The sequence below is a fragment of the Perna viridis genome, chromosome 5, assembly GCF_037379345.1.
Source record: "Perna viridis isolate PV_CMFRI_1.1 ecotype Kerala chromosome 5, ASM3737934v1, whole genome shotgun sequence".
Classification (NCBI taxonomy): domain Eukaryota; kingdom Metazoa; phylum Mollusca; class Bivalvia; order Mytilida; family Mytilidae; genus Perna; species Perna viridis.
Genome location: NC_142449.1, coordinates 20,197,657 through 20,321,709, shown reverse-complemented (window position 1 = coordinate 20,321,709; position 124,053 = coordinate 20,197,657). Strand labels below are relative to the sequence as shown.

Sequence of the window (124,053 nt, the reverse complement as noted above, 5' to 3'; positions counted from 1 at the left end):
AAATAGAACCTACTTAATTAATGAATTTAACTGAATGTTTCATGCAGTGAATGATTTTGGATTTTTAACGTCCTTGATTTCCCTCTCGAGTCTCGAACGGACGGCTGTTAAATAAATATTTGAATTCATATCTATATCATTATTAAATATAAATATAATTTAAATCGGTTGATTTTAAGAATTACAATGAAACTATTTTCTTCTGAATTGACTGCCCATGTGTGGCGTTTTTAGGCTATGTTTTTTTTATGTGATTTGGCGGTTAAATCATCGGCACGACAGGGTCTACTCGATCGGTTACGTTAATTTTTCTAGTTGTGTCTATCGATTTAAGTGCATTCGAATTAAGTCATAGATAATGAAGGTGAACCAGATATCTTGCTGAGAACTGTTTTAACTGCTGTAAATCAACGGAGTGAAGATATCGAGGCAATTATTAATGCTAAAGTGACGGAGAAAATTGGTGGATTAAGAGAAGAGTTGTAGGGTGCCAACCAGTTAATGAAATCCGAGGTTAAGAAACTTAAAACAGACGCTTCGTATAAATGGAAATAGAAGGTCATTAGATCCAATTTGACTTTAATACTGAAAATCTCGAGGATCTTGTTCAGACTTTGTGGGCTACAGACAATGGGAAGGTAGATTACGCACGAGATTTGTTAACATCTACCGTAGATAAAATTCAGCATCGTAAAAAACTCATCAATATAGCTGACGCTTCTGAGGAAGTTTGGATACCGCATTAGGCAATACGACGCTAATCTTATTGCAAGTTATTCTGAGGATGAAGCAAAAATTATCGAGCTGACAATAAAGCTAAACCCAAGAAGAAAGGACGGCTAAGCAGGTTAGAGGAAATGGTTCCAAAACTAAGGATAACAACCAGTCTCTATTAGGACAAGTTCCACAGCCCTTTCGTGGACCTCAGCAAACTACTGATGCTACTCTTGTGGGTCCTATACACATTACAGGTCCAGCTGTCCGTATGTCAACAGTAGTAAACCAGCCATACAAACCAGGCCGCAGTGAATTTTGGAAAGATGAGTATTTTCATTAAATACATTTTAGTAGATAACCATATTGATTGCAATGTGACCAATAATTATTTTGAATATGAAATAGGTCAATCTGATATTATTGTTAAGGGTAAACTTAGAACAAACATTCAATTTTGGATACATATTGGTGCGCCTAAATTTATTATAGATACTACTAGAGATATCGATATCTTTGTGTAAGAATTTATCAGAATTGAATAATGCAGATTTTGTAAGATCAATACCAATTTATATATGTTTAAGTATGACGTACAACCTGCGTACAAACCATGTCAATATTTTCCCAGCTCACACTAAATATCTAAGTTTTGCATGGGAGTTAAACGGTGTTAAAATTATTTTAAATTTCCAGTATTACCGTTTGGTTTCAGTACTGCTTGTTGCATATATGATGATGAGGAATTGTGTCCTCAAATGGCTATACAGGTTAAAAAAGACACAATAAATAGCGGTTTTGTACCATAAGACTGATAAAGTCTATGTGGACACCTACTAAAAATCTTACTTTTTGTAGGTACTAACATTGATACAGTTAAAGTAGTATCTCAGTGTTTTCTATTCCTGACAATCGTATTGATAAGATTATGAGTACCATTTCAGACATTGATTTGTGTTTAATCAAAAATGGTAAAGTATTTGCAAGGAAGGTAGCTTCCTTGGTAGGACAGATTGTATCTACGTCCCCCGATATAGGCAATACAGTATATTTAATGACAAAACATTTGTCTATTGTCTGCCCATAGGTGGCGTTTCTAGGTTATGTGTTTTATATGATTTGGCGGTTAAATCATTCGGCATGACAGGGTCTACTTGATCGGTCACATTAAATTTTTTTATATACTTGTTATTTGAGATTTTGTATCATGCATTAAGAGATTTGTTCGCTTTTCATAAGTGTTTGTGTTCATGGAAATATTTACATATTTATATGAGGACATTATAAAGTCGTTTTGGATTCTGTATATGTAATATATTATTAAATGATAATTAAACCGGCCATCGGCTCTGTGGTATTGCACTTTACTATTTCTTGTTATTATTATTATGTAAATAATATGAGGTTCTGATATATGGGTTTTAACGGAAGAAGAAGCAATGATACAGTGAAAATTGAAAATAGGAATTTAAACAAAAATATATCAAGGCGAAAAGATTAGATGATAGCTGAAAAATACCTTGAGAAAGAAACGCCAAATTGTGCAAATGATTTAATAAAAAATAAAAAAAATGACTTATAACATTGCAGACAAAAAAGACAAAAAAATTTTTTTTTACAATTAATATTCATATATTCGTCGGGTGTCGTCTGTTTTTCAAAACCGGGTCCTGCTCAATGGTCTGTTCCATAAACAATTTTGTTTTCTTTTCCATTAAGTAATTTCACGATCCGATCTTCTTATGTTTCTGCTTTACTGTGAGTTTTCTTGCCGTCCGAGTATCATTGGCGGCAAGGTCGTTTTTTCCACTCTACTTAATTTTTACTTCCTTTTGTTTACATTAATTCTGGTCTTTGAACTCAGTTTTAATTGTACATCTCATATAGCTCCTCCTTTTTGATAAACTATCCTCTCACTATTTAAGGTTCTGGCACCGTAGATCAATATGATTCATCTTGTTGAACTTTTGTAACTTTCTTGATTTCTTAAGGTCGTTGTTTCTTATGCAATGATGCACGATATTCTACTCTGGTTTCCACTAGTTTTTGATGTTCTGATGTTGTACTTTGGCGTTTTTAATACAGCTACACGATCTTTGTTCCGCACTCCTCTCTATAGAGTTCCATTTACAGGCGTGACATCTGTTTTCTAGTTGGCTTTTTTCTTTCCTCCAGCAGGTCTACCACGAGGTCTTTTTTGGGACCTCACTTTCTTTTGTCAGTTAATTCTTTGGTTTGCATTGTGCACGTTCTGTCGTCCATTGCACGTGTATGGCATCACATTTGGTGATCTCTTCTAAATGATCCCTCGACAAGGAACTATCTTGTAAATCTTTATCGCTCCGGTGCATCCATCTCTTTTGCTGGTCATTCGCGAAGTGACCAAACATCCTTTTTATACATTTTTTCATCCAAGAACACATCCTGAATTCCCCATGGGAAAATGTTGCTTTTCAATCTCAAATTGTCGGAAGTGTCCTGTTTCATGTTGATCAATCAATATCCATGGGGTTTGGCAGTGGCATATTCGTACGATTTCATAAAGTAGTTTGTCATTTTGGGAAACAGTTGTTGGGCCATGGTCATGGCCTGTGATACGTCTCTGGGATTTTTAAAAAGAACCAGGTAATGGGCATTCAGACTGATGGTCCTGTGATAGTTGTTTTTGTTGAACAGATGTTTAACTAGCAACATGACACTTATATTTTTATGGTGAGAATATTTCGTGAAGAGATGCGAGATAGATTCGTTGACCGAATTCATCATATCGTCTAGAATAAGCAAGTATTTCTTTCTGGGATCCAAGGTGTCAAGGTCGGGAGTCCTTGTACAAAGTCGACATCCTCCATGCTAAAAAGTCTAGTACACATGTTATCCGATCGGGTCTAGGCATCATCATGTGTTTCACGTTATGTACGAATCGACGTACAAACATCGTTTTTCCATTTCCGGTGGGTCTCCTATGACACTGGTAAAGGAATGGGCCCACGGCATAAAATGGTCGTTCAATGTCGGATGTATGAAAAAGTTTTCGTCAGTTGTGTCCTTTGGCAAGCTTTTATGAGTTTCATCCTGGATTGATTGGCGCATAGCCCTTTCATCGAAGTATAAGGGTATTGGCGTAGTCCATTCATCAAATATATTGGTATTCCTTTCTCAAAGAATACTGGTGAAGTCCGGTCATCAAAGTATCATCGTCCGATACGTCGGTTTGACTGGGTCTTATCAGTGGGTAGGGTCTGTACCTTGTCGTATTTGAATTTTTACGGTGAACTAATCTCATATGTCTGTTTAAACTATCCATTCTACTCAAAGACTTTGAACAGGGGAACATGTACAATTGTCACTTTTTTCCGGGTTAAACTCATTATTTATATGGTTTCAAGAACATTTTTTCTTTGTGTGTGTGTGTTTGAATGTATGTGTGTGTGTGTGTTTGTATGTACACGTGTGTTTGTACGTGTGTTTGTATGTCCGTGTGTGTTTGTATGTGTGTGTTTGTATGTATGTGTATGTGTGTGTTTGTACGTGTATGTATGTACGTGTTTGTATGTACGTTTGTGTATGTATGTATTTTTACGTGTATTTGTTTGTACGTGTTTGTGTGTGTGTTTGTATATACGTGTGTGTTTGTATGTACGTGTGCGTGTCCGTATGTGTGTTTTTACGTGTGATTGAGGTCAGATACAACCTAACCCTAACCCTATCTATGACTCTTATCCCAACCTTAATCTTTGTTCTGTATGTTATTCTGTTGTTTTAACACTAACTCTATCCTTAGCCATTTCATTTCAACTAACTCTATTCGACCTCAAAGTGCATCTCCTTCTAGAACTGTAACCTTTTCGATAAAAAAATTGTCACATTTATTGGCCATATTCGTTATTCTAACCTTCAGCAAATACCACGGCTTGACATTGGCCCTTATCTGAAACTCTAACACTAACGCTTGTTTTTTGACCCGTACGCTAGCTTTCTAATTTTTTTCCTAACACTGATCCAAGTCATAACCCGGAACCTAAATAATTAGGCCTGACCCTAACCCCCATAAGAAACTCTAGGTCTGACTTTCATAAAGTCTAAGACCTAACATAGACCTTACCCTAACTTAACCATAACCATAGACAAATATCAACATCTTACCTGACCTTTAACATAACCTTAAGCCTAACCCAACACTTAACCATAAACTTAACCCTTGCCATAGACCTTAGCCTGTAACTAACTGACTCTAACAGTTTTCTTGACTCTAGACCTTATCTGAAACTCTAACCTTAACCTGACCTTAACACTATATATAACACCATGTGTAACCCTATACTTTATCAAACACTTTACCATACACTTAATCCTAACCCTTACCCTTACCCTAACCTAACCCTAACCCTTACTATTAACATTAACCCTAACCTCTTACCCTAACCCGAACTTAATCATAACCCTGGACAAACATCAACATCTTAACCCAACCTTAAATATAATCCTTAGCCTAACCCAACACTTTACCCTAAACTAAACCCTTGCCATAGACCTAAGTCTAGATTTAACTTTAACCGAAACCTAACCTAGACCCAATCCTAACCCTAGACATAACCTTATCCCTAGACAAATACTAAGACCTGGCCCCACCCAACACTTAACCATAAGCGTATACATAACCCTATACCGAATTACCGATTTAAATGTAACTTAATGAAGACCTGACCCAAGATCTAACCGTATCCAAGACGTAGAACTTACCCGAGATCTAACACTAATTATTACCCTAACCCGTGACTTATAAACCTTACTATAACACTTATACTAGCTTTTACCCTTTAGCCCGGTCTTTTTTTTTATGTTTACTCACTAACTTTACCATAACCCTATCCTTAAACATTATCTAGCTTAAAACTGTGACTATTTGTAGTTTGTTATTTTTAGGTCTAGTCTTCACTTTTGTTTTGACAATTTTTCTATTGCAAACCCTAATCTTCATCAGTCATGTCTGTTCTATGTAAACCCTCCTCAACCCTAACCCTAAGGCATGTGACTATATATAATGTGTTCTTTAGGTCTATTCCGTATAATTGTGCTGACTGTTTTCTCTTGTGTAACTAACTGTTATCCCAAGGCTTACCCTAATCTTATCCCAGACTCCTACTCGAACCTTAATCCTTTTTCTGTTTGTTTCTCTATTGTTCAAGCTCTTATCCTAACCCTGACCTTAATCCTTGACCATAACTCTAACCCTAATCTTTGCTGTGGTTGTTTTTCTATTGTTTTAACACTACCTCTAACCCTGACTCTTATCCTAACTTTTACCATTGTTTGTTGTTTGTTTTGTTCAAACACTTATCCTAACCATTGACCCTAACTCTAACCCCAATCTTTCATGTTGTTGTTTTTCTATTATCTTACTGAACACTAGAGACTTGGGATTAGGGTTATTGTTAACAGAATAAAAAGACTACCAGAACAGAGTGTTAGGGTAAGGGTTAGAGTCAGGGTTAGGGTTAGGGTTAGGGTGAGAATAATAGAAAATAAATCTGAACAATACAAAAACAAAACACCAGTGACTTGGGATTAGAGATAGTGATTAGATAATAGAAAAACAACCACAGCAAAGATTAGGGTTAGAGTTATGGTCAAGGGGTATGGTCAGGGTAAGGATAAGTGCTTGAACAATAGAGAAACACACAGAAAAAGGATTAGGGTTAGAGTAGGAGTCGGGGGTAGGATTAGAGTAAGCCTTGGGGTAAGAGTTAATTACACAAGAGAAGGTCTGCACAATGATACGGAATAGACCTAATGAACACATTATACATAAACTCATGACCTAGGGTTAGGGTTGAGGAGGGTTTACATAGAACAGACTTGACAGATGAAGATTAGGGTTTGCAATAGAAAAATTGTCAAAACAAAATGAAGACTAGACCTAAAAAACAAACTACAAATAGTCACAGTTTTAAGCTAGATAATGTGTTAGGATAGGGTTATGGTAAAATTAATGTTGAGTAAACATAAAAAAAAGACCGGGCTAAAGAGAGTTAGGGTAAAAGCTAAGATAAGTGTTATAGTGAGGGTTATAATTCACGGGTTAGGGTAATAATTAGTGTTAGATCTCGGGTAAGTTCTACGTCTTGGATACGGGTAGACCTAGGGTTAAGTTAGGTCTTCACTTGGTTACATTTAAAGCTATAGTTCGGAATAGGGTGTTGTCTACGCTTATGATTAAGTGTACAGTTGGGTCCAGGTCTTAGCATTTGTCTAGGGATAAGGTTATGTCTAGGGTTAGGATTAGATTAGGGTAAGGGCAAGGTTTAGGTTAGGGTAAGGGTTAGGATTAAGTGTATAGTAAAGTGTTTGATTAAGTATAAGGTTACACATAGTAGTATGTATAGTGTTAAGGTCAGGTTAAGGTTAGAGTTTCAGATAAGGTCTAGTGTCAAGAAAACTGTTAGAGTTAACCGTTAGATCTAGACTTAGGTCTTTGGCAAGGGTTAAGTTTATGTTAAAGTGTTTGGTTAGGCTTAGGGTTATGATTAAGGTTGGGATCAAATGTTGATGTTTGTCCGTGATCATGGTTAAGTTAGGGTTAGAATTAGAATTAGGTCTAGAAATAGGTCTAGGTTAGGTTTCGGTCTAGATCTGGACTTAGGTCTTGTGTATGGTGCTGGTCTTGATGGTCTAGCTTGATGCCTTTGATTAAAGTTATATCTAGAGTTACATATGGGGTAAGGGTAAAATTCATGTGCTTGTTTCGGTTCTGGGTTATAATTAGGGTTAGTGTTTGGAATAGAATTAAAAAGTTTGTATTAAAGTGAGATACTGTCATGATGAAGTTAGAGTTAGGCATAGGGTCTGAATTTCAAGTAAGGTCTAGTATCAAGAAAGTTGTTAGACTCAACCGTTAGATTTACGGTCAGGTGTATGGTAAGGGTTAAGTTTATGGTTATGTGTATAATTATGTATTGGGTTATGTTTAAGGTTGGGGTCAGATGTTGCTGTTTGTCTAGGGTTATGGTTAAGTCTAGAGTTAGGTCTATGTTAGGTCTTAGACTTTTTGAAAGTCAGACTAAAGTTTCTTATGGGGGTTAGGGTCAGGCCTCGTTACTTATTTAGGTTCGGGGTTATGACCTGGATCAGTGTTAGGAAAACAATTAGAAAGTTGGCGTACGGGTAAAAAAAACAAGGGTTAGGGTTAGAATTTCAGATGAGGCCCAGTGTGAAGAATGTTAGAGTTTGACGTTAGATCTACGTTCGGGTTGAGGTTAGGGGTATAGTTAAGCAAAGGGTAAGGCTTTGGTTTATGCTAATGGTTGGGGTCAAGCCATGGTATTTGCCTAGGGTTAGAGTTAGGGCTATGGCCAATAAATGTGAGAAATCGTTCATCCAGTAGGTTACAGTTCTAGAAGGAGATGCACTTTGAGGTCGAATAGAGTTAGTGGAAAGGAAATGGCTAAGGATAGAGTTAATGTTAAAACAACAGAATAACATACAGAAAAAGGATTAAGGTTCGGAGAAGAGTCACGTACACATACACACGTACATACATACACGTACAAACACAGACACGTACAAACACAAACGTACGGACACACATACACACACACACACACACACACACACACACACACACACACACACACACACACACACACACACACACACACACACACACACACACACACACACACACACACACACACACACACAGAAACAATGTTCTTGAAACCATATAAAAATGAGTTTAACCCGGGAAAAAGTGACAGTTGTACATGGGTTGTCGTAGAGTAAACATGTTCCCCTATCTGACTCAAAGTCTTTGAGTAGAATGGATAGTTTAAACAGACATATGAGATCAGTTCACCGTAAAAAATCAAATACGACAAGATACAGACCCTACCCACTGCTAAGGCCCAGTCAAACCGACGTATTGGACAATGATACTTTGATGACCGGACTTCACCAGTATTCTTTGAGGAAAGAAAACCAATATACTTTGATGAATGGACTACGCCAAGACCTTTATACTTCGATGAAAGGGCTATGCGCCAATCGATCCAGGATGAAACTCATGAAAACTTGCCAAAGCACCCAACTGACGAAAACTTTTTCATACATCCGACAGAGACCACCTTGCTTTCGACGTACCCGAAGGATACTTGAACGACCATTTTATGCCGTGGGCCAATCCCTTTACCAGTGTCATAGCAGGACCCACCGGAAATGGAAAAACGATGTTTGTACGTCGATTCATACAAAACGTGAAACACGTGATGATACCTAGATCCAATCGGATAAAGGGGTGCTATGATGTGTACCAGACCATTTATGTAACCATGGAGAATGTCGACTTTGTACAAGGACTCCCCGATCTTGACACCTTGGATCCCAGAAAGAAACACGTTTTTTATTCTAGACCATATGATGAATTCGGTCAACGAATCTATCTCGCATCTCTTCACGAAATATTGTCACCATAAAAATATAAGTGTCATGTTGCTGATTAAAAATCTGTTCAACAAAAACAACTATCACAGGACCATCAGTCTGAATGCCCATTACCTTGTACTTTTTTAAAAATCCTAGAGACGTATCACAGGCCATGACCATGGCCCAAAAAATGTTTCCCAAAATGACAAACTACTTTATGAAATCGTACGAATATGCCACTGCCAAACCCCATGGATATTTATTGATCGACATGAAACAGGGCACTCCTGACAACTTGAGATTGAATAGCAACATTTTCCCATGGGATATTCGGAATGTGTTCTTGGATCAAAAACAAATGTATAAATAGAGATGAAAAAGGATGTGTGGTCACTTCGTAAATGACCCGAAAAAGAGATTGACGCATCCGGAGCAATAAAGATTTACAAGATAGTTCCCTGACGAGGGATTCATTTAGAAGAGGTCACCAGACGTGATGCCATACTCATGCAATGGACGACAGAACGTGCACAATGCAAACCAAAGAATGAACTGACAAAAGAAAGGGAAGTACCAAAAAGACCACGTGGTAGACCTAGAAAACAGATGTGACGCCCATAGATGGAACTGTATAGAGAGGAGTGCAGAACAAAAATCGTATAGCTGTATTAAGAACGTAAAACGTACAACATCAGAACATCAATTACTAGTGGAAACCAGAGCAGAATATCGCGCATCTTTGCATAAGAAACAACGACCTTAAGAAATCACGAAAGTTACAAAAGTTTAACAAGATGAATCATATTGATCTAGGGTGCCAGAACCTTATATAGTGAGAGAATAGTTCATAAAAAAGGAGGAGCTATAATGGATGTACAATGAAAACCTAGTTCAAAGACCAGAAGTAATGTACACAAAAGGAAGTGAAAATTAAGTAGAGCGAAAAAACAAGACGGCCTTGACGCCAATGATAACTTGAAAACATACTATAGCATTTAAAAGTTCCTTATAAAAAAAAAAACCCATCATACAATACTTAAAAAAAGGGCGAAGGAAACAACCTACGAATGAAAATATTGAGAGAAAAATAAAATTCCGTAGTTGAATGGGTTACCCCTATAAATCTAGTACATGCGATATGTAAACATTGGAAGTATGAAAAAGAAACCAGTGTACCCGATAGAGCCTCATAACACGTTCAAAACAAGATTAGGTGTAAGCGACGTGCAAATATCGGAAATATTATAGCAGTAAAAAGTTCGATATCCTTATAATAACAAAAGACAAACATTAAACGAGCACACAAGTCTCAAATTTAAACAAAAGGGCGTAAGAAACAAAGTACGGATGAAAATATGGAGAAAAAAACAATCAATGGTTTACCCAAAACAACCCCATAACGTGTCAAATCAAGTACACACGACATGTAAACATTGAAAGCATGAAAAAGAAATCGGTTTACTTGACATAGTCCCATAACATGGACAAAATCGATGAAAAGCTTGAGTGGGTCTTAAATAGGTGATAAAATGGTCGACTATCAAAATCTGAAATGAAGGGCAATACACCATTCAAAAGCTATTAACGTTCAAAATGTAAATCTCACAATTATCGGGATAATCATTAGTGGTTAATCAAAATTTCAAACTGAATACAAAAATATCAAACATAATTAAACAAAAAACAACGATAAAAATTTATTTCTTAGTGGTACACATTGCACCACACGTCCTTACACCTGTAATGTATTCATAAAGCAGAATAAAAACGGTTGAAAATCAGTACATAGGCTACTGAAATCACAAGTAAAGTGGAAATTTTAAAACATCTGTCTAATCCGTGAGACATCTATTCAAATTACACAATCCATTGAACACAGAGAAAATCAAATCAAAATCTAACATCTCTTCAAAGTGCCCATGCAATTATTACACAAAAATAATTAAATTACAATTAATTTACAAAAATAATTAAAAAAAACAATGAACGATAATGAAAATGTAAAAAAAAAAGCAATATACACAAAGAAAGATAACTCTTGTCATAATGCACCCTTTTTTTATACTTACCTGTTTATAGTATACTATATAATGACACTAATTAAGACACTTAATGAGGATACCTATTGAGGTGGTTCCCCCCTCACAACCTATAAGACCCCCTCTAGATCAAAATGTTCCCAAGTTCCCTTTATTGGTCCCCCATCTAAGTCCACTTCCGGTCACCCAAAGTGCACATCCGATCATACTCAAGGTCCACTTCCGGTCCCCATCCTTCTACTGGTCACTTCGGGTCAAACCCAATGGTCACTTCCGGTCCTTGACCACCGGATGTGACGTCATGCGCATGCCCATTGGGGTGCACCAGCTTGCACCAACTGAAAAATACTAATCGTTGAAAACTGATTGTTCAACATATCTTAGTTTTCCTTTCCTCTTTCACCCTTCCCGGTCTTGACTTTTCGGTTTGTTATAGAAAATTAGAGGACCTTACCCTACCGGTGTACGTGGTTTATGTTCCCAGTTTTAAGTGGAGTCCGAATTGCTAATTTATTTTCGTTACTTTGTATGTATTATTTTAGTTACTTTATGTTCTTTGTTTTCCATATCTGGTTTTTGTCCTGGGAATACATTCTTTGATTTCCTCTAAAATCTTGGTTCTCCTGATAATTCTGTTATAAAAAAGTCAATACCAGGTAAAGGAGATAATTACTAAAAGTGCTGCTGGTGCCATGGACAATTAATCAGAAACAGAAGTAGTAGGAATTGTGTACTTCACATTGACAATTCTAATATGACATGCTACAAAGCTCTTTTACCACAACCGTGGCAAATAAGTGACAAAGTGATAAACACATGAGCAACGTTATAGACTGTATCGTTTCAAAAATATGAAGAAACTAGTCCTATTAGAATCAAATTGATGTCGTCATTAAACACCTCGCTGTTGCTCAGTGTAAAACAATGCGACATAAATGGCCAATCCGTGGTAAAACAATGATAAAAGGGTTTCCGTAATCTATTTCTGAAAAAAAGTACACGTATTAATATCAGAATAAAGAATTGGGTAGATTCTGCAAAGGTAGCTCAGCACAGCTTAGGGATATTTCCAGATCTTGTCCCTGGCATGGCTCGGTCTGCCACTCATTTCAGTAGTTGAATGTGTCTTTTTTTCCGTGTCTTACCGTTATCCGTGGATTTCTTTTTGAACCCTGATTATCTTGATTTTCCTTTCTGAACAATGTTGTAGTACATCCAGCCAAATATATTAAAAAAAAAGATATAATTGATTGGTAAACTACCAAAACTTTCCTATATGGACCCTCCACTGGCTCTCTAATGTCACGTTTCGTCGTCACAAAGGCCTTGCTACTGTGACGCCAAGGCAGCAAATAGTTTTTGATGGGGACCTCTGGCACTGTAAGGACTACTGCTTAGGGCCAATGATTAAGCCTTGTTAAGACGTCTAATATGCTCTTGCCTTTCCAATGCATGTTACCCTTTTAGTAATATAAATCATCAAAGTGCTGATCTCAAATAAGCTCCATTAAAACTTTAATGATATAACGAAAATAAAAATACGAAACTTGCATGCGCTTGCTTAATTGGAGCCGTTTGAAGCGTTTGCTTACAACATTTTAGTTGTCACTTTGAAATGATACTTACTTTAACAAATTCTGTGCCATAGGCCGATCATCGGCCCAAAGTACTATACGCCCATGAAGGAAAGTTTTGGAAGTTCACTAACCAGTTTATCAATCAAATATATATTTGTTTATTTACTTACGTCAACAAATCTTCAAATGTTACATGTGCTAGTTATCGTAAAAATTAAAACACTTCAAGGTAAAACATAATCTTAAATGCTTATATACCCTTTAGGTCTAGGCAAGAAGTTACATAAATTCAATGAACAATGTACATGTATATATATATATGAATATACGAGCCTTGGCCTAAATGAACTTCATTTTCCCAATTGATTGTTGTAAACTCTTTGCAAGTCCAACTGTTTGTGTTTTCCCCGTTTTTCAAGGTACCATGCAGTATTTGACGCTATAGACTAACAGATATACATATATAAATTAATTTGAGATAAAATGGTAAAAAATGATAAAAATCTTTGATCAAAGATAAAATCGTAACGATTAAGATCTTAAAAACGTTTGCTTTCCAGTGAACATTAAGTTACTAAATTTAGAACGTTTTAAATCAGGAAGTGTATCTACGTTTTCTTTACTTAAAGAATGGCAACTCTATTACATCAGGAATTATTTGTTATATCACAACTCTGTAAGTAATATATATAGTACTTTTTTCTTTGTTAACATCAGACATGTTATCAATTTAATGCAACTACTGTTTTATTGGCATGACAATAATGATATTTAAGTAAATCATATCAAATGATGCACCCTCTGTATGGTGTGACAATTGCATGTTTGATCAAAGTTTGATGTGGAATTGTTTTTTACAACTATTGATTTAGCCTGGCTTGACTTAAAAAGGAAGTTGATATTTAGTTACCCTTATCCATAATATAATATGCAGGAAGAAAATTGAAAGGACTACGCATTTAATTGTGGTCTATAAGTCATATTTAAATGGAAGAATCAGGGATAAAGCTTGTACATTGGCTGAAATGCATCCCCATATATCATCTCCAATATAATTTTCAGATTAGTTTTTATCTTTGGAATGTATTGTTTTGTTTTCCACACGAATCTTGCATGGTTTCCTTGCAAATTTGATTACTCTTTCAAATGAATAATTACTTAAATCAAAGTGCTGATGCACCGCGTCAAGGAAGACCTTAAAGTAATCAAAATTTGTAACCAAATTGTAAGCTTAATAAACCGATCAAAACTTAGTCCTTTTAAAGAATATCCATTTGTTTTAACGCAGTGGATATTTATACAGTCCGTTTATTAGTATATATTTTTGGATCTTCTTATGATCTTTTGTATTATTGCTTTTGGTATTCCTGACTGTACACGTACGTTGATGTCCTCAAATTTCCTTACACTTGAATCACCATTTTTTACAAAATATGAATTCCACTGAGAATTACTGACCATCAATATTCGATGAATTTTCAAAGTAAAAATGGATCCGCACCCTGAAATTTCGGTTTGGAGATGCATGTAGTAGAAATGAATCCTACAGACTGGAGGAAGTTGAACAAAGGCCTAATCTGAAGGGAGAAATGAGCAAAAAACTTTTCCTTGTTTGTGCTCACTTTGATGTAGATTTTTTTGTAATAAATTTAAACTAAAATTTGTCCTTATCATTGTTGTCAAAATTAGGCTTTGGGTTTAACTCGTCAAAATTGTGCACGTATTTACAATAAATGATTACCTTTCTCTAGGAATTTTTCAGTTCAAACAAGGATAAAAACTCTTGTAAAGCCTACTATGCAGTTTAAAGATCATTAAATTAAAAACAACTTTGTAGCTCATAGATTTGAGCAATTAAGTTGAAAAGTGAATGGTATAGAGATTACTAGTAGGAGATACATTCCTGATACGGCCAAAATGCACTGAACATACACTGAATTTACTGAACATAAAATATCATTATTCAGTGCAAATTCAGTGCGTTTTGCCCGGGCTGTGTTCACTGTATTAAGTATACCGTTCAGTGTGTTCAGTAGTCCGCTTCAAAGTAAATTCAGTATGTTCAGTAGCTGTTCAGTAATGTTGAGTGATTGAGTTCAGTACGAAATAAGAGCCTGTTCAGTGTGATTCAGTATAAGATAATAATAGCTTTGTTATCTCCCTTTGACCTCCAATTAAATAGTACATAATGTACATGCATGCAAAGTTACATATGCCAGGTACGTGCTTGTGCTTGTATGTTTTTGTTTTTATTTTACTTTATTTCATTTTATTTTATTTTATTTTATTTATGAATTTTTAATTCTGTCTATTTTTGTTTTTGTTTATATATAATTTAATTGTAATGCTAAATAATCTTTAAAGTATTCCGCAAACAGTCATTTAAGATATAAGTGATTTATATTAAATACAAGATCATGGTTTCGATTTATTTCAAACGTTAAATAGACGTATTAAATAGTAACTGTAGATGTACATGTATTGTTTCCGAAATGTCCGAATTCAATTTTATAATGTCATTTTATTTTGCGTTCTGAATTTATGGGGTCACGTCGATTTTGATTTTAACATGTGACTGCCGAACCGTGCAAAGATAAAAGAAGCCGGTCACTCTACAAATAATAAAGCATTACAGGTCCTTTTAATAATATCACCAGATCTGCAATACAAAGGTTACAATATAATTAAGATTAATAAGTTATAATCCTGTGTTGAGCCAACTTTAATTTAAAATGATTTTTTAATGACTTTTTTTTTAATTTGAGTTTCTGTTTGGGGTTCTCCGAGGACCTCTGCCGGCCTTTATATTTATCAAATAAGTATATTTTGGTTTAAGTGTTCAGAACTGGTTCCATAAAGTATATATTTAGAATACTAATTGTGATTATTCAATTTTGTTCAAATATTTACAAATGTAGCTCTAGATAGACCTACTTTAATTAGAATGCATGATAGTAATAATTTTAACCCAACGCAATTAGCTATGCAAAAATGATTAAACCATTTTTGTGTGTATTGCACTGTTTAATATCCCAAGATAATCGTCTATTGCTCATGGACATTATTTCATATTTCATTTTTTATAGACAAAAAATATTTGTATATATATATATCTGTATATAGACAAAAATATACAGGCGCGGATCCAAAGTCGGGCGTGCGTCCTCTCCCCTAATAAAAAATATTTTTATTTGTATAAAACTTGATTTTTCAGAAACGCTACCCACTGAATTTTCTTTAATTCTATTTAGGGACCCCCCAACTTGATATTCTGTATCTGTCCCTGATATACATGTATATTTTAAGACTTTATGGTATATTGTGATATTTCCGGGTACGTCTAAACACCCCAAAGTAGCACTAAGGCCAATTAAATGACATCTTTCCGAAGTAAAAGTACTACCATTGGAAAATTTATTTAAAAATTCATCTATTGTACTGAATTCAATATAACAATAGTCAGTGAATCATTCACTGTTTATTCTTTTGTGCAATTTCTCCGGCACGTGCCGGCAATCATATGAGTGACCGACCGTGACCATGGCTCTTTGATGCCCATTGATCGTTAATTAAAGTCAATGATGCGTACACTTTGGTGGTTTCTTTATTATTTAAAGTTAAGAATATAATAGATGGAAAATGTTTTAAATGCTTAGTAAAGCCTTTCAAAATTAACTCAGTTTCAGTAATCAAAGTTAATGCATATAAAATGCCAAAAAAATTAGAAACGATGTCTTTTCTTATCAATATAATTTGATATACATGCATCACAGTGTTGTTAGTTTACTTTGAAAACTGCAAGGTGGAGACTTTGACTTTCGTTTAGTTACGAAAGCTTCTTGTCTAGACTAGTCATTTTCTATTACTAATTAATTCTGTTTCATTCTAATATCCGTAATTAATGTTATCAGGAACATATAGTTTGGACAAGATATTTTCCCGATATTTTCATTTTTATTTTTTTCCATTGAATGGATCGAATAAATCTTAGTTCTGGATTCATAAATTTTTCGTACTGCATGATTTTATATTCTTAGCAAGCAGAATAGTCCATTCTCTTTGTCCTCTGATTATATGATATTGTTCACTTTCATCGATTCCCTATTGTCCAATAATCGCAATTCCATCACTTGTACGATCTGCTCTACATAACATTGTAAGAGTCTCGTTTACAGACATAAAAAAATCCTGTTTGGAACGAGAAACTATTTGCTTCTATCTGCTTCACTAATGCTAACTCATTCCCTTCTGTCAGGCGGTACCTATTATTTGTAATCTGTACGCAAGAAGTATTGAACCAGTATTATTTTAAGAGATATGCTGTTACGTATCAGAGCTGGTTTTCAATATCTACCGAGGAGAAAGAAATTCTGTATTAGAGACTTTTATTATATAAAAAGAATTTCTTCTAATGATGTTCGTTCAAAATGTTGAAAACATGTAGTGCCAACATACCAGAGACCTGGTGAATGCAGGGAATATGATGCATTTTGAGTATAAATCCATCTTATCTCTCTCCAAAACAAACAAAAAAGTTACTATTAAACCTTTTTCTATTATGAATCACTATTGCTGAGTGTTTTATACCTCTCAGCCTTCAATGATGTATGTGCATTGCTTTTTTCTGCATGATTGTTTTACAAATATTTATAAGATTATAATACAAGTAACTGTTATGTTCCGCAAATATATAAGTGCTAAGAAATAAGGCTTCATGTTTTTATAGTTTTTTTTATTAAGAGATGTTGACATACATGTACCAGCACTTGAGAACAGTGTCTAATATATGCAAAATGTTACAATGTTAATTCATTAAAATATACATATATTTTAACTCTATGATACGTAGAAACCTCCACTTGTTGGGAATTATTGTTATATGTACATATAATTTCGTGCAAATCAGGCAAAAATAAAGGTTGGATGGTTATAACAGTCCCAGATTCCTACTGGGTTTTAAAACACCTGTTCAATATTCCCCCAGTGATCAATACTGGTCGACTGAAAATTTGCAAACAATATTCCTGTTATTATTCATAGTTTTTGTCATACATTTATAAACGTTTATTTAGTATATATCTACTATATTTCCAGTATTCTTAGATTTTTTTCTTTTAATACCTCTATCAATTGTATTAATTAAAAAAAGCATTTCTTTCTCTCAAATATTTCAAATTTATCTGAAATAACATAACAAACTTTACAAAAAATATACATGTATTTCATGAGCACATCTTTGTTTCACTAACTATTTATTACAAGTAACAAACATGTAATGATGTTGAGTGATGATGAGTTGAAAACAATAAATTTAAGTCATTTTATTTACCAGACAAAAACTTTTTAAATAAAGAAAATGGAAAAATTGATAAGGATATTGCTTTAGGACTTCCTCAATGTATGATTTTAGCTACCTGCTGATTTATAATGATGTTCGGACCCCCATTTCAAAATCACTGAATGTTGATTTATCTATGAGCAATTAATGTCACATTGTAGAGTAGAAAACAAATTAGATACATTTATTACTATATTACAAATATCATAATTTCATGTACGAAATCTTTAATTGATACTGTACTGCATATGCCAGTAACCATAGTTAGAGAATATGCACATGTGTTTTTGTAGTGTTCAGTGTAAATTTCTTGTTCACAGACATACAAATGTAAAATGCAAATTTTATCTAGGAAATATGACTACACTGTTCAACACTAGCAAAATAAAAACAGTATTCCTATCACAAGTTTTGAAAATTTTAAATAACTGTGTATATGCAAAGTATATGAATAAATAATGGATGCCTTTAACACTTACCTAGTACATTGTACATGTAAGAATGTCCAGAAAAATCAGCTCTTCGAAAAGGTCTACTTTTGGTAGTCTAGATAATTCCAACAAATTTTCAATGCACTTTAATGGACACAGAATTTATAGCATAACTGTGTCTTTCTTGTGTCATGAAAATCCTGTTTCTTACTTGATGATCTGCATTCTAAATAAATATATCCGGTATATCTTGACAATGTATTGAAAAAGAACCATATTGATAATCAGTTGTGACTTATATGGATTTAATACACATGTACATTGTGTTACTATTTCTTTAAATTCCATGCTGAATAGTACATGCCAAAATCTGTATCACATGCAGTATCAACAGGAGACTCCTATATCAACTCAAGGGCCACTGGCCCGCGGGGTGATATACGTCGAGAGTTGATACTGCAAACAGATTTTCATGTCATGTCCATTTTTCTTATATTTTATCTATACAAAATGTACTTCAATTGTGTTTTTGCAAGGTGTGATATATGATATGCAATATATGTCTATGGGTGTGATATAGGGTATGCCATATAGGTCTATGGGTGTGATATACAGTATGTGATATAGTTCTAGACGTGTGATATAAGGCATGCAATATATGTCTGTGGGTGTGATATATAGGGTACTTGAAATGTGTTTAGGGGTGTGATATACGTTATGCAATATACTGGTAGGTTTAGGGTGTGCGATATAAGTCTAGGGGTGTGATATACAGTATGAGATACATGTATGTCTATGGGTGTCATATACAGTATGAGATACATGTGTGTCTATGGGTGTCATATACAGTATGTGATACAGGTCTAGGGGTGTGATATAGGGTATGCGATATAGGTCTGTGGGCATGATAAAGGGTATGGGATAAAAGTCTATGGTCGGTGTGGAAGTTTGTATTTTAGGAACATGTACAAGTGTATGTGTAATGTCATAACTCATGTATCCACTCGCGTCCTAAGGACATTACTTTATTTCACTGGATACCCCTTCTTTTTGATAGTTCAAGATTACCTACTGAATGTGATGAATATGCCACATTACCTCCTTTCCTCCTTACCGTTGAAACAGAGGCATTGTTTATATCTCTGTTTTGAAATGATTATAATTTAACAATTCCGTTTATTTCTGTTATAAATACTTCATTGTGTGCTACATGTATGCACCTGTATGTTTACCATTTTTTTTATTCATGTACACCTACATGTTGTAATTAACATGTATTTACACAGTGGTTGCATTTTATGTACGGAAGTTAAATTCCAGGGATCAAATTAATCACACGTGCAATTTTCCAATAAAAAGGAGGGATGTCAACCCTATGCACCCTCCCCTGGATCCGCCACTGTAATCTATACTTACTACACAAAAAGTGTACATTGCAGCTTCGTAAATCCGTCATTAGAAGCTCTCGACATCTTCATTTAAACGGTCAGATCGAGAGGAAAAAAAAATGTCAAATTTGAGCTTTTCTCCCTGCGATTGCGAATGTTCGTGCCAATTTGACAAAATAGTCCAGCTCTCTGCAGTCAAAACAACACAGAAAATGTCACCGATTTTATGAAAATCATAATTTGCAATATTTGTCCTCGGAAATATAAACATTATATAAAGGGAAAGCAGATATAATGTTATACTTATTTGTTATAAAATTTGTACTAATATTATGACTACCGTTGTTAAGTTAAAACAAAATATATATATATATATATCTATTTATCTGTAAATCTAAGAAAAAGAGTAGACATTTATTTTAATACTTTACAAAAACTATCCAAAATATTGTTTTTTTTTACATTGTTGTATATCAATATCTGCATTTGTTGATTGAGTGTATGTTGTCCATATCTAATGTATATCCTGAAAACAAATGTCAAACAAATTTCGAATAACATCTTATAATATACGAAATTTGTTTGACATACAGTTTGATATTTAAATCCATTCTATATTCAATATAATGCCAAGCGAATATCGAACTTACAAAAATACTAATTTGATATTCAATTTTATAATCAAATCCGTCCCATATAAAATATACTAACCTGAAATGAAATTAAACAGAATATCGAACAGAAAAAATACCAGTTTAAACTTTTAGTTTCATACTCAGATCCGTTATATATTCAATGTATTACCCGAAAAAGTAATGCCAAACGAATATCGAATGAAAAACATCTAGTTTGATATAAAAATTCGTTCCATATTTTATATATATTCCGGATACAAATGACAAAGATACTTAACTTATCAAATACCAGTTTGATATTCAATTTGATAATCAAATCCGTTCTATATAAAATATATAAGCCGAAAACAAATTTAAAACGAATATAACCCCTCCCCAACACCCAAATAATAAAGCCTGTTTGATATTCAATAAGTTCAGTAAAGTACTCGGGAACGAATATCGAACATAATAAATTCCTCTTTTGATCGTTATGGTGTATCCATCTGCACCATGAACACTTATTTGTTCAACATGTCATAGTTTTCCTTTCCTCTTTCGTCTACCACGGACTTGACTTTTTATGAGCAATTCACCGGGTATTTCTAGAAAAGCAGAGGACGCTTACTCACCGGTACTCCTGGTCCATGCTCCCAGTTTTAGCGGAGTCCGAGTTGCTCATTTACTTTTGTTACTTTGTATTTATTATTTTGGTTATTTTGTGTTTCTTGTTGTGTTTGTCTTTTTTCCATATCTCTGGATTGCATTTGTTTTCCGCTACAATCTTTGTTCCCTTGATAATATATATTCCGGCGACAAACATAAAACAATTAAATACTAGTTGTATATTAAGTTTGATATTCAAATGCATTCTATTCGTTTACAACAATTTTATTTGTTAACTTTCCAAAAGGGATAGGACACAAGTTGTACCAACTTATGAAGTCTTCTCCCAAAAATAATATACAATACATAAATAAGAACATTGCGGGCATGCATTAAATCATTATGAATATTAAGTTTCAGAAATATATGAACAAAACTGAAGAGAAACATAAAGTGGACGGATGGATGTGCTTTTCTTGTCCTACACTGATTTTACTTCCATAATATTAGGTCAGAAATCTGTTTGACCTTTTAATAAATATGAAGACACTATCAAAAATAAGTATATTTTCTTCGTACATTAGATCAGTACTGGCCCTGGTAAGCAGTGAAACATCCATTCTTAAAGGAATAGTGTAATAGTGTTATACAGCTTAGTGGTGTGATACAGGTCTTAAGAATCACTTATAATGCACATAATATGCATTCTATAGTCATTAAACAACCGTGAAAAGAATGTCGAATAGACAAAAAAGTCCAGTTTGATATTCAAATCCTGTCAAAATTAAATATGCAACCCAGAATCGAATGTGAAACGAATATCGAATTGAACAATTTTCCAGTTTTATAATCAATCTAATATTTAAATAGGTTTTATACTTAATATATAACCTGGAAACGAATGGCAAACGTCTATCAAACACAAACAAATTCCTTATTGATATTCAAATCCATTCTATATTCAATATATAACCCCGAAAAAATGTCAAATGAATATCAAACAGAATAAAATCCAGTTTTATATCGAATTTGATATGATATTCCGTTCTCTCTGATATGATGTCTTCATATCGTTAAACGGTATATGTCGGTACAACCCCACATTTAGCACTTGCGCACTGTCGCTTTTCTTTCGCTGTCGCTTCGAGACAATACACCCATTAATAAACGTTTACGCTGAGAGGTTATCTAATTGAAATCAATTATATAAATGTACACATTTAACACATACGATGACATAAACATACAAATTTAACTTCTATACGGGGGAGGTTAAACGGAATTATTTTGGGTACGCCTAGGGAAATTTTGTCACAAAAATTACTGTATTTGTATTTTAGAAAAGAAGTAATTTCTTTCAAGGGTAGATTTATACTCATTGTAACATGTGTTTGGCATTTATATTCTCATTTGATACCTCGCTGTCGCTCGGTGTTAAATAATCGAATATAAATGCAGTACCCATGCTAAAATGAGTAAAAATCTACCCCTTCCAAATCATTTTTCATATTTAATTTGAAAGTTAAATCCCTTCTATATTTAATAAAGTTTGATATTCAATTTAATATTCAAATTTGTTCTATATTCATTATAAAACCCGAGAAACGAATGTCAAAGGAATATCGAACAGCAAAGAAAAAAGTTTAATATTCATTTGATATACCTTAGGAATTTGCATCCTTTAGATAATCAGAAATCAATATCAAATGGTAAAATTTTACTGTTTGATATTCAGTGATATCAGTTATTTAAATTAGAATTTAAGTTTTTTTTGTATATGCATGATAAATGATTGTTTAGACCTGTATCACACCACTAAATCAATATCGTATACCTATATCGCACACCTACTCGAAACACATTTAAAATATAGTTGAATCATAATAAACATGATATGCCAAAATCTGTTTCACGCATGGTATCAAACGTCGACCCATATAACTCTGCGGGCCGTTTGCACATGGGTGATGTAGGAATCTCAGGTTGATGTAGCATGTGATACATATTTTGTCAAGTAGTGTTCAGAATAGAGATTAAATACTTAGAGTATCGAATATCAAACGCACTTGATCTTGGTGAAACTTAGTCGTTTTTTTCATCAACATTTTTTTTTTACTTTTCAAAAAAAAATTATATCGGCAATATATTTTTTGTTGACTATAAAAATATGTTAAAACTTTAAATATCGAACATCAAACGATATTTTCTATTTTTTTAAATGAATTCTTTTCAAATTCTGCATGTGAAAATATATATGAAATTAATTTTTATAAGAAACAATTCCAACATTAACAGCAAAATATATTGCAAAAGTTTTGAATTATACTCGATAATTCATACGCTATGCACCATGCTACTTAATTACACCAAACACTAAGGTACACGCAAACCTTACCATTTTCGTGAGTCGTAGATTTCAGCTCCTGAATCATCAACATTAATAGCTTAAATTTTGGCGTATGTTAGATATTGACATTTTATATCTGAATGAACTTGTTCTATAAATAGAAATTTTTGTAAGAAGAAACCGTTCTGCTGTTGCTAGTCATTTGGATTATGTAATGTAAAGTTATTTCTAGTGTTGTTTAGAAAGCATCCTGCCTCACATAGTTTGCCAAAAGTCTAAAATGTACTTCAAACAAATTAAGAGAGTTGTTAGAAGTGATTTGGATAGTACTAGTGACAAACTACATATGTATGTTTGTTCTCCTGTCTTCTCCTACCAGTTTTTTTTAATTGTAAACACTTAGATATGTATCAAATCGTGCACCTGAAATATCAAATTGTGCGAAGAAAATACTAGAAATTGAATTTAATCAGTATTTGATAGCCTTTAACAACTGAGCAATATTTTAAAAACTTTCTTTGATGAGCTTTCAATTTATCATCCTGAAACCGTCAGGGAACGGATAGGCGGATGGGCACGAAATTTGATGGAGTGTATCAAATAATCCTCGCCTCTACGAGCGGCGGGATATAACAGTGAGAAACATTATTAGAAATATAAATTTTAAAGACAAATCTTTTTCAAGGATATGTAGTATGTTTAAGTATGATGCTCCGTGTATTTCTGTTATAGTCCATCTTTTAAGGAGTTAGTGAAAATTTTCTGTAGCCCCTTTATTCTCATTGGACTATTAGGAAGTCAAACATATAATTCATCTTCTGGATAACGATATTTCATTTTACGACCCCTGTCGCCTTGCAACACTCGAAACGATACATGTATACAGGGGTAATAGGTATTGAAACCCAAACCCACCGTTTTTGTTCGAATATGATGTTAAGTTTGTGTAAAATTTGGACATAAATGATCAAATCATAGTCTGATACCCCTTCTTTCAATACCTATTTTGATCAAAACACTCCCTTGTTTATTATTTGCTTTATCTACTGGATGCAGGCAGGTCTATTGATTGGCCCCTGTGTCCCCTCCATATTTCCCTTATAGGATTGTTAATTATAATCTTCCTAGCTAATGAAAATCAAATGAATTGCTAAATATTTCAGTATTTGTAGACAACGCAATTATTCTATGACCACTTTCAGCTTTTGTTCAGCTACCATAGTGGTCGAGCATTTGTAAACTTTCAGGCAGGGATATATTTTTTTAGACGATAGACCAAATGATGTATTTAAAGTTAACATGTATGTAATCATACTATAAATCGGTTAATCTACTATTTTAGTAGAGCGGATAGCCTCCGAGTTTCCCAAAATATTTCACATTATGATACAAGCACCATATTGTGCACAGTTATACCTTATTAAATGCTTGTTGAAATGAAACCGTGAGCCACCTCGATTTTGCATTTTTAAAGATGGCCGCCTACATCTGTTATTGCCACTAGAATAGTTTTTAAGTCAAGTAAAAGTTGGATTATGTCATTATTTAAATGATTTCCGGTATTGTAACCGTGCAGATGTAATAACAATAATTAAATATAACCGCTTGACGTTGTTGTTTTGTTTGCGCCAGCACCAATTTCGCCGAAAAAGGTCAGAATTTGGTTTAAAGATGGCTCAATAAAAAGTTGTATCTACTTGCCATACTTTGCACACTTGAGTTCACATTTGTTTTAAACCCTTAACATATTTTGTATATATGTAAGACGAAAATTTTCAGGTTTTCAAAATTTCCCCTATATTTTTTTTTAATGTAACTTCAATTTATATCTTAAAATCATTTTAGAACAAATATTACACGTTACTGGGTAACGTTTTAACCTCTTCTCTTTACACCAATGGATGTTTGTTGGTAGGCGTTTATAAAAATGACGGTTTTAGCCTGTTTTTTTTTCTGAACCTGACTTCACTTTGTTCTATCATTTTTAGTTGTCTTATGTGTATTAAACGTACATTCTTTTCATGTTTGTTTTTATTATTATTTCATTTATGGGTGAGTTGCATACACTACTCGAACACATTGATGTAGCCGTCATACTCGGTATGGGGATTAAGACAAGCTTTGAAAAAAAGTCTCCAAAATACACCTTGATGCAACAAAATTCAGATTAAGGTGTCGTGTCTGAATTAACGGACTGTGCAAACGCAGATTATATCCAAGAACGACGGGGAGTATGTCCTTCGGATGGTGTGGAGGTGGACCGGTGGGGGCTAAGCAATGATAAATTAACGATTGTGCTAGGTGTAGGAACAACATCGTCGTACTTAGTCGAATCTTATAAATACAATGAAGAGTACCCACGAATTAAAGGTCGAATCCCTCGACTTTTTCAAAGTCACAGATTGTTGCTACTATTCATTACGTTTAATATGATTTGAAAAGTTTAAGAAAGGTGGTTTCAAACAGTAATATACATTTATATTTCATTCCAGCTTGTTCATGTTTTAAGATTTAAGTTTATTTATTACAAAAAGGATGCGATTGTCAATATTTTAAGGAGAAAAGGGAGACTGATTGAACCAAATGTTTCAAATGGCAGGCAGACAAAGATGAGGCTTGCTGCCATCATATAAAATCAAATCAGGATATACTTTCCTGGCTAAAATATTCCCGAGTACCCTTAGATATAAGGCAAATAGAACTTGTCCAGGGTGTCAAAACAATTTTAGTAAACAACTCTGCAATGTAAAATCACTCTTGAAGGATATTGCTCAATGACACAAGATAAGAAAGGGCCACGAAGCGAATTTCTGTCAGAACTGAAACTGTAGGTGACACATTTTAATTCATCAGAAAAAGGAGCTTAGTCGAGAAAGTGGATGTAGCAGAATGCTTTTTGTGTGAAAAGGAATCCGACATAACAGAACTAAGAAAGGCAATGATGATGCAACTAAATTACAGACTTTATCGTTGTGCTGCTGTCGCCTTGGAATATCCAAAGTTCTTGCCAAAATCGAGTTCTGGTGATGTCGTTGCAAATGAGTTTAAATATCACCCAAAATGCCTCACAATCTTATACAATTGTAAAAGAAAGGCGTTAAACGAGTATATTTTTTTAAAATAACAAGGAGGGACACTGACGAACTGGTATTTGCAGATTATTATCCAAATAGATATGATATTGATCTATGGAAACGGAGTTAAGCGTTTTTCAACACTCAAATGAAATGTCCACAATAGAAAAAAAACTCCCCATATGTTGTTCTTCATATTATCAATAGCAATTATATGTAAAATACAAATTAGTGACCATATTATATAATGTCGGCAAATGAATTAATAAGTAAATCGAAAATAAATAACTTTCACACATTACAGGGGCTTCAAACTATCATAATTCTTCAACAAATGGCAATATGAATAAATATACAAACATTTAGAACTAAATAAATGTTTTGTGGCGTTTAGTATACATTAAAATCTTGTATTTAATCTCAGAGTAAACAATAACAGAGTTCTAATCAACTTTGGTCTCTCAAATCGTCAATAAACAAAATTCATGGCTTCCATACTGAAAACTCCCATACAAGATGACGCCCTGGAATATTTGACGTTACAATAAAGCACATAAAAACGGGAAAACGACAACGTCTTTTCCTGGTAAAGGAACAATTTTAGCATTATATTTACGCTTTAAAAGAACGTATCCCTGAGTGAGAAAATCAAAAAGAATAAAAACATTTAAGGTTGCACTATACAAATGGGATTGAGGTGCACTGATTCGTACACAAAACTGACCCGTCTAATTTTGTAAAATTTAAAAATAAAAGATGACACTTGGTGGAAATATTGATTATGGGTTGTACAGCATTCGTACATAAATAGATACAATACTTGTGAATGTAAAGTGGTATAAAATGTATGATTTAAGCTATCCAGAAAGATTCAGGTTCTCACCGAATTGGGTTCTCTTCCCTGCACCAAGTGGCTGTCAAAAATGCAAAATTTTGCACAAAACTTTAAGACCTAAATTCATGAACAAATGAGCAGAAACAGGTACACTTTTTATTTGTTTTTTTACAGTAATATCATGCCCTGGTTCTTTGCATGTCAATTTATGCTGATTCCCTGAGCCTTTGACATTCTCTAATGAAACCACACTTGGAGTGTTCTTTTTTTGTTGTGAAAGTGTCTGTTCAAGTTCCATTTACTGAAAAAAAGGCTTGCTGCAGAACTATTACGGGGAAGTAGTGAATTCCGTCCCTGTTTTCGTTTAAATGTACTTTTGTGTTGTAAAAATAAAAAAAAATTATTATTCATGAAGTATACCCTGTATTTACAGGTACTAACATTCAAGGGTACCTTACAAGTGAAAGCTGTAACTGTAAGGTTTTTAGAACAGCTTTGTCATATAAAGTATATTTTAAGGAAAAATATCATTCTTGATATAAAAGGAAAGAAAAATTTCCTGAAGTATTTTTGTTCTTCAATTTTAAAATTATCAAAAGTTTAAAAAAAATAATTGCTGATTCAGATAATGCAACATCGATTTGAAGTCTAACATAATGTAAATACTTGATAAAAATAAAAACAAATGGTATCTCCTGGGTACTTAAAACTTAAAAGGAATATACATGTTCCGGCTTATCAATCTTCCTTAGAAGGTTTGACCTGATTGTTTTTATATATCAGATATTAACACTTAAGTCGCAGAATTAAGACATATTACATCGTCCTCAAATCATTCAGCAGCTGAAATGAGATCAGTATTCTTCCTAGCAATAGCTTCAGTGAATTTTGTGAGATACATGTAATCAGTACACACTACACAATACCGATTCCCTTGAAGACTGGTGCAAACCCCCTGCACCCCCTCAGGATACGCAACCGTATTCTTGATCCGTCCCCGTCCTGGACAATGATGTTTCCTTTGAACTAATATTCTATCAAAACTTTGTTAACATCAAAACCTATTCATAAGGTTAATGATAATGGAGCATTTTCAAAAGGAAAACAAATCTTAGAAGTTATATAAGGTCTGAATGTGTACTAAGTCACAGCCCTAGATTAATCCTACAAGGTGGAATGACCCGGCCAGCGAAAGCTATATTTTTTAGATAGCCTAGCTCACCGAGTGGTTTAGGGCGCTGGACTTTGTGCAGGCGGTGTTGCCATAGATGTCACAGTGGTACGAGTTCGAGTCCCGCGGAGGGAACGACCAAAAATTTGCTTCGCAAATTTGACAGTTCTAACATCGTTGGGAATTTTTTCAGAAACTTCTATACGCTTACGTTATCTTACCTGTATCTATTTGATCCGATGCAGCAGTGTAGCGAATAGAGTCGTCAAGTCGAGCAAGTGTCTTTGGACTTTTGGCATGGTCTTTTTAAGGTTAGAAATTTCCGTTACACAGCCTGGCAGTCTTGGGTTACGGACCATGCTGACATGCTGTAAGGTCAACACTGTGTAAAAATCATTAGCAGCTTTTCTGCTACACCAGCTGCAGTTTTTAAATGTTGCTCCTTCAGCTATTTCATTTCCCCTTTCTGTCTCCAAACACTTTGTACTTTGTTTCAGAAAGAACAAAGTTTCTTCTGTCATACATTTATTTCTGTGGTAGGTGACATTCATAATCAAATAATTTTTCGTAGAACACAATTTTGAGTTCATTCATGTCAATTCATATTTCGGTTGTGATTGAAGATGAATATGTGAGCAATACTTTTGATCTATGCCCAAAGAATTAAACCAAAAATTCATCCATTTACACCTGTCACAGTCACGTACCATAAGATATAATTCGTTTACAACCTTTAGATAATGAAATGCACAAAAATCTTTTATTTTACGGCTTATCTTACAAAATCATGAAAACGAAAAGAAAGTAATGGAAAAAAAAAATATTTGAATTTACAAGGAAATTGTCTTAAGCATATATAATAACTTTGTTATTTTCAATTTTTTCTTTATCTTTGATATTTTCAAACTTTAATCCAGTAGGATCAATAATCCTCCTTGTGCTAATTTGAAAAGCAGGATGCGAAGTCGTACATCTTTGACATCTATGGCAAAATCGCCTGCACTAGGTCAAGCGCCCTAAACCGACAGATATTCTATTTCTATTCTTATTACATATGTCGCTTGCCGGGTCTTTCCTCTTCGTAGGATTAATCTATGGTCCAAACTTAGAACACAATGTGTGGTGGTACTGGACAGCTCATATAGATGTTATTATGGAGGATATCTCTATTTCTAGATTTTAAAAGACTTAGATATTTCATACAATGAAGGACCGATATATTTCTGAGCTATAGTGAATATTATGACTTGCGAAGTGGTGTTAAATGCAATTCTGTCAGCTTTTTTAAAATTTCGATTTTGACAGGGGAGTCAACTGTGTTCGTAAGTGTCAGTACAATTTGAAAATAATAAGTACTTATTGCATTTTGACGCCTAATCACTTTATATTACACACATAAAAAGTAATAAATACTAGTATAATGTTAAATAAATTTCTAAACAGAAACAGGTAAGAATACGTTTTTTTCGAAATTCACTGCCATTAAATCAACTTGGTACATATGGAACTGTAATGAGTTCTACTTACCAATTAAACCAATGCAAAGAACTCATGCAAACTATGATAATACAAAATCGTTGCTAGTTTCATGCTAGCTTCAAAACTTCAAAAATACTGGTATGGTTGTCAAATTCATTCCCGTATTAGGAACACAGTAAAATTTAATTATATTCCATATTAATTTTGTCTGGGGACAAGTTATCAGGAAAAGAACTGCCAGTAGTAAATACAAAAAGTGAAGGCTGCATGGACGAAGGGATAGTTGGTATTGAAAAATACGAGATGTAAACAATTCAACAGCAATATTATTAGTAAGGAAATACAAGAAAGAAGGACAATTACAACAAGGTTTTTTCAAGGGTTATAGATAGATAGATAGATAGATAGATAGATAGATAGATAGATTTATTTCGATTAAATATCAACATACAATACATGTACATGTACAATACAATAAAAAACAATACATCACTAGTGAATGCACGACACTTAAAAGTACAATGACACAGATTGTATTATGAATCAAATTTTGACCCATAGTTGATATTGACTGTTCATGCATGTATAATTCTAATCATGAGATTTTTCATGCTTGTAGCCGTTTTTGATTGGTCGAGAACGTTTGTCGGTCAATTGTGTGTGATAAAATCCGAGATATGTTTCTTTCATACGCATGGAAAAGGGGGAGGGCTTGTACCATTTCATGACTAATCCCAAAACCTACCCGGGAGAAGAATACATCAACATGAACCAAAATGTTAATTTTCAGCATATAATCGATGCACAAAAGACATGTTGAGTACTTATATTTTATATATCGATGTATTTAACATATGTTCTCATTTCAGGCGAGTATTTTTCAGTTTGAATAATGAGTTCTTCATAAAATGGGGAATTTTCGGAATTTCATTATGATATTTAGACATAATATTAATAAATCTTTCCTGAAAATTAGTTTTTTTTCGTGGTAAATTCATGTAGACAATAAAATTATCTATCGAATGATACCACATTTGAGACGTTTCAGTCGAGCAATAACTAGTAGAGTAGAATTTATCTGACTTTTACGGAAAATTCGAAAATCCCACTTTTGCATTTTTGGATACATTCTGACTACGAAAATCGGCAAAATTTATCAAAAGAACACCAAAAGTATAAATTGTGAAAATATTAAACAGAAAATACCAAATAAACAAATAAGTTTTTTTACTGTGTATAAATACTCTAGGGGTTTTGACATTGAAAAATATTTCAATTTAAGCAATTTTTTGGCGGGTTTGGGGTATATTTTATTCATTTTAGCCCAAAACTCTAAATGTTACTGCAACGATATGGGTACCATTGTGAAGCTGAGACATTGGGTTACATTGTGATACATACATATGTAAGTTTTGAAGAAGAAGTTTATAGAACCAAAATACTCAAATATTTTTTTGCCTCAACGAGGTATGAAAAGTAGCCGAAAAATACAAAAATGCTTCAGTGATTTTTTTGGCGGCAAAAATATTCTGAAATCGGAGGTATAAGGGTACCTGAAAATCATATTTTGGTTGATGAGTGGGGAAGGGGTGCACGGGGGGTTATCTCAGCCCACGTACTAATCGTCTTAATTTCTTTTTTTCACCTATAGGCTGCAAACTTTCAATTGTTCTACCATTGACGCCTCGGTATTTTTGCCAATATTTAAACAGTACATGCAAAATTGAAATATGCTCCTGAGAACATGTAAAGTAGTCTCATATACATAATACGTCACTGCATGCATAGCCGTTCAGCCCAGGAAATTTTCACTTGTGTCCACAAAGAAAATGTAGTGACGGGTAAGAATTTTGTCCGTTATATTGATTATTGATAAAACATTACTGGCGGTTATATATGAATGTGAATATTTTGTACACTCTATAGGTTTATCTTACCATGCTGATTGTTTGGAAAAAAAATGTTTAGATTTCGATGTTCTGCAAACTGATGCAAATTATATGCAAATTAAGTAAATTATGGTGCTGATGCTGATTGCTTTATATAAATCAAAGATAGGTGATCTAGGTGATCACGGGATTAGGTGGGGAGGTGGTAAGTAGGTAGGTGGGAATGCGCGGGAAAATGGGTCCGTTGCCTTAAATGGTAATTTTTGGCGTTTTTTTGTCATTTTTCACCGGATGTGGTGCTTACATTAATACAGTGTCAAAAGTGCAATTTTTCAAAAGCTTGTTCCCTCTGATGGTCGTTTAAGGAAAAACTTGATCATAACATAAATGGAAGGTCAGCCTGGGTCCCCAAAGCTGTTACTCATGAGAAAAAATGAAGATTTTTTGCAATGTTTGGCTTCAGATTTGCCTAAAACCGGAAGTAGTTGGTATATGGGGTTGAAATCGTGGCTGTGGTGAGAGACATAATTATTCTATAGGAATGAGGTAAAGTGAATCACTGTGGATCAATTCTGCTGTTGTTAGAGGCCGAAAATTGAGCTCAATCGCTAAAAAATCACAACGTTTTGTAGGCTTCTTGACTAGTGATCTCTTATTCAGGTGCCAAGTCCCTATTTTTGATAACTCTGTATACGATACCCTCATTTTAATGCACATTCAATATGCTTGGATATGAAATCAAATTGTTGTTTCCAAAGGTAAAAATAACATTGCCAGAACCTAAAAATCGAAAAACAGCCAAAGACCGTATTTATACGGTTCCCGCATGGTTAAGGTTAAAAACCGGGGTTTTACGAATGTAAGCTTTTTATCCGAAAAAAAACGTACGTTCGCATCACAGACGTTTTCAATACTTAGTTTTCAACCTCGGATTGCATTCTTTGGATTTCCGCCAGAATCTTTGTTCGGAGTCTTTTCATTGCTCTTTTTCTCATTCGTTATACGTCCGCAGATGATTTACCTTTGTATTGTCTGAAATAGATTTTTTTAACTACACTTTCTTCGTACAAAATGATAATTAATTGATTTAACTAAATTTACAATTCAAATTTATTTTTCAATTTATAGATACTTGTAATTTAAGTCTAGATCTGTGTTTTTCATTTCCCCAGTAACGAAAAGTCGTTATACAATAAACTGCAGAATTTATCATAAACAGATCACATGAAATCATACATCTACCTTCAGAGTTAGTAGTTTGTACAACACCGCCACGTAATCCTTTGATTATTAGAGGATATAAAAGGCCATTATATGAAGACGTGAAAGAATTAAAATATCATTCACTAATATAACTCAGATTTTTCCTATTTCTGCCCCTTGAAACAATAAAATGGCTTAATCGACATTGTTTTTCACAACATTGTGGTTTTATGTGCTCAATAGGCAAGCCCCTCACTGACACTGAGTGTACCACCAAACGATGTAAAGTGACACGTAATCTTCATCGGCACAAACTAAAATTTCATTTGGCCTAGCTAGGCATGCAAGTATTAAAATGTCTGTCCTCAATAATAATCATTGATAAAACTCAATGCGCTTTAAAAAATTGTCGGTTTTATGAACGTCAATCTCTCTAACACCAGCGTAAGTTATGTTGCATTATATTTGCATTAATTTCGAAGTCGTCTTGTTTTGCCAATTAATACTACAAGTTTTTAAGTATTACTATACAGTTGCACTGGGCAATAGCAAACCTTATTTCGAACAAACAAACATTTTTTAACAAATATACTATGTCTTGCCTTTATCCAACGAGTTCTTGAAGAAATATGGTTGTAAGCAGTTTTTGTATATGAAAGTTAGTATTATACTTCGTTGAACTGTTCTGTCTAAAACACAATTCGTTGTTTCAGATTGCCTATTTGTTTACTGCTACACAGTCCAGAACTAATACTTTGTCCATACCAATCTAATCAAAATTAGACCAATCAATTGTTTCATTCAGTTGTTGCATATAGAATCTTGCAATGTTTTATTTCAGACTACTTCATTTTTAATGCTGCACAGTCAATAACGACAGTGACGGGTTCAATAGTACAGCTAAATTGTACTCACAGAGTACAAAGTAATGGAATAATAATCTGGAATAGTTTAATCCCATACCTAGTGTTGCCTTTATCAGAGAACAATAAAATATATAACACTGTACCAACAGAATTACGACAGAGACTGAGTATAACTGGAGACCATTCTAATGGAGAATATAACCTGGTGATATTAGATATAAAGAAAACTGATGGAGGACAGTATCTGTGTGAAGTGTACGGAGACTCTAGTAAAGTACAAACACACCAGCTTGTTGTGATAGGTATGATATATTTGATTATACAAGGGCCAAGTCTTTAATTGCTGGTATAAAAACTCAATGTATTCTATTAGAAAAAGTATTCAAAAATATATTATAATCTAAAGATTTTTACCTCATATGACAAGATTTTGTAATTCATTTCAAATTTTTGAATAATTATTTTTTCTCTCTCCTTTCACCCTCACTCAACCTACTGCCACCCTGCAACATTCAGTACTTTCTCACTAATTAAAAATTAACTCAGTAAATTGTTTTATTATACAAAAATACAAAGATACAAAATAGTCTAATGCATGTTGACTTACTACCTGTATGATAATGTTTCCTCATCCAAGCATATCGTAGAGATGTGAAGGATGAGAGGTATTATCATAATAAGCCTAAGGCTCAAGAATGGTATAATATAGCATATTAATTGAGCTGTGTCGCAAGACAAACCATATCAGTCTCGTTTTTAGGAGGTCAAAATCATATACCATGACATTGACCTTTGGCCAATATAAGCCCTGTTCCACGTGTTATCTTCACTTTTAAAGAGAGTTTGTTTCAACAGTGCAAAGATAGGGTGGGAATTAATGTGAAAAGACGAAAGAACTTAACAGATATTTAAATATACAGTGTATTGATATTAGTAGCAATCGCATTGCAAGACACCAGACAAACACAACAAATATGACAAACACACGAGGAGGGTATATTATACCCTTCTTGAGCCTCAGGCTCATTATGATAATGCCACCCATCCTTCACACCTCTACGATATGCTTCGATGAGGGAACATTACCTTACATTCGCCTTCGTTAAAGAAGGGTATAATATAGCATGTTCAAAGAGTTGAAAAATTAAGTATTAAATAAAATGAGTTTGCCGCCAGTAAAGTGCAAAGACCATAGCAAGAATATCATATAAATAACACCAAATAAAAGTTCAAAAAAAAAAAAAAAATCAAAATCAAAATATAATAATAAAATCATAATTCTTAAATTATTTTCTCGGTAATTTAAACAGGTGAACCAGCAGAAAATTGTTGCTGAGCTCAAACAATAACATATTTTAACTAATCAACCTGTTATATTACTTGTTTGTCAATATGACACAGGTATACTCAACAGACCTAAAGAAGCACCATAATAGAGCCGAAGATGAAAATTACAAGTCTAAACTTATGTCTGAAAAATACAAGTCTAAATAAACTTAAAATCAAACACAGTTTACAGTTTTTACACCAATATCAACTAAAATATTCTTCATATCATGACCTAAAGCAATTAGTTCACCTTCTCAACACTTATTACTAGGAAATAAAAAACTTGATTGCATAACTTAGTTTATATGATAGTAACCAAACACATTTCACAAAATTGTGTTCTAAGGAAATAGAAATTGATGAAAGAGTATGATCAGCATTAATGGTGTTAAGTAACAATTACACATGTTTATAAACACATACCATCAAATACAAAATGTCAGGTCATATTAATAATCAATCAAACCATAAAGACTTTATAAATGTTACTATACCTCAAATCACTATATCACAGTTTCTATCCACAATCATTTTATTAGGGTGACTTCTGAAGACAAAAATATTTCAACTGTCTTCAAACCTTATTCTCCACTACATAGTGGGTTAAAGAAGTATATGATACATACAGTATGAAATACATATATTATAAAACAAAACGTAACTGAAGCATCAAACCAAGAAGCAAATATTCATGTGGATACAGTCATAGGTAAGTCTTGGTTTTATTTTACCTTGCAATCAAATGTGTTAACATCTTTGCAGAAACGGGAAAACTAGCATACCACTTTGATAATTGAAGGCTAGAAAAGAAACCTTAGTTTAATTTATACATCATAATCATAAGGAAGTGATAACGATTTACTAAATAGAAACTAGCATAAAAAATGCTGCACAAAAAAGCAGCAAGAGTTAGGTGCAGCAGATTGACACTAAAATGACCTTAAATTCACAGACATCAAGCAAATAAAATGAAGTGAACATACTGCATAGTAAACATCTCACAATGTCATAAATATGAGACATAAGATCCTATAACAGTATTCTGGTTGTAAGATTCTTATAAATGCTAAATCAAAAGTACCAATAAATGCCAGAAAATATCTTAAGTATGACTTGTTGCAAATGTGTAGGAGGCAATACTACCAAAAATCAAAATAAGGGTCCGTAAACAACTGTAATACATATAAAGATGTACTAATAAGCAGTACACTAAAAAATAATTTAAAGAAGTAGGAGCAATTTCTTCTACCTGACCTGCTTGTGTAAGGACTGATATTAAGTCTAAAAACACAATTCAAAACCTAAAATAATAGAAATCATTGTAGTAAAGACCAGTCTTGCTTATCAAGCTGACCAGAAAACTATGAACCATCCATTACATAGTAAGAAAGAAGAAAGTTTACATAACTCTTTGACAAACATGTCATTTAGACAGTCTCGTCAGATGACAGATATCTTCCTCAATAAGGATTTAACTTTAAACCAGATGTCCATATGTAAAATATCAAATTATTTAAGCAATTTTCCTTATTGTAGTGGAGATTAACAGAATTTTCAAAAGACTCATCCAAGCGAGATCTTTAAACTTATTCAAAAACAGAAATAAGTGAACTTAAGTGAAATATTAATCAAAAGGTAATATACAGAATCATCCAAAACTTACTAACAAAAATGCTAATGAAGAACTTAAAGGATAAGTATGTGCGAATTGTTTCTCATTTGCATGTTGACAGCACGAATTCTGTGTATTTATGGATATTGTAAAATATAAGCATGAATTGTACAAATGCAGAAATCAAATCTAAATGAATGAAGAAAACAATATAAACATTGTAGGATAAACCAAAGTCCTTAGAATATTTCTAGAAGCTTAAGTCTGAGCCATAAAAACCATTGCTCGTACTAGTCAGAATTATAAATTCCAACAATTTTCTTTTCCAAATAAGTTAAAATATACTAGCCTGAACCAATCTTACTAAACTCAAGCATACAAGTTTATTTGCTTTAAGCACACACTGAGGTAAATTCAAGTGTTTACAGGTACATAACATAGCCTGGAACAGTTTCAAACTGATAATATAAAAAACATTGACTTACCCGATAACAATATTTCAAAATATATTGTACAACAGATAAACCTTAAATTGGTTTGTAAAAGTTCATTGATTGATTGGATATGGTTATCTGTATTTGGGGATTTAGTAAAGCGTCTCTATGAAAAGATGTTTTAAGAAATGCACATGTATTTTTAACCCTGAAGAGATAAACCATAACTTATCACATACTACACATTACACAGTTAATTAGGTCAAGGGACATCCACAAACAAAATTTAGTGCCAAAAGGCCCCTTAATGATGCTTGTAAATATAGAAATGATGGCTAATTTCTACAAGAAATCTTCAAATTGAACAGTTTCAAAACTTGAGACTTTAGTTAAACACCTACAGCAGTTTCATTCATATGATTGTTCTATACAAATACTTTACAGACTTATATTCATTGAAGCTTCTTCTACACACATAGCATATTAAAATAAACACACTACAAAGGCTAAAATGAGATAGATATATTTCTACTAAAATCAACACTTCCAACTTATTCTAAAATAAGATTTTTGTAATGTCAAAATACGAAGTGCTCTGAAACGATCCCTTACACACTCAAATGTTGGCATTTATAAAATGAGATATAAAAATTCTTTGAAAGATTTATATGGTATTAATATCTACCCATATCTAGTTTAATCAGAACAACTGAAATATACATAGAATAATCATTACTTAAGTGATATATGTATAATACAAAATATTACTGCAAAAAAGGCACAATCTATTTAACAGTAAATTGAAGTTTCAATTTTTTCAGTATTGATCCTACAATTGCATATGTAGATATGTATAATTCATGCAAATAACTACTCAGTGACCAAATTCTAGGTTAAGATAATGAAAATCAGTATAATTACAAATAATCTAGATCTGATTGCAAGAGATCTAACTGTAGACCTCTCTTGATGGAGCAGGAAATAAATTTCAACAGTAATTTCATTTCATCATAAAGTACTTGATGGTTGGAAATTTAAAATAGAATCCATCAAACTTGTTGGATTCAACTTTCTGGATTAAATAAGAAATCAAATAGTTGAAACGTCACTCCAACAGTACCAGTTGATTTAGTGAATGCAAAAACTGATGGAAGTTATGGTTTATACTTTGTTTCTCAAATTAGAATGTCGGATTCTAATATCAAATAAATAATATATCCTCCAGCCACTAAAACATCAGAAAGTGAATTTGTTAATTATCATATTATGTTTGGACTCATCTAATGGAACAATGTCACAAAAAACATGACTGAAATAATGTAAAATGATGGGATATACATCTGTAAAATATCCTGTTCAAGAGAGCTATCAGATATTAATTGTTCCAGAAGTAAAGAACATAATTGAAAAAGAATTGGCAAAATCTATAACTCACTAACATATCACATGTTAAAAATTCGAGTTTGAGTATACCCAAACATCTTTATTATCATATAATTATTATCATTATTGATCTGAACTCAACCATTAAAGTATTAAAATAAAGTTGCAGTTGTCACTGTAAATGACACCTTATAAAAAAGGTCTTAAGAAGTGAAAATACCTCAGTCAAGGTACTGAATAATTAACTCTAAAGGATTCATAACCAAATGGTGTCATTACTGGCCATGGGTCAATAACAAGGTACTAGTACAGGGGGTTAAAAAATGGGACAAGAAACCAAAAAATTGAGAAATAGATTGCAGAGAAGGAAAACTGTCCTATATACTGGGTTGCGAACATATAATTATTTCAAAATCGAGGAATTCAAAATGGCAATTGCAAATTCTTGATTCTTTTACTTTCAACAACTGTATTAAGTAAGATATATATATACATGTTTTATGCCAACAGCTTCTTATGAATCATTCCTAACGAACGATTGAAAAGGTTATTCTATCGGCCTTTAACAGTTCAAAAACTAGAACAAATTATGTATTCTATTTATAGACCTCACAACAAAGTCATTGCAAAAGCTACACTACGTGTAGCAATAGATGGATGTATTAAAACTACAATTATATTTATAGAAAATTCTTAACTTCTAGACTTCAAATTAATATAATAAAATAATATAAAAGTCCTAGACTACGTCTAGAAAACATGAATTATTGTTAAGTTAACATGCTAAATTTCAATACACAATACAGTAAATGTAAAATTTTAAAGAGAAAAAACAATTATCAAATGTGAACGGCGTTCACCAACAATAGCTTGACTTGCGTCTCAATAAAAAAAGTGAAGATAACACGTGGAACAGGGCTTATATACAGGCCTAAGGTCAATGTCATGGTATATGATTTGACCTGTTTAAACGAGACTGATATGGTTTGTCTTGCGACACAGCTCAATTAATATGCTATAGTATACCCTTCTTAACGAAGGCGAATGTAAGATAACATATACAATAAATTTGGAAAAAATATTTTTTATAGGGGCCCATAATTGTAATTTATTATTTTCTCTATTGTGCTTTTTCGCAACAAAGAGCTGTAAACTATAAATATTTGAAAGCTTCAATTTTAATCCTGTTTTGTGGGTACTTTTCCTCCAATTCACATTTAAAAATAAATTTTTTGGCAATTACCAAAAGTAAATTCAATAAACTACTTCTTTGTTGAACTCCAAGGAAAAACTCTTGCAAATCAACATTCTTTAGACAATCAAAGAATGTTTTAAGTAAATGTTTAGTAAATGAACATTCAAAAAATAAATGGCCAACAGATGCAATCTCGGTTTTACAAAATGTACTGTGACAGTAACTCTATGTAAAATACGATATTGAAAATTAAACAAGTAAGTGTGAACACAACATTTTTTGTTCATAATAAAATAATTTGACTAGTTTTGCAAACAATCATCTACTGCAATAACATTTTCCACAATTAAATTAGTACATTTATCCTTAATAAACACATTGACATTTACAGGAATATTTGCAATAAGAGAAAAGTATCTCATTAAGTTTTGTGATCTTACTCTGATTTGTTCGAATGTAAACAAGGTTTTTCTATCAAAATCAAAGATGCAATAAAGATACTGAATACCAGCATTTTCCCAACTATTGAAGTAAGTAAAATCTTCTAATGGTACAAAATGTAATATATCTAAAGACAGCCTTTCAGATTAATTTTCAAGACAGATCTACAATCACGAAGAGCATAATTAAAGTACATCTATCCAGAACAGATTCTTAACATTCTTAGCCATTCCTTACACTTCGTCTTCACATAGCAAGAATGCTCTAAAACCACCTAATTGTTCAAAGTAATCTTAACTATTTCTTGCCAGCCCCTCAAAACTTTTCGAAGTATTCATCTAAAATCCTGCAACCTTATGAAATTCATCAAAACATTTAAAGCTTCTTTAAATGAAGATTCTTTACCATCTAACATTAGAAATGTGTCATCTGCATATTGACTAACTGTGCGGGCATTATTGGGTATATTAACATAGAATCTGATCAGAAAACTACTTATTTCCAACACACAGCACTCTGGTTTTTTAAGTATTCATCTAATCTTAATATCAATATTTAGTAAACTAATAGGCATCCAGTTTTTTAGCCATCTGGCCAAAGCCCACGTGAGCTATTGCCCTCACTTGGCGTCTGTTGTCGTCCATTGTCGTCGTCGTTAACAATTATACAAAACTTTTCTCCTCCTGTACTACTACTGGACCGATTAGAACCAAACTTGGTATGAATGTTTTTGGGGTATTCTGCATAGAACTGATGTAGTGATTTTTGATTCGTTGAAAAACATGGCCACTGTTACTAAAAATAGAACATACGGGTTAGAGGTTTTTTTTGCATGTATCTCCTAAACGGATAGGTTTAGCTAAATTCTAGCTGGGCAAAAGTGTTTAGCATGATGAGATCTATCTGTGGTCAAATATTCGTTTTAATCCGTTAGGTCATGTTGCAGTTATGGCCCCTTTTTTTACGGTTTTGTGCTATTTTTCATGTTATTTCTTTCAAAAATCTTCTTCTCTGACATTATTTGATTGGTTGGAAACAAACTTGGTATTGATGTTTATTGATGTATCCTTCATAGAACTGATTTGGGGTTTTCTGATCCGTCAAAAAACATGGCTGCTGTTACTAAAAATAGAACATAGGGGTCAGACAGTAGTTTTACGCATATATCTCCAAAACTGCTAGTTTAGCCAAATTCTTTCAATAGCTGAAATGATCCTTGTTAGGACTACAAAAGTCTTCAGGGATCAAAGTTGTCAGACGGCTCCTTGTAAGAGTTATTGCCCTTGAGGGGGAAACATGATGCCTTTTTTGCAGTTTTCAGTCAATATTTTGAAAACTATGATCTATTAAAAGAAACTTACAGTTGTTGAAATGATCCTTATGATAAGTCCTACAAAAGTTTGCTGGGTCAAAATTGTTTGACAACTTCTTAATGTTATTGCCTTTGAAAGGTATAATTCAACCAGGTCAGCAATTCTTACTCTCGGGAGCCTCTTGTTTATATATCTCCTATCTTTACCCTAATTAGGGATACAAGTTATAATGCTCTGACACTGCAATTCAGAAAAATGACCTATTCATATCCATATTTAATATATGGACCGAAATAAGAATGGTCCAATATTTTTACAGAAAAAAATTATGAAAATCCACTGTAAAGCCATCTGACCCTGGACTTTTCCCATTTCCATATTTATTATACCCCACACAAAAGTTGCGAAGGGTATAATGTTTTTGACCTGTCCATCAATCTATCTTCAGTTTTCCGGACTTTTTTTTAAACGCTTGCAGATATTGACATGATTTCTGGAAAACTATTGACCAAACTTTACGACAAACGTTATGACTTTTCATTCAGAATTGTCAACTTTCCTTTCATCTGTGGCAAGATTCCTTCGCCTCCTGCGTATGGAGTGTTCATGTCACAACTCATACGTTATGCCAGAGCTTGCTGAAACTATGCAGACTTTTTGTATCAAGCTTGAACTCTAACAAATAGGCTTCTGGAACAGGGTTATGTTGCTACAAGATTGAAGTCATCACTACAGAAGTTTTATGGTCATCATCATGAACTCGTTGATCGTTATGGTGTATCCATCTGCACCATGAAAACTGATTTGTTCAACAGGTCATGGTTTTGCTTTCCTCGTTTTTCTATCCCAGACTTGACTTTTTATGAGCAACTCAGTGGGTGTTTCTAGAAAAGCAGAGGACGCTTACCCTACCGGTGCACCTGGTCCATGCTCCCAGTTTTTAGTGGAGTCCGAGTTGCTCATTTGCTTTTGTTACTTTGTATGTTTGATTTTAGTTACTTTATGTTCTTTTTTGTGTATGTCTGTTTTCCATGTCTGGTCTTTGTCCCTGGATTGTATTCTTTTGGTTACCGCTATAACCTTGATTCCCTTGATTACTCTTTGGTATATAAGTTCACCATGATAAGTTACAGGTCAAGTTTGACTTTAATTCCGCTCTGATGATTTTTACCAAAATTATGGGCCTTGAACTTAGTAAAATTGACAGCAATAACAGTTTTTCAGACTTTTTGTCTAAACGCTTGCAGATTATGACATGATTTTTGGTAGACAATTTTACCATGACAAATTACAGGTCAAGTGTATGTTTTCTTCCGCTGCGATGATAATTACGTTGGATAGGCTAAAACTCAAAAAATCAGTCTAGAGTTTCTGAGTAACAAAAGTTTTTTAGAAGATAAAGGTCTAAAGCCTGAAAAAAAAACACTCTAATTTCTTTTTTTATCAGGGTCCCTCTACATATATTTCTCTTACGAACAAATTTACTTGAGTATATACAACATTGGGGCGCGTGGAGTATGTGAGCACACTCACTAAGATTCTTTAATTGACACTTCAGCACATTCCTTATAGGTAAGGTTACCTTGACTTGAAAGTTTTTGTCCTTCACTCAATTTGACATCATATTCAAAATAAGTAATACATGCATAATCATCCTTTTCACTATCATAATTTGAGCTATTGCCAACACTTGGCGTCCACCGTCATTGTCGTAACAATTTTTCTGACTCTTCTCCTCTCTGTCACTACTTGACCAATTTGAACCAAACATGGTATGAATGTTCCTTGGGGTATCCTGCATAGAATTGATGTTGGGATTTTTGATCCGTCGAAAAACATGGCCGCCGTTACTAAAAATAGAACATAGTAGTCGGGCAGTACTTTATCGCATATATCTCCAAAACTGTTAGGTTTAGCCTATTTCTGACAAGAATAAAAGTGTAGGATGATGAGCCATGTTGGAGTTATTGCCCTTTTTCAACTTTCTTTTGCTATTTTTAATGTTACTTCTTTAAAAAATATTCTCCTCTGACACAACTTGACCAATTAAAACCAAACTTGGTTTGAATGTTCCTCTGTGTAATCTGCATACCACTTAAGAGGGTATTTCAGATCCGTTGAAAAACATGACTGCCTTTACTAAAAAATGAAGATGGTGTCAGACAGTACTTTATCACACATATTTCCAAAACCAAAAGGTTTAGCAAAACTCTTTCAATTGCTGAAATGAGCCTTATTATAAGGCCTTCAACAGTCTGCAGGAATCAAAGTTGTTAGGTGACTCTTTTTAAGAGTCATTGCCCTTTAAAGCTGAAAAAGGACGTTTTATTTTGGTTTTTTTTGTTTTAGTCAATATCTTGAAAACTTATAAATAGAAAGAAACTTTTTATTGCTAAAATGACCTTTATGATAAGTCCTGCCAAAGTCTTCCTGAGTCAAAATTATCGGACAACTGCTTGCTCAATTTATTGCCCTTGTAAGACAGAATGTAACCAGGTGAGTGATTCAGGCTCCTGGGAGCCTCTTGATTGGTTTAGCCCAATTAAGACGTCAAATATTTTCTTACATTCATGGAACATATTTGTATATCTTGATTCATTATGTTATGACATCAACCAACATTAAAGAATGCAAGTCAACAAATGTACAAAATTGTATCATATTGGTACAAAACGGACATGCTTCACTCACGCATACATTCTTAAGATGTGACATATCAAATACAGCCATGTTTTTTTTCTGAAAAAAGAAGTTTCGCCGATCACGTGAGTGGGAGGAGCCAGAAAGTCGATAACCTGCTAATGTACGGATACAGCAAAAAAAAAAAAAAAAAAAAAAAAAAAAAACCGTATACCTTTCTTCGTTTAACAAATAACCTCATTGCAGGATAAATGTTTAATATCAGTTATCATTGAAAATATTTTCAACCAGTGTCCCTCAATTAACCCTTATATCAAAAACTTATATGGATAATTAAACTTGTTGCTATACTGGTAAGAAATAAAAAGATCAAAAGTTTAAGACATTTCTTTCATTTTGATTTAAACAACATTTTGAAACTCAAAAAAGGATAATTAAAGACAAAACTGAGGAGATATTGAATTTTGGTAAATTTAAGTACAAGACATTTTAATATTTACAAAACCAACCTTTGAACTCTCTTACTTTTTTCTAAATGTCATAAAAATGTCAATTTTCATACACTTTCCTGCTTCAGTCTTCCAATATACTGCATAGTCGTAATACTATACACTGCCAATACAATCACTGTCTCATAGTTTTGTAATCAAGTCCATGTTATGCTATGTGACATCCACAAGTTTAAATGTACATTCTACAGGCAAATTCTTCTTTTCTTTCATGAGACGACATGTATTGCCAGAATTTCAGGTATTCCTCAGGTATTTACTGGTGATCAATCAGCTGATCAGAGTAGAACATAGGAGTCAGACAGTAGTTTTTCACATATATCTCCTAAACCGTTAGGTTTAGCTGAATTCTGACATGAATAAAAGTGTTCAGCATGTTGAGATCTATCTCTAGTTAAATTTTGGTTGTAATCTGTTTAGCCATGTTGGAGATATTGCCCTTTTTCAATGATTTTTGCTATATTTAATGTTATTTCTTTCAAAAATCTTCTCTTCTGACACTACTTAACCAATTGAAACCAAACTTGGTATGAATGTTCCTTAGGGTATCTTGCATAGAACGGATGTGGGGATTTTTGATTCATCGAAATACATGGCCGCCGTTACTAAAAATAGAACATATTTGTCAGATATAGTTTTTCACATATATCTCCTAAACTTTTAGGTTTAGCTGAATTCTGACTTGGGTTAAAGTCAGTCAGTCTGTATATTGTTTGGTGAAAATTTGATTGAATTTTTTTTTTAGTTACGGCACTAAAATAGGGATGTTTCTTTCACAAGTTGGGTAGTATCTAAAAAAAGTTATGATTATTTCATAAACCTTTACATAATTGTTAGTTATATTAATCTGAAGACCTGTACAGTTTTTCATGATGATTCATTATCTTATGTTTGAGTTATTGAATTTTTAATTGAGTTTTTTTCTAAAAAAAAGGTGTGTGTGTTTTTTGTACATTTCGTGCCGTTTGAGGGGAATTCATGAGATGTATCTTTATGAAAATATGTATGGGTCACTAAAAAACTGCCTTCCAACCTTCCCATAGATTTTTTGATGGAATATTTCTTAGTAATAACCAAAATGAGGAATTTATTTGAGAGAAACATACCATGACACTTAAGCATATTGTAACAATTTTTGTATCTCTATTCTATCAATTTTCTGTTTTATGGAACTTTGGCTACACCTCGGGCAACAGTCACAGTCAAGGGGAACCATAAACTTGCTATTTCCCGAATACCTAGTCTATAAGTATTTTATTATACCGAAAACATTAGACTTGTAATACATTTACTCCATATCCATCCATTGTTCATAGTTGAATGATCATCACAAAATGATAACCCAGAAAAATGCTTTTTACAATATTTTCAATTTGAATGCCACTGATATTTTCCCCTCATCACCTCAAAATGTTCAGAACCCAGAAAACGATGCATCTTTTGGCAATATTTTAATCTGAATGTTGTCTCCTTGACCTTTTCACTAGGAATTCATAGGAGTTTGAATTTGCAAAAGGAGTCTTCAACATCAATTACATGGCGTCTGTAAGATAAAGAACAGCAACAGTGCACACATTTGAATATTGTCTCGAAAACATTTATTTCACCTATGTTAAAGTGCAAGACCTGTTGAAGAGGGCGCCAGTATTCACTATTGAGTAAAAAAAAACAATAAAGAGTTAACAATATTATTGAATAACAATCAAATGTAACAATTATGTGTTTTTAAAGTTATAACCAGTTACTTTTGAACATAAAAATTAACTGTCGAATTGTTAATTGTTATGCCAGATGTAAATCCACCAAAATTACATATCAGTGTGTTTGTAAAGTTTTGAAAGTTATTTTGAATTGGTAACTGATTATTATTTGCCTCGAAATTAGTTATATCATTCAAAGCGTTTACTAGCTCATAATCATAAGATAAAAGGTCAGGTACATGTAGATCAGGTAACATATTAGAGACTGGACCTGTGCTACATTGCTTACACTGTTGCTGGCAGTAGTGTGTTGCTTATCAACAATAGCTTCTGAAGTTGCAGAAAATACAGGTGAACTCAAAATACTAGACATCTCCCGTGTTTTCTTTTCAATCAGTTTAGATAGTCACTTTAAATCCTTTTCGACACGCGTATAACAGATTTTGTGTATTTAGAGGCCGTTTGGTCAATAATTGTGTCCAAATCCTGGTCAGTTCAGGAGGCAAACCTTGCCATTTGTGATTCAGCAGACAAAATGAGCAGACGTGATCATTTCGGGGTTTTCATTAAGAGAGGATGAGCGTTCCGAATAAATGTAAAATTCTTGTCCAATCTGGTGATGGAACTAAAAATCCGCAAAAGCGGTTGACATCAATAGTCTGAAAACAATGGACTGCTTAATAGTCAAACACTGAAAAAGGAAAAAAAATAGCAATTTTACTGTAGAAAATTTTGTAGTGATGTTTATATACTGAGTTATAATAATTTCAAATAATGTTCTGACATGAAAAATTTTTATTGCAAAAATCTTTCAGAATTTATGATTTAGAGTTATTGGACTTTAAGGGGGGGATTTCACACTTTTTTGGAGTGTACAGAAGTTTTATAAAAAAAATAAAGGTATATCCATTAATTGCCTGTGAAATATTGCAAATTACATGTACATGTATTTAATTAAAAGGTGAGGGCTATTACAAAAAATAATTGTAAATAAAGCCTTTTGTTTACTTTTACTGAAATATTTCATTTCAGAAGGCCCAACAAGTGTCAACATATCCAATAAAAAAGACAACACTATTCCTGGAACTGAAGACCATGCTCTTACCATCAAATGTACAGCAAATGGTGGAGACCCAGCACCAAATATGAAATTGACGATAGGCAATGATGCATATACAGTCACTAACAAACACACAATAGAGAACAAAATATCTAAAATCAACAGATCCTATAATGGTGTTACTGTAACATGCCAGGCGGGGTATGATGGTGTCGCTTACACTCCACAGACAGATACAGCAGTGATAAGATTAGACTGTAAGTATACATGTAGCTAGAGTAATAAGGTTTTATGATGGTGTTATTGTAACTGTATGATTCTATCTGTCACCAAAAATCACGTATTAATAGGCAAAATAATAAATATGTTATAACTGGTAATTTTTGTGGTATTGTGTCAAAAATGTCAGTTCTTTCACTCACTCTAATTTTATGTAGTCTATGCCAGTTGACCTTGTTCCTGAGGAATTCGTAAACATGATTTTAAAATTATATTATACTTTTGTGGTACCCTTAGTAACTAAAATTTCGCAAAAATTATGTTGCTGCAAAAATTTACAGCTATATGGTAGCTTGATCATAATATTGTTTGATAAATTTTTGCTGAGTCATCATTGTCATCATTATATGATCCGTTTGTCAGTTGTGACCTAAATTTAGAATTGATGAAAGACCCCTGTGGCCAAGAAAGAGGTTTGAAAGTGACCTTCTCATCCAAACATATGACTGAAAGTGTTATTTTTGAGAGGAGGTTCATTTCTGATTCTTTTTCCTTGTTTTCAATATCCTTGAAATTTAGCAAATGTTAGATTCAAATTCATTCACCTGTGCCTAATTTTTTTCTTTTATAATTTAAAAAAAATGATTTAGGAAATTCGTGGTGGCAATGGCCAATATAAAAATTACATTGAAATTGTTAATTTTGACTCGAGGACTGTAGGAGATACAAAATAAAAGGGGTGCCTTACTGGGAAACTTATTAAATTTTATTGAAAATCCTATAAACAAAATAATAAGTTGTGCAAATTCTGAAATAAAAAAAAATATTTAGCTCCTAAATGGGATGGGAAAGAATATTAAAGGTAAGACTATTTCTTTAAAATTTACTTTCTTGGTTCACATGCCTCCTTGATTCGTGTAAATCAATTGATTTTTTTGAGAAGATGGAAAACATTTTTTTATAATAATTGATGGAAAAAATTATGAAGATCATATAGTTTGAAATATTTTTTAGAGATAAAGTTAAAAGTATCATTTTGGAAGAGCTGATTTCTTGCTTTCATTCCCACAGCACTGATACTGCTTCACCACAACCAGCAATTGTCTCCTTTCTAGATCCAAGATATAGAACAATTAGCTTCTTTACCATGGAACAGAAGAAAGTTGCAATTGAAAAAAATCACTAAAACCTTCATTTAAAAGTAATTCAATTCAGGGAATACTCGAAAATCTTGCTAAACAGAAGGTTCGGCGATCTTTAGATGTTATTTTAACCAACGACGGCAAAGGTCATCAGTATTTGAATATTCCAGGAATGTCTGTCCCATCAGAATGCATATTTTTGTGTGCTGGGCTTGTTGTTACGAAATCAAAATTCTTCCTGGTTCCCATTTAGATACATGTGTTAAAACAATCAACCGAACTTCAATTTGTTTCCATTTCCTAAATTTCCTGACTGCACTACTGAACTAGATGAACAACGAAACAATATTTTTAAGTAAATTTAAATCTCGCCTGAATGGCTGAACCATTGACAGTGGGTTATTTTATTAATTGTACTTTTTCTCATATTTAACATGTGTATATGAACCTTTTTGTTGATAATATCTCCATTGAACTAATCCTGACGTGACGAGTACTTCCCGTGTATGCACATTGTTAGTAAGTCGCGTTGCTTGTCTTCTCTTTAATGCATTCATGAATATCACAGAGTTAAGAACCTGGTAGGATATAGTGAAATACATGTATTATGTTTTAGAGTGGAATTTTGTCTTTTTTTCTCTAATTATATACATGTATATATATATTTATATATATATATATATATATATATATATATATATATATATATATATATATATAAAGTTTAGTCAACTAATATGTATATTTCAGTCAATGAGTGCCAAGGCTACATCAGTTTTCCAAGACCCCGATGTAGCAAAAACATTGTCTACTTTACATGACAAATATGTTGTCGTACCAGCAGACAAAGCCCAAAACAACATTGTTTTTCTCTGCAAAACGTTTCACATACAATGTTAATTATCATAGGTACACGTAGAAAATAATAGCAGTGATAAGACCTATACTGCTACCACTCTCTCCAAAGAAGAGCTTTTGGAAAACCATATATCTGTGCTATCCTCTTTTGGTCTCTCTACCAAGGACGATGATTGTGATTTACCGTCTATGTACTGGATTCCTAAACTCCACAAGAATTCATACAAACAACGTTTCATAGCTTGATTTGCAACATGTACCACCAAACCTCTTTCAAAACTTTTAACTTCTATACTCACAACTGTCAAAGAGGGTCTGCAGTCCTACCACAACACTTGTTACTCCTGTAGTGGTATCAATTCAATTTGGATCCTGAAAAATTCGAAAGATCTTTTGGAGACAATCAATTCAAGACTATTATCTGAGTATAATAACATTAAAACCTATGATTGTTCATACTTCTATTCCCCATACTCAGTTAAAATCCCGACTTAAAAACATTATACATCGTTGTTTTCTAAAACAGATTGCACACCTAGATACAAATATATAGTTCTTGGTAGAGATTCCTCATACTTTGTAAGAAATAATTCACAATCATCTTCCAAATATACAGAGAAAGATGTTTACAAAATGCTGGAATTTTTAATTGACAACATATTTGTCCAGTATGGTGGACGTGTGAACAAATTGTGCTCCTTTACTTGCTGACCTATTCCTTCACTGTTTTGAGGCTGACTTTATATCGCATCTACCCAAAAGAACTTGAGATAAAGTATACTACAGACACTGTGAAGTCAGCCTAATATATTGACCTACACTTAGAAATCGATGATAAAGGAAAACTATTGACCAAACTTTACGACAAACGTCATGACTTTTCATTCAGAATTGTCAACTTTCCTTTCATCTGTGGCATTATCCCTTCGGCACCTGCGTATAGAGTGTTCATATCACAACTCATACGTTATGTCAGAGCTTGCTGAAACTATGCAGACTTTTTGTATCGCGCTAGAACTGTAACAAATAGGCTTCTGGAACAGGGTTATGTTGCTACAAGATTGAAGTCATCACTACAGAAGTTTTATGGTCATAATCATGAACTCGTGGATCGTTATGGTGTATCCATCTGCACCATGAAAACTGATTTATTCAACGGGTAATAGTTTTCCTTTCCTCGTTTGTCCAATCCGGACTTGACTTTTTATGAGCAACTCAGCGGGTGTTTCTAGAAAAGCAGAGGACGCTTACCCTACCGGTGCACCTGGTCCATGCTCCCAGTTTTTAGTTGAGTCCGAGTTGCTCATTTGCTTTTGTTACTTTGTATGTTTGATTTTAGTTACTTTATGTTCTTTGTTGTATATGTCTGTTTTCCATGTCTGATATTTGTCCATGGATTACATTCTTTTGATTACCGCTATAACCTTGGTTCCCTTGATTACTCTTATATATCAAACCAAATAGAAATGCCTGTTGATTGATAAAATATTCTAACAGTTAATTATATAACTGGTTAGTAATTTCAGATGTTTTTGACAAACCTATTATTGAGAAATTAATACACATTTTAAATCTGATCATAACCATTGTGAAAGGTTGAATTTAAGTATGGTGGCTGTATAGGTTTTTGATCACATAACAGCAGTTTTTGCACTATTTCATAAATTTATATATCAAGCATGAAAATGGTGAATATATCAAAGAGACAACCCCATCAGGATGTAACATATTACTGTTTCTGTTGTAAAGTCTTTTTATAGTTTTTTTCTGCATATGTTGATGAATATTAGTGTATATTATTTTTTATTCACACTACACAGACCTCCAACAAATGTGTGTCAAATATTGCTGACAATTGAATTCAATCACTCTAGAGAAGTTCTGATAAATACACACTCGGGCTTTTAAAGGACGTAACTGTAGAAGACAACATGTTGAAATGTTTTATTTTACATTTTAGTACCTTGAATTTGATGTTTCATCAATTCAATTGAAATTGCAGTGAATTTGCAGTCAATATGCTTGATATCTACAAAATATATGTCCAGTCAATATGATGATATCAGTGATTAGTTGTCTTTTAATTGATTTATGCAATATGAAGATTTTTTATCTGAATTTCCTGTATTTCTTAATTAAGATTTTTGGGGATTAAGATGAGGATAAAGTAAACTTTAAAACAGTAAGGTAATTTCACTAAAATAGAAAAATAAACTTTGATTTAATAACAAGAACACATAAAATATGTAAATCTTTCTCCTTTAGATCTTCGTTCAAAATAACATTAAATAATCTTGTATGAAGAACTTTGGTTCAATTAATGCAGAATAAACCGTGAAGCAGTTTATGTTATGTTTAAATGGAACCAAAGTTCTTTATAAAAGATAATATATTTAGATATAAGTTACATTCCTTAAATATTTTGAAATTTTATTTCCATTGCATTGAGCATATAAAATGATATAGGAACATACTTGTTATATTAAAAAAAAAATAATTGTATTTTCTAAGAAAATAGAATCAATATAGTCAATGATGCTGATAAAAGTTTTAGAGATCAGTATAGAAGGCCTGTCCCCAGTTTTGCCGTAGCTGTAAATTAATTACAGGTAAAAAAGTTAAAGAAAAATACTAAGATGAACTGGAATTTTTATTTATACCGTTATTAAAGCAAAACTGTAAACAAATTGGACGTGTTTAAATACAATGATTTAGGCAAAACAAAAATAAAATGAATATTTTTTTCTTTTTAAACATATGTGAAGTATTTGAAGTTTTAAGTTATGATTGTTACAAACAGGTCAGAGGTTAAAAAATAATGATAATAATGTTTTTTTAAAAATGTTTGTTTTTTTTAGCTCACATAGCCATCACTTAACAATTTTTCAAAACTCTTCTCCTCTGACAGTACTGAACCAATTGGAATCAAACTTAATATGAATATTTCCTAGAGTATCCTGCATATAACGAATGTGGGGATTTTTGATTTGTCGAAAAACATGGCCGCTGTTACTAATAATAAAACATAGGGGTCAGATAGTAGTTTTTTTGCATATATCTCCAAAAGCATAAGGTTTAGCCAAATTCAGACAATGAATTTATTGGACACTGCAAATTTTGAATGAGAATTGGTGTGTAGGTATATCCAGTAAATAGGAATCCCACTCGTAAACTATGTCAGATCTTTGATAATAAAAAATGCTCTATTTAAAACATAAATAGTATATATATTATTCTGGTTCCAATTTTTATGTCCCCGCAACAAATAGTTGGGGGGGCATATTGTTTTACCCTTGTCCGTCCGTAATTCCGTCCGTCTGTAATTCCGTCCGTAATTCTGTCCGTCCCGTAAGTTTTCCGCACTTTTTTGAAAAATCCTTGAAGATATTGGACTGATTTTTTTGTATATAAGTCTTTCATGATTAGTTACAAATCGAGAGTTAAAGGTTTGTTCCCCTACGCTGAGTTTTACCAAAATTATGGGCCCTGGACTTAAAAATTTTCATGGAAATAACAGTTTTCCGCACTTTTTTTGTAAACCCATAAAGATATTGAGTCTGTCATGAATGAGTCAAAGTTTCGTTCCTCCCGCTGAATTTTACCAAAAATATGGGCCCTGGACTTTAAAAATTTCAAGGAAATAACAGTGATCCGCATTTTTTTTGTAAACCCTTGAAGATATTGAACTGCTTTTTAATTTGTGAGTCTGTCATGATTAGTTACAAATCGAGTATAAGTTTCATTTTTCTACATTTTACCAAAATAATGGTCCCTGCACTTTAAAAATTGTGTTGAAATAATAGTTTTTCGCCTTTTTTTGTAAACGCATGAAGATATTTGACTGGTTTTTGGTATATGAGTCTGTCATGATTAGTTACAGATTGTGTTTAAGCCATGCTGAGTTTTACGGATTTAAAATTTCTATGGAAATAACAGTCTTCCACACTTTTTATGTAAATGCTTGAAGATTTTAAATTTGATTTACCTGAAAAACACATGCTACCATAATGAATTAAGTATAATTAAAACTTGTGAGTATAAATTTTACGTTAGTTTTGATAGGTATTTGATATGACTCAAAACCACATGCGGGGGGCATCATTTGTGTCTCACAGACACAATAACACATCTGACAAAGAGTTTTTTTTTTTACAATTATGAGTTATGATATAGCTGTATGAAGGTTAAATGCATCACTTTATCTAGTGTTTTTTTTTTATATTTTTCCGACTAACTACCGACCAATTTCATTAAGTCAAAAATCTCTGAACCAACAAATTAAAAAAACTGTGGCCTTCTAAATATTTTGTAAATGTAAAGATGCGTATGATAAAATTAAGTAAAAACTGAAATGAGATATGCTTTAACTATTTTGAAAAAAACTATGTAATATAGAATCAGATTTAGCAATAATCAGTGTCATTTTTTGCACCTTTTATGCTTTAGTTCAGATGATATAAAACAGTAAAAAATATGTCATAACTATCGTTGATGTTCTTTCATATTACAGTGAAACCCCTTATTCCATCCTTCAGTATGAATCCAGTAGTTACAGATAACACCCAGTCATTGATTCTGACATGTACCTCTACTGGTAGTCGTCCTGCTCCTACAGAATGGATCTGGTTAATTGGTGACAGAAATGTAGATATTACATCCAGCTCTACATCAGTATCATCATCTCAACAGTCAGATGGGACGTTTACAGCATCATCTACTTTGAACTTTAAAGTACTTAAAAACTACAACAAAAAACTTATCAAGTGTGGATTTAAAAACACAGCATCAGGAAACAACTATGTACAAAACTCAACAACTGTTGAAGTCAGGTGTAAGTTAACACTATTGTATTGTCCAGATAGGTCATTTGTGTAGTTTTGTGCTTTGATCATAAAGAATTATTGTTTGACATGATTTTATTAAATATCTATAAGAAATTCAAACTGGGTACCTAAAGGCCAAGCATTGTAATAGATTTTTGATCATGATACTACATAGTCTGTTATATGTACTAATTATGTAAAAGTTTAGGTATTCATCTTCTCGTATTCGGCGATATCGTCACATATTAGACCTATCTCCCGAAAAATACTGTCCCTTTCAAAATTTCCTGTGATTGTATCCTTTCTCAAATGAAGAATATTTTCAGTAGCCATTTTGTTGGATATTTAATGAGTCTGATATGCACTTGGTGGATTAAAAGTATATCAATCAGATGTTAAACATTGGATTTTGATGAATGAAGTTCAGGAGTATGGAAGAAAATAGGCTAAAAGAAGAAGTAATCGAGTGACATCTTTGAGTTCTAAATCCCACATATATATTTGACACTCAGCAGGTTAAAAGGATAATAAAAAAATCCATTGTCATGCCAACAGACAGTGCTCTTAACAACATTGTATTTGTATGCAAAAGAAGTTACTTTTTATTGCCATTATCTCAACTTCCAACACTATGGAATTGTACGGATCTGTAAATTTGTGCTATGATCATGATTGACACATTTTGATTAAATTTTTATCAGAAATTCAAACTGGAATTGTTGTAGATAATTAAGCTGTAATACAGAACTGCATAAGCTGTTACGTGTTCTATTCACATGAAAATATAGGTGTATACTCTTCTGTATTCTGTGGTAGACCCCCTTAATTAAGACTGATCTTCTGAAAAAAATATTATTGTAGTATCTTCAAATCGATACCTTTCCAGTGGCTATTTTGTTGTTTATATGCAAATTATGTCTGGTATGCCCCTTTATAATTAAAAGGTTCAGGATTTGATGGACACGGTTGAGGAACAAGCAAGAAAATGGGCTAAAAAGTAATCAAGGGAACCAAGGTTATAGCGGTAATCAAAAGAATGTAATCCAGGGACAAAGACCAGACATGGAAAACAGACATACAGAACAAAGTAACTAAAATCATACATACAATGTAACAAAAGTAAATGAGCAACTCGGACTCCACTACAAACTGGGAGCATGGACCAGGTGCACCGGTAGGGTAAGCGTCCTCTGCTTTTCTAGAAACACCCGCCGAGTTGCTCATAAAAAGTCCGGGGTAGACAAACGAGGAAAGGAAAACTATCACCCGTTGAATAAATCAGTTTTCATGGTGCTGATGGATACACCATAACGATCCACGAGTTCATGATGATGACCATAAAACTTCTGTAGTGATAACTTCAATCTTGTAGCAACATAACCCTGTTCCAGAAGCCTATTTGTTACAGTTCTAGTGCAATACAAAAAATCTGCGTAGTTTCGGCAAGCTCTGGCATAACGTATGAGTTGTGATATGAACACTCTATACGCAGATGCCGAAGGGATGTTGCCACAGATGAAAGGAAAGTTGACAATTCTGAATGAAAAGTCATCACGTTTGTCGTAAAGTTTGGTCAATAGTTTTCCTTTATCATCGATTTCTAAGTGTAGGGCAAGATATGAGGCTGACTTCACAGTGTCTGTAGTATACTTTATCTCAAGTTCTTTTGGGTAGATGCGATGTATCAAATCCCCGAAATTAGGATTGTTTAAAGATAATACGTCATCTATATAGCGGAAACTGAGATTGAAGGATCTGGCCAAATGATATTCTTTCTTTCTGATCAGATCAGCTATAAAGTCAGCCTCATAAGAGTGAAGGAATAGGTCAGCAAGTAAAAGAGCACAATTTGTTCCCATTGGAATGCCGACTGTTTGTTGAAAAACACGTCCACCATACTGGACAAATATGTTGTCGATTAAAAATTCCAGCATTTCGTAAACATCTTTCTCTGTATATTTGGAAGATGATTAGGAATTATTTCTTACAAAGTATGAGGAATCTCTACCAAGAACTATATATTTGTATCTAGGTGTACCATCTTTTTTGGAAAAAAAAAGATGTATAGTGTTTTAAGTCGGGATTTTAACTGAGTATGGGGAATGAGGAAAAGAAGAGATCAAGAAGTTTGTAATTAGATAACTTTTATTGTTTTTTTTTCTGCAATAATATGATAATACTCTATTGAAATAGTTTTGAAATGGATTGCAAATTATCTTTTGGACAGGTTTAAACATTTGGGAAATTGGTGAAATGGAACAAAATGTGTATATGTGTGTGAAGTTGGATACTATTTAACTATCGCATTTTTCACTTCAGAAATCACTAGTATTGATCAACATTCAGTTTATACATATTTGGAAGGACAGTTCTAAATAATATGGGAAATGCAAATGTATGATTATAGTTTTAATTTGCGTCATGTAAGCTTTGAAATTTTGTTCATTTACACGTGTTGCTTTGTATGTATTATTTCAGTTACTTTATGTTCTTTGTGTGTGTCTGTTTTCCATGTCTGGTCTTTTTTCCTTGATATCCTTTTGCTGTTTTCTGCTAGAATATGGGTTCTCTTGATTACTCTTTAGGCAGAATGAATATGGTGAATATGTCAAAGAGATAATGAAAAAAAAAAAAAAAAACAAAAACAAAAACAAAAACGAAAAACAAAAACAAACAAACATTGTAATGGAATATTTCAAATCTAGGCCAGTCACTGGTCTTCAGATAACAAGAAAGAAATCTTCACTCCACTGGACAGGCTGCTGCTGTCCCCTAAAACACATTTGTTGATATCATCACTACAGATCTTTTATAATTGTCAGCACATTTTGATTCACCAATATGAAGTTTCTTTCACATAGGTGACACAAGATATTTTTAATCATTTTTTTCTAACGCGACATCCCACTGAACTTTTTACTCACTTGATTTCACTCACTTGTAACATATGGGTGTATTAGAAACTGGTAATTAACTAAGTGTAGTTGGTGTAAAAATCAAATTTGAGTTTGAATTCCAGTTGATAGACACGAGATGAGACTCTCAAAATACAAGATATAAAATTTGAAGCATGTCCCAATTTACTAAGACTTCATCAGTTATTGAGGCTTTTTGCCATGTCACTTTAACTTATTACTTATTAGAAAAGTTTTGATTGTTTGATTGATTGTTAGGGTTTTATGCCCGAACAGCAATATTTCAGCTATATCAAGGCGATGAACATGAAATAGATGATAAAATGAACATAAAATTATGATAAATGAAAAATGGGATGGGACACAAGGATAATGGGATCGACGAATTTTGATTGCCACTGGAAATAGGGAGAGATTGGTTGGGTTTGGCAATTTAGCCTTTTACGACAAGCTTAGTGCTGTTGCAGGACTATTCGTTTGACACCCAGACCCACATGGGGAGAAACTTTTGAACCAATTTTATTCAAATATTTAAATTAAAATATATATATATATATATATACAGGCAGGGAAAATAGTTTAATCATTATAATATTTCTTAAATGTCCTTTAAGCATGTAACATGTTGTGGAGGAGCTCCAAATATTTGGTTTGGGGGAGGATATATTTGTAACGAAATAAATGAATTCAGTGTGCAGGGATTACATACCCCGACCAAGAAATACCTATAATTTTCTTATTATTTATGCAATATTTTCATTAATCAAATGCAACCTCCTCTCATGTTTTCAGCACAAGGGGCTGGCAGATGTTGGATTCCAATCTGTCTGCTCTTAGATAATTCACATTGATAATCTAATAGTTTCTATTGCATTGTGGTGTCATTTAGAGAGTTGTCTCCCTTAATTTTGAATTCTACAGTGCATTTAAAAAAAATTATCTCATAAGAGTATGGGTTCATTTCTGTTAAATATGACATTTTAAGCAAAATATAAAAAATAAAAATATGTAGGCTTTTCAACCATGAATCACATTTTGAATGATTCTTACTTGGAGTGCTACTTAAAAACTGTAAACCCACATGCGTTCAAAACGGCAAATGTAAGCATGAGGTACCCTTCACTCTCCACTTAAGACTGTGTTGAGTTGAGTCCCTGACAGTCCATTATAATTCATTAATTAATTTATTTATTGCCCACTTTAATTTTAGTTAAAATCTGTCAATTGTCAAACAGAAATTCATCATATTAATCTAATTATTATTATCTAACATTTTGTACCTAGCATTTCATAATTTTCTACACATTTACTAAAGTTAAATCTGCTTGATAAAAGATAAAGATTTTTTTCTGTGTTTTCAGCATCATGTTTGAATATGAGGAACCAAGAAATTTTTCACTGGAACACTCGGAAGAGACCCATATATATATATATATATATATATATATATATATATACATTGATTTTTTATAACTTACAAATAAAGTACCAACAAATAAAAAGTATCCAGAACAGCTCACCTTCAAACTCTACCAAGAGGGCGGAATTTCTTGATGAAAAAAAACGAAACAAAACAAAACAAAACAAAACCAAAAAAAAAAAAACAAAAAAAAAATATCACTCTTTTGCTATATATTACACAGTTACCAAGCTACTATCGTAATGAAATATGATATTCTTGATGTTACAGTACTATACTATAGTAACTTTGGCACCCTAATGTGTATTATTTTAAACAGAAAATACAAAAATTGTCTTATATTATTGTCAGGTATCACAATTTTGTTCTGGACAATAACTTGAATATACATGCTTGTTTTGAGCTCAATTGTATAGCTCTTATGTTATAATAAGAACTTAAGAATTACACCCCTAGATGAATGTTTATGTACTCTTATTTAAATTTATATGATGTGTAGCATACTCACCTTGTAAATACAAAAATAGTTTTTTTTTATTTTTTGGGTTATTTACAGAGAAAATGAGGACTTCATAGGTTAAGATTCAAATACAACAATATTTCTTTTCATTAACAATTACAGTATATTCAGTATCATATCAATCAACGGTAGAAACAAGTACAGTCTATAAATTGTTATATTTCAGACGCACCTGATATATCTGTTCAGAATAAAACTTTTACTCTAACACAGTCATCTCGGGAGATACATTGTGATGCAGATGGTAATCCTGCTAGCTCTTTCTCCAAATGGCAGCATAAGTCTAAGTATGGAGAACTGATCCGGCAGTTAGATGGTAGTAGTACTCTGGTTCTTCCTCAACAGTCTGAGAAGGGCAGATACCAGGACACAGGAGAGTATGTATGCACAGCTAGTAATGGTATCAGTGATGAAGACGGAATTATTGATCAGCAAGGATCTGGATATGTTATCAGTCAAGGTACTGTAGTCATATACACTATAATGGTTGCTCCTTTCGCAAGATTCTATCAGATGGACAGAAAAGCAGAGGACCCTTACCCTTCCGGTGCACCTGGTCTATGCTCCTAGTTTTTACTTGAGTCCAAGTTGCTTATTTACTTTTGTTACTTTGTATGTACATTTGTATTATTTTGGTTATTTTATGTTCTTTATTGTTCTTGTCTGTTCCCGTGGCTTTTGTTTTTCCCTAGATAACATTCTTTTGATTTTCGCTAGAATCTTAGTTCCCTTGATTACTCCTTTTCAACGATTAACATGGCTTATATATTACTTGTTGACATTTTGTGTGTTTAATTAATCCAAAATAGCTTGTGTAGTGAAAAGAAAGATTTTTATTAATCACACATTGGAATTCTTACCAACAGTGATATTGGATATTTTGTTAATAGAAAAAGTTTTACAGATGAATTGTTAATAGTATCTGAAAATTTAAGTAGCAGTCTTTCTAAAAAACAGACAGAAGGTTATTCATGCATTTCCATTCGATTGTAGCGCTTTTGATATACAAAAACTGTATAGATTGTACATGAAATTGGCACTTTGCAATAGTTATCGTTCTTAATTTGGTTTCATTTGGTTGATGTGGAAAATGAATGTATCGTTTTCTAGAAAAATGCAGATCTGAGTGCAGAAATAATTATCCTTATGTGAAATGAAAGCATAAATAAAAATAAAAGAGCATCTTTTGTTTGGTGGGGTTTTCTTCACCATGTTGACCTGGCTTAATTACACATCAAACAGATGATAGTAAAGGTATTTGAACCAGTACATTTGTTTCCCCAGTGATTTTATCGTAGTAATGTAAAGCACATGGTTTGACGATACTCCTGATTGTGAGTCATTCAAAGCAGCATGTTATGTACTAATGACGTTCTTGATATAAAAAAAATAAAAAGGAATTTTCCCTATAACACTTGGTGTCATTCAGTATTTAAAACATAATATACAACACACAAAAATTTTCTTCCAATATAAAATGAAAGGCATTACGATGTACCGAGATAAGAAGTACATATACATGTACAGGCACAACTAATGATGTTAAAGTAGAAACAATAATTGACCAAACTATTTCCGGGTTATACTCTATCTTGGATGAATTGAACCTTGGAAAACTTGAACACTTTTGCCTGGTCCCTTTTACTGCGACTTAACGTTTAAAGTTTTGTATTTTCAAACTGAATTATGGATACCCTGATAGGTACATTAAGGATATTGATCCACATATGTTTCTATTAGATATTTCCGTTAATGCAACTCAGTCAAACCGGCTCAATGATTTTACTATTTTATAAATTTACTTAAAAAATTTTATGAAAAATAATCTTTTTGGTCTACCATCAAAAAAGCACAATAAGTCCATTGGAGAAAAATATTGATGTTAGAAGTGCCAAGCATAATGTTTGTGACTTAAGAAAAAAAATGTTAATGGTATCTTGATCAGTAGGGATATATTTTACTTTTGTTTCTGTGGTAAATAGCAACGGTTGGATGGTGTGTAGATCATCTGTGCAAGTAGTAGTAGTTCTAAATATTAATTATCAATATTTTCAGCTCCACCACGTTTTCTGAATGGTTCCAGCCAAACTAAGTTAGGACAGTATGGTAGAAATGTAGACATTGATGTCAGTGTTTACAGTGTTCCTAAATACAATACACTTACATGGATGAGAGGTGGTATCCAAATAGAACAGTCCAATAAATACAGAATGTCAGATGTCTCTGATGTTATAACTGATACGTTTTATGGTACCACAATACAGGTTGATGGTTTTAAAATTATACTGACAATTAGCAATCTACTGATACAGGACTTTGACAACTATACATTGAGACTTTCAAACCGTGTTGGTGACACTGTGGAACATCTTGTAGTGTTAATATCTGCAAGTAAGTTAATATTTGTTAGAATTGATCAGATGTATATTTTTTTATTATTGTTAAAATAAAAAAAAAACAATTGAGGTTAGCCTGAAACCATAGCTACAAATAAGAGAAACCTTAAACTTCAAAGCTAGTTTTTCAATGTTCATTGAAAAATAGAACCTTTAAGACATTAAAAGTGTCTTCGAAATGACTTTACATACATCACTAAAATAATTCATGTATATAGTAATAGTTCTGTCTTGATATACCAAGACTTTAATTCGAATGATGCACAGTAAGCATTAACATGAATCAATGTTTTAACATTATTTCTTTAAAGGTCCACCGGAAACTCCTACGAATTTTACAATACTTGGGTCAACAGATTCTACGGTTTTATTACAATGGCAACCCGCCTTTGATGGAGGACATGAACAGAGTTTTGTTGTAGAATACAGAAGAAAAGATTCTGGAATGTGGAAATCTGCAATCGTTTCTAAAGAGTTAATCATTTTGCAAGATGAATTACAATCATATGAATTACCAGGACTTAAGGACAGCACTTCTTATGAACTTAGGATGTATGCTGAGAATAAATTCAACAAGAGTCAACCTACACAGATTGAGATAATATCTACTAAAGGTAATTACAAATCTAGTTTTTTAATAGATTCTCATCTTGGAAAAAACTAAAATATTTTTTTTATTTCAAGTAAACTTTATAGACTTTGGTCCAATATTTCATTTTTACATTCCATTTTAAGGATGTTATTTATGATATATATAATTGTTTAATATTTCAGAAGGTTCACAAAGTTCAGGACAAGGTGCTGTTATAGGAGCAGCAGTTGGAAGCTTAACTGTAATATTTGTTATTCTGGCAGTAGTGGCTGTAGTAGTTGTCAGAAGAAAGAAAGGTTAGTACAAAATTTGATATTTTTAAAATAGGAAAATTTTGAGTCACTCAATGGAGGCACTTATGCATAGCAGTAATATGATTTGTATGCATGTATTAGTCAATTAGTCATTTAGAATTCTTCCTTCTTTTAGGGAGCAACCATTTGATTTTTATGGGGAGTGGGGCTAGGATTAATTGTTTGAGAAAAAAAATTTTGTTCATAAACAAACAATATTAGGGCTATAATATAATTATAGATCCTGCCTTTTTAGCTCACCAGACCAAAAGTTCCAGTTAGCTTATGCCATCACTTTGCGTCCTTCATCTTTTGTCCATTGTCTGTAAACTTTTTTACATTTTGCTACACGAAAACCTCTTGATCAATGTTAACCCAACTTAGAACTCAGAAATGATTTGCGCAAGAACCTTTTCAAAAGATCTGCTTAGGTTCCGCTTGATTAAACAAGATGGCTACCAGAAGCCATTTATGCTTCTGATTGGCCAGTGTTCAGGGATCTACTTCTCTGAAACCACATATGCCAATATTTTGAAACTTGATTGGGTTAGTGACCTCAATGTCCTCTACAACCTGTATACTTTTTGTCATTACTCGGGGCTCAGGGGATGGCTGCGGCCCCTTAAAGTTGCCATTGAAAGCCTATAAGGAAACACATTTTGGCATATAGCTTTGCTTTTATGGAGCCAAAGGTGACTAAACTGAACAGAAATTATAATTTGTTCCCCTTGATTAGAAAAGGTGGCCCCCAGATGCCGTTCAAGCCTCTATTTGGCCAATTTTTAAAGATGAAGTTCTCTTGAACCACATGTGTAAATGTCTAGAAATTTGGTTAATAACCTCATTGACCTCTACAAACGATCCACTTTTTTTGTGTGGATCAGGTGGCTCATCAAGCAGTTGCCTTTGATAGCCTAAGGGGAATCACATTTGAGCCTACATCTTAGCTTTTACTAAGCAAATAGTGAGCAAACTTGAAAAATTTCAATTCTGCTTTTTTATTTCAAATTTGATCTTAGCCCCATAAAAACCTAATGGTATTTCCCTTTTTTTGTGTTTTTTTTGCATTCTTGTTAATTCTAAACAAATGTACATGAAGAAAGCTCGTTTTAATTTTTTTAGTTATTTTGAACAACTAATTTTTGAGTTATGGAACATTTTGAATTTAAAAAAGGGTTCGTTTTTCTCTAACTGAAAAAAAAAAAGATTTCAGCAAATTTCATGAAACTTTAGTAAATTATATGAATCCATGGTCAGATGCTCCCTTTTGGTTTCTATAAAATTTTGATTTCAAGTACTCTATTTTTGGTAATTTTTCATACAAATCAGGGTTATTTTATAGCTCACTTGTCTCAAAATGCCATGTGAGCTATTGCCATCACTTGGCGTTTGTCATTGTCGTCTTCCGTTGACATTTTTTCTTAAATCTACTCCTCTAAAACTAGTGGACAGATTGAAACTAGACTTGTTATGTTTGTTCCTTATGGTATTTTTCATAAATTGAGTGTTTGGTTTTTTATCTGTTTAAAAACATGTCTGTTGTTATCAGAACAGAACATAGGAGTCAAACTGTAGTTGTTTTGCAAATATTTCCAAAACAATATGTTTAGCTGAATTCTGTGATAGGTAAAAGTGATCAGCATGACGAGATCTATCTGTGCATATATTTTCGTGACCTTCCATTGATGGACTTAAGAGGTAGTTCCCTCTTTTGTATTTTTTTGCAAGTTTTGATGTTACAATATTCAAACATCTTTTCTGTGAAACTTCTGGACTGATTGGAACCAAATTAAGCATGATTGTTCCTTACAGTATCCTGCACAAAATGACCTCTGCTGTCTTTTTTATCTGTGTAAATATCTTGGTTGCTGTTATTAAAAGAACAATATAGAAGTCAAACACTGTATTTTCACAAGTACATGGTATGTCCAAAACCATTAGCCAGATTCTGACTTAGCTAAAAATCTTCAGCATAGTGAGATCTATCAGTGTACCAATTTCAGTGGGTGTTTGAGTTATGAATCGTGAAATGGATTTTTTTCTGAATTTTACTTTTTGAACCTTGAAAATCTTCTCCTCTGAAACCGCTAGATGGATTGTAACAGAACTTGGGATGACTGTTCACTAAAGTTCACAGAAATATTAGTCCTTTGGACTTTTTTTTCTAAACATTTGCAGATGTTGACATAATTTTTAATATATAAATTCACCATGATAATTTACAGAACAATTTTGAAGTTTGTTCTCCTCTGATGATTTTTACTGAAATTACAGGCCTTGAACTTAGCTATATTTACAGAAATAACCGTTTTTTGTACTTTTTTTTGTAAACGCTTGCAGATTATGACTTGATTTTTGGTATATAAGTTCACCATGATAGGTTACAGGTCAAGTTTAACTTTCTTCGATGAATTTTACCGAAATTAAGGGCCTTGAACTTAGCAAATTCATAGAAAACTTTCGTTCCGCTCTGATGATTTTTACAAAAATTATACGCCTTGAACTTAGAGAAATTTACAGAAAAAAAGTTTTCTGCACTTTTTTTCTAAATGCTTGGGGATATTGATATGATTTTTGGTGTATAAGTTCATCATGACAAGTTACAGGTAAAATTTAACTTAAATTCCACTCCAATGATCTTTACTTAAATAACTGGCCTTGAACTTGCAAAATTCACAGAAAGAAAACGTTTTCCGGACTTTTTTCTACATGCTTTTGGATATTGACATGATTTTTGGTATACAAGTTCACCATGAGAAGTTACAGGTCAAGTTTAAATTTAGATTTGGTCTAATGATTTTTACCGACATTATGTGCCTTAAACTTTGCAAAATTCACAGAAATAACAGTTTTTAGGACTTTTTTTCTAAACGCTTGCAGATATTGATATGATTTTTGGTATATAAGTTCATCATGATAAGTTATAGGTCAAGTATGTATTTTATTTTGCTCTGATGATTTTTACCAAAAGTATGGGCCTTGAACTTTAGACAATTCACAGAAATATCAGTCTTCTGGACTTTTTACTTATTTTTTTTAACATTTGCAGATGTTGACATACTTTTTAGTATATAAATTCACCATGACAATTTACAGAACAAGTTTGAAGTTGGTTCCCCTCTGATGAAAGTTACATGCCTTGAACTTAGCTAAATTCACAGAAATAACCGTTTTTGGACTTTTTTTTTCTAAACGCTTGCAGTATATGACTTGCTTTTTGGTATATAAGTTTACTATGATAAGTTACATGTCAAGTGTACATTTTGTACCACTACGATGATATTAACTTTGGATTAACTAAAATTCAAAGAAATCACAGTCTTGAGTTTGAAACTACTATTCTGGGTAACAGAATTTAGTTAGAAGATAAAGGTCTAAAGCCTGAGAAAACACTCTTATCCCTCTTTTATCGAGGTCCTTCCACATGTATTTCTCTTACAAACAAATTTACTTGAGTATCTAACATTGGGACGCGTGGGGTATGTGAGAGAGCTCATTAAGGTTCTTTAATTGAAAGCTCACAGTGGAGAAAACATGTTAGCAATGTTGTAGGTCATATAAAACCTAGTTTTTGATGCTCATTTAACACAGTATTTCAAAGGAGCTACATGTACACCATGGTAGCAAGTAAGTGTCCAGTTTTGAGGCATGTCAGTCTGGTACATTGCCTCATTTGTGTGGCAGGAACTTCATAGTTCATACCAGTCAAACAGGTATAAAAAAAAATTCTGTAGTAGTGATATCGTTTGCTGTATATGGCTAGTTGAGTTCTTGATGATGTTATGTACATTTTTTCAATGTTTCGAATATCTTCCATTTTAAGATTCCCCCCACCACTGGATACAAACACATAAAGAATAACAAAATTAATTGATGTTAAAATATATTCAAGAAGAGAGTAAAAAAAAAACAATATAGAGCTGTGCTATAAGGATATGATAAACCCGTCAGCTGATATACCAAACATCAAGCATCTCTAAGTCCCTTTATTGTTCACTTTGGGACAATGTATGCTAGACCTACAAAGCCTACAATAATTTATAAATGATATTAGTAATAGCAAATATCTTACACTGGGCAATTTTTATGTTCTAATTTGTAACCTTCATACAAATGTATGTATCAATGAAATTAAATACCTTTAATTTTATTAATGTATTTGTAAAGTCTATGAATCATCTGGTTTAATCTGTAAGTCCATAAAACACTCTGGCATATGAAAAGTCTTTAATATCAGAGTTAATTGAAAAGTTAAAAAAATCTTAAATTTATTATATTCCTAGTTTGAAGAATCCATGCCTTGTGTATGCTTTTTGTGTTACTGTTTTTGTATTAATAATTGTATGTACTTAATTATATTTTCTCACAAAATCATGTTTTTGTTTTGCATTTCATATATTTACTTTTGTGTAGTTTTATTTGTTTCATTTGCATTTTAGTTGGAAAAAGTACCAAGGAAATTCTAAGGTAAATCATATTAGATATTCTCATGTACCTAGTTTATGCACTGCAGTGGTAAGATTGCATGCTTGTCATTTTTTTTATCTGCTTAATAAATATTTATTGTACCCCACTCATTAAATCTATATTGCAATCACCTTGTCGGTCCATCTGTATGTTACAATATTTTCATAACAGATTGCTCAGTTTTTACTGAAGGGAATGCTTAGATATTTGTTATATTGTTTTTTTTATGATGACTTGTACCGTGTCTCTCTTGTCAGTCATCTACTTCCTGTGTACTGATCGACTTAGTAATTTTTTAGGTGCTACAAAATGGAAATTTCCGTAACAGATTTCTCAGTTTCTATTGAAGGGAATGCATAGAGATTATTTAGTATTTTGCTTCTGCATGACCAATTGTACCGTGTCTCCCCTTTTCAAACTTTGACTGAAATGTTTGAGTGAGGTTATTCTTAATACGGCATAGTGTGCAGCATTTCATTTACAGAATAATTTGTATGGATTGTTGTAAATAAATCCAGATAACATTTATCCAGCAGATAAATCCATTTATTCAATGACAATGATTGTTACAAATGATCAATACACTTCTCAGTAACCTATCCTTTCTCTCCAATTGCATGTGTGTTTTCCATTGATAAATAAGTTCACTCTTGATATAGATGATGAAGTTGCTTTGTAGACAGCTATTGTGCATCTCCTATTTAAAAAAAATGGAGTTGTATGATGTTATATCATAGTTGTCATCTATGTCATTGTCATCTGTATAATTTGAGTGCAATAAATTAAATAATGGTTGATATTTATAAAATTTATAACAAGGTTCCAAACAACACAAGGAAGGTTGTTATTGATTTTTGGAGTTATTCTCCCAATCATTTTGAAGTAAGGGGCAACAAAAAAGCATTTTATGTTATTTAACCATATAACTCCAGTAAAAGTAAATGAATGTCTATAATGTCATTCATTTCTTTCTTATAACATCCAAATTTAATTCTAAATTTAATTTTTATGTTGCGTACTCATAAAAATCTGCTTATAGAATGGTAAATATTGATCGGACAGTGGTGGGCAGGTGGGGAAAATGCATTTCTCTTCAGGTCTGCAAGACTTTTATTTTTTTCACAATGCTTACAGATATTGAGTTATAAGACTGGTGTTCTTACATCTCGTATTTGAATTTTCTTATTTCAATTAAACTTAATGATACTTCCAGTTTCATTTGTAAATGTATAAAATACACTTTTTGTATTTTTGTTTGATCTCCCATTCAAAATTTGAGTATAGGTAATATTCAAAATTTGGAAAATACTCCACTTCGGTAAAGATTATTTGGGGTAAAATGGCAGGCCACTCAATAAAGAGCAAGGGAGTAATTCACTTGGGAAATTATTGTTGATTGATTTTAAGTTGGAAATCAAGTTTTAAAGACAAGCTTTAAAAAAAACAACAACTACCCCTGGACTACAGGTTCCTGACTCAAGACAAGCACATAAAATATGTGGCAGGATTTAACATGTTTATGAACGTTTAACCCTCCCCCAAACCTGGGACAGTTGTGAGAAAATACAACAATAAATCTGTTGAATTTAGATTTGACTCTTGAGATCGATACAGTATACATAGTACAAAAGACAATAAGATGTATCAACCTTGAAAGCGTACTCGCTTTATATGTAATCTAGTATGTTTATTTTGGTATCAGGTTTTTGTCCAGTACTAATATAAGTGCCGTATAATTCGGAAACAGTTCTGGATTTCCCAGATTGGAATATTTTCTATTGTCTATTATATTTCAATCCGTAGATCTTACATTGAAAAAAAATTGTTACAGATTACTCTCTCATATAGTAAATATATGGCAAACATTTAATGAAATGCCAGTTGGTTATAACAAACATGAAATTGATGAAAAATATATTAACAGGATATAGTAGTATAACATGTATAATAACCAATGTTCAATAATAATTACTTGAAAAAAAAACTTTATTACAGATCTGACTCAGAGATGGAAGAAGAAGGTACGTATGATTTAATGTATTAATTTCTTGTGCCAGTTTTTTTTTACCACAACTTATTTAAGACAGTAAGTGTATAAGATTTATCCAGAATGCCATATATTACACTATTGCCAAAAACCCTTTTCCTTTGATACTGGTTAGCGTTTTACTTTTTTAATTGTCAGTTTTCATTTTTAAAGATCAACTCCTCTGAAACTTCAAGTGCCAATATTGGAAACTATTTTGGGTTGTTGACCTCAATTTCCCTTACCAATGATCATGTTTTGTGTGGTTCAGATGGCTCAGCAGGTAGAAGGAATGATATTAGTATTAAGTATGAGGATCTCTTGAATTGATGAAATGTTTGCTTCAAATGATTTGTCTAAATGATTTTAATTCTCCAAGCAAGTAATTCATGCTCTTAAGAGCTTTTAGTTCAATATAGCTGTAGTATGGAATGATTGTGGAACACTTGAAATGACACTTTAAACTTGAAAAAAACGTTTCGTGCTTCAGAATTGTGATTAGGTTACTGATATTTAGATGGTTTACAAGACTTATAGTCTGTAATTGGGTGAAAGCAGATATCGTAGAGAACTGCATTTAAATTGTCAATGAAAGCAGTCTTTGCTTTATTAATACCCCTGCTGATCAAAGTTGAGTTTCATTATGAAATACAGCTATTATATTCTTTACTCTCTTCTAAACACAAAAATCGTTCATTCCTTCTGTACTTTTAATCAACTCAACTTCTTGGTCAGTCAGCTAGGCTTTCTTTCAGAGTTTAACACAGCATTCAAAACATCAATCATCAGAAAACAAATTCACCCTCTTTTTATTCATGGAAACTGTTCATAATTCTTTCCAAAACTCTGCTCTTAGGACTATTTTTTCAATGCTGACCTTGCTAAAACTAACTGTTGTGCAAAAACCTAGAATGTGAACCATTTCAACTTTTTTAATTCACTCTCAAACCATGCATCCAATGAAATGTTTTTTTTTGTTCCTTCATTTTTTACACTTATTTCAGTGAGTGTGGGCTATATTGCAATCACCTCATCCGTCCATCCATCTGTCTGTTACACTTTCTGTAACAGATTTCTTAACTTCTGGAGGGAATGCTTAGATGTGCTTTGGTTCCTGATTCATGGAACCCCACAGGTAGCAAATAATGACCAGAATGGAGAAAAGTGACCATTTTCGAGTGACAGACTCATCTTCATGCGTTGGCAAAAAGTACAAAATTTAATTTAAAAAAAAAAGCTAAAATGTTGAAGAATATAAAAAGTGTAAAATTTAATTTGGTAATGAAGACAATTGATATGAAATATGCAGTTTGGATTTTATTGGGGGAATGGGGATTTTTCTGGGCGGATAGGGAGAATGGGGATGGTATATGGTGATAGTGGGAAGTTGATTCCATTTAAGAGCTATACATGTACATATGGGTTCTGTTTGCCAACACTGTGTCTATGGACAGAAGCACATTAATTTATATACAAATGATTTAGGAGTTGATTATTAGCATGGTAGTATGTTCATGAGATATAATTAGTCTGATATTGATTTTTATCAACATAAGTTTTGCTAGTTATTGAAAAGAAGCTGGTATAAAGATGACCTTTACATAAAAAAATATTTCTGTGGATTTTTATAGGTGGATTAAAGGATAACACACTATACAAGTCAGTTGATACAGGCAGTAAGATCCAAGTCTCAAGTGAATATGCAGAAGTACAAAAACCTAATGATGTGTATGCTGAAGCTAACAAACCCAAAACACAGAAAAACAATAAAGACAAGAAACCAAAAGGTAATATTATATTAATCTGATACATGTAGCTCATTTGGTAAATTTACTGATTTACTGCAAGATATTGACCATCTATAGTTTCAACTTGTTAACATGATTTTTGGTGTTTGTGATTCTTCAGACTCAAAGTGCATTACGCCTCTGATTTATGTCAGGAAGTTCCCTACTATTTCTGAACAAATTCACAGAATATATAATTCCTTTTTTATCAGTAAATATCTCTTTCAAAACCAGTTAATATGTTTCATGCACTTATTCAGCTTACTAATATTCTGTCATTCCTGCAAATAAAATTAACATCTTGTCTTAAAATCAAATGAAGATTTGTCCTGCAAATAAAATTAACGTCTTGTCTCAAAATCAAATGAAGATTTGTCCTGCAAATAAAATTAACATCTTGTCTTAAAATCAAATGAAGATTTGAGGGACTCTGTTTTGGCTTTGAAACATGTTTAGTAATATATTTGCTATAAGGACATTTAGTTTTTGCAAAATGGGTCAAGAAGCATTGAAAGTGTTCAGCATGTTCTACTATTTAACACACTTATCAGAGGTGAAGGGCATTGAATTTGACCTAGTTAAATTGGCAGGAAAATTCAAATTGATAAAATATATCTATTTTTTTTAATCTTGTGTATGGCTTGAAAATCAATTTTTCTTAACCAGAGTTTTTCAGTGTAATGGCAAATTCATTTTTTGTGAATGTGTGTCAAGTTAGATACTGTTAACTATTCATTTACAAATCATATCCATATCAGTTAACCCTCGACATATGAGGAGAGAAGTCCCACAAAATCAATGAAAAAATTAGAACATCCCACATAAAATGTAAGATTCAAAGGAGGTTTTTGGTTAAAATTACTATATTTTATATGAAAAATACGAAATAATTGAATTTTTACATTAAAAAATGGTGCTTATGTACAAATTTCCCACATGAGACAGCGTCATTGGAAAATAATATCCCATGTGAACTGTTCTATAGGTAATAAGCCATGCATATATCTCTGAATTCAACTCTTAAGGGAAGAAAACCAGTTCTTAATATATGGGAATGCAGATTCGTGACTACAGTTTTATTTCACGTCACGTAATCTTTGTTATTGACTGTGTGTGCTACTATTTTCAATATATTAGAAAACCTTCAGTGCATACAGCACTTTGCTTGGTAAATATATCTGAGACTTTTTGCTTGGTCACAATTGGTTTGAATGTTTCTATGAAATTATAAATTGTTGACTGGAAAGCTGTTGTAAGCAGCAGAGATGAACAGGGCTTTGAAATTTCATGTTGTTTGCTTGACAATATCTGTTGAGTAGTTGTTTGAGTGTTTGGGCTGTGAACCATTAATTTTCTAAGGAAATATTTCTTGTAGTTTTTTTATGTCCCATCTACAAAGTCGAAGTGTCGGTCATTCTGTCCTTTCCTGATAATCGGTTTTCCGGATCTAAACGCCCTGAGATATTGTAGATGTTTTTGTATACAGGTGTATATTGATGTGTTACAAATCACATTCAAGGTTTGTTCTGGTTTCTTGACTTTTGAAAGAATGGTGCCCTTTAAGTTCGAAATATATACTATGACCAATTTATTGAACTTTAATACTACTGTAAAACATATTTTTGTCTTTGGCGTCTAACTTAAGTTTGTTTACAAAAACTTGAGTAAAACTATGTTTTTTTTGACATTTTAACACATTATTCCTAGGAACATGACAGAAGGCTCTAAATGTTTTGGAGGTTTTTGCCCCACTCCTTTTTGAAGTAAAAGTCTAAAAGTGGGAAAATGGTGTTATCATTAGAATTGATAGGAAAAATCTTATTGTTGATCCAATTTTTATGATTCAGATATCAATATGTTCCTTCTGAAATTCTGTTTTTAATTCTTTTATAGGGAGGCTTATCTTTTACTGTTTTGGAGTTCAAGGGGTACAGAATTGAACCATGGCCAATAAAAATTAACTTTTTAATTTTTTGTCGGATTTTGAATTTTTTTTTTAGATTCCTTATTTAAAAATACCTGCATGCATTTTATAATCAGATTTCAGAAATCTTTTATCATTTACAAGTCATAAAAGACCACGACTATTTTATTTGGGTCCGATTTTGACGATTTATTTTTATCGTTATCCTTGTGGAATTCCCTGCTTGCTGTCGTCAATCAGATTTCAGGTATCTCTAATGGTTTTCAACGAAAAAAGGGGTCAAATGAGACACATCCTCCAAAAAATCAACTGTTTTAGTTTATTGGGTTATTTTGATAATTTAAATTAATTTTCAAAGTTTGTGCTATACATTCTTCAAACTAGATGTTGTGCCCATAATGAACTATAAGTTGCTATGCTTAAGAGTGTCAAAAACTAATATTGTATCCACAATTACCCTAATTGTTCAGGCGGTCATATTATGCTGTGCTGTAGGAAGCTCTTTATTTTCTAAATGCCTTATGTGATGTTTTGTATATAGTTGTATATTGATGAGTTACAGATCAAATTCCAGTTTTTTTTTATCATTTTTTTTTATATTTGAATGAGTTTAGCCCATGAACGTTTTATATGATCACAAAAAAATGTTTCTGTGTGCGTCATCGTCCGTTTCATCGTAAGTGTAGTCTGTACTCACCTAGTTTTCGTCCAATAACTTGAGTATCGGTTGATCTTTAAAAATTGTAAAAACAAGGTTTGGAACCACAAAAGAATGGTTTGTAATGTTTTGGGGGTAATGGTTCCAGCTGTTTTAGAATCAGGGACCACAAGGGCCAAAAACAAGCATTTCATAGGATTTAACTATGTAACTCAAGTAAAAGTGTAGGAACATTTTAACCATAATGGTTAGACTTTGATTGATTTTAGGGTAAAGACATGAACTTTTCAAAAATAAGTGGCCAAAAAACAAAAAGGCAGAAACATGGATTTGCCTACAATTACTTAGTATTATTAAATAAATCCTTTGAAATTTGATGGAAAGGTGCCATACCTCAAAAAGAAGACTTGGATTGCTTTTTTAGGTTGTGACTTGAGTAGAGTAAGAATAAGGGGCCAGAAACAAATATTTCTTTTCTGATTTCTTGACCATAGCTTGTTTATTTCTGGTCTGATTTTGAATTTTTTAGATTAAATTCCTCATGTCCTCAAAATCATTTACAGCATTTTTTTTAATATTTCGAAATCTTTTATAGTTTTCAAATAACAAGCAGCCAAAGGAGGCCAACCCCAAAAGATCATCTTTTTTTATTTTTTTGTGCAGTTTTAGAGATTTTTAAAAATAGATTCATCATGAAAATCTCTGCCTGCAGTTTTCAGTAAGGTTTCAGATATTTCTTTTAGTTTTTGAGTTATAATGGGCTAAAGTAGACCACGCCCCAAATTAACTCTATCATTAACAATTTTTAGATAATGAGGCACTAATTGATCCGTGAATGCACCCTGAAGCAGACCTTTGCACTTGAATTGAATTTTAAAATATTTTGCAATATTATGCTAAAATGAGTTTTTGTGTCCATAATGAACTGTAATCCCTATGTTTAGTGTGTCATAAACTAATATTGTGTCCACACTTGTCTCAAGTGAAAATAGTTGAGTTGAAATGGCTACGGGTGTATCATTTTGCACTTGGCAAAGTTTTTTTTTCCTAACGCCTTGAGATGTCGAAGCGTATTTTGGATACTGGTGCATATTGATGAGTTATAGATTAAGGATAAGTATTGTTCTAGTTTATTGATTTTTGATGGAAATGTGACCCTTGAACTTCTTGTTCATTTTTGTTTGAAGACTTTTTTTCTAAATGTTTTTAAATATTGATCTGATGTTTGGCATGCAGGTTGATATTGATGAGTTACAAACAAAGGTCGAGTTCTGTTTTGCTTTGTTGATGTTTTTGTGGGGTACTACTTGTACTGCAGACAGGGGCATCTATGTTATGCTGACACATCTAGTTAATGATGTATTTACGGTAATAGTTCTTATTATAAATCTTGGAAATTTGTTCCTATTTTTTGCATTGGTAAAGGTATCAGTGAGGAATGTAGAAACATTTTGTTCTGTCCTTTAAACATCCATAATCATGTTTTATCCATTGTTCTACAACTACTACATCCTTGAGGTAAAAGCTTTAAAGGGATTTTGACAAATCATAAAACACTTAGTTCTTAGAAATCATTTACTAGGACCAGTCAATATCACAGGCTGCGATTTTTCATTTGGATTCCTCATGAATACACCCTCTCAGATTTCGTTTTCTCTAATGGTTGTGGATTTCCTTAAAAATCTGGTTGTCTAACAACTTCTTCTATTTACTATACGTGTAGGAAAAAAGTTGCAAGAAAACAAGAAGCAGAAATCTAAAGGTATGATTACTTTTCATAAATATATCCATTATTAAATTTACTATATAATTGACACCCCCAATGATATATAATTTTTACAAAGTTTGGGGGTATATATGAATCACCCTGTCTGTCTGCCTGCCATTTGTCCATATTTCGTGTATGCTCAACTCCTAAACTGCTCAAGGAATTTTGAAAAAAACTTGATACGAAATTGGGGCATCACATGTAGACATACATGAAGGAATATTGTAACTGTCAGGAGACTCTAAAAGGAAATAATCCAATGTAAGTTTTTTTTACATGTAAAAACCCTGTAAGTGCAACTTTTCATAAACTGTTCAAAGGATTTAGATGAAAAATTACAGGCAAGATTTGCAACATATCCAGATGTGCATGAATGAATATATAGTTAATGTCAATAAAAGTAAACCTTGAAAGTGCCACTCCTAAACTGCTCAATGGGAGAAAGTTGAACTTGCAGGTTATACATTCAACTGCCTTTGATGCGGTGGTATTGTCTTTTTGAGCTTGCTTACCGAATTTCTAGGTTTTGCTTCAGATAAAATGGAGGAATTATTTGAAATAAAATCTTTCAGATGGTATGACATAGGTTTAAAACCTGTGAAATTCAGGGTTTTGTATCAACTGGAGGAAAGAAACATGTATTAATGGAAGACGTTTGTGAAGAATAATTAGTTTCTCAAATGAAGATTGTAGAACATTAAAAAATTGGTAATGTTGTGAAACTTCTTTGTGGTGGTAACAAACTCTTGAGCATATTCAATAAATTACTGAAAATGAAAAAAAAACAAACTTTAACATTATTTCTTCTGTAAAAAATAAGCATGGCATCATTAACTTCTAAGGGGCTTTTTTAATTTTCACTACTTTTGTGATCAAGAAAATAGTGAGAAAATGAGTTGCCACAATAAAGTCTGTTTATAACAGAATATATGTTTGAAGTGTTAGGCAGTACATAAATAGCTGCAAAATTTGATTGAAATCATCCATTACAAAAACAAGAAACCACAAAAAGTCAAAATTTATTTGGTGACAGTATTTTGTAATCTTGTTTATAAATGACTTTCTACTGTTATCCTTCTACAACCATGACACTCTGCCCAATCTGCTCAACAATACAAAGAATTGACAAAGCTGTCGGGATATTTAAACGGACCAATTACTATTGCAAAATATGAAGCATTTGCAAACATTTTAATAAAAAATCCTCAAAAAAATTCTCAAGCAACTTCCTGGGTTATTTTTATTTTTTAATCACTAATGTTGTGGTTGTATAATGGTATCATCACTATACACAAAAATAAGTACTGTCTGTCCCAGGGACAGTGATTTTCTCACTGTCTTAAACTGTGAATTCCTGTCACATTACTTTGCAAGAACTATAAAATACTATCATTACTTGGTACAGGTCATGGCAGTATATAACAGTCCTTACCCTCCGACTATTATGAACTGTCTATCACTTAAACAGTCGAAGACAGGAAAAGATAGTCTTTACCTGTATTGTATCTTCCTGTGAAGGACTGTTATTGATAATTATAGTCGTTAACAATATATCATGGACTATAATGAACTGTACCTAATTTTCGCAGTTTATAATAGTCAGCGACAATATTTCCTACGCCTATTATGTACTGTCCCTCACTGTTAGAGGTTGTGATAGGTAATTGCAATTTTAGTATAGTCTATTATGAACTGCCATGGTTTTTAACAGATCATAATAGGTAATAACAATTTGAGTTGATCTATTATGAACTGTATTGTCCCGTTACAGGTTATGAAAGGCGATGACAATATTCTCTTAATCTGTTGTGCACTGTCGTAGCTTGTTTCAAATCGGGACAGATTTTAACAATTTCATTAGACCTGTAATACTAATAGTGTGTAATGATTTGTAACATTCTTCGAAATTAATGGGTGTAACATAAATCTTGTTGTCAATTACGCCTCCTGAGAATTAAAGATAGTACATGCGTGTGAATAAAAAAAATACGTGTTAAGTGGGTGCCATCAATAATATATAAATATGACTCATCCTTTAACTGAACTTTATACCTGCAATAATTAAATGAAAGTATGATTGTAGTACATAGATCTTTGTAAATCCCCCTATATATATTATATTAACCTCAGCTACGCTTCGGATCATCGTATTTGTCTTCTCAGCGACAAACTGGTTTTAGTATTCTATTTGACCCGCAGTGTAATTTTAAAACTAACATCAGTATAAATGAATACAAATTTACTGTTCAACAAATAACTAATGCATAAGAAATCGCAATCCTACCCAAGATTTGTTTTATTATTATTTCACAAGTATTTACACAATGAAGCCTGATATTCCTCTAAGGAAATTTTCAGCGTGACGATCTGTCTTGTGCTTTATAAGTTTGATAGTGACAGTTTTTTTTTCTATTGACACGCACAGAGGATATCGAACGTGGTTCTAGAGAGCCAAAAAAATACTGAAACGGGCCAACTGCTCTGAACATACACTGAATTTACTGAACAAAAATATGTTTAGTATTATTCAGTGATTCAGTGGAAATTCAGTGCGTTTTATTCAAGTCATGTTCCGAGCTTTTGTTTTAATTTCAATAACATAATTATTTTGTTTCATGTTGCAAAATGTGGTCCTACATGTACACCTAACTATCAATCCCCAGTCGACACCTGTGTCACGGATGGCCGAACCGTGAAAAGATAAAATAAGCCACCCACGCTATCTTTTACTGTAGCTAAAGCGTCCTTTGGAATTAATTTCTATAACAAAGTAAATCTGATACACAAATTGTTGGTATTTTATTGATATCCAAACAGACCAAAGTAAAGTGTACATAATAGATACATGTATAGTGTCTCGGGGGTCATGAATTATTAATTATAATATATATTGCAAAAGCATATATAAAAATTATCTTTATACATAGCGGATGTAACTCATCGAAACCATACCTATTTCGGTTATGAATGACATGTATTTGCATTGGAAAACTTAGAAGGATATTTATTTCAACAAAGTCATGTGTGTTAAAAGTTATCTGTAATTTTTTTTATATCAGAAAAAAAATTGATGGGAGCCATTTACCGCACCTTTTTTCAACGTTTGTGTAACATGCTTTGTTACGGTAACACAACTAAAACTAATTTCCGTGACTCTTTCCAACGACGCTCATTAGACATCGCCTGCGTCATGTGTATGCTTCTTTTTTTTTCTAAAGAGTTTTGCATCTTTTTTTCTTTCTCTTTCTCACTGTCTGTACTTGTACCATGTAACCGCTGTCGCCACTTGCCAAATGCATAATTTCAAAGAATAACAAGCATTTATATTTCAAGTCACATATATACAAAAAACGTCATGCGTATGCATGTAATATTTTTTTAATGTTAGCATTGAGTAATATTATACCTAGCTGGACTTGACAGCAATTTTTTTGGAAATATCTTGTGATAGTAAAGAGCAAAACTCACAAAAGTACCTATTTGGAATATATTCCAGGAACCCTATAAATAAAGCTTCTGTAATTAAATATGCATACAATGACCTTCACTATACTTCATTTACAACAGATTACCTCTAATTCAGATAAAGCCTATTTTGGTAAGACACATTCCCTTCTTTTTTTATTTACCGAAATACTAGTAGCAGTAAGGTAAAATCTGTATATACCAGGCTATATAAGTATATTAATTCTTTATTTTATTTTTTTACTAAAGGTTTCGCTCGTTTAAAACAAGTGTTCATTTTGCAAGAGCATTGAAACTGAATTAATAAGCTTGTGGCTTGTTTATTGGATGTATCCTGAGACGTGTAAAATACCACATGTATATACAATTGAACCACGTACACTCTCCAAGTTGGATTGGGGACAGATGTTCCACCCCCTTAGGTCGAAATAATGTAGTTGATTATATAGCAAGTTACTGAGCCACGACAGAACCAACCCCATCTTAGGCCATTCAGGGGAGCCTCTCTTTTGAGAATCTCTGGATCTGCCTCTGACTATGATGCGTGTCAATTTCATTCATGGATGGACATATAACTACTTAGTGGTTTCATGGTACAAAAGTGAAAACATATAAATAAATCATGAAATGTTAAAGTAATTGATTCACATACACGTATCAGTCTAACCGTTGTAGTGAGCATGTTAAATGTATGGCTGTTGTATGTTGTGCACGAACAAAGTGGCGGATATAAAGGGGCCCGGGGACTGGAACAGCTTTGTGTTTGAAAATTGTGTCAATCATTGATAATATATGAAAATCGGAGTACAATAGTCTAGACTCCCATCAATCTCCACCCTCAACTGTTTTAACAACCATGATCAAAGGCTTCAACTTTTGAATTCTGGATCGACCGCTTTGTAATTGAGCTTAACTGTTGATTAATTAAAAAAAAAATTTGCAAAATTGAAGAAAGTGAAGTTTTAATTATTATGATGTTGAATTGCAAACAAAAATGCATTTAAAGGCTTGCTAATTGAAATGATGTAATATGCCATTTAAAAATTTATATGACAAAAAGTGTCAAATATTTGTTGTTGCTAATGAATATTTCTGTTGCTAAGGAATTAAAATTCGAAATATGCAATGCTGAATATGTTTATGATACAAATTATACCCTTTTGTGCAGTCAAAGTCAATCATGCAGAGTATATAGGCTATGATAATACAATATAATGTGTTCTAGTGTTTCTGAACATGTACATATTGTACAAAGGTATATAAAATGCTGTGGAATTGTGTAGATCATTGGATGGACTGTCATTACTTTTATTAGCGAACTTGTAAAATGATATAAAATACATTTTTAAACATCATTGTAAAATAAACAAAAACTTATTATTATAATTAAAAATTATACATCAAGAAACAGTCATTTCATATACACTTGATTTTTTTTCTTCTTTCTTTTGTGATGAATGTGGCATGCTTTTAAAATCTCTGTAATTATCATGAAAAAAATTTGTAAAAAATAACAAATGTGTCTTTGCAAATTATCAATCAATTTATATGCAGTTTTGTTGAAAATGGCATGTTACAAATAGATGTCGACACCAAAAGTAATGTTTTTTTCGAATAGACGGAAAAATAATTACCATTATTACTTATTATTTAATTTGAAACAACGTTTAAATATCAAAATAATTTCTTTAAATTTGAAACAAAACAATAGTGTTCAAAGTTATGACAATGCAACAATTTATCAATTGAAAATGGATAAACATGGAACCTAAGTTATTCAGCCAATCAAAAAACATGTTATAAACCGAATCAAATTATTTTCAGTCGAGCATAAATAACTAGATGTTGGATAGCATGAAAACCTTAAATGGTTAAATTCTTTTTATATACATAACCATGATAGACCGATTTTTCTATTTTGAAGATCTCGTTGTAATTTTAAAGGTGAAGAACAGCAATAAAATTTTCAAATCGAAAGAAAAATAAATAGCAGTGTCATGACTCCAGAACCTATAAAAAATCTGCATAAGTAAGACCTAAAGACAATTATGATAATTAACTGTAAAGCTTGATTATCAACCAATTTGGCAATCTCCAGATACTGGAAAGCATATTTACAGCATGCAAACAGACAGATGGACAGACTAACGGATACATGTATATACCATAATGCAATGCATCAAATTTTGATGGTCATATAAAAATTTCATGTCTAGAACAATTACATCATCAGAATATATAACCATCTATTACATCAGTTATTGTCAACTTTCGAAAACAGAGTTTTCATCTAAATCTGCCAGAACAGCCATCAAGTCATCATCATTCTGAATACTCTGTCCCTTAGAAATAGCTCTGTTACCAAGCCTTGAGAAAAATGAAGTTATCTGACAAACAGACAGATAGTCCCTCCCAGAAAAAAAGATGATTTCCAGAATCATCTGTTGCAGTGTTATTTTCATGCCACTGTTTTCTCCACTTTCAAATTTAGATCTTAAAAATGCTTTAACATGCTCTGGGAATCGTTTTCTTGTCTTTACCGACTTTAGAGCCCATCCTTTAGAAACTGAAGATATGCCTTTTTGATGTTGAGCATTTCCTATTGATTGCAATACTTTGGCCAATTTCTTTTAATCGGATCATCAGTTGATTCACGCTGACGCTGTGTTTCCATTTCATGGATGCCAATAATTATATGTTCTTCTAGCTGTGTTGAAGACAGCAGTACACCCATCTTCAGTGCATAAAAGTTTATTCTTTGATGTGTCCTCAGCATGTTCTGTACCCAACTCTGTTCTTTTTTGAAGAACCTTTCCATTCGTGGACTTGTGGAATAGAAAAGCCATTCAGGAGGACAAACCCTGTTTCAAGTTGTGTGGTACTAGTGAGAGAAACTAGATTTTCTGTTGAGGTCATCCCTGTCATTCCATAATTTTGGCATACAGTCATTCCTTCAATGTGGAAATCAATTTCATTTAAAGTGGTGTTAATCTTCATTCACGCGGCCAAACAAAACTTGCCTCGATGTATCAATTTGGCCAACACAAACCTGACAACCAACTACACCTGAAAAAGTACCAAATATTTAAGAAAAAAATAGTTTTGTAAAAAGTTAAATTTAAAGTCTAAGTAGCAGTCATTCTGAAAATCAGACAGGAGGTGGTCCATGCATCTACAAAACCCACCGAATTAAGTTTTATTTCTTGTTCAAAAACAGTTACAGATCACATAACGAGTCTTAATTTTTTATTTGGTTGCTGCAATTTTGAGACAAAAATAACATAAATACATAAAATTGATACTTTGCAAGAGTTATCGCTCTTAATTCGGTTGATTGCGTTCACTATACCCCATTTTATCCATTAGTCTTTTCTGATAATAACAAATACTTTAATGGTACCAGACAAGTAGAATTTTAGAGCAATGGTAAATAGCATCCTAGGCCATTTGACAAGTATATAATGTTTTATATAAAAAAGTACCAAAAGTATAATAGTTATAAATATCATTTTTAACATACCTTTTTCATAATCAATTGCTGTTTTCATATCACCTGCAGTTAAAATATTATGTCCTGCTGCAACATACGTCTTCATTCTTGTTCTCATGTGAGCAATCTTTGCATCACAATAGGATTTCCCACTCCGTGCCTCTGAATAGCAGTAATTCTTAATGTGAATGTCTTAAAATATATATTATAATGTAAGGGTATGTTGAACAGTAATTGACTATTGTCATAAATTTGTCAGATTTGCAATTTGGAGATAACTGTATTGTATTTGAAGATCTGGAGCCATCAATCATGGATTTGATGGTCACAAATATTACAGGTACATTGTGTTACGAGAAACATTATTGAAATTTTTGTCATAACTTCAATGATTCATATCCTAGACCAGTAGTAGGTTGGGCATTATAAAACATTTTGCCTTTTTTATAAAACAGTGTTATTATTATTATTATTATTATTATTATTATTATTATTATTATTATTACTATTATAGTTTAAACCTGAATATAAAATAATGAGAGTTCGTTTCCAATTCTAGTAATGATTTAACAAGAATTGTTCTCAAATTTCTTGAAGGCTCTAATCATCTTAAATGCATTTATATATATATTGTAAGAGGCATGTTTGTAACTGTTCTTTCACTAATTCCTGGAATAGTTAATAGTTTTTAAAGACATTACATTAACTTTGATTATAATTTCAATGACATTGAAGCAAGTTAAAACTTAGTTTGAGCATTATTTCTACTAAAATTGAGGTCATTCAACATAACAAAACAGAAGCAATCCCTCTTAGCACGTCCATTTGTTCGTCCATTTAGTGGAAATCTCTGTTGTTACTATTTACTATTGAAACATAGTAATATTAAGTCTGTGTTGATATGTAGTAAATAAGCATCAGCGGCACATTAACAATTTATTATACAGGTATATATACCGAGTCCCTTCTAATTAAATACAGGTAAATAATAATACTATGTAAGGAAAGACATCTTTCACCTCTCATGCTCCCGTGTTACTTGCTTTTCTCTGACACTAATATCCACAAGTTCAGTCAATTAGAATAAAATCTATCTCAGTATTTCAACGAAATTACTTTTTCAACAAAGAATAGGTTGTACACCATAGAAACAACCCGCTAAAACCCCAGATGACTAGGATGACCTTAGTTTGCTTTTTACAAGTTTAAACACACACAACTGAAACGAGTATGGTTTTTAGCGTGTACATTGTGATGCATGTAACTCTTAAAATTTTGCAACCACTTGTCTGTCTTTTACTAGATTAAAAGTGAGACGTCAGATATCAAATAAATAACCGCGGAAGCGTATAAGCTTCAGTTAATCTCTTTATTTTTTATGTGTGTTATTACGCTAAGTTTTGAATAAGCATCGCGTAATACTTATAACATATCTAACAAAAACTATTCCAAGCACATTATTTTCGGTGCAAACAGTAGTGTCGATTTACTTTGTTTTAGACGTAACACTTGTTCACAGCAGGGTCTGATTGATTGGCAAGTCATGTTCTTCCTTTCTGTCAAAGGACGTTAAACCATAATCAGTCATTTGTAAAACGTTTGCAGATTTTTTTTTTTTATAAATATGAAGTGCTGGGTGTGTCCGTCCCTCCGTTTCTTCCGTTACTCTGGATGGGGGTGATGAAAACTATTATTTTTTTTTAAATGATCATACCATTTTTAAGCAATAGTAGTATTATGATTTCTCTGACAAGGGCCAGGTCAGTTGAAATGTATAATACAAATCGTCTAAATAGCGTAAATAATTTAGTTTTGTATTTTGATTTTTCGTATATGAACTCAGTAGTATAAGGATGAACGTCACATACAAGTATCTAGTCGATTGTTTTCCCGAATGCACTCAGGACTCCTGAGCAGTGTTTCGACACATCGATTCAGGTTAGTTTTTAAGAAATGTTTTGCTCATGCTCTATCCTACAACATAGTAACAAAATCAAATGATAAGGAAATAGTGACTCTTTCTATTTAATAGTAGTATTAACAATTTGCAAGTTTATTCTGCTTTGAATAATGAAACACAACTTTACACTCAGACCATTTATTCCTTTTTTTCATAAAAAAAAAAAAAAAAAAAAAACAACACAAAAACAAAAACAAAAACAAAACAAAACAAAACAAAAAAAAAAAAAAGAAAAAACAAACAAATAAAACCAAATACCACAACACTGTACAGTCAATACTGTTTTACTCCCTATTGACATCAAAGACTGGGACAATGGCATGGATTATTTGCACGTGCCTGATATACATTTTCAAACGCCACCCGACAAGACATATTTGAATCATTTTCCGCTTATCCGTCCTTCCGTTTATCCCAATATTTCACCATAGTTACGTCTGTTATCAATGGATGACACGATTTTAATATTTTATGTATTTAGATTGGACACGTTTGGTTTCTAGTTTTAACTTTGCTGAGGAAAAAAATGGTCAACTTCATTTTTACGATATTTTTGGTAGATGCTATTTTCTCAAGCTACCCAGCGTTTTATACTTCATTGTACATGTAGCTAAACATATTCTAAGGAATTAGATTAAATAAGAAAACAATATATCTTGGCATTTTTATTGTTTTCTTTTATTTTTTGTAGAGAAAGGTGCGTTGATCAATATAATATCATAGTATCAGATTAATTAATTGACTTGGCGTTAATTCAAGTCGTTGACACGTTTGTTTATTACATGCATTCCGGGTAATCCAGATAAACGCAAGTGCAACCCCAGGGTGTGCTCCACAGTAATGATTAATACAAGTACTGCCTTCCGTTCTAAATAACACATTTTTTTTACATTAAAATATAAGACAAGGATGTTTCTCACATATTATTTTCACCTTTAAATTTATACTCTTCGCATTTTTCTTAGAAAAAAAACAACAAACAGATAAAGGGAACTAATGGCCAAATTTGTACTTATATACTAGTAGTCAATGATTTGTATAGTAGACTGAAACGACCATGATATAATATAATTATATGTTCTGGATTTTGTTACACCCATTAATTTCGAAGAATTTTTGATGCAAATTGTTACAGACTATTACAGGTCTAATAAAATTGTTAAAATCTGTCCCGATTTGTAACAAGCTACGACAGTGCACAACAGATCAAAAGAATATTGTCATCGCCTTTCTTGACCTGTAACGGGGCAATACATTTTATAATAGATCAACACAAATTGGCATTACCTATTATGATCTGTTAAAAATCAGGACAGTTAATAATAGACTACCCTAAAATTGCAATTACCTATCACGACCTCTTAAAGTGAGAGACAGTGCATAATAGGCGTAGGAAATATTGTCGCCGACTATCATGAACAGCCTTAATTCGGTACAGTTCATTATAGTCGAGGAAATATTGTCAACGTCTATAATGATCAATAACAGTCTATCACAGGAATATACAATACAGGTAAGGACTATCTTTTCCTGTCTTCGACTGTTTAAGTTATAGACAGTTCATAATAGTGGGAGGGTAAGGACTGTTATATACTGCTATGACCTGCACTTATTTTAGTTCATAGTAGGTGCATGCTGTTGTTGTTAGCTGACTCAGACAATTACATTTGGTTTCTAGACAGTTACTTGGGTAGAAGTGTGTAGATCTTTAATTATAACTAAAGGTGCCATACCACAAATAGAAGGCTTGGATTAACTTTAGGTTCTCACTTGAACTGCTTAGGGGTCAAAAAGTGCCCTAAAACGAGTATTTGTATTTCGTCTGTACAGTAACCTGGCTATAAGTTAATTGATCTCTTTATAATTATACCACAAGGTGTGGTACTACAAAAGAAAATGTGTAATTGATTATAACGGTTGGGATTTAAATGTGGAAAAATGTAAGAATTTTCATAATTTTAGTACAATAACTTGATTAAAAGTGAATGGATGTCTCTGAAATTGTACCACAAATTGCCATGTCCTCAAAGAAAGTCTATAAACGGTCTTATTGCAAGTATTTAAGATATTCAGGGTAAAATATTATCCTGTGTCATAATTTAATTACGATCAAAATTATATATGAAGCTTGAATTTTGTGTCCATATTGCCCTAACAATTCAGGAGGTGTATCTAGTATTTTATTGAAGGGTTTTTTGTCCACCCCTTTTGTAAATAAGGTACTAAAAAGGGGTAATATGTATTATCATAAGAATTCAGAGGGAACTTTAATGTTAATCCAATTTTGATTATTCTGATTTCAATATGTTCCATTTTATTTTTTCCATTAGACTTCTCTTTTTCGGCTTTGGAGTTACAAGGGGACAAAATTGGTCCAAGCCCCATAAAGCAACGCCATCACTTGGCGTCTGTAGTCATTGTCGTCGTCGTTTGTTAACAGTTTTTTTCAAAAATTTTCTCTTCTGAAACAAGGATCGGTTCAGGTACTGCATCTAGCATAAAACTCATCTGGGGAATTTTAGTAAAAAAACTTGGCTGCCGTTACTAAAACTAGAACATAGGGGTCAGACAGTATATTTTCGCATATATCTCCAAAATCGTTAGGTTTACCTAAATTATGACGTGGGTAAAAGTGTTTAGCATGATGAGATCTATCTGCAGTCAAATTAACATTTTGATCCATTAAGCCATGTTGGAGCTATTTCCCTTTTTCAACGTTTATTGTTATTTTTAATATTATTTCTTTCCAAAATCTTCTCCATTGACACTACTTGTTTAGCCAAATTCTATTAATATCTGAAATAAGCCTTATTATTTGGACTACAAAAGCCTTCCGGGATAAAAGTTGTCAGACGACTCCATGTAAGAGTTATTGCCCTTGAAAGGGGAACAGTGATGTTTTTTTTTTACTGTTTTTAGCCAAAATCTTGAAAACTGTAATAGGTAGAAAGAAAGAAAGAAAGAAACTTTCAAGTCCTACCAAAGTCTTCTCATTATTCAAACATTTCATGGTGATTATATACATTTTGAAGATTTACACTATATATTAAAGAGACATTTTATGATTTTTTTCCTACATTTTTAGCATGCTGAACCCAGCCTTTTTTTAACACTAGATTCTATTATTAGGAAATTGCATATGGAAATTTATAATCCACACAGTAGTTTGTTTTAATGCTTAGTGTTAACATACATATTGAAGACACTTATGTGCTTACAAATTTATGACAGTGACGCAAGAATAGACGTGTCTTGGTCTTTTGATTAATGCAAAGGTATTTGGTGAACACCCTAAAATCATAACTAAAACATCTTTTAACTTACATGTGCTATATTATGTCCAAACATCTTGCTGTGCTAATAATAGATGATAAGTCACTATGTTTAGGTGCGTCAAATAGTAATATTGTGTCAACATCTGCCCTTAGTGAACAGAGTTCAACATGCTGTGGTCATATCATGTGGCCCCATAAAGCTCTTCATTGGTTTCTTAGGGGCAGTCATTTACCTTTTAGAAAAGAGGGATTTTTTCAATGAATTATAACAAACCTTTACTTTGATAGGGCTTATCATAGGCTTTAACCCTAACATAATCAAAGATAAAGAACAAGGCCATAAAGCAACTTACATATTTCCCAAATGGATACAATAAGATATGATTATTAGTTTATTATTTGTTTGGTTCAGACTTCTTTTCTGTGTACTTTGGAATGTGATGTTGTACATGTGTCTTCAAAAGAGCACTCGAAAAAATCCTGCAGTTGATCTTTCACAGTTCTAATTTTAAATAGGGGAACACCAGCTTGCTGTCAATATGACAGTTTTGAAACTGAAATATACATTTAGACACAGTTGAGCAATCTATCTCAGTTTTATGTACATGAGCTGATGTGGGTAAGTAAATGTTCAAAAATACAGAACTGAAATTAACATTCCTTTTTTAAACTCGCTTTAATCCTAGATGAATCATCAGTGAACTCACCTCAATAAGATCCACCCTTAGTAGAGAAAAAAATGCACGACTTCTTCTTTGCCTCCCTGCCAAAACTTGAGGAGTTCTTGTTTTCACCATCCAGGATGGATACACCAAACCTGTTCAGTATGCCAAATAAAATATGTAAGAAAAGATAACATACACATTTAGACTAAAGACCACAGTTTAATAACATTGACACTTAAGTCATACAAAGTACAGAATTATTAAGAACTTGCAGAAGAATAAAAAAATAGCAGGCTGTAGTACTCCACAAATTAGCCCAAACCTGGTAGGGTCAGTTAGGGGGACATCTGATTGGACGGGGTTGTTTTTTTAACCAAAAGAAGTCCATCTTATCCAAAAAGGACTACTTGTGTGCTTTAATGTCTGCTTATATCAAAAGATTGTATCAAGGGGGCAAACAAGTTAGAGTTAATGATGGAAAAGGTTATTTATAAATAAAAGTCCTAGGGGAAATTTTGTAAAAATGAAGCAGACATGGAAACTTTGTGCGTACAATATATCATATTTTCAATAAAATTATTTTTTCCTCCTACATGAAGGGCTGTTAAATAACAACCTTGATAATCTGATAACCAAAGTAATTTTCTTGAATGAGAAATTAAAATATTATTTTTGATGAATATTTGTTTATACTGCAAACCACTTGTTTATCGGGCCCAATGTTTAACAGTCAATTCTTCAATAAAGGTTTCATTTTCATTAAATTACCATGGAACAGCAAAGCGGAAAAATTATTCCAATTGGAATAGAACCAATCGTACGTGAATATGCCCCTGGCCTCATGTACTGCAAACATTAGATATTAGCCAAAGAGGTTATGGGGTACCTATCTGAAACGAGTGACTTTCCATTAAAGGATGATAAAAATTAATGTCATCTAGGACAATATTTTAGACACGCCTTATGCCAATCTTGCTTCGTAGGTTTAATACAATTTAAGATTTGTTTAATAAATACTCTATTGCCTCAAACATTCAATGAGCTCCTGAATCAGGGATGTGGGAAAATGTGTCTCAAATGGTCACTTTCCAAAATCTTTTGCAGATATTAATCCTTGGTTGAAAAATACTCAGTTTCTTTTAAAACAATGAGGAGTGATTGCTTTTTGTAAATTATATTTTTGTCCTGATATGACGACTTATTTTATGACACTATTGCATGCAAATGCTATTTAATCACCACGGGTATGGAATATGGAGGTTTGTTGTTCTTTAAAACCCACTAGATTTAACCAACCATTTCATTTGAAATGTCTGTAGCAAGTCAAGACCATTTTGGTAGCTACTCTGGTGATATATCTATTTTGTCAGTATATGTCTGAGCCCACAGAAAAAAAAAATTATTATAGTTTGGGCTTAGCTGGGCCCGATTTAAAAATCTGCTGCTGTTTTGATGTATCAGAAACAAATCTCTTCCAAGATAATCTAGCTCCAGAATTTTAACATGTATAATAAAATCATTTATGTAAAACAAACGAAATTGAAACTTAATTTAAATATGAATTTAAATAGATTTGCGTGTCCTTCCAAGATAGAATAGAAGACAAATGTCATTGTCTGCATCTGAATCGTTACTGTATGTATGTGGAAGGGTGAAGAAGGGAACTAAGATTTTAGTGGAAAAAAATGTTATCTAGGGACAAAAACCTGAGATGAAAAACAGACAAACATAACAAAGAAAATAAAATAACCAAATCAACATGTACAAAGCAACAAAAGCAAATGAGCAACTCCGACTCCACTAATGACTGGGGGTATTGACCAGGTGCACCAGTAGGGTAAGCATCCTCTGCTTTTCTAGAAACACCTGACGAGTTGCTCATAAAAAGTCAAGTTTGGGGCAGACGACTAAGGAAAGGAATTTTATGACACATTTAACAAACATGAGCTCATGGTGTAGAAGATACACCCCAACGATTCACGAGTTCACAATGATGACCAGACATGGAAAACAGACATACACAACAAAACACAAAGTAACTAAAATCATACATACAAAGTAACAAAAGTAAATGAGCAACTCAGACTCCACTAAAAAACTGGGAGCATGGACCAGGTGCACCGGTAGGGTAAGCGTCCTCTGCTTTTCTAGAAACACACGCCGAGTTGCTCATTAAAAGTCAAGTCCGGGGTAGACAAACGAGGAAAGGAAAACTATGACCCGTTGAATAAATCAATTTTCATGGTGCTGATGGATACATCATAACGAGTTCATGATGACAACCATTAAACTTTTGTAGTGATGACTTCAATCTTGTAGCAACATAACCCTGTTCCAGAAGCCTATTTGTTGGCGTTCTAGCGCGATACAAAAAGTCTGCGTAGTTTCGGCAAGCTCTGGCATAACGTATGAGTTGTGATATGAACACTTCATACGCAGGAGCCGAAGTGATGTTGCCACAGATGACAGAAAAGTTAACAATTCTGAATGAAAAGTCATCACGTTTGTCGTAAAGTTTGGTCAATAGTTTTCCTTTACCATCGATTTCTAAGTGTAGGTCAAGATACGAGGCTGACTTCACAGTGTCTGTAGTATCCTTTATCTCAAGTTCTTATGAGCAACTCGGCGTGTGTTTCTAGAAAAGCAGAGGACGCTTACCCTACCGATGCACCTGGTCCACGCTCCCAGTTTTTTAATGGAGTCCGAGTTGCTCATTTACTTTTGTTACTTTGTATGTGTGATTTTAGTTACTTTATGTTCTTTGTTTTGAATGTCTGTTTTCCTTGTCTGGTCTTTGTCCCTGGATTACATTCTTTTGATTGCCGCTATAACCTTGGTTCCCTCGATTACTCTTTGTTGACGGTGGGAGAAATGATCGTTTTCCTTCATCTTGACTTTTCAAACAAACTGGTTTAAAGAGTGTTGAATTCAATATCCTAATTGATGGCAACAAGTCTGTATAATGATAAGGTGGGGTCAGAAACAGGAGTGTCAAGACTTGTTTTGTAAAGGGAGTGTAGTAGAGTGAGAGGTATAGAATAAAGTTTGGTTCTATTGTGATGAAGTCCAAGAGGTTTTTGTATGAAAGGAAGGAGACCATCTATGGAGACATCATGTAACTTAGGTGACGTATAGTGGGGATGGCCATGACTCCTTTCCCGTCTTGGATTTTTGTCAAATAAATTCTTCACATTTATGCTATTGTTATATTGGCTTGAAAGGTTTCCTATACCTTTGATGTTGTCATTGCATCCGCAAGGTATTGCAGTACCTAGTCTGCGAATCCAGTACTCCTCTCCCTACGATAGTTTTCAATTGGAACGGGACTGTTCGTAGGATGGTAATTTTTTTTCTAAAATACGAAGTTTTATGGAGAGGATTGAATGATCTTGTTGATTAAAGTGTTGATAAACTGTCGGGAATTTGGAGGTGTTAATTCCCGAACGATGACCGCACATTCTTTTATTTAATCATTCTTGCGTTTCTCCGACATATATCAAACCACACAAGTTGCATTCTAATCCATATATTAAGTTTGTTGATTTAGTGCGGTACAAAAAAGTAGTGTAGTTACAGCAAGCTCTGGGATAACATGAGTTGTGATATGAAATCTTAATATGGAGGTGCTGAAGGGGCGTTGTCACACATGAAAGGAAAATTGACAGTACAGAATGAAAAGTCGTATTGTTGGTCAGTAGTTGTCCCTTACCATTGAACTCTAAGTGTAGGTCAAGATATGAGGCTGACTTCACATGTAGTGTCCTTTATCTCAAGTTCTTTGATAAAATATCCCTAGCCGTTGAGAGTCAGTTCCTGAGCATTCTACCATAACAGCTATATAAACTGTTGAGTCCGACGTAAGTTCTTTGCTCAGTAATTTAGTTGTGAACCTTATTTATTTCTGAACATCTGCGTGCTTGAAGATCTTGGAGGTGTCGGCGAGATGACGCTTTGTATGTGTTTTGGTTCTCCTATATAGAATCCGAAATGCTAATTCAAAATCTGTTCCAGCTATCTTCTATAATTATATATAAAATATTTTGAAATGTTAAAGCAAGCCATTTTTATACCCCTGCTTAAAAAGCTGGAGATGTATAGTGATCATGGTGTCTGTCCGTCCGTTCGTTAATCCCCCGTTCAAATCCACAACTCTTCTGAAACCACTGAATGGAATTGGATGAAACTTTCTTATATCATTTATTACAGGATGTTATTGTGCACCTCCTATTTTGTCTTTCCGTCTGAATAACTTTTGGGGTCTCCTGACGAAAAATGTGAACACTGTCATTTGTTTTTCAATCTGAATGCTTAAATCACTTTTGGGGTATCCTATATTGTTCCAGGGAGGGAAGTGAGGGGTTTCACCAAGTGATCTTTGCTCACAGTTTTTCCAATAAATATGAATTTCTATATTTGAAGATGTTAATGAAAAAAAATAAGGCTTTTTCAGCATATGGTTTTGTTAATAGTAATTTTTAACTTTCGGATATTTTTCCATGCAGATTAGAGATACAACCTCCAAAGAATCGTTCCCCAATCGGATTTGTGTCCTTTCGCTCAAAGCTTACCTTTTTTGTATTCCGAAATAGTGTTAACAAGAGTGATGATATCCTCAGTTTTGCGAACTATTATTATGTTAAGTAAATATCTGAATATTGTAATGTAACACAAGGCAAACATCTTGGGGACACTATGTATGATTTACAGAGTTCAACTATTCATCCAAAGATAAAGCATCCAGAACAGCTGGACTTTTACTATGGATCAAACTACCCCAGTATATCCGTACCAAACCGTATTAGAACGTACTGATTCGTTTTAGTATGTGGCAAAACGGTGTGAACTTGTGCCAATGCGTATATTCTGGCTTGTCCGTACTGCTCTGTAGCGATTTCGTACTTTTCCCGATCAGACCGTACTTACCTGTACTAGACCCTAATTAAACCCTACTACACCACTGTGTATCCGCAGTACATAATTGTGATACACATCTTTCCGTATTAAACAGAGTTATATCCGTATCAGACCAATTCAAACCTGTACTAAACCATGTCGTACCGCAACAATCTGTATCAATTAAGTTGCAATTTAGACAATTTCTTAAACAATCCATGCGTGATACACTCCTTGAAACGATCACGTTTCCGATTTTAGTGTTCGTGCATCGTTTATCGTGCGCTTATGCATTGTTTTGCGTTCATTTAAGCGCACGATAGAAGCGTTCGTTTAAACGCACGGTGTGAGCTTTCCTTTAAACACTCGATAGAAGCGTTCATTTAAACGCACGATGGGAGCGTTTGTTTAAACGCACCATGGCAGTGTTCGTTTAAATGCATGATACAAGATTTCGTTTATTTTTGTACTTGGATTATTTCCATGAATCAACTGTCATTTTTATATTTTTTTGCTTTTATTAATTCATATAATTTTGATGATTTTATTTTCTATTTTTTCTTCCTTCATTATTTCTTAATATTATTTTTTTCACCGTTCGACTATCGTGGGTTTAAACGCACGATACGAGCGTTCGTTTATCGTACATTTAAACGCATGCTGGGAGCGTTCGTTTGTCGTGCATTTAAACGATAGGAGCGTTCATTTATCGTTCGTTTTGTCAGAGTTTAGTGTGCGTTTGGGTATCGTGCATGCAGGAAACCTAAACATCTCAAAGAGTTTACATGAAAATCCGTTGATAAACTGTTGTGCATCCATAATGGATCCGTATCATATTATGGAAAGTGACTTTTCCAGGACCATTCTGTGAATTTTATTCATAGTGGAACAAGCTGTGATCCGTGAATATGTGATTTAGGCATTGGCTTTGTTGTCCATAGTCGTTGTTAACAATTTTTCAAAACTCTTCTTCTCTGACACTATTGAACCAATTAGAACTTAACTTGGTATGAATGTTCCTTAGCGTATTTTCCCTAAACCTGATGTAGAGATTTTTTATATGACGAAAACATATCCACCATTACTAAAAATAGATCATAGTGGTCAGCAGCAATTTTTGCAGAAATCTTTTTCTTTGAAACCGATTAATGGATTAATATTACCACACTTGGTCATCAAATTTCTTAAGGTATATACTTTCAAAATGTTTCAGTTATGTAGATCAAGCCTAAAACATTGCTGTCGTTGTTATTTTTACACCACAATGGTCGTCACCAACTTTTACGTATATCTCAAAAAACTAGAAGAAATATTTGAAAATGAATGCGACCTTCCTTCTTAAAAGAGTTATTGCCTTTGAAAGACGAAAAATGACAGCCAATATCTTGAAAACTATAATAAATATATAAATAGAAACAAAGCTTATATGAAATAATAGTCGTTATGATAAGTCGTACAGAAGTCTAAAAGGGGTCAAAATTGTCAGACGCGTCTTTGTTAGAGTTATTTCCCTCGAAATGCAAAACTAACAATTTTTGCAGTGTTCGGCCATTATCTTTAAAAGTATAATATATATATAAAAAAAACTTTCAATTGATCAAATACTTTTTATGACAAGTTGTAATAAATTATTTCAAGTGTATAACAATGTAAGCAAATTAAAATTGTAAATCTACCCTACAAAATTTCACACTAAATTCAGTAATAACCACCTTTCGTATATCTTCCTGGATATTCAGTACCCAAAAATACCTTTTCAGTTGGTATCAGTTGGTAAATGTTTTATTTATAAACATAGATGTCACAGCGGTACGAGTTCGAGTCCCGCGGAGGGAACGACCAAAAATTTGCATCGCAAATTTGACAGTTCTAACATTGTTGGGAATTTTTCAGACCTTTATATATAAATATGCCCAGCCGAACTGGATGTTACAACTTAATGAAGTCAACTTGGAAAAGGAGGCATATAGAAAACGCAAACAAATATGGAAATCTTGGAAAAATTGCTAAACATAAGAAAGCAATACTTCTGGAATGCCATGAAATGCCAACGATATGTTGAAACTTATAATAATTGGATCGGTTTAGAATCGCCGATTCTACCACAAAAAATATTTGATTAAAGAAATTAAAGGCGAACCATCAGAAGAAACTAAACTCCGATGGAATCTCGTTTTTTACAAAATTCCGAACCGATATCCCAATCATCCAAAATAAACATACTCGCTATAAAACAAAATACGAGGAAACGGATTGTGAAATGATGAATGGAATATCTAAAGTTTCTACTGGCGCTATCGCCGATAAAATGAAAAAAATATGGACAAAGGATATTTCTGGAGAAGAGGAAAAGTCCGAGAAATTATGGAAAGATAAAGCCTTATTTCTTGAAAACTATGTGAAATCATATGGTCAAGAATCTCCGAATGACAAACAAAAAATGAAACGAAAGGTTAAAAAAAAGGTACCAATACTAATAGGCAAAACCGAGGATCCAGGAACACCTCTAGACAAAATAATAGAGGAAACAGAAACGGTCGCCGCGCAGGACGATTCCCAAACTATAATCAGAGAAATGAACAACAAACATTGAGATCATCACGATCAACTCCACAAGGAAGACGACGAGTAAATACTAACTATAGACAAGGTTCTCGTTCTAGATCTCAAAATCGTCAAAAGGACAAACCACTGTTTTCCGAAATTTTAAGAAGCGGTAAGCAAACAAAACAAGTAAGTCCCAGATTTAACCAGAATAAGAACCTAAGAAATAACAAAACACAACAAACTCGATCTCAATACCAAAACTCTACACCAAGAAACCAGGGAAGAATTCATTTTTTAGTGTCGGGACAGGGAGAAATACACACAAGAAACAAAACCGAAAGAGATTCCCGAATAGATCCTAAAACTATTAATTTGTCAAAAAGGCACCTCGACTATGATGAAATTAAATAACTTTTTAGAGGTCTAAAATTTACACCCACCCCGTCGACAAATACCGAGGAATTGAAAAACTATATTTGTAAATTTTGTCGAAAATTGAGATTAACTGAATACTTTGCGGATAGAGATACAGAAGATGATGATTCGCTGATTCGAAACAAGTCTAATTTTACTCCAAAGAAAAACCGCAACACTCACCTGGAGCAACATATCAATACATTATCTCGATTCCCGTTGCAAGACAATGAAGGTATAAAACAAAATTTATCTCGATTAGAATTAGCTGCTTTGAAGGACTACAAGCAGATGAATCTATAAGTATTAAAGAAGCCGATAAAGGGGGTGCAGTAATAATTATAGATATTGAATATTACAGAAATCTTGCATATAAACTTTTAAATGACATGTCCTTCTACTCGGAAATTCCTAGGAATATAGATAAACGAATAATGGGTCATATTAACAATTTAGTGGGTACCCATAACGAATGCCTAACTAACAAGGAAATAGACTGCCTAACAAACTTCGAGTACAGCACAAGTAATTTTTATGGTTTACCGAAAGTTCATAAATCGAAAGGCCGTTAAGGAACAGAATAATCAATATGTCAAGGTAAGATCGCCGTCCGACTTAAATCTACGACCGATAATAGCTGAACCCATGGGTCCTACGCATCGTCTCAGTAAAATTATCGATATAATCCTTAACCAACTTTGTCATTTTGTTCCTAGCTATATCCCAGACGATATCGATTTTCTAAATCATCTACCAAGTAATATTGATCCAAAGTCAATACGTGTTAGTTTTGATGTGACCAGCTTATACACAAACATTCCACACGATCTCGGAATTACAGCCGTCCAATACTGGGTTCAAAAACATAGAAATGTTATCCCAGATCGTTTTTCTGTTGATTTTATATTGGATGCAGGAAAATTAATATTAGAAAAACTATTCATTTTTTCTTTGATGTACAAAATTATAAACAAATTCGTGGAAATGCTATGGGAACCACGTTTGCACCCACGTATGCAACACTTGTGATGGGATACCTTGAGCAAAAACTATATCAGAAAGTTGAAAACGAATTCAGTCAAAGGTTCGCAAATTATATTGAAAATTCATGGAAACGCTTTCTTGATGATTGTTTTATTATTTGGAACTATTCAGAAGACATGTTGAATAAATTCACGGATATTCTGAAAGAGTAATCAAGGGAACCAAGGTTATAGCGGTACTCAAAAGAATATAATTCAGGGACAAAGACCAGACATGGAAAACAGACATACACAACAAAGAACATAAAGTAACTAAAATCATACATAGAAATGTTCCACGATATTTGTTTATAATTTTTTTTATCAAAGCAAAATGAATTGCTTTCTAATATCACCTCCATAGTTCGATTAAATTTACCAGTGAAATCAGCCGTACAAATTTGTCGTTTTTGGATATTTTAGTGATCAACAATAATGGAACAATTACTACTGACATTTTCTATAAAAGTACGGACATCCACCAATACCTTGATGTTAGATCCTGTCATCCAACACATACCAAAAGAAATATCCCGTATTGTTTAGCACGCAAGATCTGTGTAGTAGTTACAGATTCCGAAACATGGATCAGCGGTTAGAAGAGTTAACAATATTTTTAAGAAATCAGAAATATCCCGAATCATTAGTAACTCACGGTATTCAACAAGCGAAAGAAATACCAGTACAAATTCTTCGTACAACTAATAGCCGGGAAGAATCTGATCATTCTGTAATTCCATTGGTCATAAATCACAACCCGTGCAATACAAATATTTTCCATATAGCTACATCGAATCTGCCGATAATAGCGAGAAGTGCCTCATTGAAAAGACATATCAATGAAAATTCTTTAATTCAATGTAAAAGACAGCCGAAAAAATTAAGAAGACTATTAACAAAAGCTAGATTCGATCCTGATGGTGACAAAGAACAATTTGCAGTGTCAAAATGTAATGATAAACGTTGGAAGACATGTGAATACATCCAACTAGGTCATTCAATTTCAACTCCGAATGGAAATACAATTTTCACCAAGGCTAACATGACTTGCAAAACAGAAAACCTGATCTACTGCATACAATGTGGAAATTACAGCAAAATATACATTGGCCAAACAGGTGAGCATCTATTTGACAGGATGCGTGTGCATAGACAACAAATTAGATAACCCGCCTACCAATATATACCTCTTAGTGCGCACATAGACACTTGCGCGGCGTTTTTTTTTTTGTTTTAATATTTCCCTTTTATAAAATGAAATCCTCCGATGAGGGTCTACGAAAATTAAAAGAAAAACGTTTTATCGAAAAGTTTAAACCATCGTTGAATGGACAGTAATTCATTCCCTTTTATATAACTATTGTAACGTCACATAAACGTTACCGTTAACAATATAGTCATATTGTTCACTTGCTACAAGGCATGAAGGTACTAGTGACTAAAATATTGTGATTACTTAGAACTGTCAAATTTGCGAGATATATATATATATATATATGCTCATTTAAATTTGAATCATTTTTGCGTGTTGTCATTTGTTTAATAATACTCCCTTTTGTTTATAGTTTGCTCTTGTGATTAAGTTTAATAGACCAAGATAGAGAAAACTTGATGACTCAAAACAAAATAAAGAACAAATGGAAAGGAATCCTGTTTGTATTATTCATTTTTGTCAGTTCTATATCGTTTCTTGTTCATATTAGGCTTTTATGAAATTAAATGATGGAGAGAATGAACGTCTTGTCGACCCAGCTGACTCTGGCCATAGATTTTATGCTGCTTGCTAGTGCTTTCCTGAATCATATTCTAGTGACTGTGATTACCTCTGATTTCGTAACAAAAACTGATGGACTGGGGGCTTAGAAAATAGACGCCTTATCATCTTTGAGTGGCTCCGTGAACAAGCGAAGGAAGCGTTTCAAGGAGCAAGATTGTGTATCGTTTTCCCCGGAGTGTATTTTCTGTGAAACAAAAGCAGAAGTCTGTCAGATGAAATGGTTCTTAGTTCAAGGATAGGCTATACAGGTTCGATTCTAGTGGTGAAACTAATGTTTTCATGGCAGCTGAACAGTAGTTGGACGAAACTTTGTTGACGCAAATAACGGGCTTAGACATGTTTGACTGTGAAGCACCGTACCATAATATATTTCGAAGTAAAAACATTAGCAATCCTGAACGATGGAGGAGTCCATATGAGGAGAGAAGACGACAGCATCAAATTGAATTATGGGCCGTTGAATAAACTTCTTTTTTTAATCTTGAGGAAATAATTGAAAATGAAATTTTATTCAAGAAAGAAATCGTAAAGTTCGGCTACCTTCATGATACATATATTTCAGAGCTAAGCAAGACGAAGTTTAGTAACCAAAATTAAAGAGCTGAAAACTTGCAATTGACACTACTGGAGAAGTGCGGTACCAAATTTTCAGGAATATCTTATTTTTTCTTAGATATTTTATGACCTATTTTCAGTGATACTTTTGTTTGAGTTAACTAGGTGTTCTTATCAGTTGCTTTTTGATTTAGAACTAGCTTACATGAACATCGAGTACTCCGTTGAGGTATTTACATCTGGTTGTCATTGTCTGATTTTTAAGGTGTTTATATTCTGGGACTTTTGGCTGCATTTTAATGCCTTTATTGATTATAGAGTTTTCAAGAATGTATGTTTGAAGAATAAAAAAAAAATGAAAAAAAAAAAAAATGAATTCTGCCTCACCGAGGTATAACTAGATACAAAAATGCTGAATTGTTCTTTACGACAAAGAAGAATTTTAAATGGGAGGTATGAGGGTACTTCAAATTCATATTTTTGTTGATGAGTTGGGCATTCTCAGGTTTATCTCAGTCTACGTTATCCGTTTTCAGTGTGTCCCTAACAGTTTTTTTTTATCACAGCAGCTTGAAATTTTAATACATTCTTTCTCTAGAAATGCAATAACTTTTCTCCTCTGACACTAATAGAACCAAACTTGGTATGAAAGTTCCTGCATATACTGTATAGAAATTATTCTGGGATTTTTTATCCGTCAAAAAACGTAGCCGACATAATGGTAAGACTTTTTCGCATATTATCCAAAACTGTTTAGTACAGCAAAACTGCCAAATGCCAATGCCTTTTTAACTCACCTGGCCGAATGCTTTGTGAGCTATTGCCATCACTTGGCGTCCGTCGTCGTCAACAATTTTTCAAAACTCTTCTCACTTGACATCATTTGACCAATTGAAAATAAACTTGGTATGAATGTTTCTTGGGGTATCCCACATAGAACTGATATGAGGATTTTTGATCCGTCAAAAACATGGCCACTTTTACTAATAATAGAACATATGGGTCAGACAGTAGTTTTTCACATATACCTCCAAAACTGTTTGGGCTAGCCAAATTCTGACATAATAGTAAACATGTTCAACATGTTGAGATCTACCTGTTGTCAAATTTTCATTTTAATCTGTTAAGCCATGTTTTGAGTTATTACCTTTTTTGACGTTTTTTGGTATTTTAATGTTATTTCTTTCCAAAACCTTCCCCTCTGACACAACTTGACCAATTGGAACCAAACTGACTGATGTGGAGATTTTTGATCCGTCGAAAAACATGGTCGCTGTTACCAAAAAATAGCCCATCGGGGTCAGACTTTAGTTTTTACTTTGCATGTATCTCCAAATCTGATATATTTAGTCGAAGTCTTTCAATTGCTGAAATGATCCTTATTATAAGACCTTCAAAAGTCTTCAGAGATCAAAGCTATTAGGCGTTTCCTTGGAAGAGTAATGCCCTTGAAAGATGAAAAATGGCTTTTTTACAGTTTTCAGCCAATGTTTTGGAAACAATAATAGATAGAAAGAAACTTTCAATTGCTGAAATGATCCTCATGATAAGTCCTACCAAAGTTTTCTTGAGTCAAACTTGTTGGAGAACTCCTTGTTGAATTTATTGCCCTTGAAAGACAAAATCTGTACCAGCATAATGGATATTTTCAACCTGTTCAATGACGATATTTTCTACGCACTTTTCTCAGCATCTTTGTGGTTATTTACTACAAGTTTTATTAAAGTATATCTCTTTTCAGACCATTATTTAGATAAAAATATACCTTTTTGTATATGCATTATAAGTGTTTGTTTCAGCGTATGTCATTTACCCTATTTTGCATACCCTAGATCACACCTCTAGACCTACATTGCATACCCTATATCATACCCCTAGACATATCCTAGACATATGTCACCTGTGGCCTAGGGTTGATACCGCATGTAATACTGATTTTGACATGTAATATTCTGTATATATCATAGATGAAACATATTGCTATGCCATATATTTAAAAGCAGGTCTTAGTAGTTCCATTTGCATCGGGATGTCGTACAATTTGAGGAGGTTGTATGGTTGCTGTCTGATATCAACTTGCTGTTTTATGGGCCACTGATTTTCTTTTGTAGAGTGATAAAGGAAAATTCATCAAGAAAGTGTTAGCTGCTTTTGGACTGACTCATTTCAAACGTAGAATGTCGCTTTATTGGTTGCTGTTTCCGTTACTTGTTGGGCTATATCTTACAACTTATATATACATGTTTTGTTTTGTTTTAGCTGTGAACAACAACTCTGCAGATGTGTATGCCAATCAATTAGAATATGCAAAAACTGAATCCCCTGGTGGATATGTAAGTAATAACAAATCATTTTAATCTTTGTCAAGAATAACTTTGTTTTGGACTACAATATATAGATGAAAACTTTATAGATCGCCTATTTAGAAACCTGGCAGGTCCTTTAATATAGAATATACGAAGTAAATCCCTCCATTTTTGTACCAATGTAATCTTCAAATCATAATACTTCCTACTTCTTACTCTTATAACTTCCCTTGGTATAATAGAGTTATTATTTTTACATAGTAATAATTATGAAATAATAATAATCTCCTTTATTTAAACAAAATAGCTTTTATTTAGTCCTTGGACTAGGTTACAGTATGGTCCTGTATATACATCTATGTACATAGTATACAACATATAGAATAAAAAAACAAATTAAAACTTAAATTAAAAATTTAACAAAATTAAATGTAACACAGTAAATGACATAAAAAAAAACAATTACTACACATAATAATGTATTACATATTAGCAGTAACATTTGAAGAATAATTTTCTAGATATTCTTTTTTGAAACTCTCGATTGATGTACAATTTCTAATATTTGTTTGCATATTGTTCCATAATAAACTACTTGATACAATGAGTGATCGTTTAAAATATTCTGTTTGGGCTCTTGGCACAAGTAATATATCAAGTTCACTCTCTCTTCACAGCCAAATGTGCCACATATGATATTCATATGGTGCTCGATTCATATGATAATCATATGGTAATCATATGACAATCATGATATTGAACATATGATAGTCATATGATTATCATATGATAGTCATATGATTATAATGTGATTCTCATATGGTAATTTTGGCTTAAAAACATATGACAATCATATGTTTGTAAAAAACATATGATTATCATATGATATTCATGCGATTATGATATGTTAACCGAAACATATGATTATCATATGGTGCTCGATTTATATGATAATCATATGATGTAAACCTTATGATTGTCATGTGTGGCACATTTGCCTGTGTAGTATTTCAAGATCTTATTTGATGAACAATTTAAAAGCATATAAGTACTAAGGTGTTAATTGATTCAAAGACTTAACACTAGTATTGATTTTCTATGTATAAAATAATCAGGCATTGGTATTCATTTCAATTTGTCAAATAATATATGTGATGGTTTCGTAACATTATGCACATATAAAATGATATGTTTGGCCCTTTTTGTAATTCAAATAATTTATTTACATTGCTTACACGTTTTGAATTGGACAATACAGTACAACAATAATTAAAATGTGGGACAATCATAGAGTTGTATACCTTAAGTATAGCTTCAGTAGACAAAAAACTTCAAAGACACTTTTTCTTTGAAATTGTATCAGTTAAAATATCAGTATGGTAAGACCAAGATAAATTACAATCAATATTAACAGAATTTTCAACAGTTTCTATTACAATATCATCTATGTTAATACGTATCCTTCTACATTTAGATAGTTTCTGCTTTGTGCCAAAAAAGCATGCACCGAGTCCTCTTAAGGTTCATTTTAAGTTTGTTAGACTTTATCCATTGAAAAGAGTTACAATATTTTCTTTTTATTTTCTCTCAATTACATTTGCACATTCACTAGCAACATCTTGTGATGTATCATCAGCATAAATAGTTGCATGTGAATTAACTAAACAATCATGCGTAGTCATTGACAAATATTATAAAAAAAAACAAGAAACAAAGGATAGATTCTTGAGGAACACCTAAAGTAATACCTCTTGGCTCTGATGAAACACCCTTCACCCAACACATTGCTCATATTTCGAATAACAAATGAGTTTGGGTCCATAAGTTGCTTTACATCAGGCGGGGAATTATCAAAGTTTTTCCTAAGATTATGACCAATGATACAAAACAACTCATTAAAACATTTGCAATTTCATCACTTTGTGAAACTATTTTACCATTCACTTCCACAAATGTCCTTTTTGTTTCCCTCACTTTGGATACAATAATGTTACATACTCTCTTATACAATGCCTAATCAATATCTGAGTACAATTTTAATTCTATAGCATGTAAGAAGTCCCGTTGATGCATAGCTGATAGGATGTCATCATTTACTCAGTTCTCAACCGTAATCAAAGTCTAACTTAATCTGTAACCTCTCAAAGTTAGACTACATACAAAATATAAAATCAGTTGGTAAAAGCATTACAAAAAGCGGTCTTACTATGAAAAGTTACAGATTAGGCTCAAATTTTGTCCCGGTTGAATGATTTTTACGGAAGGTTACGGCCCTTGGACTTAGAAAATTTAATTGAATTTACAGTTTTCCGCATTTTTTTGTAATGCTTTACCGATTGACTTTATTTTTTGTATGTAGTTTTACTACGAGAAGTTGCAGGTTAAGTTCGACTTTACGGTTGATGGATTTTTCTTTTTGGAGGTTATGGCTTTGGACTTAGAAAATTTCAGTGAAATTTAAGTTTTCGCGGGATACATTGGAACGTTGTTCTTTTGTTGCTTGCAGTTATATGGGTTCATTATGCTTTTCATTTTACTGTCTTTCAATTGATCATTGTTGAAGTCCCCCATTATGATAGTATTTTTCTATTTTGGCTACAAGTTCTTCGGCAAAACTTTCAAATTTATCATACCATCGAATAGTTGAGTCAGGTTGTCTGTAGACAACTACAAGCGGAATAGTTGGTGAATTAAGTTGGTTGATATCAAGCGATTATACCTCCAAATTATTGTGTTATGTTACATTTGACACAGTCCACTTTTCTTTTATATAGAGAAAAAACACCCCCACCAGGCCTATTTTTATCTCATCGGTAAATATTTACATTGCTGAATATTGTTCCATGCAGATATTATATTGCCCAAGCTTGCAAGTGCAACACTATACCCTACAAGGGATGATATTCACATTTATATAATACAGTATTTTTCTTATAAAGTAATGAATATTTCAGACGTTCTTATTTGTTAATATAGAAACAATACATTCGTTTTACGACTTTGTTAGCTCACCTGGCGTTAGGCCATGTGAAAAATTGCCATCACTTGACGTCCGTTGTCGTCTGCCTTCGTTAGTTAACTTTCATGTAAAAAATTTCTGAAACCTTAAAATTATAACACTAGGTCACTAGCATCCTTAGGGTATTTCTTATGGGACCAATTTCTACATATATCTCAATAATATGAGAGATGTTGGAAAATAAATGTCACTTTCCTTCTTAAGCTTTTAGAGCTCTTCATAAATATCTATTGGGTCGATGTTTTAAAGCGAGGACTTCTTAAAGTAATTGCCCTTGAAAGGCGAACATTGTCGTTTTTGCTATTTTAAGCCAATATAATTAAAACTCCTTTAGATAAGGAAAAAATCATTTGATGTTGGGCAACTTTCCTTGAAAGGTGAAATATTAAGTTTTTTGTTATGTTCAGCCAATATCTGACAATAACTACATGTATTATAGGAAAAAACCTATCAATTGATGAAATAATCACTATGATAATAGGAAAGGGAACAGATGGGTTGAAAAGCCACAAATACACCCATCATATAACATTTATGAAAATAGAAAATACAGAGATCACCAAAAAATCTTTAATAAGTGTAAACACACCTTTAAGTAAGCTCTTGAAGGCCCCGACAACAAAAGTAACTAGAAATCATTTCTTTGGACCCTGCCATGGCAGTAAACCCATATATATATGAAAAAAGATACAGCCCGAACACGAGTTTTTGACCACAAGAAAAACCTGGAATTTGACCTTGAGTATACAGATAAATCATCTTTTGTTTGATCTTACCTAAATGTAAAATATCAAAAGACAAAAAAAGTTACCGCACGGAGACAAGTTTGTAACAGACGAACAGACAGAGTGATCACTATAGGATGACCACCTCTTTCCATGCTGAATATATGTATTTCTCAAAACGAGATTAAAAAAGGAATAATGCTTTTGAAATCGTGTCCTTTATGAATAAATCTATTACGGGCAGTTGATAAATCTATAGGATTTTGTTTAAAAGAATGTTCTTTATAGACTATATTTCCATACAAATTGGATGAAAAATAGAAGTTTGTGAAATTGATCCCCCTGATGCAAAAGTTTTCCCGTTTAGGATGTATTGCCTTCATTAAAATCTGACACTTTATTACAAACACGAGCAAATTGGGCCAGTTGTGAAATGTAATTACCGTAGGAAGAGGGTGCTTCGGAAGTATCACCATCTAGGAATAGAAAATTAACAAAAGGAAAATCAGTATCGTCTCTATTGTCAGAATTTTTTGTAAGAAGGCTGCCATTTTCTTGTGTTCTAAATCAAGAAAAAGTGTACGAGTACTGTTTATACTAGACTTGGTTTCCTTAAATTCTTTTTGGGTAGACATCTTAAACGAAGTTGTCGAATTAAGGATTATTTAAGTCCAAAAATATCATCAAGATATCTAAAAGCATTATTAAATTCACGCAACATATCCTGTTTTGAAGGATCTTTTAAGAGCTTAGTAATGAACTGTGATTCGTAACAATAGAGGAACAAATGAGCGATGAGAGGAGCACAACTTTTTATTTAAAAAAGGCAATGAGTGGGACCTCTGAAGCCTAAAACAAATTAGATGATGTATGTAATCATCAGACAAACTTTTTATACGACCACCAAAATATATAATGATATATGTAATTGTCTTCTGTTCCGTTCATTTACGATAACTTGAATAAAAATTATCTAATGATTTTTGAAATTTTAACAAATTATTCCTGGTGAAATTGGGAAAGGCTGTTAATATTTGGAGGTTTGCCTCCTTTGAAAATAAAGTGTCAAAAGGGGGAAATAGAATGGATATGGTAATTCGTCAGTCTGATTTTTATAGTTTTTTATGACAGTATATTGCTTTTAAAATTGTGTTATTTTAAGGATTTACCTATCTTCATTCGTTTTAGTTTTAGTAAAATTGTAACAACATGTTTTCAAATCCCCCCAAAAAATAAATATCTATATACATGTATATCAATTTTTTGAGGTCTAATTATGTGAATAGATTAAGCAAACAAAGTTTGAGGGGTAAATTTGAATCACCGTCGTTACTAAAAATAGATTTTTGCATATAAATCCTCCTACCACCACCTGACGGGTTTTGAGAGGTGACATATCACATACACTTATAATATAAGACTACTCAATACATTATGTATTAGAGTTAAATTAATGATATAATGCAAATAATAATAAAATAATAATACTAATGATCGAAGAGAAAAGAGAAGAAAATAACACGCACACACACACACGCGCGCACACACACTGTCATGCCCTTTTGATGCATGTACTTCCAAAAAATGTACTTGACATATATTTATTGAATTTATGAATAAATAGAAATGAAAACAAAAAGAATACAACAAAATTCAGAACCCAAATTCAGGGCCCAAAACTTATCATAAGTTCTGGTAGTATTCTGTTTACTTTCAATAAATAGTTCATATGATCGTTACTGTTTAATCCTTGATTTCAATCTGATCAATGTTGGAAAAGTGCCTTTTAATTTTCATTGATGTAAACAAATTTTGGCTATTATAAAAATGAGATTAATAAACATATTTTTCTCAGTAAATCCTAATAGAATCTGTTTTTTGCTGAAGGTAAAATCAGCATAATAATTTCTTATTTTTTTTTATTGAAAGACAGCCAAATGTTATACGTGATGTGGCAATCATAAAAAAGATGTTCTCTAGTCTTTCTTCCATGCCACAGAAAGAACATAAATGTGTGGCTTTAAGTTTGATCTTGTATCGAAAAGAATTTGTTAGCAATATCCGAAGAAATAACTTATACTGAAAGTTTTTTTTTTTTTAGATAAGTATCTTTACAACATTGTTTTCATAATTACAAAATATATTGACAAATCATTGAGTTCAGTTTTAAAAATATTTTCCCTTTTCAACAATTTCTCTAGAGGTTTGACAAATACCTGATTCACAAGATCCTTATATATAAATTTCAGCTTTACATTTACTGACATCTTTTCAATGAGTGGATCAAATGGTACAAAAACATTTAAATTTATCTCTTGACAATGTTCCTTAACATAGTCGTTGATAAATTAAGGAATATCTGATAAAAGTTAATAGTACAATAAGAAGTTATTTGTATTTGTTTTCCGTTTAATTTGCCGAAATATGAGAAATGTCTTATTATGACAGTCTACAATATCTTCCAAAAACTGTTTGCCATAGTTTTTTCCAATTAACGTAATTTAAAAAGTCATTCACTGGTACAAAGTTTAAGATGTCTAATGACATAATTCTTTTATGTAAGATTGCCAAAGACAAACTGTACAGTATGTCTTTCCAAAAAGGATTTTTAACACGATTTGACACTTCAATAAGATTACCTTTCTGAAAATTAAAGACTCTGTCACTACCAATTTTTTTCAGCTCTAATAGTAATAAAGATTGCCAATTTCCTTCAGGGTTTGACAAATGACGCTTAACTCAAGATAACATAAGATAATAATTATAAGAAGGTAAATGAACCATTTTAGCCCTCCCTGTGAGATATCTCCAAGAAGGGTGTTTCTTTTTTATTCTGTCTGTCTTCCCATACCATATAAAATTATGCAACAAGACATTTAGTCCATTTAACTGCGACAGAGCTAAGTTTGATAGTGCATTTAACAGATGAATAAGTTTTGGTAGTGCCAGAGTCTTTATAACAGTAATCTTGCCAAGCAACGTTTACTTTCTGTGTTGCCAGCTTTTAAGTATTGCTGAGACTTCTTTTATTTTTTAGCAATATTAATTTCAACTATACTACTCATGTCAAGGGAAAAATCTATTTCAACAAGTTTGAAATTTTCATGCGACCATAGAAGTTTAAAAGTTTGACAAATCACTTAATCAGAATATTTTTTCAGACCAATCCTTACTGCTCTAGTCTAAGAAGAGTTCATCCTTAAACAAGATATAGATGAAAACCTGTTAAAACATTTGAGAATTTCATCTAAAGATCGTTCACTACCATCCGATGTAAACAAAAATATCATCAGCATACTGACTTAAAAGCATTTCTTTATTATCTATAGAGATTCCATGGATAATGTAATTAGATTTTAGTTTTAATGATAAAAATTCAACACCTATTGTAAATAGGTAAGGAGACAGTGGATCTCATTGTCTACAACCCCTTTCAAAATTGAAGAAATTGGATAAGTGTCCATTGTTGATAACACAGCTCTTAGCCTCGAGTCTCGAACTATCTACAGATCGAAGGCCCAAAATTAAAATTTTAAGAGATTTCTTTAAAAAGTTCCAGTTCATGGAATCAAAAGCTTTTTCAATATCTACTATAAGAAGCAATCCTGACTTATCAATATTTTCAAGGAAGTGCATCAAGTCATATAACATCCTGGTATTCTCTCCTATAAATCGACCCTTCATAAACCTTTTTTGTGTCACTGATTATTAGCTGCAACACAGTTTTCAGTCTATTTGCAATAGCAGCTGATGCTATTTCAATATCAATATTTAATAGGCTACTTGGTCTCAAATTACCAATATACCTTCTATCTTTACCCTCTTTTGGTATATTTGTAATGACACTTTGATACTGAAAATTTGAGAACTTCCCACTTTCATATCAAAAGGATAAAGAACGATAAACAAATGGTCCAAGATCTCTCCAGAAATGTTTGCAAAAATCAACAGTAAATCTATCTGATTCAGGACTCTTACCATTTTCCATACCTTTCAGTGACATATAAAATTCCTCATATTCAGATTAACTTCGCACAGGTCCTGTTGTTCCTGTGTGAGTTTTTTGTATAAAAATGATTTATCTGAATTATCTACTTCCCTACATGAATAGGGGTTAAAAAAATTATAAAAATTATGTTCTTCCTGTAATATTTCAGATGGATCAGATATATGCATACATCGGTCACTGATCACTACACCCATTGTCTTCTTTACAAAATTTCTTTTTTCTAGCTTACAAAGATATTGGGTACACTTTTCCCCATTTTCATGCCGGTTTACATGGGATCTAAGAAGTAAACCTTCAACCTTTTGTTCCTTTTTAGATTCTAATTCTGTTTTTTTTCCAGTTCAAGGATATTTGTACTACCTCATTAGGAGAAGTATTTATAATATTTTCTAAATTTTGTATATCAGTCTCAAGGTCAGAAACAATTGCCTTTTCTTCTCTAGATTTTGCTATACAATGTGTAATTGACATTGATCTGATTTTCATCTTCAGGAGTTCAAGAAAAATTTGATCGTCACAAGTAAATTTTACATGAAAAAGGTTTTCTATATCACATGAACGATAAATTCAGGTATAGTGTCTTTAATACAGGTCTTCACTTTATGTGTATATTCAACATCTCTCAACAGCTTGGAATTACCCTTCCCCTCTTTCCAAGACTAGCTGCAGATGTGAAAATAATCGCTGAATGATCAATATTGAAGCGAGGTAGTATTTTTGCGTTTTTCATCAGTGAATATAAGTCTTCACTTACTAAAAAATAGTCAAGTCTGTTTGATAGGAGTATAATGACGCCAAGTAAACTTTTTATCGTTAGGTTGACAAGTTTGCCATGGATCAAGGAGTTCAAATGTTTCAACAACTTCTTCAATCTTTTTATTCAAAATATTATATGTGAAAATCTTCAACTACGTTCCAGTCACTACATAATAAAATACTGGCATTAGTAAAACTAGAATTTTTTGTAATAAATCATCAAACAACCATGATTCATCTGTATTATATCCATATACAAAAACAAAAGTTAACCTTTGCTCACATAAAGATAAATCCAGTACTATGTACTGCCAATTAGGGTTAGTTTTTGAATCATTAATATTCAAATCTAAACCTTGTTTGAACATAACACGAACTCCAGCGACATCTACTATTACAGTGACTAAAAAGGCATTTGCTACCCCACTCATCTTCCCATTTTTTTTTAACATCTTCACTACTGTGTATTTCTTGAAAACAGACTATAGATGCTCCATTTTCTTTAACCCAATTAAAACATCTAATCTCTTTTTCCTATTTCTAGAAAGAACACGAACATTCATAGACAGAACTGTTAAATTATTTTCAATACTCATTATGTAATAACATCTTCTAATGAATAAAAAAAGTACACTAGTCAAACAAAAATAATTTAACACAGTATAAGGCCTAACACACACGCAGATCTAGACATACATATCACATATACAAAGATGATGCTTGATACAATGCATAATACGCATCAGATTTAAGTCACAGTTTAATTGGCAATAAATTCACGAAGTTCTCAAAAATACTTCAAAGTTCTGAGAAATGATAAAAGAATAAAGTCAATGCTACTTACTCCCGCTTTATATTTTCAGCAAGGAAAAACAAAGTAGTACGGAGCAGTCCGGTATGTCTGCGCACCTAAGTCTTTTATAAACATAAGCTCATGGTTAACTGTCCTTTAAAATTTCGAATACTAAATCTACATACAATGTTTTTCAGCAAATCATTCTTTATTACCAGTGGCATTAGCAAATTTGATTTATTTGTTTTCTATATGACAAACATGCTGTTTTCTTGTAAACAATGAAAGTCCGGTCATTCTGCGCATGCATAGAATGAACACCTGGGTATGGATAAAGGAATGATTATGAAATTTCAAATTAAGTTTTACAAATTGTTCAGAACATTCATTGAACAAAGCAAACTGTTTTAGTTGATTTTAACCAATAAAAGTTGCAAAACAATGGGTTCGAATTGTAGTTGTTGTGATACGTTAGTGATAATGTGATTTTTAAGTGGAGCTAAATTTACAAGTTTCTTTTATTAAATGAACTGATTAGGCAGTTATAAGGTTTAGTAACCAATTAATATATATCTATTGTAAATATCTATGGTACAGTCACAAAATCAAGCTATTTTTAAGATGCTCTGTGAGGTAACACAAGGGACAGTAGAAGTTATCAGTTTTAGATATGTGTTCCTCCTCGGTACAATACTTCAAATGGACCCACTTGAGACAGCAATCACACTGTGCCCAGTTAACAATTTTAAGGCTTATATCCAGTCTCAGTTCATCTGGCTGACATTTGCCACACACAATGCAAGTTTCTGTATCCTCAACTTCAAGTTCATCACCATCCTCTAAAACATTTGAGTTCTTTTCAGAAGTTTTTGTTTTTGTTGACTTTGCAAGCCCTTTTCCTTCAGATTTGTTTTCTTTTGAAGACCCCTTCCTAAATCTTTATTTTGAACTGATTTGTTTGCCTTTGAGACTGCATTTGATGTTGATGGAATTTCTTTCTCAATGCTAGCATATGGTGTTTCAAATGGTTTTCTTTTCTTGTGAGCTGGTTCTTCTATCTCAGTTTGAATAAACTCATCATTTTTCTTTTCCCTCTTCTGTGTTTTATTTGATTTAGTATTGTCCTTTTTTGTCTTCTTCTGGATCAGTAAGTCCCCGAATGTTTCTTCAGTAATTGCTGCGCCATAGGGATGTACAAAAGTTGTTCTTTTCTTCTTGGGTTTCTCAGTTTGATTTGACTTTTCAACAGTACGTTGATGGACCTCACATTTGTACGTTCATTCCTGCTAGGCTTATTTGTTGATGACACTGGATTAATTTGTGCACTGACCTTTTTGGCTGAACAGCCTCTGGGTTCAGTGGGAAAATCCTTGTCTTACGGAAACCTGACATGATGTTTGCAACGGTCATAGAACTGTTGTATGCAGTGTTAATGAATGAAGGTAGCTGATCACGTGTAATTACTGAATTAGGTTTCTCATGCATACGTTTGTGTAATTCAGTATTCAAACTTTTTTTGAATGGACTAAAGACAGACACGTCCAGGGGTTGCAACATGTGAGAACTATGTGGAGGGAGAACAAATAGATGAACTTTTCCTGGCAGATTCAATTATATCAATGGTGATGTGGGTAGAGTGCCCATCATACAATAGAATTAAAGGCCGTTGAGTGACATGGACAAGAAAATGGTTATTGAAAAATCCAAGAAAATCTCAGTGTTAACACATCCATTAGGAGATGTATTGTATTTGGTACCAGCCATTCCTTTGCTTACCAACTCATGTGTCAGACGCTGACCTTTATATATAATGTAAGGAGGTATGGTCTCACCAAGTGCGCTTACTGCAGCCACTAATGTTGTTGTTGATGACCTTCCTGAAGTAACAGAAAATGCATCACGGCCACGACGAGAAAGTACTTTGGGCGGGGAATGGTCAAGAAAGATTCCAGTCTCATCAACATTTCAGATTTGTGAGGGTTGGTTTGTAAGACTGTATTCATCTAGAATACATTTCAACTCCTCAAAATACTTTGTAATATACTCAGCCTTGACATCATTTCTGACCTTTTTCTCTTTTTTTTAGGCTGGACCATTTTGACATTAGAATTTCGGGACAAAAAACCATAAAACCAGTGTTTAGTCGGAGCTTTGTTTCTTCCTTTTAAAGTGCACATATTAGCTGTCATTTCCATTCTTTGCCATCGTGCATACCCGTAACCTTTTTCTGCCATTGACACACAATGCCTTGCTATCTTAATCTCCTCTGCAGTTGTAAAAATGGTCGGACTACCCATTCTTATGTTATCAACCCCTGTAATATTGTTTAATCGTAATCTGAGTGTGCTCTCTGGGACACCATGTCTTCTAGCTGCACCTCTTATACTTTCTCCCCTAATTCTGACATCATCAAAAGCCTCTTTTAACACTTCTAAAATTATTATTTGCTCTTTTTTTCTTTTGCATTGTCTAAAATTAAAAGAAATTAAAGGAAATATTTTTTTTCTAGAAGTCTTTTTTTTTCATCAACATCAGTATTACTAACACATTGAAATTTTTTTACTACTTTAGAATGATGTTCTAACCAATCAGAATATAGCACTATCTAAGGTCAATGTCAAAGTAAAGCAGACGCTCTTGTTTGATGATGGCAGATAAAACTTTCGTTTATCTTTATATATGTTTAAATTTGCATATGGCAAATCATATTGTTCGGAGATTATTAAGAAAGGAACATGGTTTTGAGCTAATATATGAAAATGTATAACAGGTAAGCAATTCTAAATCACATGTAGTGCATTGTTAACTAGGTCATCATTTCATGGGTCATTACACATTAGGGAATCCCTTCTAATCCAGTCAATTTATCGACTTCTACATAATTTTACAGATTTTTTTATAATAATTTTACTTACAAGTGGTATTGAAAGAACGAAACTTACCAAATATGTCTTCTATTCTTGATTGATATTTTGTTTTACGGATGAAAACAGGTGATTATCAATTTTCTATTTACGGATATGACGTCAGCGCAGACATACCGGATGCGCAGAGTTCGGGGAAAACACTGTAATGAATTAAAGATCCTTCCTTGATACAAGCAACATTACTGTAGTGTATAAAGGAAGAAAAAGAGACCCCCCCCCCTACTTTCTTTTCATTCACCACACCAAAATTACCGTTTATATATATGAACTGATATCTCCATTTCACACTGAACTGATAGGAAAGAGATGCCACAGCAACGAAGGTCTCGGACATGCACTGGCACCCCAATCCTAGCAGCAATCCAGTATGAAAAAAACATACATAAATTATATAAGAGATGATCAGGTATGGTTTTTAATCACATAATGTAATATAAATCGGAAACTGAAGGGATAAAAAAAAAACAAACAAACAAAAAGAAAAAAAAAACATAAACAATATAACAAATAACAATAAATAAATGGTTAATAAACATTTTAATCAAAATAAAAAAAAATAAAATAAATAGATAAATAAAAAATAATAAATAATTACTCAGTAAATTTTAATGTTAATATAATTGACCAAGAATAAAACTTAAAAAAAAATATTCCCCTTTTAACTTTAAATTAGTCAAAACAAGTCTTTGAATAAAACATGGATCATAAGTTCCTTTACTTCTAAATAATGCTCATAGTTACAGTGAAACCAAAATATGATTTTGACAATTTAAAAAAAAAATTCTTATCTATATTATCAGATCGATCAAATTTTATCCTCTGTTTACTGTCCTTCAATTTTCCATAAACATTACAGTTATAAAACCATGCATTTTCTAAAGCTTCTTTTTGTCCTAATCTTGTAAGCAGCCCAATATTTCTTTGTGTGATGTCATCATGAATTTTATGTTGTTCCTAAGCCCTTTCTTATTTCTCATTATGTCAATTTTCACTTCTGTATTTCTGACTTTTACAATTACTGGTCTTATCTCACCCTCTTTTCCGGGAATACGATGAATTGCAATCACATCAGATGGTTCTATATTCACCTTTAGATCTTCTTTCACAGTTTCAACAAACTTTTCACGAAGATTTTCATATCTTTTTTCAAGGTAATTAACCTTCCTACTATTGTGCTTTCTAGAATATTGTTCATTGTAATTCCCTAGCTTTAATGCATCTATTGACCTGTTGTTACAGTTCTTTACTATATCTTTCAGCTCATCTATTTGTTTGTCTTTTTCCCTCTTTCCTTCTGTGAATCATTTTATAAATTTAAAGAAATGACTTTATCTTGAAGTCTTTCTGTTCTTTCACTCAATTTAACATTAAATTCTTCTGTCATTGATTGCTTGAGGGTATTTAATAAATTTCCAACAATGTTTGTGACCAGGTCTTTCAGATACCTTTGATTTACCAATTGATCCAGGTGTAACTGTGTCCTGCTTGGAGGGATCTTTTTATGTCCTTTAAATCTGAATGAATACTCATCATGTCAACATTTTCAATGCTGTCCTCTGCTATATCTGAATGTGTTCGTTTGTCACACTTGGCTGGTGGATTTCCTTGAGGATTTCCTTGATTTGGTTTCTTAGGAACTAACATTGTTTGAGCAGTCTTATTACTATCCTTGTCTCTATTTCTATTGTCTCCAGGCATGTTTGTATCACTTATATGACTACAGGCTGAATACTGATTATATGACTACAGGCTGAATACTGATATGTCCAAAATCTGCACAAAATTATTAGTTAATGTACAGTATCTTTCAAAAGCTATAAAAATCCTTACAACAATCACAAATTCAGAAAGTACATCAGAAAAAAAAACATCATCCACATATAACTTTTAACAAAATAATCCATCAGAAAAATCATCAAATGCCAAAAAACTGAAGAGCTATCTTAGCTCACTACCAATACAGCAGCTATCTTAAGGTAGTAGACCTGGGGTACCCCCAAACCTTTCCCATTCAATTTCCTTCAAATTTGTACATGATAATACACTGATTATGCCGCATTATTTGTCATTTTATAAGAAAATTCACCGTGCAGAATTTGAACAATAAAGACTAAAATATTGGTATTTTTTAAAATCTGAATCATTGGCCAAACTGAACCATATCTGGTTTTTTAGGATCATTTGATAATATGTTTAAATAAATAACTGAATATTAAGTCAAATTCACTTTAAAAGGATTAATACCAGATTTAATATCAAATTTTATTCTTTCCATTTTGTACAAGATATACTAGGTTTCTAATTTAACAAAATAACAAAAAAGGGGGTCATTTTCAGGTATTGACTATACAACAACCTCTATTTTGTAATACATTAAAAATTTTCGTACAAAACTGATATTATATGGACTATTCTTATGCGAATCAATAAACAAATTTTCAGAAAAGTTCACCGTGTAGTTTTTTCTTATGTTTTAATGATAGTAGGATAAGGCATTTAACTATAATTTTTTTTATTTTGATAATTAATCATAATGGCTAAAATCATGTTAATATTCAATAAGGTTACCAAGTATCAAATTATGATAATGAAATTATTGATGAAAAGGCATTGCCAGGCACAGCTTGAGTCAACTACAGTTGCAAATTAATGTCACACAAATATTTATAATCCTGCACGAAGGGATAAACTTATATGCTAAACGTAGTTCAATGCTGGATAGAGTCATATGCTGAACAAAGCAACAAATGAAAACAGAAAGCTTAAAGTCTTATAAAGAATTAAACAAAATGTATATTTTTTAAACTCTAAAAGGTTAAGGAGTTATAAAACTGGCAATGTTATTGGTTAGCAGTACTGTCTCATGACAGAGACAACTTTATATTTCAATTGTAATATTATATCTAAAGGAATCTTGGTTTGTCGTTAAAGGTATCATTTCAAATGTTTTCCCACCTTATAAAATATATTCCTCAATGTATCCATTTGAAATATTTAATCAATACTTCAAAAAGGCAGAGTTACTGGGGCTGGCATTTTTGTTCTAGAAACTTGCATATTAGGAGTTATTTAAACGCTCTAGTTACTAAAATCCTTTCAATTTGGATTACCTCCCTTACCTCAGGTCTACTACCTTAATCCCCTGATTGAATTTTATTGAAAAGTTGGGTATCATATAAAAATATGCATGAAGGAATGTATTTACTATTGGAGAAAATCCAACAAGGGTTTTTATTTTTATTTTAGTCCATTTAAAGCAAGGGTATTTCCTTTGTGAGCTTGCCCACAGTATTCCTAGTTTCTCTTCGATTTCTACTTATAAGGGGTCAAAGGGGGCCACGTAGAGAAAATGTAATATTTTATTCGACCAAATGCATATTATGATGGGGTGCTGTTGGTGTATGTGTCATCGTCATTGTCTTGGTTTGTGTGTGATTAATTGTATATTAGTCAGTTGATCTTGATAAAACTTTATTACGAGGTTCCAAACAATAAATAGAAGATTGTTATTGATTTTGGGGTTTGTTCAAGAATTTAGCAAATTACCTCCAGTAATAGCATATAGATGTCCACAATATTGTTCTATCATATTCAATACCACTATAGCCGTGCGGAGATATTATTTATAGTTACATGTAATGTTTGAACCGTTGAGGAATGTTGTTCTTAAATGGAACCAGAAACAAGAGTTTTCATTATGTTTGGACAATAACTTGACTGTTTGTTATTATATCTGTTTAAGATTTTAATATGTGGTGTTATACCTCAAAAAGGTAGACTAGCTTGACTTTTTGGTTGCGATTTGAGTTGATTAATTATAAGGGACCATGAAGGGGTTTTTTACCGATCTCTTATGATAATTTGATTAACAATGAATAGATTTCATTGAAATTGTACCACAAAATATCATTCTGAAAAAGGAAGGTTGGGATTGATTTCGGAAGTTGTGCTCTGGTCAAATTGTATAATTGCAATCAAATTTCAAGGCTGTATAAATGTTGTACTTGTCCATACGTATGTCCTTTCTTTTTCAAACTGTCTAGGGTTTGACTGCCTTGGTCGTAATTATTTAACTGATTAACATCTCTTCATTCAGTAAAGGTTTTTTTAGATTTTGAAATTCGTTTTGTTGGGTTTCTTATGTGAATCTTACAGGGGTACCAAAGGGGGCCATACCCAATCAACACTTAAAATTTTGGTTTGATTCTGAAGTTTGTTTTTAAATTAAAAGCCCCATGAAAATCCCTTTCTGCATTTTTCGATTTAAGATATTGGATATCTCTTACGGTTTATAGCTCATCTGGCTAAAAATGCCAATTGGGCTTTTGCCGTCATTTGGCGACCGTCAATGTCAAAAACTTTTTTCTAGCATCTCTAGAACATTGTGATAGATTTTTATGGAAGTTTGCGTGAATGTTCCTTAAAAAATTTCGTTTGGATTTTTTTGTTCCTTGAAAACATGACCGCATTGTCGTTTTATAGGTATAGAGGTATATGTTAACATATACAGGGTAGAGGAAAATGAAGATGACATTTTTTGGAAACTGGAAGCATTGAACAGATGTACCGGTATGTTAAGGTCCTCTTCTAGAAACATCCACTGAGTTTTTCATTAAATGTCACGTCCATTTAAGAGGAAAGAAAAAAAACTATGACAAATTGAATAGAGGGGTTCTCTGGTGCAGATGAATACCTCTTAACGGCCTTTGATTTCATAATAACGACAGTAAAACCTTTGTAGTGATGACTTTTATCTTGTTGCAATATAACATGTCCTAGAAGCCCAATTGTAAGAAGTCTAGCATGTTATAAAAAGTCTGCATAGTTTAGGTATATGGAGGTATGATTTATGATTTTTGAAAATAAAAAATATATCCGCAGATGCTGAAGGAATATTTCCACTGATGAAGGGAAAGTTAACATGAAATGAATTGTCATGTGGCGACTGTCGTATAGTTAGAAGTAGGTCATGCGTTTTTCTTTTCCATCACTCTATACTAGTAGATCAAGATATGAGGCTGACTTCATATATCTGTAGCGTCTTTAAATGCAAGTTGTTTCGGGTAGATGAAATGTATGAAATCCTTGTAACTAGAATTCATCATCTATATAGTGGTAGCTGAGATCAAATGATGTGGCTTAACGATATTTTTTTCTAATTATTAGATCAACTTTTAAGTCAGCCTCATTAGAGTGAAAGAATAGGTGGGCAAAAAGTGGGGCAACAATTTGTTCCAGTTGAAATGCCGACCATCTGTTTGAAAACACGTCCAAAACTACTCCAGCATTTAGACAACATTTTTGGGGGGCGTATTTATAATATTATTTGGAATTGTTATTTACGCAGACATGTTGTATCGTGCTAGAATTCTAACAAATAGGCTTCTGGAACAGGGTTATGTTGCTACAAGATTGAAGTCATCATTACAGAAGTTTTATGGTCGTCATCATGAACTCAATGGATCGTTACGGAGTGTCCATCTGCGCCATGAAAACTTATTTGCTCAACGTGTCATAGTTTTCCTTTCCTCTTTCGTCTGTTCCGGGTATTTTTAGAAAAGCAGAGGACGCTTACCCTATCGTTGCACTTGGTCCATGCTCCTACTTTTTAGTGGAGTCTGAGTTGTTCATTTGCTATTGTTACTTTGTATGTATGATTTTAATTACTTTATATTCTTTGTTGTGTATGTCTGTTTTCCATAACTGGTCTTCGTCCCTAGAATACATTATTTTGATTACTGCTATAACCTTGGTTCCCTCGATTCCTCTTAAAAGTATGAAGAAACTCTACTAAGTACTGCGTTTTTGTACTAGGTGTTTAATTTTTGTTTAGATTAACAATGATATTTTCTTCTTTTGAGTCGGAATTTTAACTGAATATGGGGAATAGTTGTATAAATATAATAGGCTTTGATGATTTTTTATTCCGATAATAGTCTAATATTGAGGGTTCCCAGGAGATCTTTTTAATATTTCAAGCATCTATGTTTAATTAATACCACTATAGGAGTAACAAATTCCGTGGTAAAACTGAACACCTTCTTCGATATATGTAATTAGTGTTGAGGGATTCTAACTTGTTATATTTAAGTTGATCAGTAAATTGTTGTTATTTTCTACCAGTGTGTATTACATGTGCTAAATGAAATGTGTCTATTTTAGAAAAATGCTGATGGATTACAGTACGCTGACCTAACATTTAGCAACCTACCCAAGACCAAAACTGGGAAATCTGCCATCCATGGTCTAGATGACCGTACTATCTACTGTGATGTGGACCATACAAAGAAAGCACCCCTTCCACCTCAAGAAGGAGCATGTGAACTCACTGTGATCAGTCGAGGGAAAAAGTGATGATGAAGTGATAAATTACTTAACAAGATAACATTGAATGTAATGAAACAAATTGCAAGTTATTTTGTTTTGTTTTTTTTTAAATTGCAGATTATATTAGCCACGCACTATGGATTATTTTAAATAAGTTAATTTCTCAATATTTTTCTGTAACTGCTTTTAGCCTTAATCCTATTACTTCATGTATACTTCATTCGATACTATAAGTAAATGAATGAAACAATACAACTTTCAATTCCATCAAACAAATTTTCCATATAATTTTTTGTTCAAGAAATCGGACAAGTATAGAACAATTAATATCATTTCTTGGTTATTAACTAATTATCTGCTTTATTGAAGAAATTGTTTAAAAAATATCAAACCTATCCAATGGTAACATATGAATGAACTAGTTACTCTACTCATACCTGTAGTTATTTTCTAAATCATGTTCGACTCAAGCAATTGTCAGAAGCTCTCTCCCACAAATGTACATACACAATGTTGCTATCAAAATCCTGTTAGCTGCCAACCTCTATTACATTTGATTTATTTTTACTTGTCCTTTATTGTAAACAGTTCACGAATACTTGTATTACATGAAAAGTGTTTCTTTATATGTGAATATTTCAGTTTGAATTTGAAAGATTGTATATATTTAGGTGCGGTAAATTTGAGTAGGGAGAGAAATATACAACAGTTAGCATTTATCTAAGTATTTCTCCTTTTTTGCCTAAAATTATATGTTTATAGATTATCATACTTGTTTTCATTTCGTCAATCTATATGGTAAAATTTAGCTTGATGGTTTGAAAACGTTTTTTTTAAGTAAGAAAAGTATAACTACATCTCTATTTAATGCATCTCAGGATTAAATAGCATTCAAATAATTTTAGTAAGAAGTATGGTATTTAATGTATAAACCAAATATTTTTTACTACAACATATGTTTACATGTACCATAAAGTACATATGTGTCATTGACAGATGATTATATATTGTCTTATTTCTTTTTTTTAAATTTTGTATCTATTTACTGTTAATGTATATATTCAATTTCGTTATCTGATATTCTTATGTATATTTCTATGTTTACAGGGAAGAAGACACAGTGTCAATTGATTCCGTCTCCCGGTCTGATGCCTTGTCATCAGCTTTCCGTTTCTGCGTTTTTTTAACCGTAAAATTGTAACTGAGCAACGAGTTTTTCCTCGAAAGTTTATCTAACTCGAATTATTCAAGCCCTCACCGTCATCGATTCTCTCCGACTCACGAGGTTAATGTAGTGATTGATAGTGAGTGAAATATAACGACTGAATTATTCGGGTTAAACTTATCAACGAAATTTGATCTTTACCATTTCAGCGCTATATCAATAAAATTTTGTAGTATGTCATATAATGCATCTGAACAAGCGCAGGTGTGATTCAGACTTGAGAATGACTAATCAATAGATCGATCCTGTGAATATCCATTCTAAAAATAAAGTTATAACTATAGGTCAGGAAATAGATCGAGAAACAAAGTCTAAATAATGACAACAAAATGTTTCAAAAAAGAGTTATTATTATTTTATAGATTTGCCATGCCCGACGAACTTATTTCAATAAAAAACGGCAAGTCCGAGGTTCAATATTTTTTTTTAGTTCCGGGCGTCGGGCTTTAGGAATTTTCAACCTCTGCTAGCCCATAGAACCTTGTGAGCTATTGTCATCACGTGGCTTCAGTCATTGTCAGTCGTCGTTAATAATTTTTCGTAACTCTTCGTCCTCTTACACGCTGTTGAATTACATGGAAGCCAATACTAAAATCGAACAGAGGTCAGAAAGAAGTTTCACTAGTATCTTCAAAATCGATACGGATAACCAAATTTTGATGTAGGTTAAAATATTCAGCATGATGAGATCTATTGGTGGCCATATTTTCGTGTAAATCTGTTAAGTCATGTTGGAGTTATTGCCCTTTTCCAATGTTTTTTTTTTCTCTCGCTGTTTTAAATGTTATTTCTTTCAAAAATCCTTTCTCTGACACTGCCAGACAAATAAGAACCATACTTGGTATGTAGCTTTCATATGGTGTTTTGTATAAGACTGGTGTGATGATTTTTTAACTGTTAGAAAACATAGCATCGGTAATTAAGTGTAGAACATAGGGGTCAGACTTGTTTTTCGCATGTACTTCAAAACTGTCAGGTATAGCCAAACTTGGGCATTGGCTAGAGTGTTCAGCATAAAAAGATCTATCTGTTGTGAAATTTGAATGTAAAATATGTTTTGCAATGACTGCATCATTTTTTTATTAAACGTTTTTGAAAATAAGTTATTACTTTTGATTTTTCTCCCTTTTCAATTGTTTTATTTTCTTTTTTTATACAGAATGTTTTTTTAAAAATTTGTTCATGGGACTTCCCATAATTATAGAAAACTAAAGAAACATGTTTTCGTTCAAATCTATTATATAATACTTTCGTTGTAATAAATTCATTGTACAATTAATTGTTTTGTTTAACTTAATATCTGCTTTTTATATGCTTTTACTTTTTGTCATAAATAAATTGTATAATTAGTCTTAAAATATATTTTGTATGCCTTTCTTTTGACTGACATAAAATAAAATACTGGTCAACGTTTGTTGTTTGATACTTAAGTTGTACAATAACTCAACATATCGAAGATGTGCCAAAAATATATTCATATTTGACATGAACTTTTACTTGTTTAACTTTTCAGCAATGCATGTATATGTTCACAAATATATTACAGTAACATAGGTCAAAATATTTTATTTATTTGTCTAGTTTTGTGGTATTTTTGTTTAAGAGTTATAGTACTTTTGATACTGAGAAAAAATGAAATCCTTCAAATTTAACTATTAATGTTGCATATATATTAATACGATCAATGCAATGCGAAGGCATTTATTTTTCTTTTATTTGTCTACTGTTGGTGCTGTAAGGTTTTCATGAAGTAGCAAATAAATCTATTGATAGTTATCATGATTCGTACGCACACAGGTTTCACATATATGCATTTTTTATGCGCCTGGTTTTTTCCCTCGTATAATGGTATTACATTGTTGTTGTCGTTTTTGATTTTTTTACGATAACACTTATTTTATGTTTTTGAAATATTAACAATTTGTTCCTAGGCATATTAGGCACAAAGCAGAGGGCCCTGTAGTTTTTGGAGGTCTTTGCCCAACACTTAAAATAGGGGTTGAAAAGGGAAAATATCTGTTATCAGAATTTATAGATAAAAAGGTTCATGTTTAACTGAATTTTATTATTCGAGTGATAATATGTTCCTTTTGAAATTAAGTTTAAATGTTTTTACAGGGTAGACCTATCATTAACCGTTTTTTTTTATTTTAGTTAAAGTGGAATAAAGTTAGGCCTCGCTCAAAAACATAAAAAATAAAATGGTCCAATTTTAATTTTGATAATAAGATTCCTATGAAAATTCATTCCAGTATTTACAATCGGATTTCAGATATACAAATCGAGTTATAAAAATATTACTTTTTTATCCTTGACTGATCTGATTTTTTAATTTGATTTCTTACTGAATTCCGTACCCACGTTTTACTATCAGATTGATATATCTGATGCTGTTTATACAACCACAAAAAATGTGGTTGTATAATGCTATGGTGCTGTCGTCGCCCGTGTCGTCGTCGTCGTCGTCAAAATGAAGGTTGGGATTGAGTT

At 32.6% G+C, this 124,053-nt stretch overlaps 2 protein-coding genes and 1 pseudogene across 3 annotated transcripts; 1 reads left to right on the top strand and 2 right to left on the bottom strand.

Moving 5' to 3' along the window:
• Positions 1 to 40,382: 40,382 nt before the first annotated feature.
• LOC148616443 (cell adhesion molecule Dscam1-like) lies at positions 40,383 to 122,970 on the top strand. 2 transcript variants are annotated; one of them, XM_088583461.1, is made up of 14 exons: positions 40,383 to 40,472; positions 47,578 to 47,862; positions 54,335 to 54,655; positions 59,669 to 59,962; positions 61,558 to 61,893; positions 62,210 to 62,512; positions 62,673 to 62,786; positions 67,223 to 67,250; positions 69,246 to 69,271; positions 70,908 to 71,063; positions 75,369 to 75,407; positions 101,736 to 101,809; positions 120,174 to 120,404; positions 121,446 to 122,970. In XM_088583461.1, exons 2-13 carry the CDS (start codon positions 47,691 to 47,693, stop codon positions 120,363 to 120,365), a joined length of 2,055 nt encoding a protein of 684 aa, XP_088439587.1. In that variant the 5' UTR covers positions 40,383 to 40,472; positions 47,578 to 47,690; the 3' UTR covers positions 120,366 to 120,404; positions 121,446 to 122,970. The 2 variants fall into 2 exon arrangements, with proteins under 2 accessions (XP_088439587.1, XP_088439589.1); XM_088583463.1 differs by lacking the exons at positions 101,736 to 101,809; positions 120,174 to 120,404; positions 121,446 to 122,970 and adding an exon at positions 98,848 to 98,919.
• On the bottom strand, positions 81,143 to 82,486 carry LOC148616445 (uncharacterized). Its single transcript, XM_088581640.1, has 4 exons — positions 82,399 to 82,486; positions 81,880 to 81,944; positions 81,494 to 81,612; positions 81,143 to 81,245 (listed from the first exon to the last, which is right to left on the bottom strand). Exons 1-4 carry the CDS (start codon positions 82,484 to 82,486, stop codon positions 81,143 to 81,145), a joined length of 375 nt encoding a protein of 124 aa, XP_088437766.1.
• LOC148616444 (uncharacterized) lies at positions 114,732 to 115,709 on the bottom strand (annotated as a pseudogene).
• Positions 122,971 to 124,053: the final 1,083 nt, after the last annotated feature.

Bases quoted from the DNA above. Each gene is read 5' to 3' on its own strand.
- LOC148616443 (XM_088583461.1), top strand. From the start codon at position 47,691: ATGAAATTGACGATAGGCAATGATGCATATACAGTCACTAACAAACAC. The intron at 54,656-59,668 runs GTAAGTTAACAC...GTTATATTTCAG, and splicing joins AACAACTGTTGAAGTCAGGT to ACGCACCTGATATATCTGTT. The intron at 61,894-62,209 runs GTAAGTTAATAT...ATTTCTTTAAAG, and splicing joins TGTAGTGTTAATATCTGCAA to GTCCACCGGAAACTCCTACG.
- LOC148616445 (XM_088581640.1), bottom strand. From the start codon at position 82,486: ATGAGAACAAGAATGAAGACGTATGTTGCAGCAGGACATAATATTTTA. The intron at 81,945-82,398 runs GTATGTTAAAAA...GTACTTTTTCAG, and splicing joins AGCAATTGATTATGAAAAAG to GTGTAGTTGGTTGTCAGGTT. The intron at 81,246-81,493 runs GTATTGCAATCA...ATTTTTCTCAAG, and splicing joins ATTAAAAGAAATTGGCCAAA to GCTTGGTAACAGAGCTATTT.